General features: G+C 45.7%; 1 protein-coding gene and 3 pseudogenes across 1 annotated transcript; 3 read left to right on the top strand and 1 right to left on the bottom strand.

Moving 5' to 3' along the window:
* Nucleotides 1-3,570: 3,570 nt before the first annotated feature.
* On the top strand, nucleotides 3,571-7,242 carry LOC115319021 (annotated as a pseudogene).
* A 12,156-nt stretch (nucleotides 7,243-19,398) lies between these two features.
* Nucleotides 19,399-19,874, top strand: LOC120836571 (annotated as a pseudogene).
* An 18,099-nt stretch (nucleotides 19,875-37,973) lies between these two features.
* LOC8024019 (heat shock 70 kDa protein 1A-like) lies at nucleotides 37,974-96,944 on the top strand. The gene is made up of 5 exons (XM_029972157.2): nucleotides 37,974-38,181; nucleotides 63,759-64,114; nucleotides 88,573-88,853; nucleotides 93,089-94,004; nucleotides 96,831-96,944. The coding sequence occupies exons 1-5, from the start codon at nucleotides 37,974-37,976 to the stop codon at nucleotides 96,942-96,944; spliced, it is 1,875 nt and encodes a 624-aa protein (XP_029828017.1).
* Nucleotides 66,166-68,649, bottom strand: LOC115319524 (annotated as a pseudogene).
* Nucleotides 96,945-144,179: the final 47,235 nt, after the last annotated feature.

Below are 144,179 nucleotides of genomic sequence, written 5' to 3'. Positions count from 1 at the left end.
ACAAACTCATTGGTTGATCGGTCGGACCACACCATGGCGTGACAAAACAAACGCCAAACGTATGACCACAGACGGCATCGTCAAAGCAAAGGGAGCAGTCGAACCCAACAACGAAATAAAGTAACAAAGTGAATTTAAAAAAAAAATATAAGAAAGGAGCCGTTGGATTTACGGACGGCGTCATCTTTGATGAGAGGAGGAGCGGCCGTGCTGCTCTGACTGCTCAAAATGTTCCTCTTTTTTTTTCTTTTTCCTTTTGTTTCTACCCTTGAGAGTGCCACCACTCTTACTTGAAGCTGATTTGTTAGTTTAATAACAAACAACGCGTTGGAACCCAAGAAAGCAGCGGGTGCTGCTTTCTTGTACCCGTGGAGACCCGTGACGCTAAAACCCTGCAAGGGCTAATAGCCGAGTGGGTCCGCCCTGGAACAAGCTTCACTGACTGTTGGGCTCTCTATCGCAAGCTTGCAGATGACGCTCGCTTCACGCACCTCACCGTTGTAGCAATATCTAGAAAGGACGAGACGAGGCCATGTCCGCTGGGCTCTAGACATGGAACGCGTGTGTCGCCGGCGCTTCGTTCTTCTTTATTCCATGCCTCTTGCTACCTCTCCTCCCCCTATAGAGGCTTCAACCAACAAATTGCGGACACAAAAGGCATACACACGAGGACACACATATATACATATATATACACGTAAACAGTAAAAGGAGTCACCCTGTGAACCTCTTTGGCTTTTTGATAATCCGACCGGACCTTGTTCGTACTTCGGCGCCCTTGGAAGCCGGGTATGGCAGCGTAGTTCTTGACTCCGAGACCAGTGAGTGAGGTGTCTGCTCACTTATGTCTTTCGGCAGCGGAGCGAGATGGCATTTGTTTCTCACCAGAAGTCCTTTCGGGATCTCTACGACATACGACCTTGGTTCTGTCCTCTCTCCGACGACTTTACCAGTTGTCGCCGCATTTCTCACCCAGACCGTGCTATCAAGAGGTTCGTTCAAGCGTTCACACACTGCATGTCGGCTATTATAGTTTGTCACTTGCTTCTGTTTTTCTACCTTGTCTTTTTTTCTAAATTTTTCGTGATTGGGAAGTTTCGGAATTAACGTTGAGGGAAGAGTTGGTAGCGTTGTCCTTAATTGGCGGCCCATTAGCAGCTCTGCAGGACTGTAGCCACAGCTTCCCGTCGTTGTCCGGTAATATAGAAGGCCAAGGTTGGGGTCATCAGACTTTTTGAGAATGTCGTTGACCACCTTTACCATTCTCTCAGCTTCTCCATTACCCTGCGGGTAATGCGGGCTGCTTGTGACATGGGTTATCTGGTACTTCGCAACAAAGTCTTGAAATAATTTTCCCGAATATTGAGGACCGTTGTCCGATCGGAGTACTTCAGGTATACCATGACGCGAAAATATTGCTTTGAGGTGGCCAATTACCCCTTCAGATGCTGTCTGCCTCAACTTGCATACTTCTACATAGCGCGAGTACTAATCGACTACTAGGAGGTAGTGTTGTTTGTTCAGTTCAAAGAGATCTGTCGGAACGGGCTGCCACGGGCGGTCTGGAAGTTTCGATGGTATCATGGGCTCTACCTTTGGGACACGTTCCCGAATACATCTGGAACAGTTCGTGACTAGCTGTTCCAGGTGTGTGCTGAGTCCTGGCCACCAGACGGACATCTTCGAACGTTCGCGGCATTTGCTAATGCCCAAGTGTCCCTCATGAGGACGACGACGAAGTGCCCCGGCAAAGGAACATGGAATTTTCGGCTCCTGATAATTTTCTATGTTTGGCGCTTTCTATAGCTTTTGGACTTCCAACTACCTTGAAGATCAAACCTGGACGCTCCGTGGCATCGTTAGGGGGTCCCGACACCCCCAAAACAGCGCCACGTTTATGAAGGTGTCGTGAATCACCAAGGACCTTCGAAAACGCTCCGCCCGCTGATTTTGCAACCGACGGGGTCGTTTCGACGAGTTTGGAGCCAGAAAAGATGGACACCGCAGCAGCCCTGACTTCGGGAACGCGCGGTCAACAAGCCGCAGTAAAAGCGCAGCAGCAGCTTGAACCCGCCAGGACCACAGCCATCGAGCTTGACGCTGGACTCCTCGGAAAATTGGGAATCACCAAAGAGGATATCGGCAAATTAATAACCACACTCTTGCACAGCTACATACAAGGGACGTTGACCCCAGGCTGGATGGCAAGCCGGCAAAGGGACGCCATGGAATCTGAAGAGGTGTGTTCTCAAGAAACTTCCCAATTTCCACCACTACAGAAATTACATAAACCAGAAAATCCAACTTCAGAAGAACGACAAGCTAAGCCTAACAGCTTAGGAACCGCCCCCGTGGAGGAGAACCCCGATGACGAAGGGTTTGAAATGTATATAAGTAAACGCCGACGAAAACGCCGGTGTTCGACAGTCCAAAAACCGAGAACATCATCTGAGGAAGATAGGCGGGAAACTCCCACGTCAACCCAGACAGTGGTACTAAAAGCGATATGCAAAAAGAATGTCAAGGACTTCAAGACCCGAGATATAAAAACAGCGGTGGAAAAGACGGGAATCGCCAGTCGTGATGACTACAAAATTCAAATTCAGCCGAAGACGAACACCATTGCGCTAAAAACGCGGAACGAAGAGATAATGCAATATCTCCTAAAAGTCACTGAGATTACGAAAGGCGAAGACTCGTACGCCTTAAGCCCATACAAGGCAATGGGAAGCGACCAAGTACGCGGTGTCATCTACTTGCACGGTGATAACAGCGACGAGACACCCGAAACGCTACTACCGGATTTGGAATGCAGAACGGCCAAAGTAGTCTACGCCCGCCTTATGGGCAAGAAAGGCAACGCTGTGGTGATCACTTTTGAGGGAACTTGGCTGCCAGAGAAAGTCATGTTCTGCCGCGAAGTGTTCACCGTGAAACCGTACCGTCCAAGACCAATAGTCTGCTTCAATTGTCACAACATTGGGCACAAAACGGACGTATGCCCAAGCAAAGAGAGCAGATGCGACCGATGCGGGCACATCCACGAAGAAGAAATGGAGGAGTGCACAAGGGATCCACAGTGTAAGAACTGTGGTGGGGTCCACGTGGCAACCAGCAACAATTGTCCCAAGAGGAAGATCTCAGAAAAGAAGCTGCCCGCAAAGCCACCACAGCCGAAGCTACTGCGAGAAAGTTACGCGGCAGCAGCCAAAGCAGCTGCCACCTCACAGGCCCAACTTCGCGGCCAACAAAACTCTGAGCAGAAGGTCATTCGAATTCCTCCCAACCCAGGAAAGACAACAGTTGACTCCAATGAGAAGATGGCAGCCCCAAACTGGATCCCAGAATGGGCCCAGCGCACGAAGGCTAAGTCCACCGAACTACCAGACTGGAGGAAGGAAGTGCAAACACTCGAAGCAAGGTTCGAGAAGCAAGAGTCCAAAATCGCAAAATTCGAGAAAGACGTGGAAATGGGATTTAATATGGTATTCCAAGTACTCGGAGAGATTAAAAAGGAAATTGCTGAACTCAAGCATAGCAACTAGAACTAACGAACCCGGACAGACCAAGATGGCACCGACACGGATCCTACAGTGGAATTGCAACACGTTCTCGGCAAGAGCAGCGGAGCTCAAGCTCCGCTTCGAAAGAAATGCGCCACCAGAAATTCTGCTGCTGCAGGAGACTAAAACACCGGACATGGCAATCACCGGCTTCAACGTTTACCTAACTCCGACCATCAAATCTAAGCCAAGCTGCAGGGAGAAGAATCCCATTGAAAAGAAAGGATAGGTGGCAGTTTGCGTACTCCAAAACATACCACAGACGCAGCTAGACACCACTGCACTCTGCTCGGACAAGAGGGAGGTAGTTGCTGTCCGACTAAAGCGAGGTAAACTCAAACTGGTGGTGGCATCTGTCTACATAAAGCCCAATACCACCCTAAAAAATGGAGAGACGGCAGAATGGATCCGAAAGCTATCCGAGCTGGCGGATGGAGACCCACTGATTGTCGGAGGGGACTTTAATGCACAACACCGCGAATGGGGATACGACACCAACACAAAGAAAGGCCGAGACATCATCGCAGCCATGCAAACAGCCCGGCTTGAACTCCGCAATGAACAAGGGGTCAAGACGCGACTAGCCAAACAACAACGCCAGAAGGACACTACACCAGATCTCACGTGGGCCACAAAGCGCCTCGACACCCAATGGACACCAAGGAGGGACACACAGGGCAGCGGCCACTACCCCATCGAGGTCACAGTCACACACCCAAGTGGGCGGAAAGATAAGGAGCTTCGACCGATCCTAAAATGGGACGAATTCCGGGAGCTAATTCTAAGCAGCCTGGAGCGGCACGAAGACGTTGAAGAAAGCATCTGCAAGGCGATGAAGGAGGCAAGAACCCACGTTAATGTCAAACAAGGTGATCCGACACCGGACACCCACCTCCTGAACCTATGGGCCAGTAGACTACAAGCGTTAACAAGATTCAGGAGAAGCAGGGCGACGGCGCATAAGATCAAGCTCAACAAAGCGACTGCCATGGCTATGAAATACTCCAAAGAGCTATGCCGGCATGAATGGAGAAGCCACTGCGCATCATTCAACGCACGTACCGGACTCGGAAAGGCCTGGCGGACTTACAGGGGGATGAACAAGAACAAACGCAAGAGCCGGAACGCAGCACAGAACCTTACGCTTCGCCTGAAAATGACGGAGGAGGAGCTGGCGGTAAAAGCAAGTCAGATATTTTTCCCGCACATCACGGCGGCAAAACAGGGAGGCAAAAAACGCTCAAAGAGCTGGGCTGCAAAACCACCAAAAGAACCGGGAATGGACGAACCTTTCAACATGGGGGAGCTGCTTGCGGCCATCCACTCAGCCAAACAAGGAAGCGCACCCGGACCCGACGGGATAACATATACGGCTCTTAGTAACCTCCCAGGCGAGGCCAAAGAAGAGCTATTGAAGAAATATAACGAAACATGGAAGAAAGGAAAGATCCCTGACTCCTGGAAGATCTCTTGGGTGACACCAATACCTAAACCCGGAAAGACGCAGGATAGAATCGAAAATTTCAGACCAGTTTCACTAACGTCCAGCATCTGCAAAGTCTTAGAGAAAATGGTCCTGCAGAGGGTACAATGGTATCTCGAGACCTACGACAGGCTAGACCCGAGGCAAACAGGATTCAGAGAAGCCATGGGAACACCAGACAGTCTCAAGCTGCTATACGAAGACGTGATGGCAGACAAGAAGAGCATAGATCCAAGACTTGTAGTTGCTCTTGACATAAAACAAGCCTTTGATGCCGTTCCGCATTGGGCGGTGAAAGAAGGAGCTAAGAGATGTGGAGTAAGGGGCAGAGCGCTAAAATTCATCAAAGACTTTCTGGCCAATAGAAGGTTTAAGGTGAAAATCGGGAACACAATGGGCCCGGAGACACTCAACAACAGAGGCGTACCACAGGGGGCAGTGATATCGCCCACATTATTTAACATGGTAATGGCAGATTTACCAACGAGACTGGGACGCATTGAAAACCTCGGGTTCACAATATACGCGGATGATGTCACATTGTGGGCCAAAGGAGGCTCGCTGGGAGACCAGTAGTTCACCATGCAACGGGGCATCGACGAAGTTGCAAAGTACTTGGAGGAAGTCGGGATGGAGCCGTCCCCTGAAAAAACCCAATACATGGTCGTTGCGAGACCAAAGGACCACAGAAAAAGGATTGCACAGCAAGTGCAACTTCAACTCATGGGAAAAGAACTAGAACGGCGTCCGAGCATAAAAATCCTCGGAGTTACATTTGAAGAAACAGCTGGGAGTACCAAATGGCTACCCGAACTGAGGAAGGTATGGGACCAGGCTCTGAAATTGATTCGTAGGACAACGAGTAAATCGTGGGGGGCGGACGAAAAAGCAATCCGGACCATGGCAAAAGCCCTCCTCACATCCAGAGCGCTCTACTGCTGCAACTGGATGAACCTCACCAAGGCTCAGTGGAAGCAAATTGAAAGACTGAACAATCAAACCATGAGAGTGGTAACTGGACTACCGAGATACACACCCCTCGACGAACTAAGGAAATATGCAGGAATGAACAAGATAGAGGAGAAAGCAGAGTCACAACAAATCGCACACTTTCAACGCCTCGAAAGGACTAAACATGGGCGAAGACTATTGGAAATCCTAGGATACTCCACGGAAGGTAGGCCCCCGATCGAGGAGGCTTCCCCACCATGGCAAGACATAGGCGTAACTGATCACAAGCCAACATTCAAGGGACAAGGAACTAAACAGAGAAAATTCGCAGCCAAGAAACACGTCCAGTGGCTCGCGGAGAACACTGAATGTAAGGAAATAAGGTACACGGATGCCGCGAAGGACGACGGGGCTGCCGCAGCAGCCTTTGTCGACATCGCGAGGGACAGGACCTGGTCAGAGAAGCTTCCAACGCAGACCTCGGTTAAAGAGGCTGAACTGCGTGCAATTTTAGCCGCAGCCAAAGATATCCGTGAAAGAATCGACCCAGGTAACAGGGCCTGGATCTTCACCGACTCTCAGACGGCACTGAAAGCTTGCCGCAGCTGCAGAACGAGAAGCAGAACGGTCAAGAAGATCAAGAATATTGCGGAGGAGCTCAGGAAGCTGGATTCCAACTTAACGATCGAGTGGCTAAACGGACACAACGATATCCCGGGGAACGAGAGGGATCACCAGGCCGCAGCGGAGGCAGCTAGCAGCACCAGCTCCGCGCCAGGCCTTACCTCTCGAGTCGAAACGACGAATGAAATGTCAATAGACCCAGATGAAATGGCCGAGCAAGCCAAAGAAGGGAGGAAACTGTACCTGAAGGGTCTTCTGCTAACAGAGGAAGACCCGATACCACCAGGGTACACAAGATGGGAGACGGTTCGGCTACGGCGAATCAGGACAGGTATGGCACTAACTCCAGCGAAAAAAGCATCCTTCGGACTGAAGGACCACGAGGACCCAACGTGCAAGACATGCACAGAGGGATTCATGGCAACGACGAAACACGTGCTCTGGGAATGCAAAGGCCTGGAAGACTTTAGAGTAGAGTCATGGGACTCGCTACCCAGCGAGAAAAGGCCCACGAACCTTGAAGACTGGACCCACCCCAAGGGACAGCCGCAGCACAGAAAAGAAATCCTGGACTCCCTGATCAGCTACATCAGGGACTCTGGGGTCCATCACTTTATCTAGATTCATTCATTGTCACTTACCCTTTCCTATAAATCCCTACATTCCTTTTCCCTCTCGCCTCAGGGACGTTAACCCATAGACGAGTGAACCTTTCATTAAATAAATACATGTTCTCTCTCTGTCCCTCATGAAGTTTGTCTAACACCTCCTTGCGAAGCGGCTGGGGGATGAAAAGGCGGTTCGTCCTCACTAAAAGCCCGTCTTGTATGGTGAGGTTGTTTCTTTCGGAATAAAAGTGTACCACTTCAGGAGCAACCTTGGCCTTTGTGGGCCATCCAGTGGTGGTATACTCCCTCAGTTTTCTTCCGACCGGGTCTTCCCGTTGCAGTGCCCGAATCTTGTCTAAGTACTCAGTTGAAACTGGCAAAGAACCGATGATGGCTTGTACGTACGCTTCCAGTTCCTCTCCCATAGTTCTTCCCGGCAAGTCTACCGGCGATCTGGACAGAGCATCGGCCGTACACAGCTCTTTACCAGGAACATGAGAGATCGTGAAGGAAAACCTCATGAGGCGAAGTTTAAACCGCTGTATTCGCGCCGGAATAAGGTTCAGCTCTTTTGATCCAAAGAGAGGTACCAGCGGACGGTGATCCGTCTGAACATGGAACGTAGTTCCCAAGAGAAACTTCTCAAAACGCTCGCACGCCCATGTTACGGCGTACGCCTCCTTTTCAATTTGTGTGTACCTGACCTCTGTGTCATTCAATCCTTTGGACGCGAATGCTACGGGTCGCACATGTCCTTGTTTATCCCATAGTAGCAGTACAGCTCCGAGGCCATACGACAAAGCGTCTGCCGAAACGATGAGGTGTTGTCCTGGATCATACAAAGTCAGGGTTGCGGCGTCTTGGATGTCTTTCTTTATTGCTTCCCAAGCACGCTGCTGCTGAAAATCCCAGGCCCACTTTATGTCCCTTTTCAGCAGGTCTCGTAGCGGTTTTAGTTTTTCCGACCTGTGTGGGATGACTCTACCGAATTGGTTGGCCATCCCGATGAATTGCCTTATCTCATGAACTGTGGTGGGTGGACGCATTTTAGTGATTGCATCAACCCGTTCTGGATCCGGCAGAAGTCCTTGGCTGCTGATTATGTGGCCAAGGAACTTGACAGAGGTCTTCTTAAATTCACACTTCTCATTTAGTGTTACACCTGCTGTTTTCAGTCTTTGAAGAACTTCTTTGAGCCTGGAGTCATGTTCCTTCTCGTTCGACCCCGTCACCAGGATGTCGTTCATATGACACAGCACCCCCGGAAAGCCCTCCAAGATTTGGTTCATCTTCCTTTGGAAGTGCTCAGGTGCAGATGAAATCCCAAATGGAAGCCTTTGAAAGCAAAACCGACCAAATGGGGTGATGAAAGTTGTCAAGAGCTGTGACTCCGCCGCCAGCTTGATTTGCCAGAAGCCTGCCTTGGCGTCCAGTTTTAAATACAAAGATGTATTAGAAAGAAGGCCCAAGGTTTCTTCCACTTATGGCAAGACCAGTTTCTCGCGCTCAATGTTCTTGTTGAGCTGTGTCGGATCTACACATAATCTGACATCTCCGTTCAACTTAGGAACCACCACCATTCCAGAGCACCACGCGGTGGGTTCTTCTACTCGCTTTATGATCCCGTCCTTTAACATTTTTCTCAGGTGCTCCTCAACTTTTGATATCAGAGCCAAGGGTACACGACGGGACGTGTTTACTCAAATTGGTGTGGCATTGTAAATTAGCTTGATCTTGTATTCCACCTTCATTATTCCAATACCACTGAAAAGTTCCAGATATTTCTGGTGATAACCGGCAGTAGTGGGGTTGGTGACTGAATGCATGAATTTGACAAGTACAAGTTCTGTGCTAGCTTCACGTCCCACAAGCGGTTCGTCAAGGTTCGTGACAACATAGATGTCCTCATGTATCAGCTGCTGACCATGTTGAATCGTGGCCCCGAACTTTCCAATGACTGTTAACATCTGCCTTCCGGGTCCGAAAAGTTTGGCCGCAGTAGGCTGGAGGTTTTTGAAGCTCGGTGCCGCATCCTCCGGTAGGGCACTGACGTCGTCGCCTGTATCAATCTTGAACTGGACGACCTTGTCATTGACCTTGAGCGGGACTCTCCAAGCCAGGCCAGCAGAAGATTTAACACTTCCGAGCAGCCATTCTTCTTGATCTGTCTCCAGGTTTACTTCCTGTATAGACTTTCTCCTGCATACCTTAGTCTAATGTCCTCGTCTGCCACAGTTGAGGCACTTGGAACTGATTGCAGGACGCTCGGAGTTTGTGTGCGCCAACTTGCCACATTTTCCGCAGGTAGGAGCTTTCGTGTCATTTCTCGACTCTGAATTGCGCGGAGCCTTCCATTTTTCTGCTCTTTTACCAAAGACATCGCCGACCATCTCCTCTTTTTCTGTTTGCCTGTGCCCTCTGACCACTGCTTGTTGCTTGTGCACGGCTTCTTTCCGTCGAGCTCGTGTGACTGCAGCTTCTAGTGTGAGGTTGGGGTCTCTCTGCAGGCTTTCAGAAAGGGAGTCATCTGACAGTCCGACTACGAAGCGATCTCGAACCAGTTCGTCCTTCAGAACGCCGTAGTCACAATGTTTTACCAGGTGATGTAGCCTGGTTATAAACGATTCCACAGACTCTCCAGTTTCTTTGCTTTCTTTGATGAAATTTCGCTCGTTCGTAGATGACGTTTCGCTTCCCCACGAAGTGATTATGAAACAAGTCCGACACTTTCTCGAAGTTTTGTTTGTCGTCGTCCGAGAGGGACGATGCCTCGAGAACACCTTCGGCGTCATCTCCGAGGAAATATACAAAAGCATCTACCTGTTCGCCCTCATCGGCTTTGACGAGCTTGGAGACCTTTCGATAGCGGTTGAATCTGTTTTACCACCTTGGCCAGTCGCCTGGGTTGTGGAAATCGAACGTTGACGGTGGGGTGATGGTGTGGGCGTACATCGTTGTCCGAGATGCCACTGCCGCCTCTTCCCCCTGGCTCGTCCCAGCGGAAGACTCTCGTGGACTGCCTGGAGTGTTCATGATGAAACTCTGTTCTACCACCCAGCCACTTCTGACACCATGTAGCAATATCTAGAAAGGACGAGACGAGGCCATGTCCTCTGGGCTCTAGACATGAAGCGCGTGTGTCGCCGGTTCTTCGTTCTTCTTTATTCCATGCCTCTTGCTACAACCGTCAAACACAACCTGCAGTTTGTCGACCCGAACTCTGTTGCGCACACTAGAGCCACTCGATATGGCAGCGTAGCTGCCAGAGTAGCGCCACGCTTTTTCCTGTGCCGCCTCTCACCGCGATTGGTCACACGCGGTACCATAGCAACGGGCTGAGCTGGCTGGGTTTCCGTAGCAACCGAGTGACGACTCGTCACGTGACCTCTCAAGAGCCGTGATGTCATCGGTAAGATGGCAGCTCCCAGAGCTGGTGGATGCGAGTTTGTTCGGTGCGCGGAGTCGTGATGTGCCACAGCTTGCCGACGATTTAGGGCTTCTTCGTGCTTTCTGACGTAGGTATAACGTAAAGATCTGAAAGAATGATACTTTATACCCTTTCTGTGCAAGATTGCTCTGGATATTAGCACCTGTGCGACAGCATCATTAATATCGCCTTAGCGGTGCTCGGGTCTCCAGATGTGTTTGAGACTCGATAAGACATTTAGCATGCAATTTTCGCATTCTATTAGCTTTATTTGAACGTTGGAGTGTCTGAGAATCGATGCGATATCTATGTGTCGCATGGTGGGTCTTGAAGAATTTGTTTCAGCCCCAGGTAACCGCATGATCACAAACTTTTAGCGAGGAAGCTCCTGCAATGATTACGTTTTGTACTAATCAACCAGGGAACCTGAGTTCAATCCCCACCCCTGCCCGTTTCGATCTGGATGAGCATCGTACCGTCATCCGGTTGTGTATCAGTACTGCGTGGCGCACGTTAAAGACCTGTAGAGCTAGCGGTTATACTGCATTGTCTAAATTGCTCATCTACATCGAGTGACTCGTCGCAACTTTGAAATGGCTGACCAAGTACACGCTGTATAAATATTCACACACCTCCCAAGTATACTAATCAACGATTTTACGATATGCGCAGCGCAAGTTCGTCTGCTTCTTTTAGTAGGGGTTGTGGTGACGTCAGAATGCCGAGCTCTGATTGGTTCTGAATAAAGAATAGTGGGTAGACCTCAAGGCAGCTTGCTTTTAGGTCTGCCCACTCTCCTTCAATCGGAGCCACTCAGATCTCGGCGTTCTGACGTCACCACAACCCCTGCAAAAAGAAGCAGACGAACTTGTGCTTCACATAACTTTTAGGATAAAATTTTCGCACTTTTCTAGCTTCCTTTGAAAGTCTGAATTTCTGAGAATCATAATGAAAGTTATACGGCGCGTGTAGGGCCTAGGGGAAATTGTTTCAGCCCTTGACCACCGAATAATCGCAGCATTTTTTAGCGAGGAAGCTCCATGCGATCTCTAACCTTTTTTACTAATCGCCAATTTTACGAATTTGCAGTTCTGAAGATTTCGATATAACTTGCTTTCGTTGCAGTAGGTTGCATCTGATCGCAGTGTTTTTTTGTTTGTTTTTCAAGTAAAAAGCTGGCGTTTGCTCAAGTGACGTATATGAAATCTCCTGCTATATGACAATGCATCAACACATACTATTAAACTTAGATGCTCAGAGGTGTGTTCGTCTTTGTAATTAACAAGTTACAGACGTGTTTATTTCTTAGGAGTGTAATATTTATTTTCTGTAGCTGGACCCGTTTTGTGCTCCTTAATGTCAGTGTGCTATGACGTTATCATCATGTGTGTATGGTTCTAAATATCCTCTTTGCAATGCCTACAAAGGCCAAAATGACGTCAGCCAACCCCAACTCACGCATTGGACACGAAAACTGCGTCGCTCGGATGTATGCGCTCGTCAGCAATCAATTCGTCCATGGATATTTGAATTCGCGTTTCTGGCGAATGAGTGCCCTGACGAAACTTATCATTACTTGCGAATGCCAAGTTCTACGGTGTGCTTAAAAAGCACGGTGCAAGCATGGGGTCATCGCACCGGTGCCCTAGCATGTCACGACTGCGTGATTTCACAGTTCTCTTCTGAGTTGAGGATTACAGGTAAGGAAGAAAAAGTTTAAAAATAATTTCGCGGCCCCTTTAACACGGATATGCGTGCTACACCAGATAAAAATATTGACTTTTTGAATGCGGGTAAACTTCCGAACGACCATTCGGCCTGTCGGCAAGAACACCTCAAATCCGGCGTCCGTCTCTTTTGGTGGCGTCAACAATTCCCTAGAGATCATTATGCCGTCCTTCTTGGTTGAACCCCGTCGACGTCGCTCCTCACCAGTCGGTGAGAAAATATCATCTTGAAGGGATGATCGGGTCTTGAAGAAGTATGATGCTAAACATATATACTCGCTCACTATAGGGCAGTCGAGCAGCAGTCATGTTCCGAGCCAATCGTCCGGTCGCGGCCGGCGCAATCGGATTTTGTTCCATTGGAGCGAAGTCCGAAAGTATTAGGACGGTACGTTCGACCCACGAAGCGGCCGCCATCCCGGCGGCGCCGAAAACCACTCGCCTCGTCCGTGCACGTACGATACCATAGCAGCTCTCGTCGCCCGACAGTCCCTGGGCTGCAAATCGTCCCACTTTTCAGAAAAAACAGGCACCGTTTCTCCAGAGGTTCTTGCCGTACCGCGATGCCAAGCGTCTTATACCCCTTTTCAATGAACGAATTTAGATATCAACTAGACTACAAAGGTTGCCGCCCGGCGTCGCTAGAAGCACGGTTACCATGGCAACCTCCCAGGCCCAAAATGGAGATCACTATCAGCGCTTCTGACGTCGTGCATCTAGATAATTTTGCGTCGTGTCGCTACTCTGGCAGCTACGCTGCCATATAGAGTGGCTCTAGCGCACGCCAGTACGGTGGAGGGCACCTGGGCCCACGTCAAAAACTCTCTTCCATCAGCACGGCGCGAGAGCCACAATTTCACTGGTCACCTTGAAAAGTTCATGTTTTGGAGGAGAAAGAAGGCGCGCGGAAACACTGACAGATTCCAGTTGTTCGTCGCCGCGGCCGCCAAAATCTACAGCCCCGACGCAGACAGGGAGAGGATTCTGACGGCCCCGGTGACTTCAAGTGATCCGCCGCGCCGAGCCTGTCGCCCGCCTGCGTGCAAAAAGATGACTTATGCGCCAACCGCTTGTCAAGTGCTCGTTATGTCAGTAATAGGTTCTGGTAGAGGTCTGAACGACCCTTCTCAGGGCCCCCATATGTTGCAAACGGAGCAATTTTCTGAACGCGGCACCCCGTTTCTCGTTAAAACGTTTACAGGAAAGACCCAGCAAAAGTATGTGGTCCCCAACTTGGATATCGAGTGTTATGATTCAAATAAAAATTATTCTTGCTTATTTCGCGCCTTCAATCCCAATAAATGCCGCCGTTGCAGTCGTCCCGCGGTGCTGTTGCTCGCTCAATTGCCGTCGGCGTGTCTCAGCTTCGTCGTCTTTGCCCGGCGCACCGGCGGAGACGGTTGATCTGTAATCTGATACACCTAGAGCCACTCCATATGGCAGCGTAGCTGCCAGAGTTGCGCCACGCTTTTCCCTGTGCCGCCTCTCATCGTGATTGGTCACACGCGGTACCATAGCAACGAGCTGAGCTGGCTCGGTTTCCTTAGCAACCGAGTGACTACTAGTCACGTGACCTCGCAAGAGCGGTGATGTCACCGGTAAGATGGCAGCGCCCAGAGCTGGTGGATACGAGTTAGTTCGGTGCGCGGTAGTCGTAATGTGCCGCTGCTTGCCGACGATTTCGGACTTCTGCGTGCTCTATGACGCAGGTATAACGTGAAGATCTAAAAGAATGTGACTTTATACCTTCTTTGTGCAAGATCTCTCTGGATATTAGCATATGTACGACAGCATCAGTGATATCGCCGTAGCGGTGCTCGGATTCCTGGATGTGTTTGAGGATCGATAAGACATTTTGCATGCAATTCTCGCATACTCCTAGCCTTGTTTGAACGTTGTAATCTCTGAGAATCGATGCGAATTGTACGCGTCGCATGTTGGACCTTGGGGAAGTTATTTCAGCCCCAGGTAACCGCGTAATCACAGAAACTTTTGGCGAGGAAGCTCCTGAGAGCTTTACGTTTTGTGCTAATCAACGATTTTACGATACAGCTTTTAAGATAACATTTTCGCATTGTCTAGCTTCCTTTGAATGTTGAAATTTCTGAGAATCGAAACGAAAGGTATACGTCCTGTGTAGGGCCTAGGGAAAGTTGTTTCAGCCCTGGGTCACCGAATAATCACAGCAACTTTAAGCGAAGAAGTGCCTGCGACATTTAACCTTTTGTACTAATGACGATTTTACGAATTGACAGGTCTGAAGACTTTGATAAACGTCCTTTCGTTGCAATAGCTTGCATTTGATCACGGTGTTTTTGGCTTGTTTTTTTTTAAGTGATGAGCTCGTTTGCTCAAATGACGTATATGAAATGACCTGCTCTATAACAATGCATCAACACATACTATTCAACTTATATGCTCCGAGGTGTATTCGTCCTTGTGATTAACAAGTTACATACCATTATTTTTTACGAGTGTAATATTTATTTTCTGTAGCAGGGCCCGTTTTGTGCTCAATAATGTCCGTGTGCTATGATGTTATCATCTTGTGTGTATGGTTCTAAATATCCTCTTTGCAATGCCTACAAAAGCCAAAATGACGTCAGCCGACCCCAGCTCACGCATTTGACACGAAAACTGCGTCATTCGGACGTATGCGCTCGTCAACAACCAATTCGTTGATGAGTGCACTTGCGAATGACAAGTTCTATGGTGTGCTTAAAAAGCACGGTCGAAGCTTGGGGTCATCGCACCGGTACCTTAGCATGTCACGACCGCGTGATTCCACTGTTCTCTTTTGAGTTGAGGATTAAAGCTAAGGAAGAAGTTAAAAAATCATTTCATAGCTCCTTTAGCACGGGTCTGCGTGTTACACCAGATAAAAATATTGACACTTTGCATGCCGGCAAACTTCCGGACGACCACTTGGCCTGTCGGCAAGAACACCTCATATCCGGCGTCCGTCTCTTTTGATGGCGTTAACAATCCTCTACCCCGTCGACTGTTCATCGCCCAAAACGAGGGTGATAGCGTCGTCGACGTCGTTCCACGCCAGTCGGTGAGATAATCTCATTTTGAATAAATGATTGAATCTTGAAGAAGTATGGTGCTAAGCATACATTCTCTTACTATGGGGCAGTCGAGCAGCAGTCATGTCCCAAGGCAACCGTCCTGTCGTGGCCGGCGTAATCGGATTTTGTTCCATAGGAGCCAAGTCCGAAAGTACAAGGACGGTACGTTCGTCCCACGAAGCGGCCGCCATCTCGGCGGTGCGAAAAATCGCTCGCCTTGTCCGTGCACGCTGAAAATGGTCTCATTTCCCAGAAGAAACAGGCAACGCTCTTCCAGAGGCCCGTGCCGTACCGCCATGCAAAGCGTCTTTTAGGTCTTTTACCACTTTTCAAATAACGAATGGAGATATCAACTAAATAAAGGTTGCCGAAAGCGTCGCTAGCAGTAGGGTTACCATAAAGCCCCTCGATGTGTTTGCGCTTGTTTTTAGTTTTAGGTTTTAGGCTTTAGGTTACCACACCGTGGGTTACCGTGGGTTACCGCGTTCGGCTTCGGCGTTCGTAAAATGGCGTCAGCTGTTCCTGGCTTCACGCGGCGGTACCGTGAGTGCTTCCATTCATTCGGCGTTCGTTGCTAAGAAGACGGAGAGGAAAGCAGACGAACTTTATGTTGCGGAAGAACGCTGCGGCGCAGCGATACCAGGTGCGTTCTAAGGCCCTTCCCGCATGCTTTTCAACGGGCGGAAGGCGAACAAAAAAAGTTCGAAATTAGGACTTAACGCAAAATGCTGCATTTCTCCAGGTGCTCATAATTTGACGAGCCTTGCACGAAAAGCATGTTTTTAGAGCGGAGTTTAGTTGTTTTTTTTTTTACAACAACATGGGTCTAAAGTATCAATGTGCCTTTTAGAATGCCATTACCAGAAGGCCTCCGCCGTTCGTTTTAGAGACCTTCGAACATGTTGGTAGGAGCAAATAATTTTTTTGGTGACGTCATACCTAAGAACGACGGTCGTCACCGCGCGCTATCTCGTGCTGATCTTGTTCGGCGCCCAGCGAGTGGTAAGGGCCGGTTCAGACACTTGCGCTTGAGTGCGTTTGACTGCGTTGCGTCGAGTACCGAAAGCGAGTCACCGGTACATCTGTGCTTCGTACGAAGCGTGGAATCCAGTTCAAGAAACCATCCTGGCACGCGATATAAGCAGGAGGGATGTCCTGTTTCTCGCAGCCGCAACGCAGTCAAACGCAACTGGCTGAACCAGGCTTAATGATATTTAGCCCCTACAATGAAAAACGTCACTAAGATAAACGGATCTGCGGGTTTGTGAGAAAAGAAATCTTCGCGGCAATCTTTCGGCTCCCCCTCCCACTATGTCATAACCACGTCATAACACAAAGAATCTTTCTGTTTGACGAGTTTAGCGACCGTAGACTGATAGGCTTTCCCAACACACCCTCTCCACATCGGCGTGACGCCAACCAATGTGTCCGGCTTCTCCGGTCACCTCGACTCGGTTCGAAAAAGCCGATTCGAGCCGCCGGACAAGTTCTAGCCGGTTCGCCCATGCTGTTCGCCCGTCGTCAAAGTCGCCGAATGCGCATTCGTCAAAGCGAGAAAGTATTTAATATGTACACAAAGTCTAGAACGTCTATATCGTTGCGAGAGAGAGAAAATTAATCTTCATTAAAAATAAAAACGTTCAAATTGGAGATTTTAGCAGCTGCAGGACCAGCGCCGACTACTCCAGACTATTGATTGGAATTATAAGCAGCATATAAACCTGAAAAAAGAGAAAAAAACATATATATATATAGAGAGAGATAAAATAATTATTTATATTTGTACAGTGTCCAAAGCCCGATGTCACAATACGTCCGCCCATCCCTCATGGCAGGCACCGTCCCTGGAGTAAGCGCCCGTCCTCAGTATGAGGAGGTATTCACACTACCTGGTCCTCGGACCAACAGCTTCCAAAACGGTGTCCTGTCCCTTTCAAAACTAGGACGCAGCGCAGCGACGGCATGCCAGTAGCTTACTATACATGAAATTTATTCTTGTTAATAGTTCTCACTTAATTTTGTGTCCTCCAGATAATCTACGAGGTACCCGATCACAGTTTGTTAAGTTTTTGGTGTGTTCCATGGAGTGTTGAGATGGAAAATGGGCGGTTATCGATAGTGGAAATTTGTTCTCGAAGATAGTCTCGTAGTCTCGTTCATCTGTATACCTTCGGCAGTTGATTAGTATGTGTTCTGCGTCTTCTATTTCGTCACATGAGAGCACAAAGGGGAGGTAACTTGTCGTATTTGATGTAGGAAATGTTGTCCAAAAGGAACACCCAATCGAAGTCTGTGTATCAATGTTTCAGAAGCTCTTGAAATATGTCTTGGCATCCAAAATTTTAAGTTAGGGTCAATCCGTTCGAGATGGGGGTTCTGTGCAGCTTCTCTAAAACAAGTTGCCTTTGATCATTGTCTTGACGTCCTTCTAAGCAGGTTTAATGTGGTCCCCTTCGTGAAAGCAAATGCAGTTTTGTAATTTATATTGTGAGCATTTCTGGCTGCCAGATCGGCCGCTTCATTTCCTTGAATGCCACAGTGTCCAGGGGTCAATTGAAAATTAATTTTATGTCCAGTTTCAACAGCTCTCGAAAGATGGAAACAAATCTTAATGGCAATCGATGAACTTGTTGGTGATATGTATTAATCATGTTCAGACCACTCATTGAATCCGTGTAGAAAGTCCAACTGTTAATACTTATTTTCTAAGTAAAGTCGAGAACCACTTGTAGAATAGCAAAACGTTCTGTGTTAGTTGAGCTTGTCTTGCGTGAAAGTAAGAAGCTTTTTTTCTATTTTTAAAGACGGAATTATAAAGGCTGCTGTGGAGGGTGAGTCGCTTGTTGACCCATACGTGTACACCGCAGTAGCGTCATCTGGGGCTTCAGAAAGCATTGAAAGCGCCATTTGCTTCAATGTGGTCTGGTGTAAAGTCAATTGTGTCACAATTCCTGGTACTGATGTAGAAATATTTGCAGAGTACATTGTCCAAAGCGCAGCTGGAGATTCATATGGCAGTGCGAAGTTTTCTGAAATTATATATGTATTAGCCATTATTACATTATGCGCACTGGAAAATGTTTTACGACGGATAGTTGCAACGAGTGGGTGATCATGATGTTGTGGAAGAAGGCGAATGAAATGTCGGAGAGTTTCCCGTTCACGTAGAGTCGGTATTGTGAGGGCGTGAGCTTCTGCGGCTCTTGGTACTCCCAAGCATATTCGTAGGCTGCGGGCTATCAGATGTTTAAGTCGTTTTTCAAGGGTCAGGGAGAGCCCACATACTGCTGGAAGTGAACACGAAAGGGACTGTGTAACAAGTGCTCTATGGAGAGTGCTTTCGAAGAGCTACCCCATCTGGTTCCAGAGCATCAGCGTAAGATATTGACGCATGGCTCTATCTTTCTTTCTAAATATTTTACAGGAGCTGTCCAAGACAGGTTTCGGTCAATGTACACCGAAGGAAACGATGAACCTTCACCACAGGCAAAGGTTTCCCGCCAAGCGTGAGATCAAAGTTAGTGAGTCTTCGTCGTGTAAATGGAAGGACCGCAGATTTCTCAGTAGAGATCAACATACCTCGTTCAATGAGAAATTGCTCAATTTTTAGAAGTGAAGTCTGGAGACGAGTCTGAATTGCAGTGAGATTAGCATCTGAGGACCAAATAGATATGTCATCAGCATACATGGAAATTGATACATTATCTGGTAATAGACCAGGGAGCTCTGTCAATACAAGGCTAAATAATGTGGAACTTAATACGCTTCCTTGGGGAACTCCCTGTGAAACATAGTGATTTGATGTAAAACCGTTGGGCGTCCGTGCGTACACCGATCGATCATGGAGGAAATCACTCATCCAATTCACTAGGCCCTCACCTACTTCTAGTCGCTGAAGCTGTTCGATAACAATGCAGTGACTAACAGTGTCAAATGCCCGCTGAATGTCTAGAAACACTGCTACTGATTTTGTGAATGCTGCGCTCGTGTTCTACACAGGTCACGAGATCAAGCACTAAATCCGTAGCTGACATATTCCACCTAACATCGGCCACTTGGAAAAGCAATATTCCACAGGAATGTAACCACCAATTTAATCACTGTACGTAAGACCATATGTTCCATCGTCTTCATCAGCACACTGGTGAGGCTCACTGGACGAAAAGATGACGTGCTTAGAGGTGATTTTCCAGGTTTTAAAACAACCACTAAAATTGCTTCCCTCCAGACTACGGGTATACAACCTCTAGCCCACCATTGGTTGAACATATCCAGTAACAAAGACATAGCGTGCTTCCCAATATTCGTTAGTGCGGCTGGAGTGATACCATCAGGTCCTGGAGCACTTTTTCGCCTGAGCTTTCTCAATGCCCATTTCAGTTCACTTTTATTAAATGGCAGATTCATTATATGGTTGTAGGCTGTTGATAGCCGCGGGGATGGGGTTTTTTGAGCTGTGTTTACTATGGCTGTAGAGACGTGTTGCTTCACTGCTGTGCAAAATTCTTCGGCTATATTCATATCACTGACACCTTGATGAAGTGCGAGCGCGTGCAATGGTTGGCGTAGTAACACCGGCGATTTTAATGAGCGAACTATGCGCCATGCTTGTATTGTCGGAGTGTTCGGTAATATTGAATGCCAAAGACTCTTTCAACGGCGTTTTCCCAAATATTCGAGCTCGTGTTTTGTTTTCCTCTAAATCCGTCTGTCTTCCATCTGATCTTCGAGTATTCCGCTCTTTCGAATTTTTTGTTCCGCCTCACGGCGTTGAGCACGTATTTTATGGCATTCAGGATCTAGCCCTAGATGTCCTTGGGAGACTTTTAATGTTTCTGATGATTTCTCAAGGTTAATTTTTATCCCAGAAACAAAATCATCGAGTGTCTTCCAATTTGTCATTGTATCAGCGTTCAGTGCGCAGAACTTGAGCCAGTTAGTTAAAACTGCATGTCTATGTTTCACAAAGGGATGTAATGTGGTGTGACTTATATAGATAGGTAGATGATCGCTTCCCCTGGTGTCGCAATCGGTATACCAATTGGCTTAAGCTACCGAGCCTGCAACATCAAATGGTTAAGTCTAAGCAACTCGTGTACCCGTCTCCTTTAAGGAATATCGGAGATCCGTCGTTTAGAACGCAAAGGTTGTTTGAAGTGACCATAGAGTCTAACATTGATCCTCTCTTTAATGTATGAGAACTGCCCCAGGTTGGACAATGCGCATTGAAGTCTCCACACAGTATGTAAGGTGCATCCAAAGAACCAATGAGGCCTTCTAGACGTTGTAAGTATGTTGTCCTTCCTGGTAATATATACGCAAACAATATTAAGTACCAGGCCACGAATGCGTACCTTACAAGCTGCAAATTCTCCAGAATTATCAATGTCGCTCACAACTTGTATTGATAAAACATCGGATCTTATACCTAACATTACTCTTGAGGGACGGAGTTGAGCGCTTGAGGGAAACAGCAGGTAATCAGGCAGGCGAAATTGTTTAGCTATCTGTGAAGGCCACCTTCACAGATAGCTAAAACCTGGAACTTGTAGTGACTGTCAAAATCCTTGAAATCACTGCGTTTTGGCGTTATGTCGCACGCATTCCATGCAATAAAGAAGAAGTGGCGTATATACCTCAGATGGATGAGTCATTGAATGCCGTTGAGAAAGTAGCGGCGTGCGGTCGTGTATCACTACTGCGTGGTGCACGTTAAAGACCCTGCAGGCTAGCGGTTGTACTGCACTGGCTAAATTGCTCATCTACAGCATGTGACTCGTCGCAACCTTAATGGCTGAATAACTACACGCTGTATAAATATCCCCATAACCCAAGTTTTTTTTTTTTTTTTTCGCCTTGAGAAGTAGTTCCAGGGCCGACAGAGCTCTGATGGATGACTTGGAACCGATTTTCGGGTATTCTTTGATAATTTCTTTTATGACTTCCATCATGAGAGGTAGGAACATGTGAAGGATGCCTTTCGCGCTGCTTTCTTGATCTGAATGGGCAGACAATGTATGATGTGCGGCATTAGAACTAGTACGGCGTCAATTATCCACATGGGAAGGTACTTGCTTTTGGGTATCTGCAGTTGTTTTTGTATTTTGTGATATGGGGGGCGTGGGAAGTTCCTTCCTGTCTTGTGATCTGGCAGTGTTGTGTTTCTGCCGCTTGGAATTCCTTGCAGAACATCGGAAAAGGTAGCCCGTGATGTTTTATTTTGCGTGTTTATTCTGTCGCTTGCCTTGATAACTTCCAGATTAGGAGCTGGAGCTTTCCTTGGAGTAGGTTTTCCATAGAAAAGATCATTTTTCTTAGCAGCATGCACCGCCTGTTTTCGTATACAGCCTGCATAGGTTGATACATGGCGCGAGCCGCAGTTGGCGCACTGCGGTTCGCGTGGTGTCGGGCATTCTTTATGGTGATGAGAACCTGCGCAGATCTTGCAGCGACGGGAGCTTCCACAGTCGCGAGCCAGATGACCATGTCGTTGGCAGTTGTAACATTGAGTTGGTGCCTCGTGGTGTTCTTGCATAGGGAAACTGTTAAAGGGGTACTCCACCGATTTTTTTGAGCTACCTCAACTAACTATATTTTCTGACTCCCCGGCCTTTACTCTCTCCGGTATGCTATTTAGAATCGCGAGATTCATAATAGGTATTGTGAAATCGGCAAATGAAGATGATGCAAAAACCACCATTCAAATATTCGCGCACTTTTCAGTGCCGTGACGTCAGTGGCAGGCAGGCTTGCCAGTCGAGCAAGCAGCCAAAAAATAGAATATGCTAATCATTTTTTTCCGTGCTGGAGCGCGGGTACTGCAGCGAGGTTCCCAAGCATTCATTTGACACCATGAAACTGCTTCGAATCAGTTTAAAATAAAATCTACAGCTCAAAGTGTGAACCGCTGCCTTCCACTGACGTCACGTTTTCATTGTTGCCAGTAGAGACTTCGAGCTTGAAAAACACGGTGAGGACCAAAACTGTAAATTCAATAACTTTGCGAAAAAACAATATTTTGACCTAATATTTGGGATACTATTTTTGCGGTGTTTGTTGGTTAGTTTAGCAAAATTTCAAGCAATTCGGAGACAATTAAAAAACCGGTGGAGTACCCCTTTAAATCCTAGTTTGATTCGTGAAGGTAATTGTAGGTCTTCACGGAATTTAAAGATTATGGTTGTCAGTGGATGTTTTGTTACGCGGCCATCTTCCCGTCTTGTGAACTTCATTTGTCGTTGTTCAGAAGGGACTCCGTCGTCTCGTACGTATTCACCTAGTTGATCATCACTGTAGTCGAGTGGCACAGCCCAAATTTTCCCGAGATTTTTCGAGTACGTCTGTGGTGCAACGATATCCACCTTAATTCCCGCGAGGGCGTTTAGTTTTAGCAAATTATTCGCTGCTTCAGCGGACGCCACAGTGACAGTTAGTCCTCCTTTTTTGTCAATGCGTTGAGACAAAACTTTTAATTGAAACGTTGCGACGATTCCTTCCGCCAACCTATTAGGGTTAACCTTCCAGAATGACTTAGATGAATCATTGAGTTTGAACAATACTGGAATGCCAGCCTTGCCAGTCTTCTTGTAAATCACCTGAGTGAAAGGTGCCTCTTCATCGGTGATGGACTTCAGATGTTCCATTGTTTCAGCAGGTGGTTTTTGATATTCATCAGCGCGGCTATTTTCTCTGAGGCATGTCATTTGCTTGGGCAAGGCTTGCACCCCAGTCATGGGATACTGCGGTTGGTACTACCACAAGTTGGGAGGTTCATAGAATTGTTGAGGAGGCCTGTTGATGGCGGTACAGGGCCAGCGGGCTGACCACAAGCTGGGAGGTCCGTAGAATTGTTGAAGAGGCCTGCTCATGGCGGTACCGGGCCAGTGGGGCTGATGACAGATGTCATCGCCACAGCGGTTGGTTGTGGTTGACCGATTAACCGTTACTAGTGGGTATAAATACTGAAATGCTTGCAGTATGGTAAAAAGAACAGGTTTCTTCAATCGCACGCGGGAAACGCAAAAACGCGCACGCGGAGCGAGCGCAGAAGGCTCGCGCCAGCGAGATATAGCGCGGGGATACTTGTTCGTCAGAGCATTGGCTCCGCTATACTCACAAAGTCTGGCAGTTCGATGGCGGAACCATAGAGTGCCCGGTCGCAGATTTGGAGCGCGAGGATTTAGTAACACAGGGCATTTCTCGGGGAGTCTGGTATTCAGCGCATAGCTTTTGCAGCGGCGAGGACCCGAAACATGCTTTTCAAACCCGACGAGAAAAGAATCGGTGGCCCGAGGAACGCGGGAAGCAGGAGCGGACATGTGTTCATAACTCGGGACAAGTGTGTTTCGGCGTCTCGCCGCAGCTTGGCGCCCGTTACATGACTCTTGTAAAGCCCCTTGATAAAGGTGTTTTCACAAGTACCACCAACCATTGCTGTGGAAATGCGCAAGACACGTGCCACGAGCGGGTGCTCCGCCGCCATTCGCTTCCAAGGGCCGCTCATTTCAGTGCTGCGCCGCCATTTGCTTCCAAGGGCCGCTCGAGACCTGGACTACGTGCGCTCGCGCATTTGGCGCTACTTGCAAAGACAAACGAAAACATATCGAGGGGCTTTAGACTCTTGTAGGGTGCTTACGTGTCTGTCTGTCTGAAAGTGAAGACATTGTTGCCATGAATGTGCCAGCGCGTGACGCTCTCGCGCACTTTGTGCGTCACTTGGGAGGTAAAATGGCGTCTGTGGATTAGCCAAAGCAACGCCAAAGCTACGCCCTCGAACTGAGTGACACCAGATTACGCGCGCTTCAAATTGCATAAAAAACGATTGGGCGAAAAAATGACTGAGGTGTCGCCACTCAAGCAAAAGCGCGCGTATGTGTGAATGCACTTCAGACTCTTGACTGCCGCTCTACTCTTTCACTTTCGGCGGCCGCTTCACGTGGCGATCTACCAGGCTTTGTCATATCGCGACTCCAGCGACCTATAGTGGGCGCCACTATCGGGCAAATATGTCGGTCGAATCCAGGTCGTGCCGTGCCATGTGCCAGCTCAACGCACAACGCCGAGGCACCAGCAACTAAGCATTGGACTCAAGATTGGTTCTCCCACGTTTTATCTTCCACGTTTCGAACCTGCGGCGATGTGTTGGGGTAAGCCAACTTCCAGGGGCTTGACTTTCTTCGAGGAAACGAGGAAAGGACTGCCCACTTTCCTTCCACGGTGTTGATGAACGTTGATAAACGCAGAATGTTTGACTCACGTGGTTACGTAGGTCGCGTGCAGAGCAACCTAGGTCACAAGACGATAGTACGGTTACGACACAGTCACTGGTAGAACTGTTCTGTCGCGCAAACCACCGACAACATGTAAACATGGAAGCCAGAAGAGACGAGCAGAAATCGCGAAGGGACCTGTCCCTGCCAGTTTAGTGTTTTTTTCCGTTAGGTGCCGTTCGTTTTTCTGGAGTCGCGAATAGAGGAGGTTATGATTGCACATACGTATTCTCCTCGGTAAATCCGAGGGCATGCCCAATGCAAGTGCCGAGGTCTGCTGCCGGTGCAAGTGCCAGAAACTTAAGAACCAAGTGGTGTATAGTTTCCTCCACTTCACCACACCGACTGCATATTGTGTTGGTCGCGTTGTTGTACTTTTGTCGACACAGGAGGGTACGCATGGCGCCACTTCGGGCCTCGGTGAGGAGCCTGCTGCCCAGCGTATTTCCACACCAGAGGATGGGAGCAATGCTGATTTTGAAACATGCATAAAGGTGCATGCATGTCTGCTCCACCGGTCGGTCGCGGCGCTCTTAATTTGCTCTCTCACCTTGGCCACCCACTTTTTCTTTGTTGGAAGTTTGTAGAACAAATTGAGAGTGCCCCGTACTTCGCCCCCAGTTGAATGGTACGGCGTCTTTATGTTGTGTGCGTGCCTCTTAGGCGAATGTACACGAAAACCCACCTCGCTCCGAAATCTCCATTCATGTGTCGCAATTGGGCGTAGTACTCCAACTTGCCGCTGGTCTCCCGTGCCTCAAATGAGGATCAGCCAAGGTCTCCTTCGACCAGTTCCTTTACGACTCTTCCATATTGAGGAACACAAAAGCGCCCATGGCGAGCTTGTCATAGGGAATAGACAATGGACATTTAGCTAAATTAACCAAGCATCAAAGATAATAATGGAAACTTAGGTACACGAGCCGCACGTACTCTCCTTCCGTGTACAAAAGATCCGTAGTAAATAACCAAAATAAAGCTTTTGTGGAACGCGCGTGCGAAGTGCCTTTTGTTTTAGATTTTTGCTTTCGAAGAGTTACAGATGCAGACGCCAGCACGTGCAGTTCGTTTACCTAGGTTCCGGGCATTCTCTTTGATGCTGGTAATTGGGCAAAAGGTCTAGCAAGCATATCGCCGCTTGTGATGCTCCATGTGCGCAACCACGTGAAGCGTGGTCGTGAGCGTAGCTTTCGCAAGCATGCCTTTGCATGAACTCGTCCGCAGGAGCATGGACATGGTAGCGGCCTGTCGCACAACTTGCAATCGTCTATATACTTTTCCAAACCTAGTGTCCCGACTGGTGCCCCACGCATGCGAGCACGTCCAGCATGTGGGTGAAAATAGCTTTGGCAGGCTTGCAATCGCGCGTGCTGCTCACACGAGCAGGAACATGGCGGCGACCAGATGCCTTGTTTGCAATCGTGTATAGACCTTTCCAAGAAAGAGCGTGTGGCCGGTGCCATTTCCAGTGTTCGTGCGTATGGCGCGTGCTTTACTCGTTTTCCGGAGCGACGCACACGCGCGTGCTGAGCTGTGGAGATTGCACGCTGGGCTGTGAATTTGTAAACATTGGAAAGGTCTATAACCTGGGACTCTGAGTTTTGGAGCGCGAGCTTTCGCTCCACGAGCTCTAGGCCACAGCGTTATGCTCTAAGCTGGTGCGCGCTAGCCCACTCGTCCACCGATCCCGGAACGGCTGAGGAAGAAAGCGATCCAATCTCTTCGGGAAGAGGACAGACCGGCGACGCTCGAGGAGTGGTCCCGACCCCAGGGAACACCGCAGCACAGAAAAGCAGTCCTCGATTCCCTGATGAGCTACATCAGGGAGACGGGGACCCATCATCACATTTAATTTTTTTTTCTTTTTTTTTCACATCATTCATTTCCTTTTTCCTCTAAAACCCCATGCCCCTCCTTTCTGTCTCAGGCCACCCCACCAAGACAGCCGAACCACTCATCTCAACAATAAACATAATTCAACAACAACAACAACAACCCATGAAACCTAGGATATCCAGGAACAAATAAAAGCAATTAAGAAAATAGAAGACGACGAAGGCGAAAATCGCGTGGGGCCCGGCGTCGCGTCCAAAATAATGAGATGATTGGAAGCCGGCCCTAAAATCTTCGGGGCAGTCTTGACGACTCCGCCGTGGGAGCTCGAAGAGGTCCCTGTCCGCCAGCGTCAGTTTAGGTAAGAGAGTGGATTACCTGACGTCCAAATGAAATGTGAACGCATCTATGCATTGATTGAATGCACAAACGGGATATATGAATCGTTGCACGGGGAGCAGTGCTTAGGGCTCATTCACACTGGAAGCGGATCCGCGTTCGCAAAGCGGTTGCGAACGCGGTTGTATAAGGATTCAGTACAATTGCACGCGCACTCGATGACATCAAATGCGCGTGCAATTGCACTGGATCTTTATACAACCGCTTTCGCAACCGCTTCGCGAACGCGGATCCGCTTCCAGTGTGAATGGGGGGTTAGAGTGCTTATGCATCTCAATGGGCGGTCTATTCAGATGCTCACTCAGTGAGCCCGTCTCATAGATAAGCAGTTTTGCGGAAATTAAGTGCCCATTTACACAGGAGCGCTTGCTTACGTTTTCTTGCGTTAAGTTATGAGTCAACGGGACATCCGTGTTTTGAATGTCACATGCCAGGCTACTCCTTGAATAGGTTGCTACACTTAAAACTAAGCATAGTTTTGCCGGTGACTCTCGACAAAAGGAGACGTAAGTTTACATAACATAACTCAATGTAAGCGAATGACACGATTTGAACGGGCTTCAACTCACATCATGCTCTCGCCCAACCTTTGGTGCAAGATGGCGGCATAGATGACGGAAAGGAGCGACCATACATCCACTCATATTAGCATAGACTAACTGCGAAGGCAGTGCAAGCGAAAGCGGCTATCATTGACTTCCTTGACTGGAGCAATAGGTGGTATTCCCTTAAGGTGCAACCCCACCGTGCATGTCGTTTTTGTGCTTTTTCGACGGCTTATAACTTTCTTTCTATGTATCTTACAATTATAAAGTTAGTGTCAAATTAAAGAGCAGTTTCTCAACAATGCTTTATAGTCTTGATATTACGATTATTTTCAGTTGGTTATTAATTATTTGGCTTTTAATAGACCACAGTCTCTAATATTGAAAAAATGATTTCTCGAGTTATAACGTCCCATAGTACACGATATTTTACGTGAGCGTTAGGTTAGATGTAATAAAATAAAAAAGTAAGCAACAAACTGTACAGATAATGTATATTTTAAAATAAAAATTAAAGTTTAAAATTGTTATATTTTATGGCGCTATAAAAACGGAATCGCGTCAACTAATCAAAATAATGAGACATTAAATTAGAAAGCATCCTTCGATATTACATTTTCCAGGACTTCCACATCGATATATAACACGTTAAGAATGTTATAAGACCTCAAACTTTTCCCATTCAGTTACGGTGAATTGTAGTTTCTTAATATAAAGTACAGATGGCGACACGTGTTCAAGAACAGCTTGATGTGCATTTCCCGTCGTGAGCCGCTTGGAACGCCACGTGAAAGACAGAAAAGCGCCAGGGTCAGGGTGTCAGATGCTTGGATGCCCGCAGTGAGCGAGCCAGAGATGTGAGAACAACAAGCGCGAGGCTGCGGGTGCACCACAGCTACTTTTGCGCGCGTTCTACTGTGCGTAGGTACACATGCCCGACGCGATCCAAAAAATGGGCGCCATGAAATGCATTCTGCCATTTCAGATTCCGCCACGTATGCGAAAACATTTTAATATTTTTATGACTTGCATAAATCATTTACGATATCAAACTATGCTTGTCGGAATGGTTCGATTATATTTTGTTTCACAAACCAGCTCGGTGGCTCTTAAGTGGCAATGACATTAAAATGTCTCAGTTCCTCTCAGCCCACGCGCTGGGCTATGAATCTATGTTTGTCGGGTTTAAATATCGGCCGAGGTGCCCGCAATCCGACGGAGGCCAATCTGGGATTTCGGTTGCACGTCAAAAGATCTACGGTTAGTCAAAATAAACCCGCAATAATTTTTTTTTATTCGGGCGTGTTAAGTGCTTTTTGTTGGTTTGTCTTGTGAAACCCTAAGATCTGAATATTTGCTTTGCTTTACCTTAGTTCGGAGCGCAACCAATCCTACGGACTGATGAAGCCACTGAAGCAGCGCCAAGAGCACGAAGTTAAGCTGTTCGTTCTTTTTCTGTGCCTATGCGGTCGGGCTAAACTAGACCCACTAAATAAGCTACGCTTCATACAGTAATGAATGCTTAAAATGATGGTAGTCAGTTATCTGGAGATTTATCTGAAATCACAGGAAACGCTTTTACGTCCGCCAGAAACGTTTGAACAGTTGGCGATAAAGCAAAGCAATATTACGTGAGCTTCCTGACACCAAAACTATTGCTGAGGAAGTCGATCTTTTGAACCATGACGACCGGCAGTTGCATTTGATTTGTCACTAACCACCAACATGGCGGCGCCCAAAACAATATCGGGGGAAAAATTGCCGATACTCTAAGTGTAGATCATTTGGTCTAGCTCACAGGATAAATCAAGTGCGGTGGGGGATCGTTGGCCGAGTGTGCTGTGGCACCGCAGATCAGAGCACGTGGAGAAATGCTCGAGTGCGAGCTCCGTTCAAAGCACGGAGCTCCCGCTCCAAAGCGTGCAGGGACTAAATCCCCTCGATGTATTTGCGTTGGTCTTTCAAATAACCTCAAAAGTGCCAGTGCACGAGGCCCGTGTTTCGACCGGCCCTTGGACACAAATAGCGACGCAGCACTAATACATTCGAGTTGCCCGTGGGGCATGCGTGCCACACGGGCAACTCGAATGTTATTCACAACGAATGACAGTCATGTGATCAACGAATCGGCTCGCGATCTGTCGCTCGTGGAACGCCCCGCGCTCGGAGTTTCGCGCGCTGATTGTCCGATCCTTCAAATGTCATTCGTTGTCAATGGAATTCGAGTTGACCGTGTGGCACGGGCACCGTGGGCACGGGTATATAATGACTGGCCCTTGAAAGCGAATGGCGGCGGAGCGCCCGCTCGTGGCACGTGTCTTGCGCGTTTTCACAATAATGGTTGGCGATACTTGTAAAAAACGCCTTTATCAAGGGGCTTTAGCAGGGACCCTGGGTTCAGTCGCCCATCTGCATCCTACGGTCGTGCGATCGTGTATCACATATACTGCGTAATGCACTTTAAACACCCCGAGCTAACAGTTGGACTGCACTTTTTATAACCTTCATCGGGTAACAATGTCGTCCTACGAAATTGCTGCTTTCTAAAAAACTAACGACTAATTTTGAATGCGCCGTTACATCGCATTTTCAATGTGTGCTCGCGTTCTTTTTTATTTTTACTTTTTGTCTACATTTTTGATTATGTGGCTCTTACTTATAATGAAACAGACTTCTGGAAAAATATTATATAACTAAGAAAATGGCACGTGACCGTAAAAGTAAAAAACAAAACAAAAAAGAAACGCACAGGCGCACTTAATAAAAATAATCGAAATAATAGAATTGATTACAATTGTGTTTTCAAAGGATTGAGCTCCCCAGACGCTATAAAAGCGAGCTCGGTGCTTTGGATGGTGCGCTTGTTCGAGTGGGGGATCGTTGAGCGCACCAAACGCTATAAAAGCGAGCTCGGTGCTTTGGATGGTGCGCATCTTCACTGGAAGTGTACTCCAGGACAGTGTACTCGCACTTGTATGTTTCGCTTCGCTCGCAGGATAAAACCAAATACTTTATTGGTAATGTATTTAGTGAGACAAAGCTTACCTTCTGTATATGTGCAATGCCCTCAGTTTTCATGTGATTACACGCTTGTTTATAATTATTGTTTTCGTTTCCCACAGCGATTCAGTTTGTGCTCTTTTGTGTGCTACATGAATTATTAGAGACCAAGGTAACCCAAAAACATTTTTTTTCGCGGATTCTAAAAAAAAAAAAAAAATTATGCAACTTGCCACGTGTGCTACCACCAATAGTAAATATTCTAAGCTTCACATATGACCGCTTGCCTGACTAAACATTGTTGTTTGTCAAGAACAATTGCGATCGTATGAAATCACGTGGGAAAAACTCGTTCTAAGCACGCGACCGTTGGCATGCAGTGAATACTCATAATCGGCGCCGAGATAACTGATGGCCGTTAGCAGGGGGAGTTTTTCTACCAACCCAGAGTTAGAATGCTTCCTTCTTTGTGTTGTAAGCAATCAGGAGACAACTTACACCAAATCTGAGGGTAATAAATTACTATGAGCATTCAAACACAATGGCCTGAGCAGTATATGTGTACACGCTTTAGCTTTTGATGCACCCTTATCTTTCGACACGCTCAACACTAGTGTAAAACGTAGGGCTGTTTCATTCTTAATCAGCATACCATGTGCGTGCTTACACTATATTTTATACAACGTCAAAGCCTACCCGCTTGCATCGTTTTCATTTTTGCACACCACTATACTCTGTTTCCCCTTAAGTTGTACCGCAGGAAAGGCTACAAACGCGAGCTCCTTGCTCTGGGGTAGATCTCGGCGGCACACGGTCTCGTGCATTAAAGGGCTACTCCACCGATTTTTTCATTGTCTCCGATTTGCTTGAAATTTTGCTAAACTAACCAACAAACATCGCGAAAATAGTATCCCAAATATTAGGTCAAAATATTGTTTTTTCGCGAAGTTATTGAATTTACAGTTTTGGTCCTCACCGTGTTTTTCAAGATCGAAGTCTCTACTGGCAACAATGAAAAAGTGACGTCAGTGGAAGGCAGGGGTTCACTCTTTGGGCTGTAGATTTTGTTTAAACTGATTCGAAGCAGTTTCATGGTGTCAAAAGAATGCTTGGGAAGCTCGCTGCAGTACCCGCGCTCCAGCAAGGAACAAATGATTGGCATATTCTATTTTTTGGCTGTTTGCTGGACTGACAAGCCTGCCTGCCACTGACGTCACGGCCCTGAAAAGCGCGCGTATATTTGAATGTTGGTTTTTGCATCATTTTCATTTGCCGATTTCGCAATAACTATAATGAATTTCGCGATTCTAAATATCATACCGGAGAGAGTAAAGGCCGGGGAGTCAGAAAACATAGTTAGTTGAGGTAGCTCAAAAAATCGGTGGAGTACCCCTTTAAGGGCAGCTGCCAACGCTATGAGCTCGCGCTTCTAGCCTTCGCTGCGGTACAACATAAGATGAAACGGAGTATACTTGCGCGCATGAATCACCAAATTAAGACTGGCACAGGATGTCACAAAAACAATTTACAGGGTTGTTTTTTCTTACCACAAAAATAAACTACGCATTGCCTAACGCCCATTTTCCGCCCAAAGGTAGCGCTAGGTCACAACCAGATGCCAAAGTTTCATCCCGAACGGACACCTTATTCAAAAGTTATAAGTGATTTTCTGAAAATTCCAATGGGAAAAATGGAGCCCATTTTTGGCCTGTTTTTCGTTTCTGGTGCCATAGAGCCCCATGTATTCGAAAACTCCGTCGGCTGCTGTTTTCCGATTGAACTTTTCAGAAAATCACTTATAATTTTTGAAGAAGGTATCGCATTGGGCTGAAACTTTGACATCTGGTTGTACCGCTAGCGCCACCTATGGGCGGAAAATGAGCGTTCGGCGATGTCTAGTTTATTCTTGTGGTTAAAAGGAACCCTGTATTTTTTTCTTTTGTAACGCCCTGCAAGTTGCTTAAACTATGTGCAAAAGCTATCAACAGACCCAGAATCTTTGCATGGTCAGTCATGGCACTTATCACCGAATTCGTTATTAAAAGTAATAATTATTCTTTATTGCTGTGAGTTTATTTTTAATCTTGGCATTTTTTTATTGTGCACCAATCCTACTTTGGGTTCACCAAGCTCAACATCTAAACCGGAGTGTCATTTTTTGTGTTTTCCAATCTTGTGGTTTGGGTCAAAATAAACACCTAGCTACCTAAATGAGAAACCTGACCGCCCAAAAAATAGTCTTTTCTTTTAGGTAGTTAATTCCTCAAGCTGGAATTTTGAAACCAGACTATGACGTCATCATGTTTGGCTGAAAATCCACAAAGATCCAAACACATGCACGATAAAAGGGCCGGCGCGTCATATTGCCGCTCGCAGAGCCGAGAAAGCAACGCTCGGTCACGGACTTCTGGAAGATTCGCGTTCATTCTTCCACCAGACGGAACTTTCGCCCTTTTTTCTTATCCTCGAAAGTGCCAGTTCATCCTCGCCCCGAACGCGCGATGCACGAACCTTCTTTGCCGAACTTTCGAGATGGTGACGTGACGCACTCTAGACAAGCAGCTGCCAGCGACCTTGTCGAGTCAGTCTCGCTCTCGCTCTTTGTTACGCTGCCGAATCGCCGCCCGCTTTTCTGCTGCCTCGACGCTCTTTGTTTACTTTTTTTTTTGTTTGGAACAAGTTCGCCGATTAAACCTTTAGTTTTCAGTTCACTGTTCGTCCTCTCCTCACCTTCATTCGTATAAGTATAAATCTGATCACATTGTAATATGTGTCAATGGCCTCTGAAATCTCCGGTAACGGCGCGCAGGCAATTTTACATTTTCAACGCGTCAGTAGTTTTGTTGTGCATGTGTCTCGCCATTTGGCTCAGGACAATTTTCGCGTTTTGTTCTGCCTACATTTGCTGGAGACGTGAGCTCGGAGCGTGGCAACTGGCCCCCTTGCACGAGAACTGGCGCAGCCGTGCGCGTTCCAAAGAAAGCTCATGCAGAGAAAACCAAGCAAGGGACCAGGGATGTCAAATTCTGGATATAGAAGAATATCCAACTGTATCGAAGCGCCACCACACACGATTTCTCGCATTGATGTATAGGCCTGGAAGGCGATCCCACCGCCATCTGTTGGTTCAGAATCACACTAACCAGGGGTGGGGTTGCACCTTAACGTCGTATTTGAGGGCGATGTTCAGAGCGCATGCTCAGAACGAGCTCACATTAATAGTCTGCTAAGACCGGCAACCTTGATGGTTCTAAATGCACGCTTCAAAGGACTGCGGAAGCTCGCCGTCAGCACGCGCTCAGCAGCAGAGCACACGGATATGGCCGCCAGTGAATGCTCCCTATAGCTGGCTGAGCGCTCGTCGAACACTGAGGCTTCATCCAAGGCAATTAGCTCGCGGTTTTAGCATGCGCGGCTAACAATAGTCCATGCTAAGGCGAGATGAGTGTATTGGAATGCTCTTGTATGCGTTTTTTTCGACGTCGCTCGTAGAGAATTCATGCACGCCGGCTAAAATATGTCCTTGAACAAATGGCAATCTTGCCACGAGAAAGCTGTACAATACCCTAGTTACACTAGAGCTTTTAACTGTCATTAAACCAACGATAGTTGACTCAATCGCGATCGACCGGAGCTACATGGCGGCGCTAACTGTCATTAGCCGCTAACAATAATAAACCCAGACCCCTTTCGAAAGTGTGCGCTCCGTTCGGAGCTGCGGAATCTTTGCGCAATGGCGGACACAAGTGCAAGCTTCTATACTTCGTTTCACCTTATGTGCGAGCGAGGGCAAAGCTGGAAGCGCGAGCACGAAAGCTCCGTGCGTTCAGGCTTTGCTCGAGCGCGCGAGCTGGGGAGAAACGCAAAAAGCGCTGGTCTCGTGCTTTTAGCTTTGGCTTCGCTCGCAGATAAGGTGAAACGAAGTATAGGGGTTCGAATGCGTCCCTGTTTACGAGCCCTCGTGCAGCGGGAGCACCCAAGTTGAAGCTACCCATTCCCGATACTTGCACGTTCGCGGCGTCGGTTGTTCCACCATTGTGCAGTGGATCGGAGTTATTTTCAATCCGTACGTGACTTTCGAAAGGGGTCTATTGACTTCAACTGAGCTGGCCTACCTCAGTTAACTGATGGGCGTCTGCCCCAATAGAGCTAAAGATGGCGTCATCTGCCACAATGCCGCTCATGGCCCGTATTAGCTAAGCATTTGCTATTGCGGAAGATCAAGGGAGGTATCTAGAATATATCGTAGCAGCAAATACTGTCGGCAGAGGTATGATTCGAAGCCAGAGCTGCCACTAAAACGAACATGGCAGGTCGCGGAAGCCAAATCTCGGCAAGGGTGGCCATAATGATGTCGGTGCCGATAAGACTTTTATCATGTATCACTTGCTTTTAATTACTGCGAAACGTTCTAATTACAATTTTTTACTCGAAAAAACAAAAAGCAAAAACAGGTTCGTTTTTTTTCTACACGTTTATAATGAATAAAAAGTATGCAAATAATTAATTTGCAACACTTAAACAAAAGGCAATGTGAGAACAGTTTTAGTATTGTTTCGGTTTCACCTGTGCGCCTTGACGCGCACCTCAACTCGGGTTGTTTGGCCTATGTACTGTGTAACACCGCACAACTCAGTTGGGCTGAGTCACACTTGGAAGATGTCAACAATCGTTAGCTTGATGACAGTTAAGAGCGCTAGTGTAACTACGGTATTAGAGCTTTGGCTAATTGGCACTGTCTCAGAGCTCGCTTTTTTTTTTTTTTTTTTTTTTTGTGCAAAACGTTGGTAGCGAGAATGGAATCCACCATTCGTTATTTGACTATCGGAGGTCGCTCATGTACAATTTTTGTGTTAAAAATTTCTAGATCTATGTTGATGTATGTTAAATTGTCGCTGATATTTGCTGCTGCAACGAAAATCACTTAAACACAATGATGCTGCAAACGTTGTTTATCTCTAAGTTCTCTGGTAGCTTTACTTTCACCACGCGCTCTAAAAGAATGTCTGTGTGGCATTTTTTTACAAAATTGTTTGTTGCGGCACAACTATGTTCCTTAAAGATAAAATGATTGACAGTACGCTTGTAATGCATTGGAAGCTCACTCCTTTATTTGCCAACACAAAAAAAACAGTAATTTAGAGGACCAGGCCAGTTTTATGTCGATTGGGTAAGCTAGAATATACGCTTCTTAAAATATTGAAAACTCAGCACTTGCGGGCGTTATTTATGCACAGATTGCTATTTTTATTTGCTTTGATTCATATTTTTAAGTAGCTTATTCGATAATTCATTGGCGTTGGGAGTTTACTGTAAAAACCGCCATGTACCTAGGAAAATTGGCCTCTTTTATGTGCTGCCCGCAATAAATGACCAGGCATGATTGTCCTACCCATACTAGAACTCGCGCAGCCTTGTTCATCGCAGGCAACATTCAACATCAAAAATATCTAGCGCGTCTACTGCATATACTGCGTCTACTGCATATTAAAAAATATGGTATGAAAACTTTGCTCTTAAACATTACTGTTTTAGGCGGAGGAGGGACTCGCACACGGTGTCCAAGTCAATAACAAAGTTGTAAATTTTGAAAAACGATCGCCTCCTTCTTTTCTGGAGTGTTTCTCTACAACACACCGCATCAGTAAAACAGGGTCCCATATTATTTTTTTTATAAAAAAAAAGATTGTGCGAAGAAATCATTTGAGTTGTGTGTATGTTTATACAGCCTAGAGCATGATCTGCTTCAGCGGGCGACAAGACTCCCAGCTGTAGACGATAAATTTAGCCAGTGCAGTACAACCGCTAGCCTGGTTTTTTTTAACGTGCATCACGCAGTAGTGATAGACGACCGCACGGCGGTACGATGTTCATCCAGATCGAAACGGGCAAGGGTGGGGAATGAACCCAGGATCCTGGGTTCTGCAGCGCGAGCTTTGTCACCACGTGCTCCGATTTGTTTAAGTGGAAAAAGGTTTTAGTAAATGGAACAGATTTAGGTGAAACAGGAAATTCCACCTAAAAAAATCAATGATAGAAAGATGAAAAAACAGGCATTCCACTTAAAATCATTTGATCCGCTAAAAATTTGCCCGGGCTCAGTCGAAGTTAGTGGAACGCTAGCCTAATACAGGACTTAACTGGAACCTAAGTGGAAAGAGATTAAGAGTGTACCCATAGCTTTTTCATCACTGACTGCGAGGAAGGCAAGAGGCCGCGCTTTCAACGTCCATTCCACACATTCGGAATTGTTGTTCTTGGAAGACGATAAACGAGAAGCTTGCTTTGAGCATGCGCTGTGAACAACGTCCAACGATATGACGACCCTGGAATGCCCCGTATAGTGTCGACAGCTTAATTTACGCTTGGAAAAACCTGTGGCAAACAGTCCTACGGCTGGTAGACATATTTACTTCATTGTCCTCCGTTGCGTGGAGCCCTTACGCTGAAATATATAAACCCTTGAGCATGGGAAAAGGGCGTTTTAGAGACAAACACCGTGGCTACTAACTTGCGAGCCCTACATTTTAAGTTTTACACCCTTTTTAACGATAATATGAGTTGTTGTTGCAGGGAATACCATTTGTTTTTAGCGTGTTTGTTGCGTTCAGAGATGCTTGAAACAGCTTGTTTTAGCGACTATAGTGAAACAATTATTTGCTCGCGGACTTAATTTACGATAATTTTACAATTTAAAACAAATATCGCCGAAAAAAACTCTCGTGAATGTATTATTCTGTAGTAACTAATACATATAGTACCACTCCCAATCGCGAAATCGTTTACCCATGAAATATTCCTAAATTTCACACTCCGCCGAATTCGGTAAATATAGAGTCCACAAAAATAAAGTAGTTTACAGTATATCGAATAACTATTGCTTGTAAGAATAATTTGTACTTAGAGATACATTCCACGAACTTAGATACAATATACTCCTCGTGAAGTATTGGTGAAAACAATAAAGCAATGTACATGTAACACTCGTAATTGCGGAGACGGGCACCAGCGAATGTCTGTCTTTGAAATGTGGAGTATGTAAGGCGGTGGAGCAATGAACAAGGTCGTGATTCCTATGCTAAGTGTGATTCATCACGCCTGTACCTGATGTTGCTGCGCACGTGAGACCTGCATCTGTTTCTTGCTGCTTCTAAGCATGTGGCTGCTAAAATATTACCCCTTGAAAGATACTAATATCGCTAGCACTTTAGTTTTAGGCTGTTCACCAGCGCCTTAAGAGTGTTACGGTTAAACCCTATGGGTGTTAAGTTAGCCCTATGGTGCTATCCCTTAAGGTGTTACTAGGGTGTTCCTCTTAACACCATAGGGCCAGCAGTTAGGGCGCCAGTCCTGGGACACGCTGATTTACACTCTTTAGGGCGTAAAGGCTCTAGTGCGTTAAACAATTTCGAATACCTAAACATTTCGATGTGCACAGCTGTGCAGGACGGGGCCGGGGGTGGCAGTGGCGCCATGAGTGCAGCGGGTATGGCCATCGGCATCGACCTAGGCACCACGTACTCGTGCGTCGGGGTGTTCCGCCAGGGCAAGGTGGAGATCATCGCCAACGAGCAGGGCAACCGTACCACGCCCAGCTATGTGGCCTTCACCGAGCACGAGAGGCTTATCGGGGAGGCGGCCAAGGGCCAGGCGGCGCTGAACCCAACCAACACCATCTTTGGTGAGTGGTACAACTTGAGCACGCTGAGTTGAATTATGGGCTCTGAGCTACATAATAAATTGGGTACTATGTTGGCAGTATAAAAGGAAAAATTTAACCATTTTCAAGCTTTTCTCTACTAGGTTGCCAATAGGCAAGGAAGGGATCGTGCCCATTATACGACGTGTTTTAACTAGCTTATCATTCCTATTCTGGGTAGTAGATGCATATTGTACTCACTATGGATTACAGATAATTAAAAAAAACACTGCCAACGTTTCTGAACAAAATGACCCGGTATAATTTTGATAAACAATCCTGTAGCATGTATGATAATAGGAGATATTGTCTATCAAAGTAATTACGTGATTACACTGATTCCCTCGTTGGTGTGTTTTGTTTGCTGTTTGTTTTGATATTAGGAGATATTTTTCTATCAAAGTAATTATCTGATTACACTGATTCAACCGTAAATGTTTTTTTCTTTGTTCTTTGCTTTTATTGTTTTTCACTTTATATAATTTCTTGTGTATGCTTTTGCAACCTCTGGGTATCTGTAAAGGGGCTGAGGACCAGTCAAGCTGATCAGACAGCTTTTTTCCTCAGCTCCCACCATAATTATATGGTGAATAAAAACTATTATTATTATTACTTTATTACGCTTTTTTTCTTCCTTTGAGCACGTGATACTTGAAGGCGGAAGCCCCTGGGCGGCACAATTTCAAGAAGAAAAAAATAAGGTCATCATTCGAAAAATATTAAAACAAAAAACCACTGGTGCTCGCCAGAGGTTACGCAAAAGACGTAAAAAGAACACAGATACCGCATTAAAAGATAAAGCTCTCATTTTATTCGCCTTAAGTTCAGCGACAACATAACAAATCTACTGAAATTCAGGACCGCGAATTAATGGTGTGACATAGTTCATCTCTTGGGATGGCTCTACCGACACGGGGGACAAAGATGACGTAAACTGTGCGCTTTGTGGTCGTGACCCAACATAGAACGGTTGCCGTTTTTAAACATGGTGTCAGAAGGGATTTCTCAGAACACGAAGAAACCGCAAAAAGCTCCTGATACAAAATTTCACCTGTCAACCTCAAGGTACGCAGTCATGAGGTTATGGCTTTGTTCTAAATAACTTCAATCGAGCCATTCACATTCACCACTCCTTACGAAAGGCCCGGATAGAAGAAACATCTTCTTTAGTACTGCACAACCTCGGAATTACAAGAGGAAGCCGAAGAATGAGCAAGTTCACACAGATGTCTGCTTAATGAGAGCACAAACGGGAGCCATCTTTACTACGTTCAACTTAACTCCCGCAAACGCTAAAGTGTTCGAAGTGATCCTGCCTGTTACTATAGCTATTCCTTTCCAAGACGCAACATAATCTTTGAGAGAGCACGCTTCAACAACCGAACTCAGAGAGAATGTGAACCTGGAAAAAAATTGCAACGGCTTTGTATGCTCTGGAGTCTAGAATTTAGTTGATATTTACAGGTTGGGTGAACTAAGGAAGAACTTACCAGAGGTTGCTAGGTGGTAGGCCTGCAAGACAGAAAGGATTTAGGAAGACGACAACTGGACTCCACATTGGACTTAATGAGGGCACTGACAATCGCTCAACAACTGGAGACTGTCCGTCAGCAAACGAAATATATAGGGGCCCAGAAAGCAGAGCATTATAGCAGGCGAAGTTTATGCCGGACGAAAATATACTGTGCCACAAAAGCTGCAGTGGCTGAGGAACGGATGTTGACACAAAGTTACCAGTGCAGGGGCCCTGAAGTCGTCAAACACAAAGTTGGTGCCAAAAGTTCGCGGAACGCGCCGATTGGACATCGGCGATAAAAGCGCGAAGTCATCGTTGTGAGTCTAATCGGTGCGCTCCATGAACTTCGGCGCGAGTTTAGAAGCCCAGCACCCAGAATCTAGAACGATCCTGTGCCGTAGTGTGGACATCAATCACGCCCTCGAGCACTCTACCCAGCCGGGTTTGTGGATTTATTGGAGTTGTGGGAAAAGAGGACACATTATGACTGTTTGAAGGTCGACGTCTAATGTCAAGATTGTTGCTGAGCGGGATAAAGAATTTCTCTCTGAGAGACACTTAAAAAGGTATCAGAGCCTACCTGAGCAACAAGTAAAAACAATGAGCGGGAGTTAGGATTTCTTGGCACAGCCTCGCATAATTAAGCTTCAAAGTGGGAGGTATTAGTACTTGTTCAAAACCTCCCCGTACTCGTCGATATCGGCCATGGTGCTGATGAAATGGTGATCCCGGAAGGCCTTTTCAGAGGTCCCTTTGAAGACACTACACTTCACCCGTCAAGGCGCAAACTTCAGGCACCCGATTTTGATGCAGAAGATGGAAAATTGAAGAAAATGGAAATGACTGAACCAGTAGAGTGGTGCGTCCCGATTGTGGTGGCCTTCGGGAGCCATACGTAACTGTGTTGACTTCACACAACTCAGTCAATATGCTCAAATAAAATGGCACCCGATTCCTACCATGTAACACTCTTTGGGGGTGCTAAACAAAGCAATCATATTCTCAAAGAATCAATGCCAACTTGGAATTTCGTCCAATCTCGCTAAGCAAAAACAGTCAAACTTTGACCACAATCATAACATGATTTGGAAGGTTCAGCTTTAAGAGGCTGCTTAAGGGGTATCCACACGAAGGAGAACTCCGCGGACGGATGTGGTGACGTCAACATCCCGGGAAACTCCGTCCGCGGTTCCGCCGCGTGCACTTGCGGAGCTTTCGTGCTGTCGGCACAAAGCCTCCGCGCCTCCGCCACGGAGGAGAACGCGCCGCGAGGCGTCAAAAAAGGGATGACGTATGCCTCACGTGATGCGCGATCCGCGGAGGAAAGTGGCGGATTTCTCCTTCGTGTGGATACCCCTTTAATGGAACCTCTCTGGCGCCAGCAGATTTTTAAAGAAAAATGGCGGAGGACATCTTGTTCCTCTATGGAGTGACACGCCACGTGGACGACGTTCTAATCTTGGGATCGACAAAAGATGAACACGATTTTCGTTTAAGGACAGTCCGTGAGCGCTTAATTAAAGCAGGGATCACGCTAAACATGGAAAGATGTAATTTCAACGTCAAGATTTCCTTCTTAGAACACCTAATCGAAAACAATGAAGTCCAACTAGACCCAGCAAAGCTGTCGGCTATTGTTTGTATGCCACATCCCACATTGAATAATGAGTTGCGACGCATCATGAGAATGGCAACGTATCTTACACGCTCCATGCCCAATGTTGTACAGATGTCGGAACCCCTATTGTCGATGCTAAGCACGAAGCAAGACTTTATGTGGAATCAACTTCAACAGCTCGATTTCGACCAATGAAAAGAAATGCTTTCATCAGACCCAGCTTTAGGCATCTATGATCGAAACTGAAAAACCGTTGCGACCGCAGACATATCTGCGAACGACCTGGGTGCTGTCCTGCATCAGAAGGAAGGACAGCGCTCAAGGTGATAGTATACGCCTCGAGTGTCCTCACAGACATTCAGCGTCAATACGCCCAGATAGAAAAAGGGGGCTTGGCTCTCGTATGGGTCAGTGAAGAGTTTTGTGACTACCTCGTAGGAACAAACTTCACCCTCGAGATTGTTTCAAAGACTGGGCCATTTTGCGGCGAAACCAGCCACGCTCCTGCAAGAAGCAACGGGAAGATATGCACGCCTCTCTGAAAAGTTTAATTCACAATAAAAAAAACGTGGAGTGATTCTTAGTGAGTGCGGTGTGCGATCTAGTCTATATCTCTTATTACGGCCTTGCCGACACGAGGGACGAAGGGCAAGTAGAATGAACTGCGCGTTTTGTAGGCTTCACCGTACGTAGAACGGTTACCTTTTTCACACAGTTTGTTGCAACAGAATAGAAGCACTAGATGCTGTGTCTGCAGCATCTAGTGCGTTTTTGGCTTCACGTTCGCCGAAGTGGTATGCAACCTGGAAAGCTCGCTTTGAAGGCGTAGCATCTACCGCTGATCTTATTTTGCAAGACTATATTAACCTCAGCAGGAGAGACCGATCTCACCAGCCAGTTTGACTACGCCACCGCTGCCGCAATGCATCGAGGGAACTTTAGTCTTTCTGCGGGTGCGACAACCTCGCTGGAGCTCTGCGCGTGCAGGGTACGAACAGTCTCGTGCACTTCCGAATTACCCCTGTGAACTAAAGTTATGGCTGCCTCGCACATGCGTCGAACGCTTGGTGAGATCGGTCTATTCAAAGGCTTCCAGATCTTCCGAACTTTGCTTTATGCTAGCTACACACACACACACACACACACACACACACACATACAAAACAGTAGAAGGAGAAATGGAGAAAACAAAGATGTTCCTTGCTGTTGCCATTGAAAGGGGAGGAAATCGCTCCCGCTCCTCTATTTCACCCATTCATACGCAGCACCGTCTGGAGGCGCTTAAAAAAGGGACGAAAACTCCCTCCTCTACGTTTGCGCCGCCGCGAACATGTTCAATGGCACTGACGGCAACTCGAGTGCTTGGCTCCTTTTTACTTACTTATAGATATCTTATAATGATGCGCCAAAGTTAGGTCGCATAAATAATAATTGCGTTCCTTGCTGTTGCACTAGGCACAGTCTATCTTGCGCATATTAACAATAGAGACGTTTAGTAGATTGTTCTGGTTCTCCCACTACGCTATACGATAAAGCAATCCCACTATTGCCCATGTGCGGTGCTAGCGGAGGAATGCTAGTTTAACAAAATAGCCAGGCGTGTTTCTCGGGGAGAACAACGCCGAATGTGCCCGCTTCGATATTGCGCTTGCCCATGGTAGAGGAAACCTTGCTGCTGCAAGGAGTACAGATTTGTCACTGACATGCCAAAATACGGCAACTTTCGTCGCGTTACTTGCTACATGACAAGTGGGGCACGGAAAGTGAATCGTCGTTATCTCGGAACTTTTTAGCGTGCTCCCATAGCTGCCAAGATCGCTGCTCTATTCGAGTCAACTTAGCAACGCTTTTACTCCCGGAACCTTCGCGAGAAATGTATACTCATAAATTCAAGCGTAGATACCAAGCAACGAAAGATAATTCGTGCGGCGTTTACTTCAGTTCTACGTAAAACAGGACAACAAGAACGAGCACTGCCTTGCGACGACAAACTGCGTCCGACACACGTTGTAGTCCGTCAACGTCGAGACCACGACCGGCTTGCGGGCAACACGCATCTTTTGAACACTCCATCCCCACACCAAAAATGACACTGAAGCGGCGGTTTGTTGAAGGAACGAACAACGGATCCGGAAAACGAGGTCAACTATTCATTCGGGAAGAGCCTACTTGGAAGAAAGGGTCGTACAGACGTTCCATACAGGTTGCGGGCCGAAGTGTGGGAGAAAGGGCGGATCCGCTGTCTTGAAGGAACGCATGATTAATCTCAACCAACGATTCAGCGCTGTTTTTTTTGTTTTTTTAGTTTGCACTGCATTTTTTGTTATATAGCAAATAACGCACCAGCAAAAACAACGAAGAACAACAAAAAAATATGCGGTTGTTTGAGTCCATTATCGCGTGGTTCCCCTCGTTTAGAAAAACGAGCGCGTCTGTACACGACCAAGCAAACCCGACGCCAACAACGCTGACAACAGGAACAAGCCAACCCAGGATCAACAACGCCTACAGGTCGCAGACGTACTGGAGGTACTTATAAAAGAAGCAAGGATGAACATAAGGTTATTGGATAATAAATTAATTTTATATATAGATAGCGACATGAATAGAAGATTACTTACAATTGATGTTGAAACCTTTCGTTTCTGTTAGCTTTAGTGTCCGAAATAGTCTCCAGTGGCCTTGCGTTAGCTCTCGTAACGTTATATTGTGCACCGGGTTGTAAACATTCTACATAAACATGAAAATGCGGCTCCACTACGGTACATATAGCGAAGGTCATAACGGAATGCGTATGGAGTTGCGGGGGCGACGAGACGATTTACGAAAACTCTCAACGAAGACTTTTTAATTCTTTGACTTGAGCAACGTGATGTTTTCAAGCAGATGCATTATATTGCCAAATACAGTCTCATTTTAGTTCTCTGGTGGGATACCAAAGTCATGGTAACTGTGCCTTTATCACTGCTAGCATTACGTTTTCTAAAAAAAAAACGCTTTAGGTTAGCAAACTATAAAAATATTAAATTTCTGTAATTCCGGCGACAAGGCCTGACCCAAGATTTATTATCTGCTGTTACAACCAATATTGTTAAAACAAATAAAATTGTTTGTTTGGAAAATCTATTCAAATGCTTGAGCGACAATTAAAATAAATGACTGTGCCACAAAACTGAAAATCGATTACAGTGGTGCTGATAATTGCAGTCAAGCAATAACTTCATTGCAATGTTCAGCACAAGTGCGCTGCGTTTCAACACTGCATTCTCAACATGATTCACCAAACTTATTGAAAAATATTTAATAAAGTTGTGCTAATTAGCCTAGTAATCTACATTGGCTTTTATCAAGATGTTGAAATAAGAGATTGGGGCTATTCCAGGAGACAATTGAAATGATTAAATAGAGTAATATCTGCTCCGCCTTTTCGTGTTTTTGCAATAAAAGATGTCAGCCACCGGCCAAGTTAGGATCAAAAATAAGACTGCCCTATATAAAGATAGTGCAAACTTGGCATACGTACAGAAGGGCAGAAGTCCACCCTTAGCAAAAAAAGGCCGCACTTGAAACGAGGTTGAAATGTATTCAATATGTATATTCATGTTGCATTTATTCTGTATTATTTTGTCCACATTAGAAATACGCGCGTAAGGTATTCAAAATCTATCATATAATATTAATCAGGGCATTTTTAGATATACCAAAAATGTAATTCCTTCCGCATCAAGATGCCATTTGCGTATAAAAAACTGGCTACACAATTTATATTTTTTTATTTTGGATTTTGTTAGTAAATGGTGTTCCTATGGTATTTTAAGGCACTATTAAATACATCCCACAACCACACAATTCAAGTTTGCCAGGTGTTTGTACCCTGAGCCGCCAAATTTCTACGAGATATAGCCCAAAAATAGCCAAATGTCGATCCAGAAAAGTAGCCCAAAAATAGCCAAAAGAAAAACTGACTATTCGGAATGTTTATTTTAAGAACAAAACACACATAATGCATTTTTATACATCAAATAGAAATATTCACACCACTAGCTCGCTGAACCAACGGCATGCAGAGTACGGGTACATCACTGCGGTATTAAAAAGTGTCAGAAAAACATCTGGAGGACCATAGTCCTTGCAGCATTGCTTTTGCCCCACAGTTCGAATTTAACAGACAAAATGTTCGCCAGCGTTTCCATCGACATCCTGTTTCGCAAGTCCGTTCTTGTGAGGGTGACCTGGGGGGGGGGGGGGGGCTGAACACGCGTTCTACTGCAGCGTTGGACAATGGTAACCTAAGCAACATACCTTCCACTGTATTAATGGGATGCTTAGTATCGGGGCATGTTGACCAGAACGACGTCACGGAAAAACTATACAGATTTAAACACAAAGTATATGTGCACGCCGATCAACAGACAACCTAAAGAATGTGCAGAACAGGTGGTACTGTTGGGGCCGCAAGGAATGGCGCCATCCCTGGTTGAGATGGAGGAATAACAGCACGCGCTTGCATTTGGACAATATTCGGGGGTAAAGAATGGTGAGCAAAGAGCAGAAGAATTTGCTTGCTGTTGCATACTTTTCAGAGTTAAGAGACTGAAGCGCCAAATGTTTACACAACTTACTATAAAAATAACATATTCGAACCTATAAACTTAAATGCTTTGAGGCATTCTGGCGTGCCCAGCACGGTTCAGAAAGTGCCCAATACTAGCCAAATAGCCAACTACCACTTTTTTCCGCCAACGGCAAATATAAAACTAGCCCAATTTGGCTATTTCTAGCCTAACCTGGCAACCCCCCCTCATATTAGAAACGAACACAAACACAAGCACCATGACGCACTGAACACCTGAATCACAGTCCCGTTGACTGCTCTAGAGCCTTATATAGCCAACGTATTGAAGGGAATCATTTGGCCGTTGACCCTCTGCACTTACTAAGGTTCCAGGTATTCGACCGTCTCCACAAGGAGTCTGTCAAAGGGAAACAGTGTTTTGAAGTTTGTGGACGATATCTCTTAATAAAAAGCATTGGTACAACTAATAATAATTAGGCGCAGTTTCAAAAACAATATCCGCAAAAACGGCTCCTAGAAGGAATCTTATTGCTTCTCTGCATAGCACCGCTCAGGACGAAGCGATTCAAGGCAGTTTCTTCACTCTTAAATTGTTATTTTGCTTTTCTTAACTAGTTGACTATTTAATATGGCCATTAACGTCACTATATTAAATCTCTACTCACATCATCTACAATGGTGAGTATACACATTCAGTGAACTAACATTGTGCTAGCACGACCACGCCAAAAATATCTGCTCACAGCACTTGCTGAAGCTTTCCAGCATCAGCAAGTGTTGTGGTTGTACTTCCCAATCCCCGTTTGTGATTGGTGCGCAAGAAACTCATCAGGTGTGTCTTGATAAAAAAGGAGACAATAACATAAACTGGGCTGATTTATCAGTGGGATGCTGCTCAACCCAATCGACAAACTAATCAAATATGTTGTATTTAAAAACATTTCAGTGTACTCCACATCTGCTTAAAGTGAAATTCTGATAGGCGAGCTTTTCGATACTTTGGTAGTTTAAGTCAAACTACCAAACTCTAAGTATTGTTTGACTATTGCAGTCAAACGATACTTAGAGTATAACCCAACAGTATTTAGGATTTCCAGGTATTTTAAGTGTTCTGCGCATATTTTTGATCGCTGCATTTTTTTAAGGGTTACAGTATATTTTGCATGAATTAAATAAATATTTTAACAAATCTATGTGAAAAGTATTATGCGCCTACTATTTTGGTATTTACATATTTCAGAACGCATCAGGGGAACTTAAAATGTAGTTTAAATAATGGCATTTAAAAAGATTTTCAGAAATATATTTTACTAGTAAGTAAACAAAAAAAAAATAGTGTATATCTTCGGTCCTTTTTGTGTACTTACAGTTATGAACTGTACTCCAAATACACTCAATTTAGAATGTGATATATTTCAAACGTATTAGTTTTCACTAAAGGCAGTGTCGTTGCATTATTGCTGCTGTGCGGTGGTTACTCTGCTTTTGTTCCGTGTATTCTGCGTGATCAGTGATGTATGTGTATCTAAAATATAACGTTTGGACGTCAGAGGAAATTACAAAAACAAAAAAACACAATTGGCGTTTCTTCGACCTTTTTTTCATGTGCCGTTTTGGGTGTCAAATGGTGCACGCTATCTTAATTATACGAAGTGAAAAAGTCCCCTTCATTTGGAGAGAAAAGGTAGCAGTTTTCCTCCTTTTTAAGGAAGCAAATTTACTCCGCAAGCAGAAATAGGTGGCAACTTTCCTCCCTTCTAAGGAGAGTATTTCCTCCCCGTTTTATAAAAGGAACTTTCCCCCTTTGATGGAGAAATATAGGGGAGACGTAAGTTCCTCTTTTAAGGGAGGAAATACTACTCCACTTCATTTTAAAGTGTAGGTTCAACGCTTGCAGGAATGGCGTCACCGTGACACTTGATACACATCATGAACAAATTTTCAATGTGGCTCGACGTCTCATCCACACCCACACGTGGCTATGACGTCACGGCGCTGCGGTGGCACTGCTGTTGAAACGGCGCATGCGCAGACGCTTCACCTCAAGCAAAACTGGTTTGTACGCACGTGCAGTGCCCACAGCCGGTGTGGAAAAACACAGGCTTGCTTGTACACAGCGCGTTGATCTATATAGCCACCTAATAGAAACCGTAACTACACAGGACTATTTACAATAGTGTAGATAGTCTAAATATGGTATAACGTGTGATAGCAAGAGTGAACGTTTCGGCGATCGCAGAACTAAAACACATGATTCACACTTACAGTACGTAGGTCTCCAATTCGCTCCTTGGATAAAAAGCAATTTTTCATGCCCCTGACCCCGTCCTGTCCAACGAGTGTGAAGACTGCAGCTCATGATGATCATAATGTGGAAAATATCAGGGTTGCAAAGAAATCCACATCTTCGTGAGTCTCATCGGATGGAGTAATGACGATGATAATAAGTGCGCGTAGCCAATAGACCCTATTAGCGATGTCGCGCCATCTAGCGGCGCCGATTCCAAACTATGCGCACTCGCTGGGAGTGGTCACGTGCGGCTCCGGCATGGCTGCGGCCGTCATTGTGTGGTATACAGTCCCAGAGGCCAGTACTCTGCACTGCGCGCATAGAGCCTTTCCAGGCGAGTTTTTATCGCTGTGCGGCACTGTCCAGGGCACAAAGGCGTGAAGAATAACCTCCCAAACAGGACTAGATTTACTGAGCATAGTTGTAAACCCGAGACTGCGGATACGGACAAGGGACAAAACACAGAACGACACGGACGAAGTCGTTCGTGTCGTTCTGTGTTTTGTCCCTTGTCCGTATCCCCAGTCTCGGGTTTACAACTATGCTCAATTTACACCACCTAGCCTGCACCCTCACCATTGCTTCAATAGATTTACTGTTTTAATGCAAATATACAGCTGTCAGCAAAAAATGCATCAATGTAACCAAAAATCTGTTAAGTGCGCGATCCCTACGTTCAAAATGAATTAAGTTAGGATATCCGGGCGAGCACGCTGATTCAGTATAATAGCACGAGCACTAAAAATGAATATCATAGCTACGAGCATACGCACATTGCTTTCCCCATGGATACTTTATTCGGGTGTGGCGTATAGCCTGTTTTGAAAGTCGAGTACTCTTTTCTTCCAGGTGCCCCATTGTTTTCATTTCCGAGTGATTCGTTGTTTGAAGCAACCAAGAAATCGCCATAAAACGTCAGGGGGAAAAGCATAATAACACAAAATATACGAGCATATTGCCGCGCGCGCAGCTGGCCGAGTATAGGCCGTGCGCGTGGCCTAATGGCTATAGCGCTTGTCTCCCGCGGGGAAAGCTAGGGTCCGATTCCTGGGAGCGGCGTGTTTTTTGTTTATTCCTGCAATATAGTGTTCTTGAAAATTCGAGAATCATGTTGCTTGTTCCAGGCCCAAATGTTCTACGCATCGAACCTTCTATGCCGATTATTCCAGAAGCCCACGCGTGTACGTACATAAGGGGCTTCGCGTGGCGAGCCAGAGTGTCTCGCCCCTGCGCTCGATCCTGCAGTTTCGCCGACACCGACGCCCGCGACGCTCTGCTGTTTTCTTCTGTTTCCTTTTTGTTTTGGGGCACAAGTTCGCCCCATTAAACGTTTAGTTTCTTCTTTGCCTCATCAATCGTCATTCGTGATATTTTGGTGGAGGTGCGGGGTACCGCATGCCCGTGCAGCGTTCCCCTCCAAAGGCCCACAGATTTAGACCGCCGATGGGCACCTAATCACACCAGTCGGGATTTGCACTGCTCGCGTCGAGATCCATGGTGAGACGTGCCCTGTCAAGTTCGTCGTACTGCAACACTGCTCGAGAGACGTTATCCTAGGAATGGACTTTCTTTGCGAGTATAGCGCCGTCATCGACCTCGGAGAAAACCGGCTGACGCTACGAAAACCTGCTCCAGCGCTGGAGGAATCCGCGGTCCGAGTCCTCGCAAATCACGTTAACTTACCGCCGCGGTCCAGTGTTCTCGTACCCATCGGGATCGATGGGGCTTTCTGAGGCGACGTTCTGCTCGAGGGAAGCCTCCAGTTGCTCCTAGGAAGAGGGATCGGCGTCGCAAGAGACATCGTGGGGCTCCAAGACGGACACACTGTTGCACTCGTAACAAACTTCCGACAGGAGGCTCAGCACCTTACGAAAGGCACGGCCGTGGGTCACGCCGAGGAACTCATGAACTCAGCCGCAATCGCCGGAATAGCAGAAGACATCTCTTCGGGGCCACATGAGACGACGGCGCATTCGCAGTTTGACATCGATCCAGTACTGCCTACCCCACAACGACGAGAACTCAGTGACCTTCTCGCCGAGTTCAGTGAGTGCTTCTCCACGTCGTCAAAGGTGCGCCAAATGACGGTTGCGAAACATCGAATTATTACTGATGACGACGCACTTCCTGCTCATCGGTCGCCGTATCGTGTATCTGTGAAAAAGAGAGAAGTCATCCAGAAGCAGGTCTAAGAAATGCTCGACGACGACATCGTCCAGCCCTCAAAGAGTCTGTGGGCATCACCGGTAGTTGTGCATGGTGAAAAAGAAAGACGGGACTCTCCGGTTCTGCGTGGACTATATATATATATATATATATATATATATATATATATCGTCGACTAAATGCCGTAACAAAAAAGGACGTCTACCCGCTGCCACGAATCGACGACACTCTGGACCGACTGCGCCACTCCAGGGTTGGGCAGGAATACTCAAAAATGTATTTTGAAATACAAATACTGGGATACATTAAAATAGTAGCTAAAATACTGATACTGAGATATATTTGTAAAAGTGTATCGCGATACGTATCGGAAATACATTTTAAAAAGAGGCAAAAAGTATTTGGAAATACAAATACAGGAATACGTTTTAGGGAGGGCAGAAATACAAATACAGAAATACTGATACTGCAATACATTTTTAAAATTTGTTTGAGACGCCAAATGAGATGAAGCTTGAAGTTGGAGGTTGAAGTTTTTGATCCTGAAATTCCTTTACCGTAGGCTTGGCACTTTGCCTTGAAGGTAGTGATTTCGGACGACGAGGAGTCTTCAGTGGGCTCAAAAGAACGTTCCATCAAAGACTGACCGTGGTCCCTTCCCTGACATCCTGTCTGTCTGATGAGGGATGCGAAGAGACTTCGACCTCTAAATAAATTATATGTCATCCTAAATCACTACGCCCCTGTTCACTAAGGACGCCCCTGTCAACATTTATCACATGACGTCACGGTGGAATGAACTGGCATTCTTTATCTTTAGGTGTGGCCTTGAACATGAAACTTTAGCACGCTGCTGTATGAAAGGACAATACATACTTTCGTTGTAGGTTACCTCGTTGAAGATCCAGCAGGCAGTGTCATTAGGATTTTTCGAGAATAGTGGACTACCCCAAGCAACCTGGAACACCTGTCTTATCTTCTCTTACGGTTGAAAAAAAAACGATACGGTGGCATCCCTGTTGTAAAGGTCGTTCGTGTCGGCCCTCTGCCACCGACGCATGGATTGCAGTTCTCAAGTTTGGTCTTGCATACTCCAAATAGAGACTTCGTGGATTGCCGGCACAAGTGGGAGCTCTCCGAGAAATAGCGAGCTCGAGACGAGTCGCAGGTGTACGAAGTCTGGGTTGGCACAGGACTTCCTTCCTGGGTTTCGGATCACCAGAGCAGCAGGTTACTTTCACGTCGGCTGATGACGTACCCTTAGGCCGTTTAATATTACGGGGGCAGCCGCAGGCGCCTTCGAATATGTATTGAACTTCACTGCGTGAGTCATCCTACTATTTCAAGTCAACCACCGCCAGGCTCTTGCTGCTACAGACTGTGTCAGCTTTGCCGGCCGGGTGTACTGCGCACGCTAAAGCAAGAGAGACGGTTAGCAGCGGGCATTGGATGTCAGCAAATAATAACTCAAGAAATTCCTACCTGAGGACCTGCGGCAGAAGATGCTCTGACTCCACTCCTGGCACGCCACCTAGTTCGAGTCCCCGACTACGCAACACTTCTCAGAAATGAGAAGAGGACGCATAGGAAAATAGTTTGGAGAATCGGAAGGAACCTTGGTCAGTATGGTAATTCCCTAGCAAAAAAAATATGCGTTGGATTGTCTCTCCGGGGGGGGGGGAGGGGGGGGGAGTATTTTTCAAGAAATGTAACGAAATACATTTCACCCTGATTGTATTGCAATACACAGGAGCATTCCAAATGTATTCCGATACAGGAATACAGATACCGGCGAAAAATATGTATCGCGATACAGAAATACAGATACGAAATGTATTTCTGAAATACTATCGCGATACATTTGTATCGCGATACTGCCCAACCCTGCGCCACTCCCGGTTCTTTTCGTCGATGGACCTGAAAGTGGGTACTGGCAGATTGAGGGTCGACGAACGGGATCGTGAGAAGACTGCCTTCGTCACGCCGGACGGACTGTACGAATTTAAAGTGATGTCGTTCGGACTGTGCACAGCACCGGCGACGTTCCAGCGCGTAATGGACACCGTTCTTTTTGTTTGCTTTGTTTTGTTTTGTGCTGCATCGAGGCGACGCACTTTTAAAGGGGAGAGTAATGCCGCACGCGCAGCTGGCCGAGGGGGGGGGGGGGGGGTAAATTTTCTCAGGTAAATTCGCTCTTTGTAAAATTAAAAAAAAAAAAAAAAAACTGCACCATTTGTGGGCAACGCTGCACAAAGTCGTGGCGCGATAGGTTAAGAAACCGAATTTTGCGGTCGATTTAAAGAGCCTGGCCTCTCCTTGAATCATCTTGTAGAATGCCGTCGTCATCCGTTTCTAGAAGCGCCGCTGCCATAGCGGCATACCGTTGCGTTGTTGTCGAGAGTGCGACCGCTATAATCGTCTGGTAACACTAATACCCCTCACGGCTCCCCGCCACTCCTCGCCGTGCGCATGACTGCTAAGGAAGTTTCTGGGGAGACAACAGAGCGATGTGAGAAGGATGGTCTTGGCGGTCACGAAGGCGGTGCCCAACGATGGAGTCCCAGGGGTCCTAGGCTGGTCTAGATTTGAGGAGAGAGAGGCCACATCCAAGGCGAGCTACGAAAGCCGTCTCTACGGATTGCCGGAAAGCGACTGGGCGCACTTCACGCTGCGCTGCATCGTATACAGAGAGAGAGAAAGAGGCACCAGATGGTTCCATCATGTGCAAGGACTACGGCAGCGCTACGAATTTCGGCGAACTGGCTTGAGGGTGTCGGCAGGTGCAGAGTCTGACCGGCTGAGATCCGGGAGAGCATACGGGCGGCAGAGACGAAAAGGTGGACGACCAGAATGAATGGCAAACCTTCCCTTGGGCTGTACATCACGGAAAAGAAGGTAGTTGAGAAGGAGATGTGTTATGACAACTCGAGGGGCAGTGGGCTTCTCGCGGAGGCCCGGATCGGAACCCTGCGAACTTGGGTCTGGAGAGCCAAATTCACGTAGGGGCTGGACAAGTCCTGCTCGCCTTGTGGACTGACGGAGGAGACAACGTGCTATGATGGTGCTATGATGCCAACGTATCACGCCAAAGCCATGGATGACGACGTTGTCGGTCGCCCTGGGTTTCCGGAGCGCCGGCGAAGATCAGGATACACCCGAGGAACTGGGGGAACAGGGGGAACGACCGGAGTGGACCGGAGGTGTTTTTGCAAGACACGCAACGGGGAGCGGAAGGAACGGTGGAGTGTGCTCAAGTCGCACTACAACAGACGCAGAGGGAAGAGACAGCCGAAGGGGAGGTGGCAGAGGTGACCACTGACTAGACCCAGAATCCAAAGTTTCTGTGATCACCCGATAGAAAGGGGAAGCCAGAAGAATCCAATCTAATCCAATCCCGCCGCTCCTCGCCGTCCGTGTGACTGCTAGAGCTGCGGACGGAGTTTCGCGGGCTGTTGACATCACGACATCCGTTCGCGGAGTTCTCCTTTATGTGAATGCCCATTTAGCAGGAAAATTGACTTCACGTGACCCAGATACCAATTTAGGTTGCCCGCTAGATATCGCGGAAACATTGACGTCACGCGACCTAAACACCATTCTAATTTTCCCGCTAAGTTTAGCGTGGGAAATTGACGTCCCATGACATGATGTTACGTGACCTAACAACGATTTTGTTTCCTAGCTAAATTTAAGCGGTTTTGAGTCACGTGGCACACCGATTCCTTCTCTCCAACCCTCTCCTTCCTTATCTTTTTTCTATCTTTCCATCCCTCCCCTTCTTAGAGTGTCCTTTCCATCCCTCCCTCTCCCTCGTCCCCCCCGCCTTCCCACCTAATCCCATTCTCTACCTTTCTTTCCCTCCCTTCCCCATGCTTTCGTTTCCAAATTCCTTTCCTTACCATCCTACAGTGCCCTTCCTCCCTCCCAAGTTGCCCCTCTTTCGCCTTCACACCTCCTGGTCACGTGATGCACCACTTCAACAGATCCGATGCGGAATTGTTCGAACGTCTGGCAACAATCTGTGCGTTGCCATCTTTGTTGCGTCAAGATTCTTCTGCTGTTTTTTTTTTTCAATTTCGTAGCGATGTCGGTAACAATCGTGGCCTACTGCTCACCGTCATCGATTCTGAAAAACACCGGCCAGCTAAGGGTTAGTATGGTTTTGCGCTCTACTTGCTCATGTACGTGATCATTGCCCCGCCTGTCGCTGGTTTCTCATCGCAACCCACATGGCGGACGTACCCTTCAGCTCGAAATTCGGACTCGAGCGCCTGAAAAAGGAAATAACGCCTGGTTTTCATAGCGCATTCTATGCGCGATTGCTTGTGCGAGAGGAGGATTCTTCAGAACTACGCTTTTGCGCCCTGGCCTTTCCCGGCGACGAAGCCAACTGGTGATAGATAGATAGAAACTTTATTCAAAAAATGATGGTGGGGATGATTCAGCCGTCTCAGTCCAGGCAGCCGCTGAGGGCCCTGTTGATGTGGGCCGCCAGTTCCCGTTGATGATCGAGGCTGACCGCAAGAGCCAGCCACTCCCGGGTGTAAGTGTGTGGTTGTGCCGGGTTATGGGGGCAGTTCCACAGTAAGTGGTCCTGGTCGGAAGGGGTGAGACAGCGGGAACAAAGAGGGAGAGGGTCACCTAAGGAGCGGCGAAATAGGTGGAGTCGAGCGGGTGTGAGAAGTGTGTATGTTTGTGCCTGCCGAATGAGTGTTTGCTCACGACGAGTGAGCTGGGTGTGGGGCGGAGGAAAGGTACAACGAGAGGCGAGAAGGTCGGCTAGGGTGGGGAGGGGAGGAGGAGGAACAGGGGCTGTGTCACAAGCGTCAGCAGGGGCCCGGAGGAGCGTTTCGCGGGCAAGCTGATGAGCGCGTTCATTCCCGGCAACGCCAGCGTGACCAGGTATCCAGTGGATATGAAGAGATCCTCTAACATTGTTGAGGAGAGGAAGTGCAGAAGGGAATGCGAGGCCCTGAGCGAGGTGGGAGCAGGCCGACTTTGAGTCCGTGTAGATGTGGGTGGTACGGCCAGGGGAAGAGTTGTTGGCAGCAGCAAGTGCAATGGCGAGAAGTTCTGCTTCGACCGGGGAAGCGCAGCGCTGCGTTTCCGAGTGTTCAGTGCCGCGTGAAGTGATGTACGCGAATGCACCAAGGGTGTCGTTTAAGGCTGCATCGGTGAATACGTGATGAGATTCGGGATCTCGGGAGATTTTCCTCGTGTAGTATGCCGCACGGAGAAGACGGCGAGTGGGATTTCGATCCCTGTCCATGTGGCGGGGAATCGGGGCCACGGTAATATGTTGGAGAATCGTGTTGTCTAGGGGAGTGGGTTGAGGTCCGGTTGGATGGGGTGTATAGCCGAGCTCGTGCAGGATGAGGCGACCTGTTGGAGTTAGCGAGAGTCGTTGACGCTGATGTATGCGATGAATGTCAATAATGTCGGAGACCGTAGGTAGTACGCCCAGTTGAACCAGTCGAGTGGTGCTAGTGGTTAGGGGGAGCCCGAGGGCGATCTTAGTCGCCTTACGAATAAGAGCGTCGAGCTTGCGTTCTGAAGTACGTGTGAGGGATACGTAGGGAGCTTGATACTGAATGCGGGAAATTATGAGGGCATCGCGAAGTCTAAGGAGGTCTTGTTCTTTGAGCCCCCTGGTGCGTGTGGTAACACGGCGCATCATGTTGAGGATGGGTGCAGCCTGGCGTAAGATGTTCTGTACGGCAGTAGTGCCTCCCCCATCGGATTGTATATGAAGGCCCAAGACTTTGAGGGACTTTTGTGGGCGAATGATGTGGGTGTCATGCTGGAGGGTCACTTGAGGGGGATGCCAGTGGCGAGAGTGGATGAGGAGCAGGGAAGTTTTCTCGACCGAGCAAGCGAGACCAATAGTGCGGGCTGCGTGATGAACAGCTTCGAGGGCGGCTTGAAGAGAATCCTGGATGTGACCAGGACTGCCTCGATTGATCCAGATAGTGACGTCGTCAGCGTATAGAGAGTACCGAATGTCAGGGAGGGGTTGGAGGGCGCGGTGGATACAGCGCATAGCAAGATTAAATAATGTTGGAGACAGGACCGCTCCCTGAGGGATGCCTCTCTGTGGGTGAGGGACCGCGTCGAGCTTGTGTTCGCCGATTTGAATTGAGAGCGTACGCGATCGAAGAAAGTTCCGGACATAATTATACAAATGCGAGCCACATTGTGTGTCGGCGAGTTCTGAGAGCATAGCGTCATGGTCCACGTAGTCGAAAGCCTTCGTGAGGTCTATAGCGAGGATGGCTCTTAGCTGGGCTGTGCTAGGTGACTGCAAGATTTCTTCGTGGATGCGTAGCAGTGTATCTTGGGTGGAAAGATGTGAGCGATAGCCAATCATACAGTGAGGAAGTGCTTGGGTATCTTCAAGATGTTGTTGGAGGCGATGGAGGACCATGCGCTCCATAACCTTGCCTACGTGGGAGGTGAGCGTGATGGGCCGAAGATTCGGGAGTTCCACCGGCTTACCAGGCTTGGGAATGAAGATCATGTGGCCCTTTTTCCACAGATCACAGAGCGGCAGTTTGCCTGTCCACACAAGGTTGATGGAATGCAAGAGATGATCTTGATCAGCGTCTGAAAGATTCCGGAGAAGGGCGGTGGTGACCAAGTCGGGCCCTGTAGCTTTGGAGCCTTTACACTGACGGAGCGCTGCGCGTAGCTCTGCGTAGGTAAATTCTTCATCGAGCCCAGTATGAGGAGAGCCTTCATAGTTAGGATACCGCGGTTGGCATGCAGGAGCGACATAAAGTTCCTTTATGGCAGCCAGAAGTGTATCCGGGTCCGTGTGCTGGTTAGTGAGGCGGTTTATCTTGTGTGTGGTCATGGTCTTGGTAGAATCCGGATTTATGAGGGCTTTCAGAATGCGCCATGTCTTGGCAGTATTCAGGGTGTTCTGAAGTTCGTCGCAAGAGGCATTCCAATGTTCGCTACTGAGCTGATCCGAGTATTGCTGGATGTGCTCATTTAGGCGATCGATGCGGGCACGGAGCTTGCGGTTCGTTTTGCAGCGCTTCCACCGCTTCAGAAGAGAAGCACGTGCTTCCCAACTGTGCGCGAGGTGGGTGTCGATGTGAGGTTTAATTTCATTGGTGGCAAGGATCTTGGTGCGTTGATCAAGCGCGTGTGTAAGTTGCTGTGTCCATGTAGGTATATCTGTGAAAGGGGGGTCGCTGCGGTCTTGCCGATAATTATGCCAATCGATTATGCGGATGGGTTTCCATCTGATGCGTCTCGGAGTTTCAGATACCGTAAGGTGGAGGATGGCGTGGTCACTGCCCATATACTCTTGCGTATGTTCCCACTGCAGATGAAGAGATGGTGTAGAATAGGTGAGATCTGGGTTGGTATTGCGCTCTACAGAGTTACCCATTCGGGTATGTTCATGTATGTCATTGTGCAGTGTGTAGCCGGCTTCTTGTAGTGCACAGTGCACCCTACGGCCTTTCTTGTCTACACGAGTGTAGCCCCAGGCGGGATGTGGGGCATTAAAGTCACCTGCTAGAATATGGTGAAAGCGGCGTTTAGCCCGGCAGGGATGCAGAAGCTCGTTAAGTTCCGGGAGGGTATTCCGGGGAGGACTGTAAACATTACTGATGTGCAGAGAGCCGCGCTTAAGGGGAATCGATACAGTGAGACTATTGGCAGTATCGTGTTCGTGATTAGCCGTGAGGGTTGAGCGAACGAGCGTGGCAAGGCAGGGAGTTTGTTGAAACGTGACATAGCCAGAGAGAGTAGGATTTAGCCCTGTCTCTTGAAGGAGAAGGATGTCAGGTAGCTGAGGTTGCGATTGGAGCCACAGGAAGAAGGAATTACGCTTGCTCTTGAAACCGCGACAGTTCCACTGAAAAATGTGTATGCACTCTTCCATGATTATACAGGGGGGGATTCAGGGGGAAGAGGGTGAGTCGAGGGGATTTGCGATAAAAGTGTCGCAAAGAGGGATTTAAAGTGCTCAGTCTGCTCTTGAAAGCGGCGATCAAGCTCAGCAGAGAAATGTGCAAGAAGGTCAGTGTTTTCTTGATGTTTCTGCTGGACAATGGCTTGCTGCTCGTGGAGGAGGGAGAGCTGATGCGTAATTTGCTGCTGGAGGTGTGATATGGCGGCATCAAATTTCCGTGCGTATTCTTCGAGGCGATTGGAAAGATCAACATATTGGTCCGCATTCGAAAGGGTGTGAGCGGGGGAAGGGGAGGTCTCCTGGTCGGAGAGACGACTACGTTTGACACCTGGAGAAGGAGAAGGGTGGGGAAGGCTTGTGTTAGCTGGGCTGGGGAGGGGTGAGGGAGGGGGTGGGGTGTGAAGCGGGACTGAAGGTTGGTTGGAGAGGATGTCCCGATAAGTGAGTGAAGGTGATCTGCGTGCGTGTTCAGGCGTGTGTGGGAGTGGCTGGCTCACCTGGTGGGATGGTAGGCGAGAAGGGGTCTGATGGGCGGTAGGGCTGTGACCCCGGGTACCAGCAGGACTGCGCCCACTGGAGGTGTGGGTCCGGCGTGGAGAAGAGCTGGTGCGGCGGCGAGAAGGGGTGATGAACCGGGTGCGACTGCGGCTGCGGCGAGAAGGGATGGTGAACCGGGTGCGACTGCGGCTGTGGCTGCGTGACCCGGATGGCGCCTTGGGAGGAGCTGTGGTGGACGCTGCCGCTGCCACACCTTCAGCTTTGAGGGCGGCCTTGCGCTGAGCGATGCGCTTGTTGTAAGCCAGCTGGCGAACGGCTGTGTTGGCAGCCTGCTTGTCTTTACATGCTGCGTCGTCAGCACGATGCGGGCCACCGCAGCGGAGACAGGCCGGGTCCGCCGAGCAGGTGTGGCTGTCGTCGTCAGGTTTCAGCTGACCACATGTCGGACAGCGGGCATTGTAGGTGCAGACGTCAATCCGATGACCAATCTGCTGACAGCGGTGGCAATATTGGGCCTTGGGGCGATGGGGGCGGCAGCGGAAGATGCCACCGGCATAGCAGATTTCATGCGGGATGTGTGTGCCGTGAAAGGTGATGAGAGCCGTGGTCGTCCGGCCCATCATGCGTGCGGCGAGAATTTTAAATTCGGGGCGAAGCGTCGACATATGGCGCATGAGATATTCAGGGCTTGTCCCAGCGGGAATATTGCGAATAACTCCTTTGCAGGTATTGGACGGAATGGCAGGGTAGATGGTGACGCCACAGCGACGGTCTTCGAGATCGACGCTGGTTATTTCCTGTAGGGGCTGGGTTACGTGGGAGTCAAGGCAGAGCAGAAAAGCGAGGTTCTTGGATTTGTCCACGCGCGCCATGAACTTGCTGGCATCGGCAGGAGCAAGGGCGGCCTGGGTGCGGAGCGCGGTGTGGATCTGGCAGGGATCATGTTTGGTGAGGTTAAGGTGGTCGCTGGGGCGTAAAACAAGCGTGGCTTGTACCTGGGAGACAGCATGGTGCCAGCCGTCTTGACCTTGAACGAATTTGGGAGCCATGTCGAAGGAAGCGACGGGCCGGAAGGCCTTGCGGCCGGTCGGAGGGCGCGCCGGTGGAGGCGTATCCGCGCGATGCCTAAGTAGGCTTAGCGAGGCGCGCCTCGGTTGGATTCGGAAGCAGGCTGAGAAAAGTTCGAAAAACGGCCGGCAGCTCACCGAAAATTTTTCAGGGCATACCGGAGATGTTGTCGGAGCACGACACAAAATTGGGTAGGATTGGAAAAGTTCTAACTGGGTTAAACTCGCCGAAAAGGCCGGAGCCGATGCGGTGCCCGTCCGATCACTTCGGCGATGCGAGCGCCTCCTCGCCAACTGGTGAGACGGAGCATGTTCTTCGGCGCCCTACTAGATAATGCTTTGCATTTCGCATAGGTCTATCTCAGTGTTCGACAACATACTCGATAAAAGTATTTAAGTTAAGTGACTAAATACCTGCTTCATAAAGTATTTAAAATACCACTCAAGATACTTTCACTGTAAGGTATCCTGAGTAGAGGAAAAGTACTTAGAAATGTAATTCAATTACCTTTGAAAATACTTGCAGATTGCGTAATTTGTATTGACCTCAAGACAAACAGAGTTAAACAGTTGCGCAAATCTGGTTTACCAGAATGGTTTATTAGAGCGCAGCAGCACATAACGAAAAAAAAACATCGTATGGCTATTCAATGCAGTTCATGTATAATGAGCAGAACATCATTGATACATGTTAAAAAACATTTCTGGAGAAAAAAAAAGATGTCGCTTCAGTTATAGCGACATTGCTGAATATCATGTCCTGCGGTGAATCTTAGACGCATCGTTTAACTACAATTCATATTCCCTTTTGGGGAGTTGACTATAACCGAACTTCGGGTACGGAAATGAGGGAATGAATAACAAAGAGAGCCCATGTAAGAGCCACGGCACTAGTCGTACCTTCTTGATGTAGGTTCCGTTCAGAAAGGCACTCAACTTTGGGGGGATGCTTTGTTAGCATTTCGAGAGGTGCTTATTTTGTTGGGCTACAGGTAGGGTTCGCGAGAGCAATAAATGCTAGACGGACGACAAAATAAAAAAAAAACTCTACAGTATTTGTCAAATTTACAAGCAAAGAAATATGTCTTCTTTTTGTGTCCACTTTTCATTTTCTTCTATTTGTTACTTTCTTGACACTGAAGTATGCGCTGCTGTCGTGTATCGTTTCCCGTTCTGCGTTCCGCCTCAGTGTGGTAATTTTTACTTCCGTAAAACAACCCCTTTTGTTTGAGGATCTTTTGGGAAAAAACTCTAGAAACAAAAGGTGCCTTTGGGAAGGCGAGGGGAAAAACTTAATTGTACAAACTTTGGTGTGAAATATGGGTCGCAAGCAGCACAAAACCGATGTTTTTACAAGCTCAAGCTAAGCCACAGTAACTTATCCGAGCTAGCAACAGGATGTGGTTGCTAGAAAGATTGTTCACGTTTGCTCGTCCACGTCCACGCCACTTCATACCGAAAAACCCAGAAAATGTCGGAATTTGAAAAATGTATTTGAGATAATCAGGACAAGATACTCACAAATGTAATTAAAGTACAGTACCAAATACCCTCGATCAAAATTATAAACAAGAAACCTATATACTTCAAATATTATTTGGAAAAAAGTATCTTGAATAGAGTATTTGAGATAGGCACGGGTGGTTCTCATTTGAACCCGTTCGCATTTCTACCTTCTCGTTTTTACCTTCTCATTTCAACCCAGCGCAAAACAACTTTCGCGTTTCTCCCTTTCTCATTTAAACCGTTCTCAAAACATACTTTCGGGTTTTGACCCTTCTCAAAACGACTTTTCTCATTTTAACCTTTCTCATTTCAAATTTTCTCAAAACATACTTTTTAATTTTGACCATTGTCAGAAAGACTTTTCTCATTTTAACCTCTCTCATTTCAAACCCAAATTAATCCAGCATCATGATCTCGCAATCTTTCTGCGGTATTTATGGCGAATTCGGGTAATTAATTGCCTTCGAGCCCTTGCCTGTGGCACCGGTGACCAAAAACGCGCCAGCGGCGCATCACGTGACCCTCTCCACCCGAATGTAAAGCACTATGGACTGGCGTTTTTATTTGACTGGGTCGTGAGTGAGCTCTGTTAACTTCTTCTTCGGTCATTCTATGGTACCATGAGAGCGCTGCATACGCCAACAACATAAATTACTACTCTTTAAGATGTGTGTAAACAGAAGCGGCTTCACAAAACTTTTCAAAATATTGGCATTACCACAGTCCGTACAGCTGACAGAATATTAAAATATAAAATCAATGAAAGGGCAGATGCATAAATCAGTGTGGTGCTGCCCGCACGCGCGTCAAATTTCAATAAACTTCGTTTGGATTTTAGATTAACTGTTGCCACGGAGGCTTGCCAGCGTCGCTTTCCATATTCTGCTTATTGTTTTTAGTAGATCGTTCCCATGACTCCGATAACGATACCCGATACTCCGCCACCGCCTCCCTTACGCATGTATAGTATCGTTATCGGGGCTATCGGGGGTATCGGAACGATCTACTAAAACTCTCTAGTACCCTTTTCTGGAATTCTCAGTCTTCTCATTGCACCCACCCTTCTTGAAATTGTAATGCGTGTTCAAGTTTCAAACTGCATCACTATGCATACTTTTTTTCAGCGGTGTAATAACTTGTTATTACAGAGTTGTAAAATAAAGTGATGTATGATGCAGTCCGTGTATCAGAGCAAACATACCTTGCTCAGGCTGGATATATTCTTCCAAAAATGTTGACTTCCTTTGAAACATAAATTATCTTTCTCTTCGTTGTTTTTGCTAGTTTGTCTCAGAGCACAAAAAGGTGCCTGTCTCGATGGCTTCGTTTGCCACTCGAACCCGCTATTTGCCGCCTCAGCGAGCATTGTTTCGTTTGGTTCCCTATCCCGATTCGGATGTGACAATACCGGATACAGTCTGGCAGACAAGCTGCCCGACCTCTTGGAGCTCGGGAAAACTTCTGCTGGTGAATTGCCGGTACACGCCTGAGAAGCGCAACCCGAAAAGTTTGCACCCGCCAGCCTTTGACCACGCGAACGCCCTTGCCGAAGATATGGAAAAACTTTTTTTAGGGAAAATGACCACCCGAATTGGCCATTACAAGCAATAACACACGACTAGCACAATGATCCATTCGCTCCACACGACATCTTAACGACATACAGCGACAGAAGAAAAATGAAGTACCGAATCTGCGCTAGCACTTATGAAACCATGTCACCATGTGACCATGTAGCTACGTCAACAGACTCGGGGTGGCACGCAGGCATAAGGAAAATTGTTTCACGTGCTATGCAAGAGATGGTGCCGCTTCGCTTCATCTTCAACCTTCCTCCTTCAACGGTTTTTCCTTCTTTCTATACCTCACTACGGTGTTCAAATGACAACGGGTTCAAATGAGAAAGGGCCGAAACGCGAAAGGTTAAAACGCGAAGGGCGTTTTGCGAATGGGTTCAGACGAGAATGGTTCAAATGAGATGGGTTCAAATGAGACGGGTATAGATAAAAAAGGGTCGAAACGCGAAAGGTTAAAACGAGAAGGGCGTTTTGCGAATGGGTTCAAACGAGAAGGGTTCAAATAAGAATGGGTTGTTTCGAGATACACCCATAGGCACAAGTCTGGCTATTTCTCCAAAATTCATAAAAATATAGGCTCTTCACTATCGGAATGACCGTTTAATATAAACCAAAGAATTGAAAAAATCGCTCCTACAAACCGCATTCAAAGATAAAGTTAGGTGCCAATTTTTTTCCTTTAAATTGTTTTTTCTGCCAGATTGCATGGGGTGAAAAGTAACGCGTGTTTCATGTGGTATTCACGTCAGGTATTCATCTAAATGATAGTTGGGGAAAATGCTAAAATCGTTGCACCGCCCTTTCAAATGCACTTGCAGATGCCAAGCGACTCATTGGGCGTCGTTTCGACGATCCCGCGCTCCAAAATGACATAAAGCAGTGGCCCTTCAAGGTAATCAACGACCAGAACAAGCCCAAAATTGAGGTGACTTACAAGAACGAGACCAAGACCTTTTTTCCCGAAGAGATCTCCTCCATGGTGCTAAACAAGATGAAGGAGACGGCCGAATCTTACCTCGGCGGCCCGATCTCGGCTGCGGTCGTCACGGTGCCGGCCTACTTCAACGACTCGCAGCGACAGGCGACCAAGGACGCCGGGGTGATCGCAGGTCTCAACGTCCTGCGCATCATCAACGAACCAACGGCCGCCGCCATCGCCTATGGTCTCGACAAGGTGAGCGGTTGTTGTTTTCCCCTTCTGCCTTACTTAGGAGGGTGTACTTCCGCGAGTAATATGAAAGGGAACACAGGAGTGCCTGACGAATAGCCTGGAACCATACTTGTGGTGACACGTCGTACTGACTTTCGGAAACAAGGTGGAGATAGGGGTGCAGCCCATTCCGTTGCCGGCATCCTCTCCACTACTGACTGCCATCTTGCTTCGCCCGCCACTATAAACTCTAAGAAAAAAGTTGGCCTCAAGGGGCTAACAGCAGCATTTGGTCCTCTGAACTTCCAGTTTTCCCCGTAAGGACCATCTGGTTCAGGCTAGGTACCGTGCGCAAAAGCTGGGGACTAACTGCGCTCGACTGGGACTAACCGATAGGCGTGAGCGAGCAAAAGCACCCATTAGTCCTCCTCAAACAGGGTGCATCTGTACGATTTAGTCCCCAAAGGCAAACGAATTTTTCGCCAGGAGGACGGATGATATTTCGCTTGTCTTGGGGATCGGCGAGACTCAGCCCAGCACGGCTGAAAGTGTCGACAAAATTCGGACGAAACTGGCGAATTTGTTTAATGTGCCACGAACGTTCAGACATTACACGGTAGAGCTTCGCGCGTTGTGCGAATGCGAGTTAACGAATGTGTTGACTCTACTTCACCCAACTATCTCATCAAAACTGATCTGTTGACATTTCACAAGTCCCGTTCACGGAATTTGCCTTCGCGTAAAAAATGAGCATTTATCCAAACGCAACACCTCCAAATACTAACACTTTTTTTTTCTTAAATGAAACTTAAGAGTTTGTAGAAGACGCGCTTTCAACACCGGAGTCTCGCAGTCAGAATAGGGAGTTTTCGTAGACCGCGCTGCCCCCTCCGCTAAGCGTTCCGCAACCAAGAAGTTGCTACTGTGCCTGCGCGCCGATTGCCTTGACAGCGGAGTTCCTGCTATTGTAGCAAGTTGCAGAGGTCCTTGCGGGACGGCGAAAACAATCTACAAAAACTCCCTAATAAATGGTCGCTCCAATCGCTAAAACTGAGTTACTAAGAACAGGTCGAGCCTCGTTTCTGCGTCTCCCCGTAACCAACCTTTCTTGGTAGTCGAATGTCGAACTCAAGATCCGCAACGGCACACTTGATGCACGGCACGTTCCACTCAAAAAGCACATTCAGGGGCAGTATCCAGACGCTTTCGTGCCATCGTCGCTGATGTTTCAGATAACATTCCAGATGAACAGCGAAGAACAAACCGCGCCCGGACGTCATTCATGGCAACACCCTGCTAATACAAAACAAATGCGAACTAAAAAAAAAAAAAAGAAAGGCCCCCGAGGAAACTGAAAAGAGAAAGAAAGACAGAGAGAAAAAAAAGTGCTTGCTTGTACGTCACTTGACCGGCGTCTTGAAAATGGTGACCCTCGACCTTCTCCCGTCCTTCGGGCATTGGTGTGTCCGTCTGTCGTGTGTCTTAAAAGGGGCACAAGAGATTTTCGGGGAAAAAAGATTTCCCTTTCCCCTCCCACCAACCCCCTGCCCCGCACTCCTCGCTCGCGCGGGGGTAGGCCAGATGGGGCAGAGAGGGTCCGTCGGGAAAATGGGAAGGGGTCTTTGTTTGAAAAGAACCCTTTTTTAGTCATTTTGTTCTTAGCCCGATACTGAGGCAGGAAAAGAGGAAAGTTTCGAAGTAGAAGAAAAATGAACAGTCGAAGACACGTCTCTAACACAGCTAAAGACAAGTTTATTTGGTCACCTTCTTATATACACTCCACAAACTTCACCACAGCACCTTCCCGATCTCGAAAGCCAAAAGATAACAAAGGTCTCACATCTTTCCACCACAATTGTCAAACGACCTTGACGTTTTCCACAAAGCAATGAACAATAGCTCCCCTCATCCGGAAGACACTTGTCTGAATCCTTCGCGTTAACAGTACACTCTCTCCCTCTACTCTCCGACCCATAATCACAAAGCATCCCGGTAACAGAAGATATCAATCCACGTGATACACAAAGGAAGAAACCACTTACACCTTCACATTCAACAAACACTTCACAAAACTTTCAAATCCGCAAGAATGATTTTGCGCTGCTGCTAAGCTGTAACGACACCTGACTAATGCAGTTGCCCATTGATTTCATTCTTATTGTTTCTTTTACAACCCTTTTGATGTCGTTTAACTCCCTGTGTATTATCTCTGTTTCAGACCAGTGGGGTATACAATTATTACATTCTTGAACATGTTTCGCTATTTCCGAATTGGCAACGTTGTTTTTGACATTCCTTTTGTGTTCAGTCAATCTCTCATTTATACACCTTGACGTCTGCCCCACATATTTAAAGCCACATTCCAGGGGGATTTCATATACCACTCCATTACCACACGGAATAGACTTTTCTCGGTGCGTTTTTGCGCATTCCCTTACACTTTTGTGGAAGGGTGTGAGCTTACTCAACTTATAATCCGAACTAAAAACCAGATCTACATTGAACTTCTTGGCACAAGCCTTTAAGTTGTGAGAAATTTTGTGATAAAATGGAATTACAATAGTTCTATTTTTTGGCCTTTGCTTTGGTTCTCCTGTACATTTGTTTGCGAATTTTACGGATAACTGCTTCCTTACTAATTCATCCTCATAACCAGCACCGTTTAGCCTTCTCCACTGTCTTTCTACCGATTCATCCAAGAAATGTGTACATGATCTTTCCATTGCATTTGTGATTAAAGACTTTACAATACCCGCTTTCACTGTTTTTGAATGGCAACTCTTTTTTGACAGCAGCGGTTTTGCGTTTTCTTTTCCATATTCCCAACATAGCCCTTTTTCATTGTGAATCATAAGTTCTAAGAACTGCAGTCTACCATTCGTAGGTCGTTCGACCGTAAACTTCAGTTCCGGGGCTGCCGATCTGATCAATGCTTCCAGAGTGTCAGATAATCCCTCCCGAAAAGAACAGATCAAAATGTCATCGACATATCTTTTCACAAAACAGGACTCCGACGTCATCTCCTGCAATCTATCAGATACAATACAATCCAAAGAATTAAGGTAAATTTCCGCTAACGCCGGTGCGACACTCGACCCAATGCATACTCCCTCTTTCTGTAAATACTTTTTCCCTTCATACTCTACTATCGTTGACTGCAAGTAATAATCAAGAATGGCAAGAAAACTGTCCACCGAAATGCCTGACCGCGATTGGAACCTTACCAAATTAATTTCAAGCACCCCTTTTACCCTTTCCATCAGCCGGCTCTTCTCTAATGAGTAATAAAGATCCTTGATGTCCATTGACAACACATCTCCTTCCTTTCCATGATGATCATCGAGTATTGTGATCAACTCACTCGAATTTGTCAGTGACAAAGACTTATCTAGAATTGCATGTTTTAAACCTTTTTGAAGAAACACGGAGACTACCTTCTGCCAAGTCCCATTCTCATTGATCACTACTCTAAGTGGAATCTCCGGTTTATGATCCTTAAGGAAGAATTTTACGCTCAACGCTGAGTTCGACAAATTTAACATAGTCTTTGCTACATCTTCAAATTCGTCTTCTTCTAAAATGGAACCTATATTTTTCTTTAACTTTCCTATGTTTCCACTCCATTCATGAAACAAGGATTCCATCGCGTCGCCTGTTTTCGTTTGAAATGACGATTTTGAAAGAACCGCGAATCTACCGGACTTATCCGTTTGTAGCAATTGTAATGAACGATCCTCTAACTCCTTTCTAACCGAGTTGACGACACGAAAATTCCTTTTCTCATTTGGGTATTCATTCCCCATTACGTTTTCCATTCTGCCAACAGCCTGTTCAATAAACGCCGCTTTTTCTTCATGCCTGACTCCTCTCGCAACCGACTGTATGGATGAAAATACATCCACCCTTGACGGTTTTACATCAATACAAAACTTCGGCCCCTTTTCCAAGACTTCTTGCGTCTTCCCTGACAACATTACGCCACCCGGGTTGATAACAGAAGATCCACACATCCGATCGAAAAAACTATAAAACCGTGACTCTCTAGCCCTTCCCTCCTGAGATCTCATCTTAATACTATCCAGAACATGCTTTCGTTTGACATACCACATTCGGTCGAAAATTGTCCTCCTGATACTGTTCCAAAGGATGTAGTCTCTGTGCCGCTTGAAATCACCTCCCACCAGGAGCTTTCAAAGTCTTTCGGAAGCGCTGCGTATTTCTTTGATCCGGTGACTTGAGGCTTCTCTGTACGCCTTGAGGATCCTTTTCTTTCCGCTCCAATGGCCCCCCGATGCCGACAGGTGTTTGAATGCAGAAGGGTCCACGAATCTTTTTCGAAGGCAGATGCCGAAATATGCAACCTCGGCCTCCAGCTCCGCCAGTCGACGTCCCAGCCGGTCCAGTACTGCTACCGCTTGACAAATCCAGGCGGTCGGTGTCGTTGATGATGTGGTTGCACATGAGAAGGGGATCAAGCCTGCTTCGGGTATAATCAATGATAATGTAGTGATTGCGCAGGCGAGCTGGTGGATGTTAACCATTTTGTTCTTAGCCCGAGACTGAGGCAGGAAAAGAGGAAAGTTTCGAAGTAGAAGAAAAATGAACAGTCGAAGACACGTCTCTAACACAGCTAAAGACAAGTTTATTTGGTCACCTTCTTATATACACTCCACAAGATGTGAGACCTTTGTTATCTTTGGCTTTCGAGATCGGGAAGGTGCTGTGGTGAAGTTTGTGGAGTGTACATAAGAAGGTGACCAAATAAACTTGTCTTTAGCTGTGTTAGAGACGTGTCTTCGACTGCTCATTTTTCTTCTACTTCGAAACTTTCCTCTTTTCCTGCCTCAGTCTCGGGCTAAGAACAAAATGGTTAACATCCACCAGCTCGCCTGCGCAATCACTACAGTATCTTTTTTTAGTATAGCCTTCGTCAAGACTTAGAAGCTGGTCGTCTCCGATCATTGCGGGATCCGGTTTGGATTCGCGGTGCTGCAACACTGCACTTGATCTGTTCTGAAGTCACAAGACAAGGGAACTCGATTAAGGTATGTCAAAGTACTTCTGTTTATGGTATATTCATTAACTGCGGCTTAAGAAGTGTTTTCTTTTGAGCGCGTTCTCTAGCTTCCAAAGCACGCGCCATGCTCTGTCCTTTTTGGCACCATGGTTGCTTATTTTGTTATGCAGCACAGAGATCTGATATTCAATCGTATCGAGCGAAACGCCAGTTCTACCGATGCCTATTTTTTGTGTTTTGCAGACCCTGGCAGGATCGCTTTACCATAAAGGTCTGTTCACACATGCAGCAGAAAGCTACAAGCATAGCGCTAACCTAGCGCCAAGCGCGTGCTGACGGGAGCTTTCACCAGCTTTGTGTCGTACCGTCAAAACTGTTGCTGATGGCAGACGAAAAGCAGCTCACGACACATGAGCAGCGCTACTTCAGCGCTTCGCTGCGTGTGAGAACCGGCCTTAATGGATACATTTTTCCGATTGTACAGACTTTGGCGTTGATGGCGGGAGCCGGCGTTCCGTTACTTTGAAGCATAGTTTGAGCACGCACACGCTGCTCTGTAATTCGCAGCGAAAGGTCTACTAAAAATATAATGCGCTGGTCTGCTGTCAACAGATCGCATGTTAGATGTGAACCATTGTAGCACTTTTGTAGCCTATGTGGTATTTTATTATGTGTGTGTTATATCGCATACTTTTGTTGAGCAATTGGGTATTTCACGCTGCCCCTGTTGCTAATAATCCAAATTCCACGAAAAAAAAGAACAACCGCATTTTTACGTGATGAATGATGTTGATTGGGGCGAAGCTCCGGTGGTGCTTGTCTGCATAGACGCTGAGCCGCAACATGTCGAGCCTTTCGTTCGTTTTCATCTATGTCACGCTGCGGTCAAATGCTCAAATGCGTATATAACTACGTTCTATACCACACATTCTCTTCCTGACATGGATGAAAACGAACGAAAGGCTCGACTAGGGTGCCTTCCAGACATTGCAGCACCCTAGGCTCGGCATGCTGCGGCTCACCGTCTACGCAGACAAGCACCACCAGAGCTTCGCCCCAATCAATATCATTCACCACGTGGAGATGCGGTTTTTTTCCCCTACACGAGCACGGGAGCACGTGCTCACGTGCTCGTGAGAACGAGCACCCGACGCCGAACATCGGACGGACATGCGGACATGGCTAGCCCCTACGGAGCTTCGCCCCTAAAAGGCAAGAAGCTGCCGGTGCCCCAATAAACGGTGCTTGGACCACGACCGGTTTAGACAGACGTTCCAGTGTTCAAGCCATCGTCGCCGCAAGTGCACTCTTCGGAATTTTGCCTTATCGTGGATTTTACAGCTCAAGAACTTCGACTTCAGTCATCCTTGAATGCGATGTGTATCTACGAAGCAATAAAGCTACGTTTAACCGGAACTGCACAATTTCGTTTCGGAGATTTGTGGCTCGGGACCAAATATAAAGGATAAACCTTCAGTCCCAGGGGTCTAAATCCAAGGGCGCAACGTTTAGACCCAGGGGTCCAAGTGCAAGGGCCTAACAGTTGGTCCCCGGGGTTCATTTGGAACGTTGTAACAGTCAGTCCCAGGGGTCCAAGTGCATGGGCCTAGCAGTTCGACCTCGCGGTTCAATTGAAACGGTGTAACAGTTGGTCCCAGGGGACCAAGTGCAATGGCCTAACAGTTTGTCTTCGAGGTGCAATTGAAACGGTGTAACAGTTAGTCCCAACGGTGCTAGTGCGAGAGACTAATGAAGGGGTGCAACTGTTACTCCCCTTCCCGTTAGAACCCGAGGGGACTAATGGTCGTGGCAACGCACTTGCTCCCCTCGGAGACTAAGTCGCACTCCCCTTTCTCTTAGAGTGCACGATGGGGCTGGTGGGTTGGTCTTCCTAGCAGGCCCTCATGACTTCTTGAGGATCAGTGAAAACGAGCACTTGTTTTTTCTTTGGATATGTGCTAGTGCAGGCGTGTTCCACGGCAACTATCCCTCCCTGCGCCTTTGCTTCTTAAGGTGGGTTGGCTGGTGTCAGTAAAGCACAAGTCCCCTTGCCCCGCAGGTGGAAGGCCAGGGCCGCTGTGCCGTCACTCGTCACCGCTGTGCCGTCTGTGTAATAAACCACTATATCCTGATCTCGTAATGCTATTTCTACTTCTTTTTCGTGTTTATCGGCCTGTTGCTTCCTCCGTTCTGGTTGAGTGGGTCCCTTTCCTGGGTGTCGGAATTCGCCCTCAAAAGTTCTCAAAGTTCTCCGTGCTCCGTCCCAAGAGTTTCATAAATCTCTTCCAGCCGGTCCATGTTTCAGCTGGAGCTCGCATATGTCCTCCTGTTGCTTTCGAAGCTCTTCAGACGTCGAAAAGGGAACACACCTGCGTAGCTCTTCTAGTAGATGCTCTTCGGCAGCCTCGCAATGCATCTTCTCGCACTGTAGAGCTAGCTTTCAAGTATCTTCACGTCTCGCATTGTGAGATAATCGCAATGCATACGATGATCTTAGAGACCAGCAGGGACTTTGTCAGTGAACGACCACGAAGCTCGTTCAAGGCTACGGTGAGAGACGGACGAATCGCGTGGGAGTTTTATCGCGCCGGTATCCTCCTCTCCTGCTGCACGAGCGGTAAGTTTAGCGCGCTACAGCGTTTCTCACGCGTTCAATCTCCGTTTAAAAAATAATATTTTAGTGGTTTTCGACGACGCTGAGCAAGTTTTTAATTAAAATCATATGTCTATTTTCACTAATTAAAAGGTATTAACAAATTTTACTTAAGTAGGAAACTGATCGTTACGATTAGCACTTTATACTATGTCCCCCTGGCAGTATAACTCACTCGCACAACCCACATGAATGTAGCTTTCACGTCTTCAGCGTAAACAAAGCTGTTACTCTTAAAAAAAAAAACAAAAAAAAAACACCCTGAATAGCATAACCGTTGCTCGAAATGCTAACGCATATCTTCGAAAAACAGCGCGGCATCGGCAATTTCGGCTCATTTTTTACACTTTTTTTTTCCCCCCGGCATTTAGTCGTGGTGCATCGACGCGGGATAAGCAGGATGCATGCAGTGATGGAAAGGTGGTGTGCCGGCAGCGGAAGGGGCTGCACCACTCTCTCAACGTTGTTTGCGAAGTCACAACAACGTATGGCCACAAGTATGGTTCGAGGCTATTCACCACGCCCTCTTGCGGTCCCTTTCATAATGCTCACGAAGTCTGGTACTAGGCCCTCGTGATTCGCATTATGTCCGACCGCAGCCCAACGCTACGATGCAAACGACCCAATCAAGCTGCGTTTGCTATCAGCGGCTACACCAATCACGCACAATGAATGTGCAGTGATCCTGCGCTTTTTTCATATGAGTGATTGGTTTAGCTGCTCATAGTAAACATAGAGAGAGACGACTAGCGCCATGACAATGCATAATGTTTTTTTTAACTGAACGTGCTGGTAATTTTTAATTTACGCGCGAAATGACAAGCAAATAGGACAGAGCAGAGAGCACGACATCATTCAACAAGCAACAAACAAAAATTAAGCACCCCCCTCCTTCCCCGCTAAAGGCGTCAACAAATCTTGGAAGGAGAGGGATAAAAAATTGTTGCGTTTCTTTCTTCGCCAATTTTTTTATCCCTTTGCTTTCAAGATATGTTGACGCCTCTTGAGGGAGGGAGGGGGTTGTTTCATTTTCGTTTGTTGCTCGTTGAAAGATGTCGTGTTCTGTGCTCTGTTCTATTTGTTCATTGCTTCGTGTATAAACTGAGTCCTTGACGATACATTTTTGACGCGAACTGACTCGCTCCATCGGATTTGTTGGCTGCCGTCCAACTTAAACGTGAAATGGAGTATAGACCTTTATTTATTTATTTCAAAATACTGCGACCTTAAGAAAGGTCCTTGCAGGAGTGGAAATAACATAAACATTGCCCTTAAACACACAGACAGGGAGCGTCATAGGTAGTGCAACACATCCTAAAAAGACATCAATAAGGAAAATAAAAGGGTTATAAAAGGGATCACATCAATCAGTAAACTAGAAGGATTATAAATAGTATGCACTCCCTAGTATGCACAAAATAACCGAAAGTGCATCCGAAAATTTATCAAAATCAAGTGAACGAGTCGCACTATCAATACTCTTCCAGTTTTCAAAGGATCTAGGAAAGAAAGAGAATTTAAAACAATTAAGTTGACATTGATAGGGTACAATGCTTAAGGAATGAGAACTACGAGTGCGTGACTGAGTAGTAAAATCAACATAACTATTACGATCAAGTACACTGTTAATATTAACTATTTTATGTGGGAGCTTAAGACGTTCAATTTTGCGTCTAGAAGCCAAGTACTCTAGTCCTACATCAAGCATGGACGAAAGTGGGGGTTACCCCTGTCCCCAGCCACGTAGTTCATACGTGCGACGAAAAAAAAGGAGGACATAACAACCTGTATCAAGTAAAATAATATAGAAGAGGCCAAACAAGAAGGAATGACAATCGCAATAAAATCGCGAAACATCTCGTTGAGTGGCGAGGGCAAAACAATGTTTTTCCACACACCGGATGTTCCGAAATTCAAGATGGCGACAACTACACTGAAAATGTGCATACAGAAGCCTTCCAGGTAGTTGTTTTATGGCAATAGGGTGCTTTAGGATAGCGTACCGAGAAGCTTTACGTGCCCAAAGAAATAGCGCCGTCGTCACTGTACATGCGCTGAACCCAACCTCGATTTAAGCTCTTTGCATACCGCTGTTGTTGTTTTCTTCTGTTCGTTTGTTTTCTCGAAAATTGCGTGGGTGTCCCCTCAAAGCCTCTGCAGTTCTCTTGCAAGGCACGAGAAGCTGGGTTAGGACTAAAGCCAATGCCAGCCGAGTTCAAAAATGGCGATTTTGTCGGCGTCCTCGCGCTTTTGAGATTTTAGATGCGACCGCATTTCTTTAGGCACCCCTCGCTTTTGGAAGGCAGCATGCCAGCCAATTTCGCGTGTTTTTAATTTTGTAGAATGTTGGATTCTTCTGACGCACGTGTCTCTTAAGGCTAGCCCACATGGCGCGTTTTTCAGTGCGTCTAGACGCGCGTCTCGGCTTGGCGCGCGCGCTAAGCAGGACGCGTGCGCCCAGTCAAACCACACGCAGCGCTACCGTGCACCGCTTCGCGTCTGCGTTTCCGAAGCGTCTGCCCAACGTAGCCAGACGCGCTTAAGAAACAAAAGCAAATATTAAATAGAAATCGCGCGGTAAATAATGGCTACATGCCATAACATTTAATTTTAGTAATAGTAAGCGCTCATTTTTATTACAGCAATCGCAATGAAGCTCAATTTCACTAATTTTCATCCTTTTTAGTGCGTACGCCTCATCCACGTTTCGATACGCCATTGGCATCACCATCGCCCGCACCAAAACATTTACAGCTGGCCGCTGGCCGCTACAGAGGTTACGTTGTTGCGGTTGTTGCCGGTAGTATTAATTTTGTACCTTTGTCTCTCGGTGTCCTTGTATTCTTTACATTTGGCCTGCCAGAGTGCAGGACGCTTTTGTACTTCGCTAGGTCCTCTTTGTTCCGCTGAAGCAGCGTCAGCCTCTCCCGCGGAGCAGAGAGGATTCCCTGGACTTGTGTAAAAGGTATGATAAACTGATATCCACGGGGGGAAGGACGTAACTACTCATGTCCGCCCTGCTGCTAGCGTTGGCGGGGCCTAAAAGCCGTTTTTATTTAAGGCCGCGAGCGTGCAAATTTTGTAAACTCCGCGCGCATGGGTGTGTGTGTGTGTGTGCGTGCGCGCGTGCGCTCTGCCTTGGAATGGCACAGGGCTGCTACCTGTTTTTTGTGTGTGTATCTTTCTGTTTTGAGTGTTTTATTTATTTTCCTTTCCCCTATCCCTTTCCTTACTTGGCGGCGGGCTAGCAGGCCCAAATGCGTAATGGTCTCAACCTTTTTGCCTAGCCTCGCACACTGCCGAGTGGGTATTGCAATATGTGCAAATAAAAAGTATTATTATTATTATTATTATTATTATTGCCTTTGTCGCGAGGTCTGTGGCGAAAACTACAGTCCTACAGTGGAGAAAATTCAAACGCTCCTTGCAACTAGTAAACACCGCGGTTCATTGGTTGTTGCCTTCTGGACGCAGCGCGAGGCGCGACGCGTGGACGCAAAATATCTGGCTCCTCCAGATACGCCGGGATGCGCCAAAAAACGCTGCGTTTCGTCCCGGCGCCGGAAGTGACGTCAAAGCGCAGGCGCAGACGCGACGCAGACGCGGAGAAAAGCGCACCATGTGGGCTAGCCTTTAATCAAAAGAGTACAATACCTTTTGTTTGGTCCAGTTTTCCACGAAGACAACCATCCAAAACCAAAAAGTTACAGTGTTTTTTTTTTTTTTTTTAATTTTTATGAGAGATGTTAAAATCAGGCTACCGACTGCACGGGAATGCCAAATGAATGGACTGACTTGAATTGCCTTCTGTCATTTTATGTGGCAATGTATTTTCTTGAATTTTAGCTGTACACTATGGTAGACTTTTAAAACGGCAATCAAGCCGCCACTTAATGTCACCACCACTTTCATCATCTCACGAAAACATCAGACCACACAGTCAATTGTTTGATTGCAAGCTAAAGCCATCTCTGAACATTTTTTTTTCAGGATTGTGGCGGTTGCTAAATTGCCACGACGTAACGCAGCCCGCGTCTTGAAACTTCAGTGCTGGAGGCCTAATATCAATGTTACACAGCCTGTTTGCATTCCGACTTATATCAAATGTCAACAGTTCGGACTTGAAGTACTGTCTGCCGAATACTGATAACAATCTGTTGGGTGCATTACAAATTACAATGAATTTACCAAGCTCACCAATGGCCTCTTGAAATAGATCATGCCTCCTCCCCACATCTCACGTAGTTCACCTGTATGCATGGGATTCCCCCCCAAAAAAGTTTACAAGATTTTTGTCACAAAAAAATATATATTAAAGAAAAAACAAACTCAAAGGTAACGCTAGAGGCCCGAACCAGATGCCAAAGTTTCAGTACGAACCGATATCTGATTCAAAAGTTATGAGTCATTTTCTGAAAATTTCGGTGGGAAAATGGCGGCCTCGGAGCTCACGAGTACATAAATAATGCTCCATAGAACCAGAAACCGAAAACGGGTGAAAAGGGACCCCATAATCCCATTGGAATTTTCAGAAGATCCCTTATAACTTTTAAATAAGAGATCGGTCTGTGCTGAAACTTTGGCATCTGATTAGGACCTCTAGTGCTATCTTTGGGCGAAGAATGAGCGTTCGGCGATGCGTAGTTTATTTTTGCGGTAAAAAAATTCTGTTTTTTTTTTTTTTTTTTTTTTTTTAGGGATACCTTGTAGATTGCAGGAGCTTCTTTCATGTATGTAAAAAAAAAAAGCTATACTGAGAACATTTTTACTCATTCGTACGCGCTGCGTTGCAGGCGGATTTCGACTGCATAATGGTTTCTCCAATAAAAGTGCACAGAACAAACGGGCGTTTGTGCTTGTAGAATCGTGTCTAGACGCGAAATATTGATTTTAAGAGGAACATTAAAAATTTTAAATCAGAGTTAAAACTGGTGAGCCATTCGATCGAGCAAGCGTAATAGTTCCCAATCAATATCGGAAACAAATTATAAGCGAAGAACCGGGAGATTCACCGATAACTAGATTTTATGTGTGTTTGAACTCCGCTGAAGAGATCCAAGTAAAACACAGAGGTGGTCGCCCCGGGCAGACATAACTCGAAAAGAACTTTCCTGGGGGCGTCAGAGCATACTTCGGTAAATTACTCCGGAAGCTTAATTCTATTACAGCTACAGCGACTTCGCTCCGGATCAAGGAAAAAAAAAGCATTTATAACTACTAGTGGCGAATACGTGACTAATTACAATTATGCGTTTCTTTAAGAAAATAATGCACTTCGCAATTGCGTTTCTTTGAGAGCTAGACGGTTTTAATTATCTCAAGAAGCCAGTGATGATCCAAAGTCGATGCTTTGTTACCTCAAACGCTTTATGATGGCGTAGTTTGATTAGTGCTTTGTGTTTTCTGGGTTTACTTCTCGAGTTTTCGTCTGCTTTTCAGGGTTTAATTCAAAAACAAAAACACCCAATTTGTGGTGTTGGTTAAGTGCCTGTGTGTGTGTGGGGGGGGGGGGGGGGGAGGGGGGGGGGGCACAGGTGGGATGTTGTGTTATGTCAATAATCGGTCTCAAACAAAAAAAAAAAAAAAAAAAAAAAACGACGACATTTGTCGGGGTTTATGTTGAAAAACATTTCATATGCGCGTGGCTCGGCTACTTGGAAAACGATCCGGTACCGATAAGAGAAGACGAGGAGATGGGTGGCGTGGTCCTAGAAGCAGGTATTCGCAGGAAGTCCAGCGGGTGCTGTGTTCCGGATGAACTTCAACGGTGATAAGTCTATCTACAGGTTCTAAGCATCTTAAAAAAATACGTTTACAAAGATCTGTAATGCAAAATTAGAGCGGAGCTCTCGAGGTATTTCGATTTGGCGATATACCACGCTAAACAATTCGAAAAAGGAATATAGTATGGGCAAATATGGATCACTTTCCTCACATACTGGTTCTCCACCCCCCTCCTATTCCGTTTCCTCTTCCTCCTTTGTACCCTCCTCCTCCGTAGCCTCCCCTCCTCCTCTTCCGTACCCTCCCCTCCTTCTCCTTCGATACCCACACATCCTTCTCCTCCGCACCCTCCCACCTCATCCTCTATACCCTCGCCTCCTCACACAGGTTCCCCGCTAAATTTAGCTGGAGAGTTGACGCCCCCGTGACCTCATCGTCAATTCCATTTTCCCGCTAAATTCAGCGGGGAAAATGGCGTCACATGACTTCGCGTCACGTCACCTATGAAAAATTCAGTTTCTCGCTAAGTATAGCGGGAAAATCGACGTCACATGACCTACTTCAATTCGATTCCCCGCTAAATTTAGCGGGAACACTGAAGTGGTGTGTAGGTCTGTAACGTCCCATTATGCCACACTGCGTAATCAGTTTCCCCGCTAAATTTAGCGGTAAAACTGTCGTCACATGACCTCCAACACCAATTCAGCTTCTCAAACTGTGACATCATATAATGCAACGCGCGCCGTTACGCCAACGCCGCTCAACACGAAAACGGGCGCCTAAAGCTGCGCTCTCCAATATTTTCAGGTATGAACGGCCGCTTTCCCTATTGAAAATTTGATAATAAATCGTGATACGCACCTCTTTCTGCGCCTTGAAGCAGACACCAGAACACGCCGTCGGAAAGTGGTTTAAAACAAGAATTACACCTCCTACACCCAAAGATTTTATGCTTTGTCAAAATATAATGCACAACGCACCTTAAGCGAAGGATAATAGTAACATTCGGAATCTTCACGCAATGAAGTAGTTTAATTGGTCAAATTTTATGGAGGTAATTGGAATTCGAAAATCCCCCCCCCCCCCCCCTTTCCCGCTCCCACGATAAAATAGTGCATGGGGCGGTGCGGGCTATTTGGTGCATATCTTCAAAAATTGTAGCACCGCGCGCACAGGACGAGGACACAGAGTAAATAGAAGAACGAAGGACGAGAATTGCCATCCGCATCGCCACCTTAATTCAGTTCATTTCTTCTACATTGGGTCCTTTTAGGTGTACTAACAGCGCCAGTCACCAAACATAGCGCTCGTCCTGTGTTCTTCTATTTATTCTGTGTTCTCGTCTTAGGCGCACTGTCTTACAATTTTTGAGGAGAGTGTCTGTATACTTCTATTGCTGCCAGTTTACTATAGTCGGTGACAGGTTGAAGACTTGACATATACTTTGCGTTTTCCAGTCTTCCCCACTCCTTCATTTCACATGTCCTCTCCCTCTTTTAACTTGCCCCAACGCGGCTCCCCTCGCTGTTTGAGAGAGGGGGGCGCTAAGAGGATTATCTTCCCTGCAGAAGACCGAGGTTCTGCGTCTGCCTTTAAGAGCCCGGGGCGAGAGAAAGGAGGGGTGGTGAGGAGGAGGCAGGTGAAATGTTGGAGAGGACAGGAGCTTCCGTGGCTTCCTTCGCCCTGGGATCTTGATCTGTCACCTATACGCTGTAGGACCCTTGCCATTTAGAACTGGTCATTTTTATTGAATAAAGATCAACAAACAAGCTTCAATAGTTAATCTTCGGGGTTTATCGGTATTTACCGAAAACGAGCGCCTGTAATATCCGCGTCGTCCTCCTTTGTCAAACCAACTACTCCAGACTTTTTCTCATTTTTTACGTAAAACAGCGAAGCCATTTTTAGAGCGCAGCTCTTAGGGGCCCGTTTCCGGCTTGAGCGGCGTCGGCGTAACCGCGCGGTGCATCATGGGAAATGTCCCATAATGCACCGCGCGAGCCCCCCACCGGGGTCACGTGACCTCGTGGGGGGGCACGTGACCCCCCGAGGTAACGTGACCCCCCGGAGTCACGTGACTCCCCTGAGGTCACGTGACCCCCGCCGATGTCGCGTGACCCCCAATGACGTCATCGTCACTGATGACGTCACCGGCATCTACATCGTCATCGTCATCATCACTGATGACGTCATCATCACTGATGACGTCATCATCACTGATGACGTCACCGGCATCCACATCGTCATCGTCATCATCACTGATGACGTCACCGGCATCCACATCGTCATCGTCATCATCACTGATGACGTCACCGGCATCCGCATCGTCATCGTTATCATCACTGATGACGTTACCGACATCCGCATCGTCATCGTCATCATCACTGATGACGTCATCAGTGACGTCACTGATGTCGTCACCGGCATCCACATCGTCATCGTCATCGTCACTGATGACGTCACCAGCATCCGCATCGTCATCGTCATCATCACTGATGACGTCACCGGCATCCGCATCGTCATCGTCATCGTCATCATCACTGATGACGTTACCGACATTCGCATCGTCATCGTAATCATCACTGATGACGTCATCAGTGACGTCACTGATGTCGTCACCGGCATCCACATCGTCATCGTCATCATCACTGGTGAAGTCATCAGTGACGTCACTAATGACGTCATCGGTACCCGCATCGTCATCGTCACTGATGACGTCATCAGTGACGTCAGTTATGACATCATCGGTATTTGGGGGTCACGTGACCCCCAAGGTCACGTGACCCCCCTGGTTAGTTGAACCCCCCCCCCCCCAGTGCCCTTCCCTCCTCCTCCTCAAGAGCTGCGCTCTAATTCGGCGTTACAGGGAGTTGTAAGCGGCTTTCACTTTCTTTTTCATCAGAAATACAGACGGTTCGCCAGTTATGATCTCTAAATAATTATGAATGATAATTGTCAAAGGAATTTTCACAACTGCAAGAGCGCTACGCCGCTAAAATCAAAATCTCAAACAGAAAAAAAAAAATTAGGGGCAGGGGAGACAGATTTAAGAGAGTTTACGCGCAGGAATGCGAAAACAATCCTACACGCAGCGCATTTCTACAAGCAGAACGACACGTCTTCCTTTTCCACACGGCGCTCCGACGGTAACTTTAAACGCCCCCGCGCAGGCGCGGCGCCCGCCGCCGGCTCCACGGCTTCCGTGACGATGCATCTTTGTTGCTGTGCTTGTCTTTTTAATGCGAAAGCATGAACTGGGGGGGGGGGGTTCATGGAGCGAGCTGACGTCATCGGTTTGAAGCTCGAAAACGGCAGATACACCCTTAAACAATTTTGTGCGTCTAATTTCACGCACAACCCTCGGAGAGCCAATCACCGCAACTTACAGAAGCAGCTCAGCGAATGGCAATGCCGAAACATATGTTTAGACCAAAAAACGCAGTCTGAGTTGTGACATTAAGCAATGCGAAACGTCACGCTTGCATTGCTTAATGGCACAACTCAGACTAAGTTTTTTGTTCTAAACATGTGTTTCGGCATTGTCATTCGCTAAGCTCCCTCCGTAAGTTGTGGTGATTGCTCCGAGTGTTGTGCGGGAAAGCAGACGCACAGGCTTTTTTTAGAGTGGTATACTTTCCGCAATTTCGTTTTCGGTTCCATTGGCTGGCGCGCGTCGACGGGGCTTCCATTGGCCGCTGCACTCGTCAGTTTCCACGACCGCTCACCCCGTGGCGCTGCGCGTCCAAGGTCACCAGGGGAGCACACGCGCTGACCGGCGACGAAAAGTACGCAGCAGACGAAAAAGGAAGCGGACGAGCGGCTTGCCTGCTTTCGCATTCATGACTCGTAAGTGCTTAGGTGCCCCTCGAGCTTCTTGTTTTATTTCTGAGGCGCGTCGACTTTTACCCTCAGCGTCCCCGCAGGGTTCAATGACGAAGCATCTTATATGACGCGTCGCAGCCATTGGGAATTCAAGTCTCGTTTTCCTGCTACAGACAACGCCGGCTTCGGTTCATTGGACAGTTAATGCTTTCGCATTCAAAATCAGAGAATGAAAGTATTGGGGTGATGGGGAATTCGGCCGTCTCCTAGCTGCTGCTCTCTATTTGTTTAGCACTGGACTTTCGGGCTTGGTCGTGCTGGGGCATCACTTCACGCAGCGCCTGCAACATGTCTCCTCATATGCACTCACACAAACCTGCACACGTCGTGTTTCGATTAACCTCTTTTTAAAAAAAAAAAAAGTGTTATAGAACGACACAGACCACTGCTTTTTGGCGCGCTTGAAGCAAAAAAGAGAAAAAAAATCTCGACCTGCGAAGTGACGCGTTCTTCGCGGGCGGGGAAAGGAGGCGCATGGCACGCGGCGAGCGAAACAGGCGCGCAGTTGGCGGGCGCACACGCCCCCGTTATTGATCAGAAGGAAAGAGGGAAAATTAAACGACATTTCCGTTTTGAATTCATCACTAGAAAAGCAGGAATTAAAAATTTCGACATCTACGTCATTGACTTGCGTGGGAGCTTAAAAACAAGCTGTCCCAAGCGACTTTTTTTTTCTTTTGCATTTTCATTTTTTTAATAGTTTATGTATGCTAAGGGTAAATTTCCAGCCGTATGCAAGATAAAAAAGAGTATTTAACTTGGGATATCAGTAATACTACAATGATATCGCGTTTTTTGTTTTGTTTTTTTCACTGAGGTGGTTTTGTTGATTCCTTGTCTGACTGTTGTGGGTTCATCGTGCGACGCTTTAGATTCGACTCATTTTGTGTCTTCATTTTACGTACTTCATACTGGCATAATACGGTAACTGCCTTTTTGATTATATTACGAGTCAGTTATTTCATTACTGTGCAACATCACCCAGATTGGCTATGTCCTTTTTATCACGGCAGGTCAAGGTAAATTTGATACATTCTAGCAGACAGGTACAGTTACTTAAAAATAAGTAATTAATTAAGTTACGTTACTGACTATTGGCCTGAAAAGTAATTTGAGTAGAGTAGAAATACTGAAATGTGAATTAATGGAGTGAATTACTAACTACTGTAACAAAGTGGCGAATTACTTTTGAAGTTATTTATATATTTTTAATGGTAACATGAAAATACATAAGAGTTTCGATTCGTTAGCGAAATTTTGCGAGCCAAATATAAAGCGGCTTGTGTTTTCACATAAATGCTTTTAGCTAGTTCCGCTTCTGTGTGACAAATGGTTTTGCATTCTTTGTGTTCTGTTCAGTGATGCACTGAGGACATATAATTTCTTTTTTGAGGTTTAGCACTGCCTGAACTTGATTTTCCAGACAGTGTTTGCTCGTTAAGTGTGCTGCGTAAAGTGCATTTAAAGTACTTGAAGTAAAGTACAAAGTTAATTAGGGGTTATATACTTCGAGTACATAACCTTAAGTACACCGGGTGCAATGTACTTGAAGTTAAGTACTATAAATACAACATACTTTTAAAGTAACGTAGAAATACTTTTTAACATAACCTTCCATGATACCCTTTCATATCCTATTTTTTACTTTATTTTATCGGGTATGCATTTCTCTAGGAGAAATTGGAGGAGACAGTTTTTTTTTCGGAAATGGCGGCAAATATTGGATAAAGTCAAGTCGCCACAGATTAGTTGTTTTACTCTCGCTGACGAACTATTTAACACAACGCACTTATAACGCAGCTATTTTCATCGGTTTTATAGCCGCCAATACTTCACTCAGCGAAATGACCAGATGACGTATCGAAGGACGACAGCGCGTTTCCAAATGAGGATACGCCATTTATTGTCTCAAAATTTGGGGAATTAACTTTAAAGTCGAGATTTTTACTTACTTCAGAAATTACCAGAAAGAATACCTCAGTAAACTACAAGTATATGCTCAGAGAATGTACTTCAAGTCAAGTACAAGTTTTCTAATCCTACCTGAAATAGTACTTTAAGTACCATATTCTTAAAATACTTCCCACTCCAGCTTTTTTTTTTTTTTTTTTTTTTTTTTGTAAAAACATTGGGAGAATTTTTTATCTTCTCGAACGATCTCCAAATATTGAAATACCTGCATATGCTGAGTTTTGGGAGGATAGGCAACGCAAAGAGATTACCTTTGCTCCCCCTTTAGCACGCAATTCTTCAAGTACAGCAGAAACTACGGCAGCGCCAGATGGGCTTCAGAGCGGGTGCTGCATTTTGTTACCTCCTTTGAGTGAGAGTTCATACGTTGGGGAGAAGCGGGGACAAACCCCTTCTTTAATTGCGTCGTCTCATTCAGCTCTGGGACACAAAGAAATGCCAGATTTCGAAGACTAATCCCGCATTTACTGGGCCTCACTTGAGAGTGCGACGTATCCGTCCGCTCATTTTTGGGTAGGAATGTTGTTGACCAGCTAACCTACGACTGAAATTCGAAAGTAATTTGTAATTTGAGTAAAATTTACTTGAAAAAAGTAATTCAACTACCAATTACCGAAATAAAAGTGTAATTGAAAGTTACTAAAATACTCAGATATGTAGTTAAACTACAGTAACTTCAGAAGAGTAATTGAACTACGTACAAGTCTGCATATTAGTTGGCACTGAAAAAATCCAAAGGGGACACAAACTTTTTATTAGTCCGTCAATGGCTGAGACAGGAGTTGTGATAAGCTATTCAATGTACTCAACATATTAACTATTTTGTTTTTCTGTTTTGAAAATTGAAGCCACTTCCGCTATGTGGGCACGTTCGGGGCCCCGCTTTGGGTGACATGGCTTTGACAGTTTCTCATCTGCGCGCAGGTGCACCCTCGAGCAGTGTCGGCACTTTCCAAATCTCGTGCGCCGACAGAGAGGCCTTGAGGCGAACACGGAATTTAAGATCGCCTGTCAGTGATTCAATAAAAGGCAGCCCTAGGGTGCCTCAATGTCCTTCTGTTTAGGGTGATGCCATCTTTTGTAGTACCCGGTGCCGACAGCACGCGCTCAAGGGTAAAATACAAAGAAATCGACGAAAACAAAATGTCGCCATAGCACAGTCAGCGCAAGAAACGCGTGCAGAGACACGCTCTTTCACGCGCCTTTGAACAAAAAATAAAAATAAAAGTGTGGGACAAAATGGCGAGATGTCTCCACCCAAAGCCAAGCGCACATGAAGGCACCCTAGGCAGCCCCAACGTGAGAAAATCCGAAAGAAAAAAAACTTGTAATGACTGTAATATAAATTTTTCCCTCCCGAGGTTCATGAGTAATGAATTGGAATCACAATTTACTCGGGAACTAATTAAATCACATTTAATATATCACTGTAATTTAATTACTACCGAAGTTTGCCTTAAAAGAGGGAGCCGACATTTAGCAAAGACATACGGAAGTGGCATTTCTAAGCTCTCTGGACAAAAGCTAATTTGTGACTAGACGTGTAACAAAGTAGCATCCTGAGCTGAATATAGTTGTGTTGATAATCAAAAATGTTCTAAGAAATCGTATAAAAAAAAAAGAAAAAAACGCGCGTGTATATGGCGAAAGCAAGGAGCATTATAGATATGATCAATCAATTTCTCACGGCATTCTCCTAGGTAAAGGCGAGCGCAATTACAGCAAACATCATATACGCAGGGTCAGAGTTGTCGGAGCACTTTGCCCAAATATATTTCAAACATGATCTGCAAAAAGAAAAAAAAAAGCAAGCATAACGTGCCTGTACTGAGCAGACGAATTCAGCAAGGGTCAACGTGAGCATACGTAGTACTAAACTAAACGCGTCTGCGCTCAACTTGTAATCTTTCTAACAAGCACCAATAAAGGCAAAGTACGTTTAAAGGAACCGTGAAATTATTTTTCAGCTTTTATCCAAATAAAGCTCTCAATAATTCCTGAATTCCAATAGAGTACAACTGGAATTTCTTTTCAACGCACTACGTAAACGTTTTAAAAAAATTGAAGAGGACACTTAAGACTGGTTACGCGTAGAAATGCGAAAGCATTCCTACGCGCAGCGCATTCCTGTAATCAGCGAGTCACGTCTTTCTATCCCACACGGCGCTCCGGCGGTAACATGACGCTCCCCCACTACGCAGGCGCGGCGAACCCCGCCGGCTCCACGTCTTTCGTGAAGAAGCATTTGCGTTGCTGTGCTTTTGGGCATTGGAAATTTAACTGCCGTTTGGCTGCTAATGAAGGACAGACAACGCCGGCTTCGCTCCATGGGAGAGTTAATGCTTTCGTATTAATATGTAATAAAAAAACCGCGTCGGCTTTTCTCCACGACTCACAGGCTCACCCAGTAGTCGGGTACGTCTTGACAGATTGTGCTCCTGAAGCGCTTAGATGTCACACTATAGGTTTCACATTTTAGAGCGGAGCTGTTATGGGCTAGTTTCCCTAGTTTCGTGTCCGGTACCACAAAATGTCGAAACAAAAAGTACACAAAGCTCTGGACAGCTACCACCTTCTATAAGCGACGGCGGCAACCACACAACCGGTGTGGTTGCCGCCGTCGCTTATGGATGGTGGCAACTTTTCCAGCTATCATAGCAGAATGGATAGTTGGGCGAGTTAATGGGAATTCATCGTAGGAAACAGCGCGCCAAACAGACGAGGACGAAGAAGAAACACACGAGACGAGCATACAGCTTCGCTGGTCTTCCGTCTTCGCCAGAGTGGAAAGGCTGAAAGATTTTTCCAGTTTCTTCGTCACACATCTATCTCGGTGTTTATGCAGCCCAAGATCCGTGCTTTGGATTATTGCGTCATCTACTTCGATTGAGCGCGCGCGCGGGGTACAGGTTAAACACGATTCCCAGCGGAACGCTGACGCAACTATCGACTTCGTCAGCCAGCCGAACGTTGTTTGTAAAACAGACAAATAATTCATACGGGTCGTTCCCACAGCTGCAGTGAACCGCTATAGGGTAGTGGCTGTTCGATGTCCCGCCTACTAGCTCCGAAGTAAAAAAATGGCGCGTGAATTTGCCCTCGTAAGAACGACTTTGTATCGAGACAAGCTCGTTCTAGTCGCTAAAATCACAATGCTATGTATACTTTGCGCAAGTTCGTCTGCCTCTTTTGCAGGGATTGTGGTGGCGTCAGAAAGACGCGGAGCTCTGATTGGCTCTGTTTGAAAAATAGTGGGAAGACCTCGAGGAGCTTGCTTTGAGGTTTACCCACCCTCCCTTCAATCAGAGCTCGGCGTCGTTGTGACGTCACCGCAACTCCAGCAAACGAAGCAGGCGAAAGTTCGCTCCCCAGTTGCTGGCAGCTTTAGAAAGGCAGTGAGTGACTTCTGATGTCCACGCTTGTTGCTTCGGGATTAGTTCTCCGGCATTTTTTTTTTTCGGCTGATGCCGCAATCTTATTGGCCAAGGAAGTAAGATGCTTTGGGTTTGCCACGCCCTGCGTTTTTTGAGCTCTCAGTGACTATACAAAGACACAGTTTGGATAAAAAAGGAATGCTATTTAAGTGCCGTTGCCAATCGATGAAGTGAACGCACTGCGCGTAGATTTACTGCGATAACAACGAGGGTTTTGTTGTTGCTGTTTTTTTTTTCATGAGCGTCTTTAAATATACAAAATAAAAGCTGCAAAATATTTTGGTCTAGAAAGCAAATTGTCTACAGCAGCCTTGTTAGGGCGCACACTTGTTGATATAAAACGCATGGATAAGGTATGTGTACAACAGTGTCTCAAGAAGGATGGTCTGGACCTCAAGCACATAACAGTGTGTGTGTGGTGTAGCAACCGTTGGGCGTTATAACAAAAAAAAAAAAAGTAACCCAGAACAATTGAAACAAATTGTGAGATACATGCTTTACAACTTACAGTTCATTTGCTTTTTTTGAGGGGGGGGGGGTACTTTTTTATGTTTAAGACAAAAGAGAGTTCTGGAATAAAGGGCCCCGTAGCTTGTGGACCCCCCAAGAATAGGGGCTCGCCACTGCGCTTGCGCCGAACCCGCGCTCCGCTTTGGGTTATGGGTTGGCGCTCGCCCCTGACGGAAAATTCGAGAAAAAGCGTGGGGCCCCTATCTCCTTGGGGCAGGGTTGCGTCGACAAACATGGCGACGTCCTTTCCGCTCACTCCGGAGCAAATTTGTTATGGTCGCTGCAGTATCAGCTACTTTCATTGCCACTGAATGGTTCAGCCGGCTTTCGCTTCGCTTTATCTAGCTCAAATAAAAAATAAAAAAATGATGAAGGGTGGGCTCGCCCCATTTTAAAGATCGTCTCTGATCTTGACTGTTCCTAAGCCTAAAGAGACGCTGCAACAGTTGACATGGCAACGTATTGGTACTCCCGAGGCTCCGAGTGGATTTCGTTCGCGGCTCGATACCTGTAGCTTAAGAACAAGTCTTCAAAGGCTTCATCGCTCCAGCTGAAAATTAAATACAGCAGCTGCTCCCAGAGTATGCTTCCTTGCGTTTGTCTTAGTTTCGGTATAGTCGAAGTCATCATATAGTCATCTTCGGTGACAGACAATAACGCACACACGAACGGCCAAAAAAAATATATCGAGAACGAGCGCCAAATTAGACCGCTACTGAACGGATTGTTTTGGCTGGATACAGCCCACAACATTTATACTGACAATAAATTTTCTTCTGTTTTAGCTGGTTTGATTTGGATTTACCTTAACTATAATCTGTAAAAAAAAAAAGTACTTGCTAAGCGTATATGTTTTACGTTTTTTAATAGTTCTCGTGTTTGATTATTACAGTCGTTAGCCGCATTGGCGCTGCAAAAGGTGAACCGTAAGCGCGCCGCTCTGCGTTTCGAAACCTTTTTATAAGCCGTCGACGCCAACCTTGCAGCCTTTGAGTCTTCCAATTTCTTAGGTGGACCCAAACGTTAGGACCCCTATTTTAAAATTCTCCAATAAGAAATATCATTTTGGTCCGGTTATCGGAGCCTAAGACAAAAGAGTTATAGCTTCCTTAGAAAAGACATAAGAAAGGGCAAAATATTACATTATATCCAGTGTTTTCCCGTCTTCCGGTTTCCTAATGGTGAGCCTTGTTCTCGCGGTTATTTTCGGGGTGTGGCCGGAACTATCTTAGCAGCCAACGAGTGTTCGACTGATCCCTGCTTCTAAAATATTGCTTCCGGCGTGTGCCAGACGAACGACAAGGAGCGGAACGTGGTCATCTTCGACCTCGGAGGTGGAACCTTCGACGTGTCCATCCTGAGCATCGAGAAGGGACTGTTCGAGGTCAAGTCGACGGCTGGGGACACGCATCTGGGTGGTGAGGACTTCGACAGCCGCATGGTCGCATTCCTTGCACAGGAGTTTCAGCGAAAACACAAAAAGAGCCTGGAGCACGACAAGAAGGCGCTACGCCGCCTCAGGACATCTTGCGAGAAGGCCAAGAGAACGCTGTCATCCTGTTCGCAGGCGAGGCGAGTGTACACCGGCCGATTGCGCCCGTCAAAGATCCATTGTCGGAAAATGGTTGAATTTTACATGACGGGATTGAACAGCTCAATAAACGCAGGCGAAGACAAGACACGACCGCAGCAGGACGAAACTTTGTTTTCTTGCGGTTTTGTCTCGTATTCTTCTGCGTTTATTGAGCATGGCATCTCCATCATGAGCAACGTTTACCAACTGGCCTATTCGGCTACCTTAGTATGGTTAAATTGTACTTCTGCTACAAGCCTAAAAAGTGTTTTCTAAATAATATTTTCCCCTTGCCGTCTGTCAATAAGGCCGAAAACACCATTTAGATTAATCTCCTCTTGTATTAAAATTACACTCACGTGATCATTCAAGGTATCAACCCTATTTTCGAAACAGAGTTCACCATATTAAATATGGTATTTGCGGCAGATATTATTCAGGCATTAAAATTATGCAGGTATAAAATGATTTTGTTAGGTCTACTGGCAGTTTATACAGTTTTAAGATGAATTCGTGGGCTATGTGCCATCTTTGCAGCATTGATGTATGATTGGTTACCTGAGCAAAGAACTTCGTCTCGGTGTGAAATGAATGCAGCACGCACGGGACAAAGTTCAAAGCCCTGAATTCTGTCCAGTGGGTTTTGTGTCCTGAAAACTGGGAGAAATAAAAAGAAACGGACACAAATCCAGTATAAGGAACAGTGATGCAGCAAACGAGTATCTGGTGAGTGTCGGGCAAGCGCGGGCGTGAAGCATGGATGATGAGCACAGGCAAGGCGTTTGTTGGTCGGAGAACCTCCTAGGAGAAGCAGGTTTGGACACATGGGACATTATTGGGGACTACCTAACACGTGGTGTTGGAAATGCTCTTATAGTTGAGTTCCAGTCCCTATGCACCTTACATCCTTGAATGCTTTTATACAAACTAATTCTCCACGCGCCTGTTTTTTTTTTCATTTAGTTTTTAGGTACTAGGTTATTACTGTTATTCGAATGTGTCTAATTGTTTTCGCGTGTTTAGTCAGCCTTGTGAAAATCCAGTTCCAATGAACTTTGGGGCGGCACAGCAGAACAATAAAGTATCACCTGACTTGCTTGCAAATGCGATAGCTTTTGTAAATGACGAGAATGGTGAATGGCAGAGGCATTTTACACAATATGATGTCTACAGAACCGTGTTCATGAAATAATGTGCTACAGGTATGTGGCTGTTATTGCCTCTGTGCTACAGTCTCACGCTTGTTCAAAACGCTAAATCCTAGTAATGCGATGATGGTTGCTTTTCTTTCAACCTCATGATCTGTGGATGAAGCGTATTATGCAGTGTTTCCTTACGTTTATGGTAGTTCTTAAACTAAATTTAGAACTCAGAAGTGTACGTATACCTTAGCTGGATAACTAACTCAGTGAAGACGCACTGTGAGATATCACTGATATAAAATTGAAATATTGTTCCCATGCTTTTATTCTATAAAAATGCGAGAATCGACACCTTAAAAATTTTTCTTCAACAACCCTTCCTTAATTATACAGGATGATTCTGAGAAAACTTTTGAAACACGCTAAATATGAGCGGTTCGAGATAAGTAGAGACTCTTTTCGGGGAAAAACTACAACCCTCGGCGGACGTCAAGGATTACAAAAACATACTAATTAACATGTTATTTAACGGAATTTACTAATTATTTTAATTAGTGAAAATGAACATATGGCCCTGCTGAGAAACTTGCTAAGCATCATCGAAAAACACTAAGTCAACTCTTTTGGAAAGATTCGTGACAGAGGCAGCATTTAACGGCGTTCCGTAAAAACGCTCGATGTGTACTCGTTTCTAGGCTTCGGTTCCTTATCGAAGCGCATTTCTGCACCCGCGGTCCTGCTCCCCAAAGGGCGAGACCTGCAACAAACGCACAACATACTTCGCTATAACCTACGAGCACGGCCGTGCTACCCTACGAGGGGGGCAGGCTGCGGCTTTGCGCCGCGACCACCGGGGAGCAGGACCGCGCGCGCAGGGATGCGCTCCGGTAAGAAACCGAAACCTAGAAATGCGTCTAAACTGAGCGTTTTTACAGAACGCCGTAAAATGCTGACCCTGCCTTATATCTAGGGTTCTGAGTTTCCGGTTTAAACCGATAAAAACCGATAAAAGTACGCCGAATCCATTTTCTGAAATTCGGTTTTAACCGAAAAGGTCAGCTTTTAGGTTCGGCATTTTCGATTTAAACCGATAAAAGTATGTCGAATCCATTTTCCAAAATTCAGACGTTAACCGGAAAAGGTCACTTTGACCTTCCAGTCGTACCGCAGAGCCGTGGCGAGAAAGTGGAACTAGAGTATGTATTGAAACGTGTCCCAATGTATGGAATACACGGATGCCATCACGACGTTTTGGTTTAATCTGCGCATCACCGATCGGAACGTGATGTCCGAAATGCCCCATGACTTCGCCATGTACGAGCGTGTTTTGAAACTCGTTGTAAGGAAGACTGACTTGATGCAAGCTCTGCATGTTGTGTTGTGCTTCAAAACGTCGCAGCGTGTTTCTTTTTTTGGTAGTCACAATTGGTTGATTGGCCGATTTTGACTTAGGCAGCGCTTCATCTCCTCAGCCGCTCAGTGTCCAGAGTTAGCGCTGAGAGGGCATCCTCGAAGCTCAGGGTCATATTAACAGGAAAGAAAGAGTTCGGACCAATGCGGAGAACCTGGGAAAGTACATCGGCGTGAACTATAAAAAGATCACGTAATCCTTATGTACAAAAGGTGAAGTTCCATGTTTTTTAGGCATAGGCTTCATATCTGACTTGTTTGTACTTCTGTGTTTTTTTTTTCTTGTTTCTTTTACAGTTACACACATTTGCCAAATAAAGTGTCCATTTCTTTTCCAATGCATCTGTGCCGTTGTTCTCTGAATGATTACAAATATCAGAGCTGCACGGGTCATCTGATTCGGCGTCCGTTGGCGTTTATTTTATATTCACCGAAAAAGCCGATAAACTTTTTGTGGGCATAAATATACGCCGAAAAAAAAACGAAAATTGAATTTTAAAATAAACACCATCGAAAGTACGCCGAATTTTTAAAAAAGTAAAAACCGAAAACGCGGAACCCGACTTATATCTTCTTAAAAAGGGTTACCTTATTGGTTCTCGATGGTGCTAAGCAAGTTTCTCAGTGGAAACATAAGTCTATTTTCATTAATTAAAATTTAATTAGTACATTTTAATTAATTATTGTTCTAACTAGTGTGCTTTTGCAATACCTCATGTCCGCGAAGGCTGGTAATTTGTTCCACAAAGAATTCTTTTTTAAACCAGGAGCAGCATATTTTATGGTAGTTTTGAAAGCTTTCTCAGGAACGCCCTTAACATTAGTATTCAAAAGCATCATTAATTTTAATCTCCTGTCTCGGAAACTCCGTAGAATTTGTACGTTTACATCAGTTGTTCTCTTTGGCTTTCTTACCGGATTTGCTGTGAATCTTAAAGGAGCTGTGCAACAATTTTTGTACTGTGCACAAATACCGCTTAAAACGGATTTCTAAAGTTAATGACCTATGAAACACGCGTTCGTTTTTCACCCCACGCAATAGAAGTCCCAGAAAAAAATTAAGAAAAACGAGCAGCGTTCACCCCCTCAACTCGCAGCCAGAACAAGCGGCCACGTGATCTGGAGCCGATTATATGCCGCCAGTGTTGATCATAGCCACGCGCTGGGGTTGGCAAAGCGCAGGACACGCGCTGAGTTCCAGACATTGTTATGGCTCAGCTATTGTCGTCGTTGCAGCGATTGGACACAGGCAACTACCCGACTGCTTATCGAGCTAGCAATTGTCACGAGCCCAAGTCGAGTGCCCACGCAATGCTCGGGTCCAATCTATGAACCGCATTCAAATATCGTCACTTGGGTGTACTGCGATCCCCGAGTTACGTCATCAAATTTTGCAAAGGAGAGATTGAATGAAAATGATCGTTTTTGTCCTTGAAATTACACCGCAACAAAGGAGTTTCTTGGCCAATGACGTTGCGTGTGAGTATCCTTGAGTCCCCGGTGTGCCAGTAAGCTCGTGTAGAGAGAAAAACATTCCAATTGAATATCGTTGCACAGCACCTTTAAGATGATACAAAAGGTTTCTAGCTAATACTTCATTGCGAAAAGTTTAGTTAAAGTTGGTGCCCCAATGCATACTCGTTACGCTTTCTTTGTGATTTTATTTGTACTTCAAAATGCAGCATTGAGATCGACTCCCTCTTCGAAGGCATCGACTTCTACACAACTATGACCCGTGCACGATTCGAAGAGCTCAACTCCGACCTGTTCCGGTCGACCATAGAACCTCTGGAACGCTGCTTATCCGACGCCAAGATCGGCAAGCAGGACGTAAACGAGATCGTCATGGTCGGCGGGTCGACCAGGATCCCCAAGATTCAAAAACTGATCCAGGACTTCTTCAACGGCAAAGAGCTCAACAAGTCCATCAACCCTGACGAAGCCGTAGCTTACGGAGCCGCGGTACAAGCCGCCATCTTGACGGACGGCAAGGCGGTTGAAGTCCAGGACCTTCTGCTCCTCGATGTCACGCCCCTGTCCCTCGGCATTGAGACTGCGGGGGGAGTGATGACAGTGCTGATCATGCGGAACACCACCATTCCCACAAACAAGACTCGCATCTTCACAACGTATACCGACAACCAGCAGAGTGTCCTCATTCAGGTCTTCGAGGGTGAGCGTGCGCTGACCAAAGACAACAACCTGCTTGGTAAGTTCGCGCTCAAGGGAATCCCGTCGGCACCGAGGGGTGTCCCTCAGATAGAGGTGACGTTCGACATCGACGCCAACGGTATTCTGAACGTCTCGGCCGTCGAGAAGAGCGTGGGAAAGTCCAAGAAGATCACCATCACAAACGACAAGGGCCGGCTTACCAAGAGCCAGATCGAAAAGATGATTCATGACAGCGAAAACTACAAAGAGCAGGATGATTTGGAGCGAAATCGCATTTCTGCTCGAAACGGTTTGGAAGCGTACCTCTTTTATGTTCGACAGAAGGTGAAGGAAGACAGTGCAACTAAGAAGGCCTTGACGGAGGAGGAGGCAGAGATTGTCACAAAAAAGGCTGATGAGATTGAGTCTTGGCTTGAGGCGAACGCGGTAAGGCGCTATCTCATGTTTTGCGTTTCTCACTTACGACTTGCATGTCTACTTCACATTTGTTAAAGCAGATTGATATTTGTATTTTGCAGAAAAAGCGCTATTAAAAAAGCACTTGAGAATGATAGATGGTTAACGTTACTCTCAAAAGATTAATATTCCTGTCTCAAATATCCACGGATCCCCATTTTATAACTAAACTCGTTTAGCGAAAAAAAGAAAATATATATATATATATATAAACATTTTTGTTTATTTATGTAGTAATAAGCTTAAGGCTTCGTAACACTTAGCAGAAAAAGGGTTTGGCAGCTTTTAACAGGGCATGTAATCAAAGGCTGGGATCCCCGGCCTTTCAAGCGTAACGTGATGTCACAAAAGGCTTTGTGCCACGAAAAACCACAAAAAATCCGTCACGCGCCAGCATAATTTAGTAAGTAATATTTATTTTCAGCGATATTTTGCGGAGGGCACCAGACAAAAAGCTTCCATAAGGTAGCTTGTCTGGGTCTCGTGCCATTGCACTTACATGGCATGGTAAAAACAACTACTATACGCTATCACTTTGTCAAAATAAAGCAAACGCGTACATCCTTTTTTGTTAAACAGTGAACATCATTGTGGTTTATAATGAACTTGTTAAGTAATGTAGGCAGGTTATGTGCAATAAATTGCAGTTCATAATTTGTACGAAAATGAGGCACATATTCCAGAACTCTCTGCGTCTGACAAGGATGGAAGACTCAGGTTTTGTCAGGTCGGATAGATTAGACAAAAAAGAAATAAACTCATCGGTCGAAAATAAATAAGAACATCGCAAACGGCACTCGTACACACTGGCAATCCTCATGACGTTGATTTGAAGAAATAATGGTTCCGTATGAGTGTCGTAAGGCACGTTTGTAATAAAACGCAGCATTTTTTTTTGTAGGATCGTAAGTTTGTTAACATTAAATTTAATTGTGCCCCAAACCGAATGACAATAAATAATTTGTGAGCTAAACAGAGCATGATAACTTGGCATTTTAATATTTACAGGCAGCAAGGAGCGACAGTGACATAGTATTCCAACAACTTTTGACGGTTTCTTAACTAAGTATTCGATGTAATTATCCCATTGCATATGGTCTGAAAAAATTACACCTTGCATTTTGTGCTGTTTGACAATTTCAATCTGGTCGGTGCCAATCTCTAGAGCATAATTACTTATAACGTGCTTATTTACAGGTGTAAACAAAATTGCTTTTACAAAGTTTATTCTAAGACCATTTATTGTTGACCACGAAAGAAACTTTTCCAGAACGAATTTCCCCATGGGTATAAGTTCGTCCATATTCGATGCAGATAGAGATATACTCATGTCTTCTGCATACATTACAAAACGTGCTTGGTTGCAAATATTGACTAGATTGTTTATATACACATTGGACAGCAGAGGGCCCAGTATGGTGCCTTGGGGCACACCAAACTTTAAGGTTTCCAAAGCGGAAACATGATCATTCACTGAGACGCATTGCTTACGATGTTCTAAATATGAACGAATAAGTATCAAAGGCGTGCCACGTATGCCATAACACGAATGTTTATCAAGGAGCGTTAAACGGTTAAGACAATCAAACGCTTTATCAAGATCAATAAATATTCCCAGTGTCAGCTGTTTGCATCCTATATTGTGTAATGTTATTTCTTTCTATGATATCAAAGCGCTTTCCGTGCATTTTGCCGCGCGAAATCCGCAATCAGTTAGCACTGATGGGGGGGGGGGGAGGGGGGGGAAGATTCGTCTAAGCGATATAGTTTTGTTTCTGGACCTTTGGAAATATTTATCGGGACCTCGATCCATTTAGTGGATCGATGTCCCACTAAATATAGTTTCACTTCCCTTTTACTTCACTTTATTACCGTAAAGACCCCCCCCCCCCCCCCCGCCCCCGTTTAGGGGGTATTACATAAGGGGTGGGTGTATAAAATAAACATTTGAAAAAAGTGCACATGTTGCCATGAGGACTCATTGTCACCGTGAGGACTGTTAAACACACTGTCGAAGCTGCAAAAAAAAAAACAAAAAAAACAAAAAAAAAACATAGACGTAATTGATTTTTTGCGACTTAGTCTCCAGTTGCTGTACCAGTTGCTGTACCAGCGGACCTCACGTGACATCCTCGGCGTGACAATCATCACATGACACCACGACGTAACACTGTGATGTCACGTGACACCGTGTATTTGTAACGCTGGTCCAGCAGAGCTCAAAACACGCTAGAAAATTTGAACGTGCCTTAATGCTTTGCCTTTATATAGGATTAAGTCGCGTTCATTCCTTTTTGTAAATAAAAAAACACAAATTTATTGCTAATAATCAAGCCATTACAATCTAACAAAAGACCACAAATTAATAAAGTAACTAAGAAAATACTGATAAATCGTGTTTTTGTAGAACAGCGTTGTTATTGGGAGCTCGCGCAGTCACTTTGAATCTCAATATGAACCGCGCCCTTCAAATTCTGCTTCTCCGATTAATCAAAGTAAGAACCAACACTGTTCATTAATATAACTCAAAGGTTTGATAAGCTCAACAACCTTGAGCTGTACTGCTTGTTCACAATCATGTTTTTTTTTAGTTTTTTTTTTAGTGTTGTTGCGGGTTGGTAACGCTCATATGCAAGGAGCGTTGTTAATGAAGTCTATTTGACATATCCACACGCAGTGCATGTAGAATGTAGATTTGGTGGAATTATGCCCAATATCAGCTCGAGGCAAAATCTCGGCTTGCTTACAAACCGACCCTGAAGACACGTTTTGATCTGTTCATTCTTTCTTCTTCAGAAAGCTACCGCGGACGAATTCGAAGTCAGGTTGAAAATGCTGAAAGAGACCTGGGAGCCAATATTCGACCGTAAAGTTGCATCCACTCAAGGGCCCGGTGATATTACAGAATAATGTCCTTTTTTGTGAGGTGTACTTTAATAAATAAATCAAACGTTCATTATCGTGGTGTCCGTCTCATTGTCGCCGTAAGGACTGTCAAACACACCGTCAAAGCTGGAAAAAAGAAAACACAATAGAAGTAAGTGATTTTTTGCGACTTAGTCTCCATTTGCTGTACCAGTTGACTCGCTTCCCATTCCATGTTGTTTGTTTTGTTTCATTTCCATAGTACGGTTTTATTGTTTTGGTCATTATTCGAGTGTGCATTGGATACAACTGTGATCATACGCTTTTCGCACTCTTTAATTTGTACCTGCCATTAAATACTTAAAGAGGAGTATACTGGATGCTCTCGATTACACACACCACAGCGCACTATAGCAAACAACACTCACACCTTACACACGAAAAATAAAGCAAAATTCAAACAAACCGCGCTGACTGACAACTCTTTTTATATAACTTTGTCTTCTTCAACCTCTAGCACCACCGAAGTTCCCAAATCACGCGCACCGATCTCCTAGATGCCTAAAAATGTTTTCTCTTTTTCTGTCAGGTGTAAAGATGGTGTACTTATACAGTTGTTATAGTTCCTGGCGATATGTTCTGCTTCGATAATTTCTCGAGTTAATTGGTTTCTGTTCCTACCTAAAATTGTACAGGATGGCAAGTGAACGTCGCACCCACAATCCCGGCAGTGTATGCCTAGATGCCCTGAGTTGGCTCTGGAGCTGTTGTTGTTGTGTTCCTCTCTAGATGCTCTCCTCGTTTGCAATAGACAGGGATATTAAAGGGACGCCAAACATAGAGATGGCTCTAGCTTCCGCGGAGAAAAACTGGCAAGTAAGAAGCCCTTCTATTTTTGGCGTGTGCCTAGTATTGCCAACGACATATATTTAGCGTGAAAACACATGAAATAGTGAATACTCACTATTTTCACCTGATATGGAAGTTCTTGTACTAATAATATTAATAAAAACTGAAATTGTAAATACAAATTCAATCCGCTCTACAAGGGCACTGCAATATTTGCTTTTCAAATATAATTATATATGAAATCAACATCCCCACATCGTCCGGATGGCTGGCGCTGAATATGGGGAAAAAATATATGCACATGTTTCGGTTTTCCAAAAACGGATTACAGTAGATGCGCAGAGGCTGACAACCACCCCCCCCCTACAGACACACACACACACACACGAGCGCGCGCACGCACGTGGACACGCACACGCACACGCACATTCACAAAAAAAAGATAAATATTCGATTTAGAAACCTTATCGGCGCCTATTTGGCATCATGCATGTTGCTTAAAATATCCGTCGCAATGTTTCGAACGTGCGCACGCGCGGTAAAGTTTAAGGACACTAAGTGCAAGCACTCGTCTTACAGAACTAGCCGATGAGAAGCCATGCGCACATAAAGTTATTATGCATTTGGCTCAAGGAGAAAGCCGTGCGTATTAACGAAGTCGGTCCGATGATCAAGTACCTCACACTGTTCGCGACGGCGCTACGCTCGCGATCAAAATTGTGTACTTCGTACTGGTGTTGGCGCATGTGTTTCGGGAACAGATTGAGTTTCGCCGATGTAGGCGGCGGGGCACCCTGCACACGGTATCTTGTAGACAATGCCTTGTGTTTTTTCTCTTGGGAGACAATCCTTCGGCCTTGACATGCGCCGTCCTAACTGGCTTGCGCGCCACTTGAATCCCTTCTTTTCGGAGCACGCGCGCCAGTGGCAAAAACTAAAGTGACATCTCCCCACGACCACTGCCATGTGTTCTTATAAATATTATTTGCAAAATACAGTCTTTTTTGCTTTTCATTTATTTTTTGTGACCTCAAAATTCGGTTTTTTCGAATAAATCCGAATTGACAGAAGTTATGACAGCGAGTGATTTATGGATTTTTTTTTTTCTGAAAACACGGAACTTTACATTTGACAAAGAAGCAGCATAAAATTGAAAATTTTAAAAATATCTTCCAAACATTGATTTGTAAAGCGACCGCTAAAAGTAAGTATGTTGCCTTGCCAAAAAAAAAATATTGAAACGTTTTTCACTATCTTAAACATATATATCCAAAGCGAAAAAATAATAATTGATCGAGAACTGTCAAAGTTAATTTAACTGGCTGACTGAAGAAAAATGTGACGTGTCTCAAGTTTGGGGGAAGACGATATCGAAAGTAGGAGTTTTAAAACGGTCGAGAACGGGGACGAGGTCTGTGAAGTTCGCACACACGGCGCGATTCGATCCACACTTACTCATTTTGACAACCATCCCTCACGAAAGCTCTCAACGTTTTTTTTTCTCCCATATGGACGAATGGTCACCTCCTTTGACTGGGATTATTCTTCATTCTGTATTTTTATACTGAAGAATAGCCTCACGGCGACTCTTTAACCATTACCACAGGAAGAATACACGGTTTTCCATGCATATCTTCTAAAGATGTTTACAACTCGGATTTACAAGGGACATGAGATTTTCTAGCTACAAGTAGGTAAATGGTCTTAAAGGTACAATGAAGGTTTCGTGCTATATTTCCGCTGTAACCAAGCTTTTGTGACTTAGGATTTCACAGCCTTGCTAGGGTTGTTTTTTGTAAACCTGTCGCAGTTGTAGACATCTAGGTGGAACTGTCGATTAAACTGTTTGACAAAGGACATTAAAGAATTCACTAAACCTTACCAGACTCCTTTGCTATACAGTAGCCTCTGTGACCAATTATTAGAGTTATTTACAAAAAGCCTGCTTTAATTCATGACTCGAGCATCTCCTGAATGACCTTTAGCTTTGCAGCAAGCTTAGTGTCTAAAAACTATCTTCAGCCTCTAGTGAGAAGGTCGAATGCAGTGCTTCCGGCTCTGGTGTTCCGAACATTGCTGCGGGATCAACGAACGAACAGGTGTCGTTTTTAGTTTCCATAAAAGAATGGGGAGGATGGGATTGAGAGAGAAATGAAACGTGATTTTTGCTAAAGGCTTACGTCCCTCTCCGGACGGCCTGTCCGGTCCACTCTCGAAGATGAATTCTGCGAGCGGACCGGAATGGGCGACGAGTGCCTGAAGTGCGGTAAATACGCCAGTGCCCTGAGATGGAGCCAGCCATTCTTCCCAGGAAAGAATGTGGGATAGGGATGGGGAAAGGGCGGGTGCGGTTGCATGACCAGTAAGTGTTAGGGAAGAGGGGGAGGGAAGTATCTTCTGTATTTGGGGATCATGGGAAAATGGGGTCGTTTTTAAATGTGCAAGATGTGGTGTGATGGTAGGGAGTTAGTCTGGGACTGTCTAACGAGGGAAACTTGCTCTCCGATGCCCTCCCGAAACTTCACCATCTCATTTGGGAGTGCGCAGCTTTGGTTGCCCAGCGTCAAGAAGCCTGGGCTACTCTTCTTCCTGAAGACCTTCCGACGACCATGAAAGAATGGGCGCATCCTGCCGGCGACTCCGAGCGCCGGACGAGGGTCCTGGCTTCCCTCCTCGACTTTGTGTGGCGGAGCGGACTTGGGCCCTCGTTTAATGAAGCACATCATCATTTCACGCCGCCAAGGACGTAGACGCCACGCTTGAGAGCGACCACGCCGCGTCGGTCCCTTGGGCCGGGGTCGCGCTGCTCATTCATCGTGCGGGGGATGGCCTGCGGACGCGAGTCGCCGCGGTGTTCGTGGTTCGGGTGGCGCGTGCCGAGTTTCTCTTTGAACTTGTTGCCCCGCGCCATTCGGAGCACGGATTTCGCGGTGGCTCGCGCCCAAATATGTCTGGGGGCTGTCTTTTGTGTGGTGTCGGACCGGCGTGGCCCCCGCTTTGGGGACTGGCGTTTGTCCTTGGTTTAAATAAACGTTGTTCTCACCTCTCTCACCTCGCTCTCCGATGCATGGTCTTTGGTAGGATGGGGAGGGGGGGGGGGGGGTACATGGTCCGGTCTTGTCGCTGTTTTTTTATCCTCGACTTCCGCAAGGCTTGGTCAGTGTTCCTTGCTGTGCCTACCGGATAGATGGTTGGTCATTACGTGACGGGACAAGGAGTTTTTGAGAGTGAAACAATGGGATGCTTCATTTCACTCTACGTCTTGGTAATAAGATTTTCATACGACGCGGAATTTTTCGTCGGGGTGCCAGACATCTGCTTGACAGACTATAATCCGTTGCAACCTAAGAACGAAGGGCGAGGGTAAGACGGGCCGGGGAGGAGGAAGCAGACGGAACGCTAAAGAGAGAAGGGGGTTTCCCGCTCTCTTCTCCAGCGTTCCGTCTGCTTCTTCCTCCCCGGCCCGTCGTACCCTCGCCCTTCGTTCTTAGGTTGTTGTAAACGGTAGGTTAGCCGTGATTGGGTTTCGGAATATTGTTGGTACAGCTTTTAGGCTACACTAGAATTCGTGAATATGAATGTGACATTTGTGTTAGGTGTTGGGTGGAGTGCTCCGGTGGCTTTGGCCGTGGCGTATTATTCCAAATCATCAATCGGCAGGGGCTTTGTGAAGGTTTCGGAATAATGTACCTTAGTGCGTGTCCTGACGAAGGCAAATTTACTGTGCGTCACTTGCTGGCTGGTGTCCGTAAAGTACTATCGTGTTCCGTCTCCTGCAGGTATCGTATTTGTTTTTCGAGTGCTTTGGCGCAGAGATTTTGTCTATGAATTATTGTTTGGGCACATGTTCTCCAGTAACTCGGTTGTGGTTCCACTGTAACATTTCGGTTGGCGCTTTTTCATAATGGAGAAGAGGGGGGGGGGGGGGCCTTTGTGGATATCCGTCCGTGTTAATGTCTAATGTCTGCAAAAATATCGGCCCTTAGTCTGAGGTTGAGGTGCGTTATATTTGCGCGTCTTTGCGCGTTCGTATGCCTTCTGGAAATGTGTTGAAGGCACCTGTGTTAAGGAGGCGTTCGCCGGACGCGTACCGGGATACCCCCAAGGTGATTCGGTACAGTTTACGAAGGCTGGTCTCAAGCTTGTCAATATGGGTTTAGCGTATAGGTTGTCGCGATGTTTGGCAGTGTATAGAGAAGACGAAATATGACGAAACCGTCAATAATCTTCAGTAGCTTCTGCTATTTGAGTCCCGTCCTGTGAGGGGTCGTCCGATGTATTAGGTATGCGATCTGATTCATCTTGGTGTGGAGTCGGTTGAGTGATCCTTCTGGTTTGCCGTTGAACCAGAACACTACTTGTAGGATTTGGGTTCGTTCAACTTGTACCTCTTTGTCCTGCAGTTTCTCTTTGATAAATTCGCGGTCCGGGTCTTTCTCGGACGATGCGATCAGTAGTTGAGACTTATTGTGAGATAGGGTGAACCTTTGGTGGAAGAAACATTTAAGTGATGACTCTCTGTCCAACGCGGCGACCACATTATGTTCGGCGCACCGAGCGCTTCACTCGCGGGGGGATAGATGGCGCCCAAATATCGGGTCCCTTTCAAACCGACCGCTCCGGTTGTTTCTACCAGCGCTTGTCCCGCATTCCCTCGCTCACCGCTTTTTGTTGTACCCACGGTGGAAGAGACATATTTAGGTGATGACTCTCTGTCCGACGTGGCAGCCACATTATGTTGGGCGCACCGAGTGCGCTTCACTTGCACGGGGATAGATGGCGCCCAAGTATGGGATCCCTCCCAAACCGACCGCTCCGGTTGTTTCTCCCAGCGGTGGTCCCGTAATCCCTCGCTCACCGCTTCTTGTTGTACCTCACCACCGTCACGCCGCCACTAAGTCGCCATAGTCCGTAAATTTGTGTTATTTTCCTTATTTTTCTTCTTCGGGTTAAAGGGGTAAGGAAAAGAAATTCCAGCGCTCATTTTTTTAGGTTTGGTGTATTGCATGTTGCAGGATAACCTCAAAATTACCAGTCGTTCGTTGAGAGGCACAAGAAAACTAATTTCAAAGCTAATTAAGCGATATTTTAATGTGCACCTGGCGGATGCATGTGGAGCCTATCTGGGAGTTAATCTAGCAACGTTGGGGAACTTGCTACATAGTCATGATGTAGCAAGTTCAATCAGAGCTGCGCCGCTCTTTGGAATTCGACATTTTCCTACTTAGCTTTCCTCCTCAACTCAGAAATCACGCATTGTACCGAAAAAGTCAAGAAAATAGAAAGGAGGGACTCCCCTCTTGCTCGGACCCTCATTTGTGTACACGGACACAGCCACTCTTCCCCCAAACACTAGCTCGTCGCTCAAAATTTGGCCAAAAGTTGCTTTTCCCACCCCGTTCACCCCTAAGCTGACAGTGCTGTGGAAGCTACGTGCTCCTTGGACCAGCCACACGCTCGTCACCCCACGGGTACTTCGAACGGCTCGATTGTAACGCGTTAATGCTATTGATACCACCACAACGCTGACAATGCCACCAGCGGGAAAGCTCATAACCACGCCGATATTGCTACGTCACAAATGCGAAGAATCTTCTTTTTTCTTGTTTTTTGCGTCGGGTATTTTATGACGCATCGCGCTCTCCGTTCGCTTCTCTTCGAGTGCTTGCCCGAATGCACCGTTTGGTACGAAAAATATAGCCAGTCGTTCAAAATTCAAACGTGCGATTCTCACTTACGGTTATTATCCGTCATGCTTGACTCATTTCCGAACGAAATTTGAATATATCAATTTTCGTTTCCGTACGCGTTTAAGGCTCACCTTCGTGCACGATGGTGGCCCCTGCGATTGACACAGCACCAAAGCAAAACACGAAGCCAGCCACTGGCCGCACACAACCACCACACCACCACACCGCGAAAAAGGCGATCACGCTACGCCGCCGAGGAGGGACTTCATACCGTAGCGCCCTCCGCCGCGGCGCGGAACTAACTACTCCTGGTTCGAGTCTAGCTCCGAACATGACCTGGATGCTCTCTCCCCGCGGGAAGAGCGGCCAGAGTCATCACCTAAATGTTTTTTCCACCGTGGGTGGACCCTATTGCGGAATTATATACTTCGATTAAATGGCAGCCTCATTCAAGAGTGTTCTCGAGTTGTACGGGGTTCTTTCTTCGTGTCGATGTCGTAATGTCATGCCCGTAAATTGTGTTGTGTAGATCAGGGAACTCGTTTAGCTGTATTCGGAAATTTGCCATCGCGTGGTTGAATAGTGTGGGGGATATAATTAAGACTCGCTGTGTTCACCTGTCGGGAGAGAACGCGATATATTTTTCATTGGGCATGCTTGTGGAAGTCGTCCGGTTTGTGAGCAAGTCGGGCACTTAGTCGTACATTCGTTGTCCGCATTCCGTGTTGGCGAGCTTGAACCGGATCACTTTGTGTTTTATGTTGTCATATGCTTTTTGTAAAGCTCGTTCATACGGTTGCGTCGACTGCATTGCGCTGCATTGCGTCGTGCAGCACAGCGCCTCCCAATTGGCTCGTCGTAAAGGCCGCCATAGCAATAGCTCGACGCAAGCATTCTTAACAAGACGCAAGTGGTTGTAGTTGCACTCCAACGCAAATGTGTGAACGAGCCTTTAGTGAACTTGAGTTGCGGTTATGCACATCGTGTTGCACGCGTATGAATGTACCTTGAGTGCATATGTATCTTCTGAAACCCGTTTGATTTGAGGGCCATCTCAATTTTGCTTTCGAGGTGCAATTCCAGCGGAACCAAATCTATTTTTTTCATTAACTTTCCCTCGCAGGAACTGAGGGAGATAGGTCAGAGGTTTTCCATGATTGGGATTTTTCCGTGTTTGGGAATACAACATGTTGGCATGCTTCCATTTGATTGGTATGTTCCCGTTCGACCATAGGTGATTGAATGGGTCAAGGCACTGGTTGAGGTTATCGTCGTTCAGAATTTTTAGGACTTTGTATGTCATGAGGTCCTCATCTTGGGTAGTGCTGTGCTTTATGGCTGCCAGTACACTGCTGAATTTCCCCATAGTGAACGGGCTATTCACGTCGTGTGGCAGCTGAGTAGGATGACTGGGTTCCGGTTGGGAGGTTTCTGTACTTTCAAGAAAGTGGGTGTACCTGAGTTTTTGCTCCGGGTCTTTCGTTGACATCTCCTTTTTCAATTTAGTTTGGTTAAAGGGTCTCGGGTTACCGTATGCTAGGAGTAGTGACAGAACTCGTTTTGTGGACATGCGGGAATTTAATGTGTCGCGGCTACGTCTCACGACGTTCGGCCGCGTCTCTGGGCATTAGACTTAGAATTCATCTTTGTGCATCAGATTTGGAATGATAAATCCGCGAACTTTGGCCCACCATGGGGATACTTAATAATTTCAGGTACTCGATGTCGTTGACAGTCGATTATGGCCACTGGATCTGGTGAGGCCGGGTTTCTGACCTTTAAGGTTTTAAGAAAATGGCGGAGCTGTCGGGGTGAAACGCGTGCGAGCTGGGGTCGGCGTCGGGACTCGGAGTGCTTGAAACAGATCGACACACGGTGCATGTGTAATTTTCATGAAATTCCAGGGCTGCGTTTGCAATATTAGTTCGGGCAGACCCCGAGTATTGTGCATGAGGTCTGAAAGGAGGCTGAACTATCACATAATGCATACGTTACAATAAATCTTATACACTGCTTCACCGGCAATTTAATGCCCTTCTGAGCACAGGCCTTGAGAGACTCGGCTATCCAGCTCACCTTCTCGACCTTGTGCGAGCTCCTCAGTACGCATTAATTCAATGATTTTCTGAAAGTCTTTTGTTCTGAAGGCCTCTGAATTTCCCATGACACCTTGGTGCTTATCAGCAGCTCACGTCGATCATCTGACTTTGGTCCGCTTAGCGGATGGACTTTATTTGACAGAAAATAAAATTATATCTCTTTCTCTCTTCCGCTCACAAAATATTTAGAGCTAGAAAAAGATGGCCTTGAAATTGCTTTGTCAGTATAAATTACCATTTTCACAATGCGAACGCGCAGACTCATGGAGCGCTCCGGCTGAATGGTGGCATATGTCAGGATGAGGTAAACTTTTCAAAATTGGAAACCTGCCTCCTTTATGAGCTATACGCTGTACAAGTGTCCGTGTGCCCCCTTTTCCACAGAGCACAAGCACAGTCAATCCTTTCAATTTACAGAAGAAGCTCGGCCGGTGAAGATGAAATATCGTTCGGTCTAAAAATTACGCTTGCGATGTCAAACTAGGCATGAAGTGAAAGTGTGAAAATTCCTGACACATTATAAAATAATAAAATATTCAAGATGTATTGAATGTTAGTTGCGGTGGATGTTTCGTTATTCCGTCTAGACCAATTCGAACCCGCCATACCGAAAAACAATAACAATATAAACTAGATTATGGAACAGAATCTAACAGAAGTTCTTGCTGGAAACCTGAAATGCAGTTTGCAGACAATTGCAACCATTAAATAAGAATTTAAAGTTTTTTCCCATGCATTGCTCCGAACTTATGCTTTTTCAAAACGAAGACACAAAACGAGTCTTTAAGGATGACATTCTGAACTAAGCTTAAAACAAACAAATCGGGCATGGTAAAACTATATTCTTCACCGGATAAAACCAGTGCAAATAAATAAAGCCTTTCTTCAAAACCTGACTGATTTTTTTTTTTTTTTATACATATGAGCGGTGTTTGAGATTTTGTGTCTTGTTTTGAGCTTCTTGCATACCGAAGAAGGCACAAAGCGACCTGTAAAAACTTCACCGCGGTAAAAAGCTACGCATAAAATGTATTCTTTCTTTCTGATGCGAGGCGCCGTAAGGTTTCTGCATCATTCATCAAAGGAGGATCTCTCTTTAATCCACCGCGGCCGCTTTTAGTGAGCTCTAATTAATGCCTTAATTGACTCGCCGCCACGCAACATCAATACATTCTAAGCTTACCCTCACGCAGCTCTCTTGCAAACTCCCTCTTTTCCCTGCGGGAATAAATAAACTATGACTCACCGTTCATTTGCTCCGAAAGTAATTGTAAAAAGAAGTCAAAGAACCGTGCTGTCATCCTATCCCTTCAAAACATTGTCTATATGTGATGTCTGAAAAATATCGCATACACTTATTCACAGACAGTATAATTAACTTGTTAGGGAGTTTTAGAATAACGTACACAGTTTTAGCGCACGCTAGCGCTAACTTTAGTGCTTGCAAGCTACGCAAGAGTTTTAGCATACCGCACTGCAAAAAATAACTGTAAAAAACACACACAAAAAAAACTTGGCAGTTCTTTTTCTTACAAATTTATGTTTGGGTCTTTTTTTCTTTCTGTAATTGTTGTTAAAAAATAACCTTTTCGGATCTTGTTCTATTCTGTAAAATGACTGAATTTTTGTTGCCCAGCGTTGTTGAAAAACAGCTTCTGTTTTTAAAAAGGACGGAGTTTCTGTAAAGAAAGGTAAATTTCTGTTGTAGAAGTTTGAAAAAAAAAGGCAGTTTCTGTTTTAGAATAACATAATTTTTGTAAAAATACCTGGTTTCTGCTGTGAAAACTTGTAAAAAAAACTCTTCTGTTTTGTTTTTTTCTAGATTGCGATGAAAGTTTCACAGCGACCTGTGCCGCTGGTATTTACCTCGCCATTCAAGTGTTAAATACAGAGAAGAGCAGGAAAGAACGATACAATGGACTCAACGTACAAACAGAACAAACAAATAATAGCAACACGACAGGCAAACCGATCACGCACCCTCCTCTCTGCACGGTCACCCGATTGCTATATATGCATAATATAAACAACGCGACTGACAAGGACGAAGAAAAACTGGACGACACAAGCGCTAACCTACAACTGGCAGTTTTTATTTTCATGAAACCAAGAAAAGAAAACAAACAAAAATGACCCTTTACTGAAGAAGCGATCGCGATCGCACATGACAAAGTCTTTTCTGGCGCCTTCACAAAATTTTGTCTAATCAGTGACGTAATGCGCACCCCTCACGCCGATCTAAAAATTCTATCTCGCTATCTAAGAGCGCCAAGAATGCCTGACTCACGCAGGTTGGACCTGTTTTTTTATAATGAGTGCGTCGACGATTCGCAACTTTCATCACCTGTAGGGGGCGCGCTAGTTCCCATCAAAATGGCTGTCATCTGGATGATCTTCGTAGAATAACAGTAGAAGGCTGGGTCTGCAACACATATGTAATTATAGTTTTGCAATTTACGAGCTGTATTAAAGCCTTACTTTATTTTTTTCACTTCAGGAAGGTGTAGGCAGGCACATATATTGTGAAGTCAATCATCCAGGAGCTAGGGAGCGCGATTCCTACACCGCAGTACCACCATCGCGGAAAGTTGCGAATCTTCCGTGCCTTTTGGTCTTTGTGACTATAGGACACGACGGCATTTTCCAGTATAGGCTAGCAGGAGGCCGTCGTGTTGTTTAGTCACGAAGACCAAAAGACAGGGGAGATTGTCGAGGCAACTGAATGTAAGAAAAGCAGGCCCAACCTGCGTGAGTCAGGCATCCTTGGCGCTCTTAGATAGCGAGATAAACTTTTTAGATCGTGGTGGGCTTGCAATACATCAGTGATTATACATTTTGTAAAGGACCCAAAAAAAGACTTTGGGATGTTCATTTTTGTTTGTTTTCTTTTCTTGGCTTCATGAAAATAAAAACCGTCAGTTGTCAAAAAATCAAAAGTCAGCGCTCATGTCGTCCAGCCTTTCTTCGTCCTTGTCAGTCGTGGTGTTTATATTATGAGTACGAACCAACTAGCACAAGTAAGTACTTGTTCTGTTATGCTATATATGGCAGCCTTCTTTTTTAATTCGACTTGGCCGGTGATTGCGGCATTTGTCGCATAGACACGTAGAGGCTCAAAATATTACTCCTACTTGATATTTTTTTTGGCATTTTCACAGTGAATAGTTTATATATGTTAGTACAGCGCCTTCATAAAATCCTCTGTAGATTAATTGACTAAATTTTATTAATTGTCTAATAATATTAATTTGATGCAGTATGTTTAAATCGCAATACTGACGCTGATTTGTGTTTGAGGCTAAAGCAGTTATTGGATTTAAGTTAGTTATTCAACTAACGTGACGATTAATCCCCCCTTCAAACGTTCTCCGACCCAAAACAGACAGGGAAGAGACGGCATTTATGTAACCGTTCTACCATCGTTTCATAGAAATGTGTTCTATTTAAAATCAAACTCCCCGACTTCGCCGTGGCGTGCCGCAGCTATGGCTGTGACTATACTTTAAATGAACACAGGGCTGCTACCTTTTTATGTACTATCGCGTTGGAATGAAATGCAAACAGCGGATAGCGTGGCCGTCGTCACAAGCTAAGCCTAGCTGGGCCCCCCCAAAAATTCTGGAAACTGAAAAAAAAAAAAAAAATGCGGTTCGGAGAGTGTGCGTGTTACACCGAAGTGTTTGACCCTCGAACAGCACAACCCGAGCTTCGACGCTGCACCGCGAGCGCTGGCAGTTCAATCACAGCCGCTTTCTTTGGCTCGGCACAAGCCACGCGAGGAATCTCGCCGCTCGCAGCAGGAGCAAGCTTACTGCTCGCGCGTCCGCGTGTAGCTTGACCGCAGCATCATGTTCCCTCCTAACTTGCGCCGTTTTCGTTTTTTAATACGCGGTGTGATTTTTGGTTTTGTGAGAAATATAGCAGAAACTGTGCAATATTCGAGAAAGAATAACAGAAGGATACTCAAGACGGCTGCTGATGACTTTGGGGTTTAATGGCGCAAGAGCTACGAGGCCTTCTGCGCCAAGTGACAGTAACAATCGGCATACTTTGGTGAAGGTTTGACAAAGTGAAACCTAGGACTTGGCAAACCTACAGTTGGTATAAAATGCCAATGCTAGTAAGAAAGTCCATTACCTTACTAAAAGCACTATGGGATCTTCCCTTAACAGGAGGGCCGGGTGAAACGGGATCTGTTGTCGAAACAACTCAGGAAAATGAACACGATGCTTTAGCTCCAAACCGGGACAGGACCGCAAGATATGTAAAATTGTAAGAGTATCACCACACTGATCACAAATAGGCAGATCCCCCCCCCTCCCCCAAAGTACTTGCTTATGAGCGATAAAATAATGCCCAGTTCTCAGAAAGCACAGCAAGGTTTCATAAAGACGACTCTTGCATGAAGGGCTTTCCCAGGCTCCAAGAACAGGCTTTGTAACTTGGAGCTTGTTTTCACAAAAAGTGACTTTGCTAAAGCCTTTGTATCCTGATATGGTAAACAGGAAGACGATTGAACAAGGTTTTCCACAGACCTGAAAGCCTGTCGGCCTTCTCGTTGCCTTCTATGCCGACGTGACTAGGTAACCAATAGAATATTAGGCTTTGACCGTCATGTAGAGCAGTGTTGAGTTTACTCTTAATATGTTGAACAAGCATGTTTTTAGTGTCTTTAACAGAGAAAACTGCTACAATCACACTCAGAAAATCAACAAAAAGAACAGCCCTAAACATTTTCTTATGTAGAATGTAGTATACCGCCATTGATACTGCATAGAGTTCTGCGGTAAAAATGATGGCAAACGAATTAAGTAGCTTAACTTTAGATAAGCGTTCTGGGTACACAGCACAGCCAACAAAAGATTAAGTCTTGGCGCTATCTGTGTAAACATGAAGATAACCATCATACTTGATTTGTCCTTCACAAAACTCTTGCTGTATTACAGCTTGGGAAATGCTATGTTTATTAAATTTTTTGAGCGACCAGTCACGGGCAACTGGCAGTGCCTTCCAGGGAGGAATACGGTCGTCGACTTTTCGAATGAGGCCGACCTAATGCAATGAAAGATGCAGTGGAGTGCAAAGGTCTTCAATACGGAAGCTTAATGGTGTCACGATGCTTGGCTTGTTAAAAAGACGGGAAAACCTCGACTTGTAAGTGAAGAGTAAGTGGGGTGTTGAAAGTCAGCCAGAATCTTAAAAGCATACATTAGGCTAAGATAAGCACGTCGTTCTTTCAGTGATAGCTTGTTAGCTCCTGCATACAATCTGGAGACGGGACGGTTGGAAAGCACCAGTTGCTAAACTCAACCCAAGGTGGTGAACGGGGTCGAACATCCTGAGGGCAGATGGTCGGGCCGATCACTACCACAACATAGTCAAGACGAGATCTTACAATGGCATTGTACAACCGTAGAATATATTTTCCGTCAGAACCCCCTGACTTGTGAGATATAACTTTAAAAAGATTTATACACTAAAGACATTTAGTTTTCAAAGCTTTCAGGTGTGAAATAAAATTAAGCTTTTTATCAAATGTCACACCAAGAAATTTGAGCTCTTTCCTGACAGGCAGGGTTTCCATTTAGTTCCAGTGATGGATCCAATGACAGCCCACAACGCAAAGTAAAGCGCGTACAGGCTGTCTTGGACGCAGAGAACCTCAACCCGTTCTCGTGAGCCCACTTGGAAAGTTTGATTATGGCTATCTGCAATTGGCGCTCACATCTGGAGAGGTTACAAGAGGGAGACGAGATATGTATGTCACCAGCGTAAATAGAATATGAAACAGAAGGAGGTAGCAGTCGCGCAAGTGAATTCATTTTGCACGAATAAGGTCACGCTCAAGACTCATTTTTGAGGGACTCCATTTTCTTGCAAGTAGGAATCGAATAGGTTGGAGCCAAGACGAACTTCAAAAGTCCTGTTTGTTAGATATTCCCTTATGCTTTGCAGCATACGACCACGAATGCTACATGCATACAAATCTCGAAGAATGCCATGTCTCCCCGCTGTATCATATATGCCATCTTCAAATCGAAAAAAAAACTGCAACACAGTGCTGCCGGTTTACAAATGTCTCACGTATCACAGTTTTCGAGCGTACTAAGTGGCCGAGAGTAGAACGACATCGGTTGAATCCACACTGGTTGTTATAAAAGGCTTTCTGTTGTTCCAATACATACACCAGTCGCCTGTTTTTCATCCTTTCAAACTTTTTTCCAAGGCAGCTCGTCAGTGTGATTGGGCGGTAACTTGACGGCTGTAAAGGATTTTTATTAGGTATTAGAAGGGGAATAATATGTGCATGCTTCCAAGTTTGAGGAAAATAGGCCTCTTCCCATAAAGAATTTAAAAAAAGAAGGTTTTCAAGGGATTCTGTGGACAGGTTACGAAGCATTTCATAGTGAAGCCCATCGGGCCCAGGAACAGAAAGCTTTTTTACATTAATCGCAATCTCAAGTTTTTATCGCGTAAATGGCTGATTATAAGAGGCTTCATTTCCTCCAGATACAACTAAATTTTGTTGCTCCGCACGAGCTTTAAACTGTGCGAAGTTAGCACTGTAATTGGCCGAGATAGATGAATTATAAGAATGTTTCCCGATGATGTTACCTATGTCTTTAAATGACAAACAAGGAGCATCAAACATCAGGATGGGAAATCATTTATAATCCCCATTTACTTTCCTATATCTGCCCCAGGCCTCTTTGGCAGGGACAAACTAGTTTGATAAGACATGTACTTCATCCAAGACCCGTTTTGCCTGCTTCCCAGTACAACGAGCCTTGGCCTTTCGGCGCTTGAACTCCACAAGGTTTTGTGAAGTGGGATATCTACGAAATCTTTCCCAGGCCCTGTCTTGATCTGCCAGGGTTGTGGCACACTCCTTGTTCCACCAAGTTTTGCATTTTTTTTTTTTTTGCGCATTACCAGAAATTTGTGGAATGGAGCGCTGAGCAGCACTTAGTATCTGCTCAGGGACATATAACTTAGCGTATTTAGGGGACATAGAAGAAAGTGACGGCTCTTAATTGGAGTGAAGATTAAACAGTGCCCAGTCAGACTTGTCTAACTTCCACCTAGGGGCCTGCTCTAAAAGGGGAGACAAATGGACAGTACTTTCTAAAACAATAGGATAATGATCACTTCCAAAAAGGTTGTGGAGAACCTTCCATGAAAAGCAAGGAAGTAATGAAAGTGAAGCAATAGAAAGATCAAAAGATGTGAATGAGTTATGTGCCGCACTAAAAAAGGTTGGCTCTCTTCCGTTTAGAAGGCACAGCCAAGAAGACAATAAAATACGTTCCATAACACCACCCCGGGAGTCTGGACGGGTACTACCCCACGTGAGGTGATGAGCGTTAAAATCACCCCAAATAAAAACGGTTGAGGAAGCTGTCCTACAAGTCCCTGCATCTCTTGCAGATTCAAAGGAACATTTGGTGGTAAGTATAAAGAAATACCCGTTACGAGGCAGTCCACGAGAAGACGCACTGCAACAGGCTCCAGAGGCGTGTGGAGTGGAACTGGAGAGCAACCGACTCTACTCTGCACAACTACTGCAACGCCACCGGAAGTAGTGGAAGCGGTACGGTCCTTCCTGAAAACCTGATGACGTCTTAAAATTTTAAAAGAATTAGAGTGAAAATGGGTTTCTTGCAAGGCAAGAGCGATGGGCCAAACTTTTCCATGAAATGGTTGGCATCATCAATATTTCTTAAAATACCGCGACAGTTCTATTGCATAAAATGCAACTTAGTCATCTGTAAAAAAGTGTAAATATGTAAATGTACGTGGATAAAACCGAGCAAAATAAATGAAACAATGGAGAGCCGACTGGAGATAGGTGGAAGATGTGACCACAATACGGCAGCTACCGGGGCCATCACTTGGACGCTACTACAGGTTGCTTCTTTTTAGATTTACGAGAGGCTGTCTCCCATTCTATACCATCCTGGTCGAACCCAGGAGTGGACTGATTGTCAGCATCAGCTGGTATCTCCATGTCCTGACAAGTGTCTGATGGATGAAGTACGACGGAGCTGGTCCGGCCTGGCACACGCAGGGGAAAACCCCGGCCACGACCGAATAAAGGAGTGGCAGACGAACTGGGCGAGGGGTCACCCAAGCTCGTCTTGACCCCTCCTTTGACAGGAGGTGCGTGGCACCATGCTGCTGCCTCAGTAAAGGGGCCCTCTCCAGTGAGCAGGGGCCGAAAAACTCGTTTCCTCTCCCTAGAGGGGGATCTGGGAGCGGGGGGGAGGGGGCCCCCTTACTGATCATCCAAGGAGAGGCCGGCAGCAGGCGCGGCTGCTGCCGGCCTCTCCTTGGATGCAGGGGCAGCCTGCGTGCTACCACCAAGAGCTGGAGGAAGCTGCAGCTTCCCCGGTCGGGGGGCCGGGGCCCTAAGTTCGGCAGTTAAGATCTCGGGAGAGACCTGGGTGGCCCTTGACTCCGAGCGCGGTGCAGGGTCCTTGCGCACCGCCTCAGCACAACTACCGTTTGACACAAAGGAAAAATTCTTTTTTGCTTCTATGTATGAGATACTTTCTTTGAATTCAATGGCAAAAATATATTTTCCTGCTGAAAGAAGGGACAGCTGAGGTAGTAAGTGGGGTGTGGTAACCGCAGTTAGCACAATGGGTCACGGCCTCGCAAATGTCGGAAAGGTGGTCTTGATTTTCACACTTTGCACAGGTTTCCCTTCCGCGACAGCTGCGTGATTCTATGGCCAAAACGCTGACAAAGGAAGCATCGCTGAGGGTTGGGGACATAAGGCTGGATGCGACAATTAAGGTACCCTGCTCTTATTGTCTCTGGAAGAGTGTGCCTCTCAAAAATTGAAAAATAACATGCTTGGAGGAAATTTCTTCCACATTGTTTTTAAACAATATTCGTTTGACGGCGACAACACCAGAGACTTTGAGGCCCTCAAAGCGTTCATTCTGACTGATATAAAGGAAGTCATCCTCAGATTGGACACCACGAATTCTGTTAAGTGTACGGTGAGGGCTCATCGACACTTTCAAATCAACAAGGTTGATCATCTTGAAGAGTGCTTCACTTTGTTGTTTTTTTGTTTTTACCTCCGCAATGAGGCCTCCAGAGTGGAGTTCCTTAACTTTGTAGGAGAACCCTACAAGGTGCTGAAGAACTTTAGCAACAACAAAGGGTGAGAGCTTTGCAACTGATTTCTGTTCATCCAGCAAATGAATGACAAAAAAACTTTTAAAGGTTTCTTCCTTGGATTGTTTTTCAATGCTTTTTTGATCAAGGCAGCGCCTTTTAAAGGCGTGCTTTGAACGGTTTGAAGGGGTGGGGCGCCGCCATAAGAAGGCGAGGAGTGTTCACAATCCGCGGTGCACCGCCCACCACCGAGCCGAACAATGGGTTAGGTAACGCACCATAACAAGAAGGGCTTGACTGGAGACGTTACGCTAGCATTGCTGCCGGGGAACTATAACCAAGTGCGGATCTGGACGAGGGTATCTGTCGCCACCCAAAATAAGCCCCTGCCGCCAAAGAAGGTGAAATAAGAAGGAAGAGGAGAACGAGAAGAAAGATATAAAAAGGAAAGGTGAGGAAAGGCGACTGACTGGATCATCCTGGTCGGGCCAAGCCAGGACACCCGTCTACGAGAAGCAGGGGACGAAGCGGTCAATTGTTTCGCCCGGGGGGCCCCGAAGGGTCCAAGCGTACCCCGAGTTCAGCTCAACCGCCAGGATCCCCTTTTCCCCGGACACGGGTCACCCATAGCCAGGCGTAAGTGGGCGAACCCACATGGCTCGGGTTTTGTAGTGACGCCACTCACCAAGCACCTACTAAAGTAGGTGCCACCTGCGTGCGGGTATGGTGGCCCACGTGGCGGGGGTCAGTGGTGACGCTACTCACCAAGCGCCTAAGGCGCAGACGCCCCCTGCGGGGCTCAGGGTCCGGGGAGACGCCACTCTCGAAACACCTGCTTTCACAGGTGCCCCCTGCGGGGAAGACGGCTGCTGACGTATAAGTGAAGTCAATTATAGACTTTTCTATATCAGCTTCCAGCGCTCGCACTGTGTCTCCTCTAGTTCTTTTGTCTCGTGTGGCGCTGGGATTGCCAAAATGCAGGTCCACCAGCTCCAGCATTCACCAAATACTTTACCGAAATACCCTAACTTTATCATTCGCGACTTAAAGCAAACCGTTAGCGTGTTACACGCACCGCACTACCGGATCCTTTGAAACATGCTTTTCAGCGCGCGCACCGTAGTCACGGTGTCACCCAGGCGCACGCTTAAAATCATGCATTAAAGGCTCTGGTATAGTGCAGAACGAGGAACACGGTAACCGTCTGTTAAAAGTTCATATTAGGGATGTTTAGCAAACCGTTACCGTACTACCGTTACCGTAGGCCTCACTGCGCATGCACGACTCGTACCGGCGTCACGTGCCTGAAACGGGTTAAGGCTCATTCACACTGCCCCATTTTCTTACGTTAAGTTAGGTTACGTTTAGAAGTCACCAAAACATTCGTGTCTCGAATGTCGTGTGTCATGCTTTCTCCTTGAACTGGTAGCCTCGCTTAATATGAAGCACAGAGATACCGGTGCCTTCAACGTAATATTTCGCAACGTAATTTAACGTGAGAAAATGGGACAGTGTGAACCAGTTTTTACCGTGGTCACCTTACCATGATACCGCGGCCCTGTGTTCAACATGGCGGCATCCACGATCTGCCACTGGAAGCGTTGACGCACACTTACTGTTTCAGAATGCTGAAGGAACCGTCTAGAAACACTCAGTGCAGCGCATATGGCTGGAGAGGCCGTATTTAGTGGCGAGAGCTGCTTTTATAACGATCCAGGTACATTGCTGAAGGGGTTTGTTTTTGTTATCTTTCCACAATAAAAAAAAAAAATGCTTCCGATGGCATGGTGGCCTCCTCGGTGGCTCTGCTCTGTTTAAAGCATTTTACAGTCAGTGCCTTCATCACAAGCTTTGACTGCGACCCCTCTCCCTGCTTATGGCATCAATACACGCTCTTTGAACGAAGTGACCTTTGGCTACGTGTAGCTGCCTGGACACTCTTAAAAACGAGAAAGCTCTCGCTGGAGGTGGAGCTTCGACTGCGCTATATCACCGGGACTATATAGTGTTTCTTTCGGCGCCATAAATAGAGCAAGGGACGTTATCAGAACTGTTATTAATCGCCTACAAGCAACACAAAATGCCTTTTTACATAATGGTCTTCAATACTTAGAGTGACGACATAACAAGGAAAGGAGCACGCGGGCGGCGTTGCCTCCGACGCCGATTGTTCGTATCGAGCCTAAATTTCAGAGAGGGTTCAATTCAAACCATTGAGAGCGTTTGCAGTTTAATGGCGGACGCCACCATCAGATATTGGTTGCCAGCGCGCATGCGCTGCGTTATGGCGTTGCCAGGAGGAAAGCAGGCGGAAGGGCGGATGACCCAAAGTGTTCGTCACCTGTAGGTCGTATTCCAGACGCGGCCCATAAACCACGTGATCCCGATTGAGCAGTTGGAAATTCTCTGTAATACGGGCTCTCTGATTGTTTGCTGCCACCTAGCGGTTGTCGCAGCCCACTCGTCGGGAAGCAGTTGTGACGAATTGCGCGGGCCTAGTGTGCCCGTCATTATTACGATGGGATTTAAGATTCTTACGGAATTCCGCAAGCTCTTTCAATGGCGAAAAACATGATCGAAGGTAATCGGAGTGGAGCGGCTAAAAAGGGGCTACTAGTGCCACTGAATAAGCTACGCTTCAGAGTATAAGGACACTTACCCATCTCGTGTCTTAAAATCATGGTTGCCATTATCTGAAGCTTTATCTGAAATCACGGGAAACACTTTTCCGTCCTTAACAAATGTTTAACCAGTTCGCGACAGAGCAAAGCAATATTACATGAGCTGCATAACATCGAATCTAATGCTGAGGTTTTCGCCCTTTTGAATTAGAGCCACTAAATGAGCTGCGCTTAGAGTGTCGACACTCCGTCCCCCGACATTGTTGTGGGCGCCGCCATTTTGGCTCGTATGCAGAGCAGACGCAACTGTCGATCGTCATGATTCAAAGTGCGACTTCCTCAGCATTAGATTCAGTGTTAAGCAGGTCATACAATCTTGCTTTGCTCTGTCGCGAACTGTTTAAACATTTGTGGAGTGCGGGAAATCATTTCCTGTGATTTCAGATAAAGCTTCAGATAACTAGCAACCATGATTTTAAGACACAATATGGCCAAGTGTCGTTACCATAGAGTTATTATAATGGACGCTAGAGGTTCAACTGGCGCTAGTGTTTATGCGACTTCCGGGAGGCAAATTGAAGCAGACAGCAACCAGTCTACTTTTGCGGTGCTCCTGTGCATTCCCATGGGAAAACGCGCGTAAATTTTGTTTCTTCGCAGGAAAATAAAATGAATAACTTTTGTTAGTTTGGTTGTGCTGGATAGTATGAGCCTTTATGGGTATTGTGAAAGTGTAATTGCTTTAGTTACAGCATTCTTTTTTAGCAATGAACGATGTTAAACGATGTTAACAATCGAAAGGAATGTAGACTGTGTTCAAGGTTCGCTAGCACTCCGGTGGCGCTTATATATTGCTAATATGCCCATCCTGTCATTGGGTGAAAGTGACTCCATCTTTACGATCGGTTAAAGAAACATTCGAACGCAAAAAATAAAGCACGCGAGCTACGAAAGGTGTCTTTTTATTATTTCCTATGTCGGGCAGTTTTTATCGGGCACCTGCTCTGTGGCTTATCTCTATTTGCAAGGATTAGGCGCGTGCTGGTGATGATTTGTACCCATAAGAAGCATCTTCGCACATACTCATTAGCAGAAAGAATAAAGCGGTACTTATTTATTGCAAAGCTGACTATATTGCGTGGCTTTCAATTCATTTTGATCGTCTGCATGCACAAGGAGTTATTTATCCAGTGTTACTGCGCAGTTCTTGCCGTCTCTCGGTTTTCCACATGTCCTTCGATCGTCTGGCGCGTACATCCCCCTTGCTGGAAAGCGTCGATGCCGCGTTCGCGCTAACAGTGTCCGACAGTGCACATAAATACACGTACGAAGTGGTTTTAGCACCGTTTTTCATGCCACGAATTTCAAATAAAAGCACCGTAACTGACCAATTATTTCGTCTTAGTGACTGAGAAATGTTCCAGTGTGCCTAGTACGTGCAAATTATTCGAGGTATTTCATCTTATAATCGAGTGCAGAGAGAAAATATACTCGCTTTTCCCAAACAAATGCATTACCGGAAGCCAATTTCTGACTGGTTGCTGTCTACTTCAATTTGCAGTAGTACACTAGCGGCAGTTGAACCTCTAGCGTACATTATATTAACTATATGGTCGTTACTCTGAAGCGTAGCTTATTTAGTGGCACTATTTTGAATCATGCGATCGGCAGTTGCGTCTCCTCTGCACAAGCACAATGGTCGCGGCGCCCGCAGTAAAGTACCGATACTCTGAGCGTATACCTCATTTAGTGACTCTGGGACTTACCGGTGAAAATGATCTGTTTGCTGGCGCTCCGATAGCAAACCGAAACTTAAAAACCCGTCGAATTTGTTCAGTTTTTCATAAAGCCGTAAAATGTTTCGCGTGCCTTCTATCGTTCTGCAATTTGCTGATTTAGTGTTTTTCGACGATGCCGAGCAATTTTTAGTTGAAACCATGCCCTTAAACACAATATTAAAAAATCTAATTACGCAAAAATCATTAAAAACTTAATTATCCTGTACTTTAACAATTTTCCTGAATGGGCCCCTGGCCGAGGACCAAAACGAGCAAACCTTTTTTCGTTGCGATAAGTAGTTTTCGGAGGAGCGATTTGGCCTGAGTTCTCTGAAACACCCTGTATATTCTGGCTGTTTCGTAGGCCAACGAAAAGCGTATAAGGGACTCAACTTACCTCGAAGCTTTTAGTGGAGTTTGATCACATATTGGTCGACGTTTCGGCCTGAAAGAGACCTTTTTCAAGACTACTTACATGAGGTGAAAAATCGACGCACCTTGGCTACATCACGTGGCATATGACGTCAAGAGACATTACTAATTCAGAACACCTGGGCTCCTCCAAGAGCTCACAATGCACTCGACACAGTGAAATGATGAGCCCCCCCCCAGCTTTTCTCGTAGCAATCGACATATCGGCTCCTTCGACATGGAATAACCATGTTGTAGTAGCTGGATCGCGGATCGAGGCTTCTCTTGCTGGGGTCGAGCGGCACCCCCGGCAGCCATCGGTTGGCACCAGCCAATGCGTGCGACTCTATGGCAGAAACGGGGAAAACTGCAATTTAACAGGTTGTTATCGACGATGAAACCTTTATTGTGTTTTCCGGGAATGACAGTCAATATTCTTGGCGCAAATATCAAAAGCGTTAGAATACCTATATTTCCTTTAAATAAATATTTGGTTCAGGGTAAACGGTTGCGACTTTGTTGGGCGTAAACTTGGATGCGGTTCAATGAGACAAGGGCTACCGAGAGTCAATGTGAAGTCGTTCGTGATCTCGAAGTCATATAGCTTAGCAGACGATAAGCCAGAAGGCCTGCACATGGGGATAGACGCATCGTTTCAAGCGCTTGTACGGAGTTCTTGTGGTGCAAGCTTTTGCTTTGAAAGTGAGGGCTTCTGTGACGAACTAAAACTCGGAGCGTGTCGTTCATTTTTTTTAAAGTGTCATTTATTTAGAAACTGAAACAAACGACGCCGGCACAGTCGATGGTGCTCCGGCCCAATTAATTTTCTTTAATCGGCGTTCAAACGCTTGACAAATACCAGTTCGATCTCGCAACACCCGATATAGTGCTCGCAACACATGATAAGATACTCGCGTTTGAACCAGACTCGTACAAGCTACTAAAAAAGTAATAAAGCTACTGAGTATTGGCCTCAAAAATAAATTGAGTAGTGTAGAAAATACTCAGATGGAAAGTAATTAAGGAAATTACAAAGTACCGTAAAAAAATAGCGGCCCAGTTTTGAAGTTACTTTTATATTTTTATAGTAAGAAGAAAGTTCATAGGTTTTGATCCGTTTGGGAAATTATGCTAGCCAAATATAAAGAGGCTTGCCTGCTTCTGCGTGCCTAATTGTTTTGTACTATTCTTGTTTTTTGGTTATTCGTACTGGGTATATGTTACTTCGACTTTGAGGTGTAGCACTGCCTGCGCGCTATTTCGCGACAGTGTTTGCTTGTTTGCAACGTTCTGTAAAGTACAGCTAAAATTACTTGAAGTAAACTACAAAGTAATTATGTTACGTACTTCACGTAAATTAGTAATCACACCGGGTGCAATCTACGTGATTAAAGTAAAGTGCTATAAATACCATGTACTTTCAAACAGAAGTATAAAAGTTTTTAACACTCTCTTTCATGATGCCCTTTCATCTCCTATACAGTGTACGTTTTTCTTTTTTTGTTACTATAGTTTGTTGCAATTTAAGAGGTAAGGTAGAAGGCAGAGGAAGCAAACGGGACGGTAAAGAGAGGAAAAGGTTTCCCCCTCTCTTCTCCAGCGATCCGTCTGCTTCCCTCTCCCCGGCCCGTCTTACCCTCGCCCTACCTTCTTGAGTTGCATTATTTCAGGGGAAATCGGAGGTGCATCATTTTTTTTCCGGACAGGAAGGCAAATATTGGATAAAGTCAAGTCGCCACACAGTAGTTATTTTACTATCGCTGGCGAACTTTTTATCACAATCAACAAGTAAGGCACTTATTCTTTTATCGGTGTTAAAGCCGACATTGCTTCACTAAGAGAAATGACCAGATGACGGCTCGAAAGACGATAGCGTGTTTTTTGATGCCGATACGTCATATTTTGTTATCAAATTTGGGGAATGTACTTTGAAGTCGGGAGTTGTACTTTACTCGGAAAGTACCAGGAACAATACTTTAACAAAGTGCAAGTATATCTTTAGATAATGTGCTTCAAGTGAAGTACAAGTTTTCTAAACTTACTTGAAGTAAAACTTTAAATACCATGTCCGTAAAGTACTTCCCAACCCTGCTCCTTTTTTTTTCTTATTTTTTTATGTAAAAACATTGGGAGACTTTATAAGGTTTCTCGAACGATCTTCAAATCTTGAAAGATCTGTATATTATGAGTTTTGGGAGGAAATGAAGCGCAATGAGATCACCTTTGCGTTAACCTTAGCACGGGAGTCTCCCCGTACAGCACAAACTAGAGTAGCATCACATGAACTTCAGAGCGGGTGCTCCATTTTGTGGCCTCTTTTGAGTGAGGATGCGGTGTGTACAGCTCTTGTAGTGGGCGAGAGTTCAGACGTCAGAGAGAAGCGTGGGCAAGCCCTTTTTTTCAAGTACGTCAAGTCTCCCTGAGTTTCAGGACACAAAGAAACGCCAGTCTTCGACGCTAATCCCGCAGTCACTCGGCCCCACTGGCGACGTGTCTGTTCACTTTCCGCGCCTCGTAGCAGGGTTGCTGCAGTGGGGGGCTCGTGAAAATTTTAAAGGGTTTTGAACCCTTCATACCACTGCCTCTTCCCCCCCCCCCCCCCTCGCCTACGCCACATGCTTCTCCCTTTTTGAAAATATCAGAAGATCTTCCAACAGCTTATCTCTTCTTGTGCAGGACTGTTTGTTCATAAGCAAACGTACCACTAAAATTCGAAGATAGTTTGTTATTGATTAGAACTTACTCGGAAAGAATAATTAAAGTAAGCTTCTAATTACCAAAACAAAATGTAAGTGAAGGTACTCACAAAAAAAGTAAAAGTACAGTAACATTAATAGAGTAGCTGAACTAACTACTAGTCTACGAGTTAGAGCACCGCATACAAGCTTCAGTATTCCTACTTTGGGCCGTTTCTCCCATAGAACCGCGGGTATTCCATGGTGTCAAGCAATGGCCGCCGGTGGTAGCTCTGACGGGCTCCCGATCCGCGATTCACCCTACTACATTAGAGATCAGTGAATCTCATCGGACGCAAAGCCACAATTAAATGACCGGGTCTCGACACACCCTACGTTTGTTAAACTGTCAGTAACTAAATATTAATAAAACATGAGATTGCTGCCGAACAGGTAAGATATGTTGGCGGAGTATTTTTTTTAAGCATATACCATCATGCTACACATTTGCTAGTGCGAGGCGTAAAAGTTTTATAATAATTATTAACAAATTAGGTATATTCACGCGCCTCGTTGCATGCAGTGAGTTTGTAGTTGGACGGTAGCCGTAGGCGTGAACGTCACCCGATTACTTTGCAGATAATTTGGCCACCATGGCTACTCGTGATATATGGATCGTTTGATTCGGTTCAGGGGTATTAAACAGATGTACGCCTCGATTATACCTCGTTCCAAAGTCAAGACGAGACATTGTGATATCATATTGCACGTTGTAACATGATGCAGGGTGTTTCGGTGATCCTAGACGGAGCAGTATTGTTTTTTTGTTTTTTTTTTTCTCATCTGCAAACTTAGACTGTATCGCCCAACGTTGAGTCCATCAAATAGTAGTTTTAACGATTGAGATCGCATCTCAACATTGCAGAACTTTATTTGATTCGAAAGCGATAAGCTATTTTCGAAACGTTTTCGTTACAGAAGGGCGGTCAATGGAGCATTTGAGTGCAGAAACGTGTATGACATCTGCTACCGGGAAAGGGCTTTATTTTCACATTGAAAATGTTTGAATACAGCGTATAAATTTTAAGTAAAAACAATGGTAAGTTGTGACAATTTGGCATCTGGTTAGAACCGCTCGCACTACATTTGGACAGAAACTAGACGTTCGGGAAATTAGGCGACTCCATCATGTTCCTCGCCAATACTAAGAATATATTTTCGCTTATTACTATTCTCTTCCTTCATTGAAATGGTCAAAACCCTTTTTTTTTGTGATCAGTATTTGAGGTAATCGAGGGTCGAACTCAATTTGTTCCGATGTGAAGACAACCCTTATCAGCCTCAGAAAATGGGTAATCGAAATTCAAGGTTCATTAATCATCTAAACATAAGACGAAACGGAAATAAATGTATAAATTGCTCTATCATCAAAACAAAAATCGGTTTTATATTAACTTTCGATTTTATCTTCGTACGAGCCTATCAAGTCGAAAATGCTCGATTTTGCTTTCATAGCTGAGGTCCCGTCGGCGCTCTTCTCATCCAAACATTAATGTACATCTTTATGCAATTCACATAAGATAAGGTATCGTGGTCAGTAATATATTAACTTTTAAAAGCAGTTTGAAGCAAAATTTGATAATTTTGAAACGACTATATAATAGGATGCGAATGAAATATTATTCTTTCAGTATTTACATTCACTCGTTTATCTTTACTTTTAGCGCTGCTGATCTTTACACGGACCGACGAAGTCGCAGTAATGGCGAAAATACTGATCGCTACGAATCATTTATAAGAAAGTTATAGAGTTGCTGGTAAAATGACGGGTTGAGCCACGTTCTTGATGTCTTTTGATATAATTATGTCCAGACACACTTTTTGTCAAAACATTTATCTTTAAACACCTAAGTCTAACAAAAAATTAGCAGCGACCCTTTTATTTCCGGAGTCCTATAACGCATGACTTGCGGTATATAGGGAGTGATCCTTTACATTTGTCGAGACATTTAAACGGTCGTTTTTGGGAGTGAAGAACCTGTTGTTTAAATCACCTGGCTTAGACATTTCATCAAATGCCATAAAGGTGGGCAATTCAATTTCCAATCGAACAAAAAAATAGAGAACTCATGTCTCAAAACCCTTGAAAAAAAAAAAAACAGAAAAAAAAACCATGTGCTCGACAAATTCTTTACTAGGACGAAACTGACAACTATTTTCGTGTATTATGTAGTTTCGGTTTCAACGTAACTTGGAGTTTTATCGCAGGCTGGTGGGCTGTCAAAAATAGTCCTGGAAGCATGGCTAAGTGCTTGCATGAGTTTTCGTAGCAAAGATGACATTATTTATATAATTCAACTTGATTGTTGCATATTTCTTAGACCTCAAGAGCTACGAGGAGTCTTAAAATGATGTTATAGGCGTTGCTTAACAGATGGTTATTGGGAAGCATCACTGTAATTTACAATGCTGTCCTGAGCCGGCGTGCACGTTTTATTTTCCCAAGAAGGCAGAAAAAATGCGAAATATAAAAGAATTGCATTAAAGAAAAGACAAACCCAAGGTGAAACACAACTAAAGCATTCTGCGGGAGATGTGAGGTGCACTATCTGTGTTTCACTAATATAAGCGTTCCTTCGTTGAAAAGCACATGTGCTACGTAGGCTAACTCTCCGACGAATCAAAAATAGACAAGATCAGTTAGAGTACAATAACTTTCAGAAGTAATAGACGTGGGTGTTGGGCACATTTTGTACATTCTGAATTTGTCGTTTAATTTGACATATATGTAGAAGTCCTGGCGTTTATACGCCTTCCGCACGTGCATTGTAATTTCAAGAAATAAAATTTTTCAAATATTTTTTTACGCATTATAACAACCTCGGTTTCTTTTGGAAAGTACAAGTGATTGGTCACATTCTGATGTGTCATGTGGCTCCATGCGCTAATGAGTTTGGCTAATAAAAACGTTTGCACGAATCTTTTGAAAATCGTTACTTTTCCCGCGGTCAGAAAAGAGTTAAACGATCTCGCCTCTTTTATTATGGCCGCCATGGCCACCGACTTGGTCCAAAAGACCCAAGACCGAGACCCAATGCAAGCTACTTCTTTGTATTCTAGACGGACTAAGAACTCACCTTGTATAAAATTTTCCAGCGCTAAAAAAAAATAGGTTAAGTCACTGGACGGTGGAAGCATGCGCGGCGTCTAGGATTCCACGTAAGAGAGCTACTGCGCACGCTCAGAACGCGTCCCACGGCCCTGTAGTCAAGGATGGCAGCGCAAGGAAGGGGCATTCCTGAAATGGTCAACGCAAAACGGATATCTCGTGGCGTAAAACAACAACAAAGTACCGTTTTTTTTTTTTTTTTTGTTTAGAGATTTAGAGTAATGCGTTAAATTTATTTTCTTTTATCAAGCCTTTCGGAGAGCCGACAAACTGGCAGCTTTCTAAGCCTTCCTGGCGACGTAAGAGCTTGTTGCTGTTATTATAATACATGGTTGAATACTGATCATAACAGAATAATTACACTTGCAACAAAGAAAACGAAACAGCTAAAAGAACACTTCGCGACCTAGAAATGACTGAAAAATAAGGAACTACGTTAGTATAATGAACGGCTGAACCGCTGCTAGAAAACACTGGAAAACAGAATCAGCCGTTAGACTCCAAGTATTTCCCGTTGAACTTCAAATGATGGCAGCAGTCAAGGGACAGGGGTGGGAGGGAGCACTAAATAGATATATATATATATGTATATATTGATATATATAGAGAGAGATATTTTTCCCATGTACCGATCTAGTGAAGACGGCTGGGAAATTTTGGATTTTAAATCCGACGCCGCAAAAAGAATGCATTCAATATTTCCCATCATTAATAGTGCCTCGGTTTTCTAGACCACGTGCCAGCCACTTTTTCCCTCTCTTTCTCTTTTTCTGTCTCTCTTTCTTTCTTTTTTTTCTCTCTCCTTCTTTCTTTCCCTTTCTCTCTCTCTTCTGATATTTCTCTATTATCCATTCAAGTGATGTCCACGGGTCACGTTCTGTACGGTAACGGGACAAATTGATCGTTTAAAATTTTACAAATTTTATTATTAAAGCGGCTACACGGGCATTTCAAGTATTGTTCATTCAAACGCCATTCGACATTTCAATAAGGCCTGTATTCAAATGTTTTAGATACTATACCCATTTCGCTTGGCGTGCTTACTCTCGGGTGCTTTCAGTCTGAATGTCTCTAAAATGTCCGAAACCAAAGATATTCTAGAACATTGGCACTAGTCGTTCTAACGTCCAATTGAAATTGTGAAAATGTTTCTGCAAAATATTTCTGCGGGGTTATTTAAATGGTTCGCTAACTTTGTTGAAACGTAAAGAAAACTTCTACGTGGATCGCGTTTTTCCTTCCTTCATGACGGACCTGGGACTTAGTTTAACCGTCATACGTAATATAAAAAAATATTGTGAAACCCTATGCTTACGTTCCATTAATACTGTACACAAGGATGGGCGTCGATTAAATATTTAAACCCGATTAACCACTGCCCTTTAATTGAGTAATTAGTCGATGAATCGGTTGGTTTGAATTTTTTGTATAGTATATAAAGAGTGCCAAAAGTTCCATTTTTATTATTTCTTGCTATGCCATCCATGGCGAAATGTGCCGCCTCATTTAAAACTTAGCGCTGTACCACTCACCCACAAAAAAAATATGGGCATGGCAGTTTAAAAATAAAGCATTTTACGTGATTTTTAAGCCCGATAATTACTTTGTATTTTAGTCGTAAGTACGGTTCTGTGTTTTTAGGCGCATTTTAACTTATTACTATAAGACATTTTAATAATTTATCATTTTTAATATATAATTTAAGATATATTAATTATATGTCCGGATAAAATATAGTTTTATTTTTAATTCTGAAAATTTGAAAACAGTTTATTAAACTCTCAATTCTGGCAAATTGAGAAGCGAAAAAAAATTCGGATGGCCCCCATATTTTTAGCAAAAAAAAAAAAAACTCCGAAAGATACCCTGAGAATTCAATGAAAACTAAACTCCGAGAAACACGGAATCCTTATTAAAGAGAATGCGTTTATTTAAGGAATACATCAGTCTTGCCTCTTAATATACATCAATCTTCACTAGTAGTAAAGTTTGCATTTTTACTTTCATCCCGAAATGCCTTTAAACTCCAAACAAACTCAAAACTCGACCGATGAACCGGTTTAAAATCCGATCGCGATTGAAGCATTATTCGATTGATCTGAAGGTTAATGAATCCATTGCCTAGCCCTAAGTATACACCTTTAGTAGCATACATTTCGTTTTGAATGTATTATTTTTTACCAATGGACCCCAATGACGTGTTGAACCTATTACTTACGTCACTTGCTCCACTTTGAAGATGAGCCTTCGCTGCGCGTCACAACACTGACAAAGGTCTCTAGTAATCAATTGGTTTCAGTGTGCTATATTGTATGAGACAGCACTTTTATATACGCTCTATATATAACCTGGTGTAGTTCCAAGTACACTAGTATAATTATAGTATCGTCAAGATTTGTCACTGGTTATTGTTATAGGCAGTGTTACCTTCACATTTTGCATCCCAGATTACCATTCATTTACAATACAGCTGGACGTCGATTAAAAACTTAACACGGGTAATCTCCACCCTTTAATATATTCATTAATCAATTAATCGGCTCTGTTCAATCTCATGCAAACAATGTCTTAAAAGTCAAAATTAAATAGTGTGGCCTGAGCCGAATTTGGGATAAATGGCGCAACGTTCAATTTCAAATTTTAAATCAACCTTGAAGTGTAGTTGAGAACAGTCAAGACACTTGCACTCACAAATTATTACCTCAGCCGCAGATGCAATGAGGTTCGTTGATACTCTCCGGCAATAGCAAACTGCCTTGATTGTCCACAACAGTCTCCGCTGCGCTAAACGGGCACTTGTACGGCTTTGAAGTGGCTCGGACACGTGAAATCTTCTCAACTTGTTTGGGGTGACAAATCTCGTCCGTACGGTTTACTTTAGATCACAATTTCTCTTAAATTTAGCTTCATTAATCTCAAATTTGACCTTCACTCGTCTACGTATGCGCAACCTTATTTTTTTTTTTTGGTCCAAATTTAACCGATTAACCGGTGTAAAAATTATTCGCGATTAAAGCACGAACCGATTAATCGGAAGGTTAATCGATGAAGTGCCCAGCACTAATTTACAACTCTAGGGTTCCGACTTGATTTACTCTTCTTAAAACTTCGGGGGGGGGGGGGGGGGGGGGGGGAAGGGAACTTTTTTTGCAGAGATTCAATATTTTTGGCTTTCATTTCCAGAATCAAACAAAAAACGGCGTTTATCGGTGCTTCTGATGACATGAAACGCCTCTTGGATTTTCCAACCTCCAGGGCGCATGCACGTGACCTGAGTACCCAGAAAACGTACCGGTAGCAATAAGACAACAAAAAATAGACAATCAGTGCAGTTCCAAAAGGAAGAAGCAGATTCGTACAAGTTAAGCGGGGGTTTTTGTTCTAGAGCAACAAAAAAGAAAGCTGTTTGATTAGGATTTCTGTACAAAAACCTCGGGTTTCCATATTCAATGACAGCTCAAATGTGAACTTTTCGGTTTCCCCGATTCCGGTGAAACGATTTTGGGGATAAATTTTCGGAATTCATCAATGTTTGCAAAAATAAAAACAAATAAAAAACACGAAACTTTATTTATATTTAAGAGCTTCTCACAATTTCATTTTTTTTTTAGAATAATTAGGCAGGAAAAGATGCTCCCCCTGTATATAAGTCGCCAAACATCAGCTTTCCCGTTCTGCAGAGTTTGGAGCCCTTTCAAAGAGGGAACGAGGAGAGCTGGCCTGGCATTCGACCTGCGGCGCATTTGCGGAAGGAAATGCAGTTTATAGACCGACACACTGTTTCCAAACAGATCCGCGTTTGCCCACACAAGGTGTGGGCACTGCGCGAGCGCAGAAACCAGATTCGCGTAAGGTCATGCTTCTGCGCATGCGCCATGGTGACAACAGCGCCATCGCAGAGGTGTGACGTCAGAGAGAGTACGTCGGGCCTTGTTTGCTACTTCGCACTAGATAAGCGGCGGAAATGACACAAAACAACGTGAAAGAGGCCGAGAATACGCGTATGTAAACACGCAGGAACCGAAAAATAAAATTATAAACACAAATAATATTATCCGGAAATGTTCCCGCAATGATGCACATACATGTGCGCATTGCGCATATGTTTGTGCAGCATGTAGCTAAATGTCTAGAACACATACGTTTAAAGACAATTTCTACGTGCATTCAAAATAGCATCCGAAGCAACCCTTTTGTGACCCCAATGCAAGATGTATAGCCCAGAAAACCGCAAAGAATGAACTTCGGCACGCAGTTCTGACTGTTCAAGTGTACTGTGAGAGCCCACAGGCCCTCGGGGACGAGCCCAAAGGCTCAAAGGATCTTCCAGCACGTCACACGCAAGGCATGAACGCGAGCCCTTGACAGAGCCCACTCTGAGGATCAATATCGACCGTGAGATGAGGAGAGCGGCGTTTGCTCGGGCCACGCCACTTAGGCGATCAGCCGCGACCCGTGCCACCGATCCGGGTTTAGATTGGGGAATTGATCTTTATCCGCAAAGAGCGGCATGAGGAAACCGCAGGTTGCACTCGGAAGTCGTGGAGCATCCGATTCTAGATAATGCCTCAGGAAGAATTAAAGAGGAAGATAAGAGCGAAGCTACTGATAGTGGAAACGTGGGGCACAAAACTGACACCTTCTTTTCTAGAATCTTTGGGCAACCTGGTGGCACAACGCGTTCGACCAGGCTGGTCGCGTTTAAGTCCCATCTGGCTACCTGCACAGCGAGGGTCCAAGTGCCATCGGCCGCGCGAGCGGCGCTCCGCCGTTGATAAAAGGCCGGCGCCGAGGTATATGCTCGGGGGTTGTATGGGACGCGGCTGGGATTCGTCGCCCCTTTTTGATTATTATTATTTATACTTCGGTAACATTGTAAGTGGCCCCAAAACGTTGACGCATACAACGTGATGTAGTCTAGTTAGATTTTTTTTTGCTCATAACTTCCAATGGTTTCCCGCCGTAACAAGTGTGCACGCGGCGAGGTCTGTTTACCAGCAGGCTAGTGGAACTAGTCGGAAGTACGGTGTTCAACACCGAAGTATGTGGCAGCTTTCGGGTTCCGGAAAATCCAGCTGGGGTCCCATGTTTTGGCTGACTCACTCTATGAAATGCTTCCAAGGCCAAATTTAAGGGTTCTTTTTTTATTTGCATTTGTATGGGGGAAAGGGAGGGAGCAGAGGCGTTTGCTTTAAAGACCGCAACCCGAGTGAGAAAAAAGAATTCCTCCCAAGAACATCTAAACTTATTTGAACTACCTAAAGCAGCAACACCTCTTTCCTGCAAAAGTTCGAAGCCTGCATAGGCGACGTCAAGGAACCCATATGTAGCTTATCACATGACTGAAAAACCTTAGTCAACAATCTAGGAATCATTAATTCCTCGAGCATTCCTCAATTTTGCTGGCTAAACGAACCCCCTGATGCGAGAATCGACCACTTTCAAAAAATATGCTGATGAATGAACAGTGTTTGATCGAATGAATTAAAGTTTTCCAAGACCAAAGTAAGTGCGACTAGTTGGCGGAACCAGGATTTGATTTCATGACCTTCCAATGTCCGGTCGGGGGTGTTAACCACTATACCACTCAACCTTGACTTTCTGGCGTTTTATACCTGTCTTATTAATGCACAGAATCGAAATTTATCCAATCAGAGGTGTTCTGGAAGCACACGCCTCCACCACGTGGAACGCGGTACGACGCTTGCTAGCACGTGGTATTTGCACGTTGTGCTCCAGACTTCCTCTCATTGTACGTCTTGTCACATGTACATGTAGTAGTTTTTGTTTGTGATTATTTAAAGGCACGGTATAATCATCTGCAAAATATGAAGAGCCACGTTTTGAATATATAATGGGAACTTTCCTCGCCGTACACGGTCTTTAAACAAGAAATAAATGAAAATATTCAGATGAGGGAACCGTACTTGATCGAACGAACGAACGTTTAATACAATCGCTGAAAGTCAAATTATTTCGCGGAGACAAATATGTTTACTTTCATTCATCTGGATATTTTCGATTACTTCCTCTTTGGGGACCACGTACGATGATGAAGGTACCCGCGATATATTGAAAAGCATCGCTCTTGATTTACGCAGATAATAATGCCGTGTCTCTAAAAGCTCATAAACAGAGAAGAAAACATTTACACGAGACGACAGAAGCCCTGAGAGGATTTTCAAAGCACAATGAACACGTTCCACGTGCCAGCAAGCGTCGTATATATATATATATATATATATATATATATATATATATATATATGCAACTATCACAACCTATGAATATCGACGCCGAATATCAAACATAGTAATTTATAAACAAATAAATTTCCCCAGACCAGATCTGCGAATGAAGTTGTGCATTACTTTTGAGTGGCGAAGCACCTCCACAGCCACAGTTCCGTTGCCAATGACATCACCCTGGCGTGAAGTCAGAGACATGAGCCAGTATGTGTATATGCTGACTATTTTCAGGGCAAATGGCGTTTGGTGGGACCACAGATTCAAAAGCTTTGTTTACTCTCCGATTTGTACACCGATAAGAACAAAGGATTCTTCGATCACATATGGCCTTATACCGGATCACGTCACTAGTTACAGATGACAACCTAGGACGCCGATTGAGGAGGTGGTGACAGTTGAAATGTTTGTGACTTGATGTCCTAATAGCTACAAAAGCGTATCTCGTATTTACCAGATACGTCAAATTCACGGACGCGTCTAACTGTTAGTACATATCCGATGGTTCTCAAAAGGTAAACATCTCACCATTCCTGCCGGTCGTGAATCAACGACGCACATAAGGGCCAGAACCCTTCAGTGAATGAACCGTTTCTTATATTAAGTCATGAGCACCTTATAAAGTTGGTCTTGATTTGTTTGCCCGTGTAATTCAAACCAGAGCGCATGTGTAAGTAAATTATTTTGAGAGAAAAGTTAACATTGTTTTCTTGATTTTGATGTAAATTAACTGAGACAAACATAAACAATTAATATATGAATCAAAAAATGTCTGTATATATTCATTTGACAAAAATTTTAATCAACGCCCAACCCACATTTTTTTTTTCTTTCTCGTGCTCTCGCGTGAGAGCGTGACAGCGTCCCCGATTCGACGACGTTCTTTTTCTCTGCCTAATGAGGTGTTCGGTGGTACAGAATTCAGACAGACTAAGGTACGTCGCTTAAAGTTTCATTTTCTACCGTGAACATCTAACAAAAATTTTGTTCCTCCATACCCCGCTAATTGACCACCTCCTGAATGAGCTTCTCTTTCGCATGATCTGTCTATTCGCGTTTAGATCAAACCTTAAGTGCCGCTGAGCCCGAGGTCAGAACGTTGACACGTATCGTGAGTCAGGGTATTGAACGCGACGGTAGTAACTCTCGCGTTTTATTTTCGACGTAAACAAACCGAGCACACGTAAAAGGAATTTAGCGAGAGGACGGTCCATTAGCGACGGTTATAAAGTCGGATCCCTTGCAACAGAGTGTTATTCTTTTCGGATCAACCTGAAACTGCGTGAAAGGTTTTTGTTTTGATTCCATTCTATTCTTATCAAGTTAAAACTGCGGGAAAAGATTTTGCTTTGATTTAGTTTTGGTAAAGGCTAAATCGCCGCATTGTTGTCTCTGGAAGAAGATATCCTTGTCAGTTATTTTCAGCACTTGCCTCTTGATAGGGCTCATCTAATTAATTATCTTAATTTATAAGCACCGCCTTCGTCAACACCACGGACGCCAAAATGTCATTGAAAAGGTTAAAAAAAGACAGGAACAACGAGTTCAGTCAGAATAATGACCAAGTAAAACAAAAACAAAAACAAAAAAGAATGAAAGCTCTTAAGGCTGGTCATAGGCCGTTCTAAGAAAGCCTTTGGGTGATATTCAAATTTTGATATCTTTAACATATATAAAAAGTAGCCAAAAGAATAACCAATTCTAAGACTCTCGCTTTGAGCTTAGCCTGCTGGGCGCGTGATTAATTTACAACGCTTTAATGTACTGCAAGGTTCGAGGCTGCAGAAACAAGCAAAACAGTTCTGGCTTCGCCTAATGTTTCTCGCATCGTGAGGCAGGCTTTCTATCCCTGCCATTTCACACACAAGGAAGTGAGTGATTCCTATAGTCTGTTGGCAATGACTAATGGGTGATTCAGTCACTCTGTAAAGTGGGAATATGACATTTATACGATGATTCCTGCACACTTCGTAGTAAAGGCGGGCATAAAACGCGGTATGCGCGTGCTGCAGCTGCATATTTTTTAACCGTATACTGCTCCTGACTTCCGCATGTTTATATTCCAATCACGGCTTCTGGAGACAGGAACTATGGCGAATACCGTAGGCATTGAGTCGGTTCGAGCACTTAGATAAAGCTTGTAATCAAGTCAGCGGGCCGTTTTCGTATTCGCCACATCGCTTAGTTTACAAGGAGAGAGATAGAAACGGGAAGGGGGGGGGGGGGGGGGAAGGAGGGGAAAGGCCTACATAAAGACGCCTAAGGGATTCACGCACTAGCCTTCAGCCGACTCCCAGATTTGCTTATTCAATACGTGTAGGCGAATCTGAAATCTGGCTAAAGGTTGTTCGTGAATCACTGAGGTGTGTTTACCTAAGGCTCCTCTCCCGCCCAACGTAAATCAGGCAATGTGACTTTCACGAAAACGCGTTAATGAGAGTTCGGAAGTTTGCCTATTGACCTTACAATCTTTTGCGAACAAGCAAGCAAGCAAAACTTTATTTTCTGTAAGGGCCTACGTCCTGGTCCGGACGGCCCGTCCGGCCCACGTCTCGCGGATGGATTCCGCAAGGGGACCGGAGTGATTAGTTAGTACTTCTAGTGCGTTGGATATGTCGGTGCCCGTGGGTGGAGCCAGCCATTCCTCCCAAAAATTGATATGTGAGAGGGTTGGGGAAGGGTGGGTGGGTTACAAGACCAGTAGGTGTGAGGGATGGAAGGGTATTCTCCACATTTTGGGCAGGTGGGGGAGTCGGGTCGTTTGTAGATGTGGTGGAAGATGTGGTGCGATGGAAGAGAGTTGGTCTGGGCTTGCCTGACGAGGGAGGATTGTTGCCTAGACATGGTGTTTGGTGGGTGAGGGTAAATGGTCCGTTCTTCACGTTGCTCTTTTAATCTCGACTTCCGCAGGACTCGGTGAGCGTTCCTTGTTGCGCCTACCGAGTAGATAGCCGGCCATGACGTGACGGGACCCGGGGAGTTTTCGCGGGTGAGACGATGGGCTGTCTCATCTCCCTCCACGCCTTGGTGGCCAGGCGTCCATACGCGGCGGAATTTTTTGTCCGGGTAGCGGACATGTATTTCACGGACTAGGTTATCTGTCATAAAGTGTAATGTGTTATCGGTGTAGTTTCGTAGGGCGCACTGTGAGTTCGTGAAGATTAGCGTGGGATTAGTGTTAGGTTGTTGGGCTGCGTGTTCCATGGCTTTGGCGATGGCGCATTCTTCCAAACCGTCGGTCGTTGGGGGTTCTGTGAAGGTTTCGAAGTAATATGTTTTAGTGCGTGTGTTGACGAAAGCTATTTTGCCATGCGTGACCTGGTGACTGGCATCAGCAAAATACGTATCATGCTCCGTCTTATGTAGGTAGCGTATTCGCTTTTCGTGGGCTTTGGCGCGGAGTTTTCGTCACTCGGGGTTGTTGTCGGGGTTCATGTTTTTCGGTAGTGGTTCCACTGTAACATTTGGGTTGGCGCTTTTCCATAAAGGGTGAGGTATGGGGATTGTGGGAAGTGAGTCTGTGCTGATATCTAATGTCTGTAAAATTGTTCGCCCTTGGTTTGAGGTAGAAAGTCGTAATATTTGCCCGTCTTTGTGCATTTGTATGCGTACTGTAATGGTGTTGAAAGTTCCCGTGTTGAGAAGGCGTTCGCTGGATGCGTGGCGCGGCACTCCCAAGGCGAGTCGGTTTAGTTTACGGAGACTGGCTTCGAGCTTTTTGATTTGGGTACATGTTGTCGTGAGGTACGGTAGTGCGTATAGGAGACGAGATATGACGAAGGCGTCGATGATATGGAGTAGATTATGCTCTTTGAGTCCGGTTCTGTGATTTGTGGTCCGCTGTATCAGGTGTGCGATCTGGTTGATTTGGGTGTGAAGGCGGTGGAGTGATCCTTCCGGTTTACCGTTGAATTGGAATACTACTCCTAAAATTTTGATTTGATCAACTCGTTGAATTTCCTTGTCCTGTAGCTTGATTTTGATAAGTTTTCGGTCGGGGTCGGGTCCTCTCTTGGAGGATGTGACCAGTAGTTGAGTTTTGGAGGGAGATAAGGTGAGTCCTATTGTGGAGGTGTAGACTTCGACCGCATCACAGCCCCGTTGAAGAGTTTCTTCTATTTGTCCGGGGTTTCCTTGTGTTGTCCATAACGTAATATCGTCCGCATAAATTGAGTGATGGAGATTGGGAATTTCGTTTAGGTATCTTGGTAGATCTGCCATTGCGAGGTTGAAAAGTGTGGGTGATATAATTGATCCTTGCGGTGTTCCCCTGTTGAGATAGAAGGTGGGAGTTGTTTCGTTGGGCATGTTTATGGAGGCCGTCCGGTTTGTGAGGAAATCCTGCACATAGTTGTATATGCGTTGTCCACACCCACTGTTGGCGAGCTTGGACAGGATGGTTTCGTGTTTCAGGTTATCGTATGCTTTGTGAATGTGTAGTGCTACCATGCCTTTGAGTGAAACTGTGTTGGGATTGTATACGTCGTGTTGTATGCGTATAAGTGTATCCTGCGTGCAAATGTGCTTTCTGAAACCAGTTTGTGTTGGGGCCAGGTCGTCTCTTGATTCGAGGTGCCAATCCAAGCGAGTTAAGACAATTTTTTCCATAAGCTTCCCAAGGCAAGAAGTTAGGAAGATGGGTCTCAGACTCTCAATTGTTGGGATTTTGCCGGGTTTGGGGATGAAACAAATGTCGGCATGTTTCCATTGCATTGGTAGTTTTCCGATCGACCACACGTGATTGTAAGAGTCGAAGAGTTTGGTAAGGTTTTCGTCATTCAGATTTTTGAGGACTTTGTATGTCATCAGGTCCTTTCCTGGGGTCGTGCTGCGTTTTATGGATGCCAGCGCCCTGCGGAGTTCCATCGGAGTGAACGGGCTATCCATTTCATGCGGTGGGAGGATAGGATGACTGGGTTCCGGTTGGGGGGTTGTTGTGCTTTCCGGAAAGTAAGTCTCCCTGAGTTTTTGTTCTAGGTGTTTTGCTGATAAATCCTGGTTGATTTTGATCTTAGTCAACGGGTCTCGGTGGATTGTCGGTTGAATCATGCTTCGGAGTAGGGACTAAACTCTTTTGGTTGACATATGGGGATTTAATGAGTCGCATAATTGCCACCAGTTTTGGTACGCCAATTTTATGGCCTACTCTTGCGCCTGTTCGGTCAGGAGGCGTATTCGTTTCTTCAGGTTCCGATTTGTTTTCCTTTTTTTCCATCTCTTGATAAGTGCCCGTCTCGTTTCCCATAAGGTTAGGATGTGGTGGTCAACGTAGGGGATATCTGGAGTTGTATTGATGTAGGTAGTGTGTTTTTCGGTCTGTGCGAGGATTTCTTGTGTCCATTCGTCCGGGTTGTCAAGGTTCAGTGTTGGGGATGGTTCCTGGCGGCTCTTGTGCCAGTCCGTGATAGCTGTTGGTCGGGGTTTGTGAGTTTTCGTTGTGGTAAGGGGTATTGAGATGACTATGATATTGTGATCGCTACCTAGGTTTTCCTCCATATTGTCCCACGTCGGGTTAGCCGTACCTCTGTAGAAAGCTAAGTCTGGGTTCGTGTCCCGCTGCACGGAGTTGCCATTACGGGTGGGTCGAGTTATGTCGTTAAGTAGAGAGTATTTAGCCTGATGTTGTGCCTTTTCCAGCTTCCTACCTGCGGTGGTTGTATTGTGATACCCCCAGGCTACGTGTTGGCAATTGAAATCCCCCAATACAAAATATTCCGTACTTTTGCAGGATTGTTGGGGGAATAATTTTGAAACCTCGGGTATGGGTTTGTTCGGTCGGTGGTATATGTTTGTTACCACCACTTCTTTCTTTGTCATCGGGTGTGGTTTTATTTTCAGACTTAATGTTTCGAGGTGTTCGTGTTTCTTGAATTGGTCTTCGAGGATCGTACATGCTATGTGCTTCTAAATTAGTGTTACTACGATGGGGCGGTTGTTCGCTGAAATGTTGTAGTGTGGTTCGTATCCTGGAATGCTCGGTATGAGGTGTGCTTCCTGTAAGATCATGAGGTCAGGTTGGTTGTGCGATACGTTGATTAGGGTTTTAAGTGACACGAGTTTTTTTTTTATTCCTCTGCAATTCCATTGCCAGACTATAAGGCTGGGCTTGCCCTGACCACGTCGTTGTCGGCGTCGCGGCATTGCGCGTCCATTGATTGGTCAGGGATAAAAGTGTCTTGCGGTTCGATAACCCGGTTAGGTATTTTACGTGGTCGGGACTGAATTGCCTGTTCTAAGGCTTCGATTCTGTGACTATGGTCCTGAAGGATCGACATCATGCGGTCGAGTTTATTGTTGATGAAGTGAAAAAGTTCAGGGATGGTTTGTGGAATGTCTGAGGGCATAGGTGAGGGGGCTAGGGCATTGCGATATGGTGGGGATGTCTTTATAGGGTTAGAATGGGTTGAGGGACTGGGAGGTGGCTGGCTCACCTTGGGTGGGGGGGAGGGAGGGGGTACTTCTCTTCGCTCGTAGGTTGGGCGTTGCATTATGCGGACTTTCGACCACGAAGGTAGAGGCAAGTGTTGCTTTCTCGGTGCCGGTGTTCTTGAGCGAGACCTCGTCATGTTCGTGGACCGAGATCTTCTTCGCGGGGTCATCGATCTTCGCCGATCTTGTTGGCGTGGTGTTGTGTCCTGTCGGGTTCGGAGGCGCCTCCAGTATGCGGCTTGCGTCGCGGCAGTGTTCGCCTGTACGCGGGTAGGGCAGGTTGGGTTCAATGGCGAGTGCGGACCTCCGCAGTTTTTGCATTTTGCATCGCAGTCGTGTGGTTGGTTCTGCTCTTCAAGGTATGTTGAGCATTTTTCACATATGAAGGGTGGTGCACTTTAGTTGGTGCAGATATCTGCCCGGTGTCCGATGCCGTGGCATCGCTGGCATATTTGGGCCTTTGGGCGGTGGGGACGACATCGGTACTCTGCTTGCTGGTAGAGGACGTAGTATGGAACGTACGTACCCTCAAAGGGGATGATAGCAGGTAAGGACTGTCCCATCATTCTGGCGGTTGTGATCGGGGCTCCAATTGTTATGAGATCGCGCATCAGAACGTCGGGGGGGGGGGGGGGGGGGGGGGGTTCCGCGTTCTATTCCATGAATGACCCCTTTGCAAGTTTGGGTCGATGCTGCTTCGTAGGCTGTGATTTGGTACAGCTTCTCTTGGATGCTGATGGTTGTGGTGTTCAGGATCTTGTCTCGAGCGGACTGTCGAAAGGTTAGCACTGTGATGAGGTTTTGTTGCGGTTTCGGGCGCACCATGGTGTCGTTGGTTTCGGTGGGGGTGAGCCTAGCGGCTATGGCGATGGCGTGCATAACTTGAGAGGGCATAACAGTGCTTATTTGCAGTCCAGAGGGTCGTATAATAATAGTGATGGGGGTAGTCGTCTTATTCGTCTTACGGTAAATGGTCGTTCATTTTTCGGTTTCGGCGTGCGGTTGCATTGTTAGGTGAGACAGTCGGAGCGTTGCCTTTCCAGTTTTTGCCCCGGTAGTGGCGCGTTAGAGGAGCGCCGCCGCCGATGCGCCCCACAGCGCTTGGCTCGGCCCTCAGCGTTAGGCTTATCTGTTGGTCCTCATGGATATAGACCCAGAAAGCGAAAAATATTGGCCCACCTTTGGCTGACTTGGGTTCATCGGGTTCCCGATGTCGTTGGCCGTCGATCGTGACTGTTTACGGAGAGAGGCGGATTCTTGACCTGCTGTATTTGAGGAAATACGCGGAGCCATTGGGGTAAAATCCGTCGGAGCTGAGGAACTTCTTCCTTTTTTTTTTGCGAACACGCAGCCCGTTCTGGGTGCGGCAGTTCATAGATCATACCAAGAAATAACTTCTACGCAATGCCATTTTTCTTTTACTATTTTTGCTGGGTTGCGGTACGTTTTTTTGAGCGTACATAGTAGCTCTCTTCTGTAGGCTATGAGACGTCGCACAGGCGTCCACGGCCCAGTGATTCAGCAGTTTTCATAACACGGATAAGAACTGGAAATGTCTGTTCCGGCCAAATTGTACTACCACGAAACGATTTTCCAAATTCTTCCTCCTTAGAATTCCTTAACTCACGAGCGAAATGAGAAATCACGTTGCCATGATGTAGTACTCCACAGAAAGCGGTAGTTCTCCCAGCCGTCGGATGGTTGGCGGGCTTAGCCGTCCGTGCTCCTTGCGTCCGATACAATCGACGATAACTATTGAGCTACAGCGGGGGTCTCCAACAGGGTGTCGAAGCGGAACCGAACCGAACCGAACCGAAAACCGGAACCAAACCGTTATTTTTAGCCGAACTGGAACTTAACCCAACAGTAATCTTCGCCGCCATCTTGGAACTGAACCGGAACTGAACTGGAAAAAAATATAACGGTAACCAGTTCAAAACGGTTCGCAGTAAATTTTTTTTTTACAAAATGAGTGTTCGAGAAGTAAGAATTGGCAGCTGTATTTCTATGTAGTGATCAAATTGTCATATACTGAATTGCAATGTATAAACAATTGTGGGCTTTTGTGTCGCTTTGTATTGGCAGGACGATTAATCGTGTCACGTGGTCACGTGACGTCATGGTGTCAAGATATGCTGTCGAATAATGTCACGACACGCGGCCTTGTGACGCAGTTGCGTGACTCACCGCGTCAAGTCGACTTAAATTGAGTACGTCATTGTAGTCCGTCGCAACTCAAGAAGGTAGGGCGAGGGAAAGCAAGGCCGCGGAGGAGGAAGCAGACGAAACGCTGGGGAGAGGAGGAGGTTTCCCCTCTCTTCTTTAGCGTCCCGCTTGCTTCTTCGTCCCCGGCCTTCCTTCCCTCGCCCTAACTTCTTGAGTTGCGACGGACTGTAGATGTATTAGTGTTGTTGACACCGTGACGTCAGATGCCACACGACTTCCCACCGCGAGTCACGTGACATCGTTACGTACTCGATTGTCATCAGCGCGAGGGTTCTTTACAATCAGCATCGCCAAACATTCGTGTTGGCTCATGGTCAATCAAAGATGAGAATAGCCAAACTCTAACACTGGTGGTATAAAATTATAACGTAAGATCACATCGCCGCTTGTTCTAACAGCGAGTTGAGGAGGGGAGAGCTATCTCTTCCCTTTATTTTTCCTACATCTCTCACTGAGCGCCGAGAAAAACTAATTTGTGTTTTTGCAAGCTATGAACGTCAGGAATTAGCCCTTAGTGGTATTTACTGAAAGTACAAAAATTGTTGCATGCACCATTTTACATGTACACATCATTGAAGCAGCCCGACATGTTTTCGTTGTTGCTGAACTGTCTCATCAAAGTTGTCCCCGAGAATAGAAGGATTGAAAGGACTAAATCTGGCTTATTAATCTGACGATAAATAAAGCTACAAGTGTGTACGGCAGGGATACCTGAAAAGAAAGATCCTAGTGACTTTAGAGGCAGCCGCTCAAATTCCCGCAGTTTTGTTTAATCACAGTTTTTGGGTGCAAAATAAAATAAATTGAGAATCACTGTTAAAAAAATTACACAAATATAATTGTCGAATTGGCACCGCCAAACGGAGAAGGGGTCCCTTGGAAATGAAAACTATTCTCTGGAGAAGCATTGTAAAATGAAAAAAAAAAAGTGAAAGCTGTTTACAACTTCCTGTAACGCCGAATTAGAGCGCAGCTCTTGAGGAGGAGGAGGGAAGGGTACTGGGGGGGGGGTCAAGTGACCTTGGGGGGTCACGTGACGATGACGTTGCCGATGACATCATCAGTAACGATGACGATGCGGATACCGATGACGTCATCAGTGACGTCAATGATGACATCATCAGTGATGATGACGATGACGATGCGGATGCCCGTGACGTCATCAGTGATGATGACGATGACGATGTGGATGCCGGTGACGCCATCAGTGATGATGGCGTCATCGCATCGTCATCGTCATCAGTGATGATAACGATGACGATGCGGATGTCGGTGACGTCATCAGTGACGTCACTGCTGACGTCATCGTTGGGTCACGTGACCCCGGGCGTCACGTGACGTCGGGTGGGGGTGTCACGTGACTTGGGAAGTCACGTGACTTAGGGTGTCACGTGACCTTGAGGGTCACGTGACCCCGGGGAGAGGTCACGTGACCTCTGCGGGTCATGTGGCCTTGGGGTGACCTTGGGGTCACGCGACCTTGGGGTGACCTTGGGATGACCCTGGGGGTCACGTGACCTTGGGGTGACCTTGGTTACGCCGACGCCGACGGCGACACCGCTCAAGCCGGGAACGGGCCCCTAAGAGCTGCGCTCTAAAAATGAAAGCCGTTTACAACTAAATAAATAAATAAATGTTTATTTCTCCATCACATTACATGATGGAAGGAGACAGAGGAAAAAAGCTGCGCAAATGCAGCTTGACGAGTCCTCGGCCCCCTCCCTACAATCAGCAGCAGCGGCAACTCACAAAACACAAATAGTAAAAAAAAAAAAAATACAAGCTCAGTTCACCGAATCATCTCAGTGACATGCAGAATATAACAAGTTTAACTCTAACAGTTCAATAAAAAAGTTATGATTATCGCATCAAAAACATACATATTCAGAGGTATCGAGAGCATGACTGTTATATAAGTTATGATAAATTATGAGCTTATGGCGAACAGACATACTAACTATACACACGTCAGGGCACTAGAACATTGCTCGATCGAAGTCATCAAATTACACGCTTAAAAAAGGATTGGTTTTTTTTTTCGGTGTTGTTGTTAGGGGTTCCATATTTTGAGTATTCAGATAATTAAGTAGGTTGGGTAATATATTCGATAACATCTGCTCACCGTAAGTAGTTCTACAATTTGGCACTTTCCAGTTGTCTGTGTTGCGAGTTGAATATATTGGGTATCTCCTCGTAAGAGACGCTAGGTTGACAAGATGACATATATTGTTCATGACTTCGGACTTGTACCTTAGGCATAAACGGTAATTATATAAACTATACACATTCAATATATTCAAACTTTCGAAAAGAGATCTGCTAGTGTGATCATATGAAACATTACTTATAATCCGTGCTATTTTTTTCTGGAGCGCAAGTATCTTATTTAAATTTACATTGGTAATATTTCCCCAGACAAGATGACAGTAGTGCACATGCGAGAGAAATAAAGAGTTGTAGATGATTAATTTAACACTTGCTGGTAGAATGGAGCGATGACGGCATAATATGCCAACGACCCGTGACAACTTTATCAAAATGTGATTTACATGGTCATCCCACGTCATTCGTTCCGTGAATATAATACCAAGCGTTTTGAAGCGAGTCAAAACCTCAATTTTGGTCGTATCCAACGCGATATCTGTTGGGATAGAGGCATTTTTATTTTTTGGTTGAAACAAAACAGCCTTGGTTTTGTTCACGTTTATTTTTAGCGCGTTAGAGTTACTCCAGCTACCCAGCTTATGTAGAGTTTGATTAGCTCTATTTGCTAGCTCAAGACAGCAGTCTCCTTTAAAAAATAGACTTGTATCGTCAGCGTAAATCACAAATTTTGTACTTTTATTTACATTGACAATGTCATTAATATATAAATTAAACAAAAAAGGGCCCAGAATGCTGCCTTGTGGGATACCGGATACGATTGGTTTAATGTCAGAAGAATAACCGTTAATATGAACGCACTGTTTACGATGAGCGAGGTAGGACGAAATGAGAGCGGACGCGGGTCCACGGAAGCCGTACTTTTCTAGTTTTTTCACGAGCAGTCTATGATTTAAATAATCAAATGCTTCGGTGAAATCAATAAAAATCCCAAGGGTCATTTTTTTATCCTCAAAACTTTGCAAAATATATTCTTTTTGCTCTAGGAGAGCGAGTTCCGTAGATCGGCCCTCACGAAACCCAAACTGTGACGGAGTGATTATATTGTATTTATCCGAAAACTTCATCAGTCTCGAAAGCAAGATTTTTTCGAAGCCCTTAGAAAATACTGATATGATTGAAATAGGTCTATAATTCCCCATGTCATTCTTATCACCCTTTTTATACAAAACAGTTACCCTGGCAATCTGCATTTTTTCAGGGAAAACCCCGCACTGCTCCCTGTAACACCGAATTGGAGCGCAGCTCTTAAGGAGGAGGAGGGAAGGGTACTGAGGGTTACCTGTTCTCGGAGCGGGGGGGGGGGGGGGGGGGGGGAATTTTTCCGCTACATTTAACGGGAAAATTTTTCCACTAGACTTAGCGGGGAATTTTTTCGCTAAATCTAGCGGGGAAAGTTTTCCGCTAGATTTAGCGCGGAATTTTTTCCGCTAGATATTTAGCGGGGAAATTTTTCCGCTAGATTTAGCAGGTTAAGTTTTCCGCTAGATTTAGCGGGGCATTTTTCCCGCTAGATTTAGCGGAGAAATTTTTCCGCTGGATTTAGCGGGGAAATTTTTCCCCTAGATTTAGCGGGGAATATTTTCCGCTAGATTTAGCGGGGAAATTTTTCCGCTATGTTTAGCGGGGAATTTTTCCCGCTAGATTTTTCCGGGTAGATTTAGCGGAGAAATTTTTCCGCTAGAGTTAGCGGGGAAATTTTTTCGTTACATTTAGCGGGGAATTTTTCCCGCCAGATTTAGCGGGGAAATTTTTCCGCTAGATTTAGCGGGGAATTTTTTCCGCTAAATCTAGGG

The sequence above is a fragment of the Ixodes scapularis genome, unplaced genomic scaffold, assembly GCF_016920785.2.
Source record: "Ixodes scapularis isolate PalLabHiFi unplaced genomic scaffold, ASM1692078v2 PGA_scaffold0__279_contigs__length_252992795, whole genome shotgun sequence".
NCBI classification, from domain to species: domain Eukaryota; kingdom Metazoa; phylum Arthropoda; class Arachnida; order Ixodida; family Ixodidae; genus Ixodes; species Ixodes scapularis.
Note: the sequence above shows the minus strand (reverse complement) of the source record. Positions and strands in the feature narration are given on the sequence as shown.

What these genes read in the sequence shown, in the direction of transcription:
- LOC8024019 (XM_029972157.2), top strand. Translation starts at nt 37,974, where the DNA reads ATGAGTGCAGCGGGTATGGCCATCGGCATCGACCTAGGCACCACGTAC. An exon ending in CCCAACCAACACCATCTTTG is followed by an intron (nt 38,182 to 63,758) that starts GTGAGTGGTACA and finishes ATGCACTTGCAG; the next exon opens with ATGCCAAGCGACTCATTGGG. An exon ending in CTTGGCTTGAGGCGAACGCG is followed by an intron (nt 94,005 to 96,830) that starts GTAAGGCGCTAT and finishes TTTCTTCTTCAG; the next exon opens with AAAGCTACCGCGGACGAATT.